Source organism: Chelonoidis abingdonii, chromosome 14 (genome assembly GCF_003597395.2).
Source record: "Chelonoidis abingdonii isolate Lonesome George chromosome 14, CheloAbing_2.0, whole genome shotgun sequence".
NCBI classification, from domain to species: domain Eukaryota; kingdom Metazoa; phylum Chordata; order Testudines; family Testudinidae; genus Chelonoidis; species Chelonoidis abingdonii.
Genome location: NC_133782.1, coordinates 13,274,420 through 13,404,877, shown reverse-complemented (window position 1 = coordinate 13,404,877; position 130,458 = coordinate 13,274,420). Strand labels below are relative to the sequence as shown.

At 42.4% G+C, this 130,458-nt stretch overlaps 2 protein-coding genes across 3 annotated transcripts; one reads left to right on the top strand and one right to left on the bottom strand.

Moving 5' to 3' along the window:
• Positions 1-8,943: 8,943 nt before the first annotated feature.
• LOC116826066 (disheveled-associated activator of morphogenesis 2-like) lies at positions 8,944-66,409 on the bottom strand. 2 transcript variants are annotated; one of them, XM_032782551.2, is made up of 17 exons: positions 66,251-66,409; positions 50,351-50,482; positions 47,445-47,531; positions 44,712-44,885; positions 42,615-42,763; positions 38,687-38,863; positions 37,690-38,086; positions 34,852-35,116; positions 29,220-29,331; positions 25,473-25,563; positions 24,903-24,989; positions 21,994-22,146; positions 19,387-19,516; positions 19,234-19,266; positions 17,520-17,623; positions 15,811-15,894; positions 8,944-9,715 (listed from the first exon to the last, which is right to left on the bottom strand). In XM_032782551.2, exons 1-17 carry the CDS (start codon positions 66,320-66,322, stop codon positions 9,614-9,616), a joined length of 2,349 nt encoding a protein of 782 aa, XP_032638442.1. In that variant the 5' UTR covers positions 66,323-66,409; the 3' UTR covers positions 8,944-9,613. The 2 variants fall into 2 exon arrangements, with proteins under 2 accessions (XP_032638442.1, XP_032638443.1); XM_032782552.2 differs by having other exon boundaries at positions 34,954-35,116.
• A 30,005-nt stretch (positions 66,410-96,414) lies between these two features.
• MC3R (melanocortin 3 receptor) lies at positions 96,415-97,681 on the top strand. The gene has a single exon (XM_032782545.2). It carries the CDS (start codon positions 96,525-96,527, stop codon positions 97,503-97,505), a length of 981 nt encoding a protein of 326 aa, XP_032638436.1. The 5' UTR covers positions 96,415-96,524; the 3' UTR covers positions 97,506-97,681.
• Positions 97,682-130,458: the final 32,777 nt, after the last annotated feature.

The window sequence follows — 130,458 nt, the reverse complement described above, 5'->3', positions numbered from 1 at the left end:
GGTTGCCATGTTGTCTGATCTAGTAAATCAGCAGGATCCTTGGCATTATAGATAACAGCGTTTTGATGGTTGACTTTGTGTGGTGATACCACTTCGTCGATGTGTTGTGGAATTTCGCGGCGTCTTTATGCACGAGTAGCGATATGAGGTTATTCAATCGGGAGGATGGGCCCTTTAGCATGAGGTGCTGAAAACCAGGGAGGGAATGGTTTTTATTGGCTGCTTCTCAGTCTTTGTTATATCTGACGCGATGGTGTCTATTGGATGATGGAGTCCTTTTCTTTGAGGTGGTGCCTGAGTTTTTTTGTGCGGGTGGCCTTCAGGTCTGTATGTGTGGCCAGGACGGTTGACCGTGTTCTTTCACAGGTTTTGCGTTATTATCGCCTTCCTCCATATCTGATTTCTTTATCTATTTATCCTGTTTCTGTAGACTGTCCCGTTTGCTGCTGTAATGCGCAGGGACTTGCTGCTGTCGATGGCGTCTCTTTTACAATTGGTGACGGCAGCCGTGTGACCGTGATGGTTGGTTATCTGGTTAGGTCCTGTGATCGGTGTGCTGGTGAGATATCTTGGCAGAGTTGGCATCGAGGTTTCGTGTTGCTTGGTTGGTTTCCGGCTAGAGAACTATGGTGCGTGTGCGCTTATGCTGTTGAGATATGTTTAGGTTGGCAGGCTTCTGTGGGCGAGGCTGGCTGACCCAGGCTGTGGAAAGTGTGGGATCATTGTCCAGGATGGGTTGTAGATCCCTGATGATGCGTTGGAGGGGTTTTAGCTGGGGACTGTATGTGATGGCCAGTGGAGTCCTCTTGGTTTGTCTTGCAGTAGGAGGCTTCTGGGTACATATCTGGCTCTGTTGATCTGTTTCCTTATTTCCTCGTGCGGGTCATTCAACTGCACATCCACCAATGTAATATACACCATCACATGCCAGCAATGCCCCTCTGCTATGTACATCAGCCAAACTGGACAGTCTTTACGGAAAAGGATAAATGTAACTGAGAGCAGTTTGTGACTTATTTCCTCTTGGCTTTAAGAACCAAGTAAAGAACAAATAACAAATGCAACAAATAAATGGAGTCATTTAAACTCACCCCTTGCTAATAATAATTTGTGAATTTCTTCAGCGAATCATTCATGGTCTGTAGATCATAAGAATAGCAAATATGACAATTGAATGTACAATTTTTGCTACAAACGATGCAATTATGCAATTTATAGAACTTGTGTGACTTACATTTATGAAATAGTTAATGTCAATTGTATACTCAATTACAGTATTTGCAATTCACAAATGGCCCTGTATTGTCTAGTTAAATAAGTCTTTCAACCAGGGAGAAGAAATAATACCATGTGAATTACGTAACACAATATGAATGGTGAATTTTACAACTGACTACAGTGTATAAGTCAAAATTCACATTTGAAGACTATTGGATAATTCAAGATGAAAAAAATACTACCCTAGATATTTGTACTACTGACTGAATCAATAAGGGATGCATTTTAATGGGCCATGGATGTGGCTGAAACTCATTAACTTCCAGATATCAAAGGAAGGATTTTTCATTGCTGACTTAGTTCCACCAACAACCAACATATCTGAGATATGACAACGCCCAACCCTCTATGGACCAAGGACTATTTTTGTTTTGTGTGTTTGTAGTGCACATAACACAATGATTATGATTCGACACTGCTGTAATTCTAGTAATAATAAACATCAACACAATAACTCTCATTTGGTCTCATTTTAATTTCTGGGTTTAGTGTGCAGGTGATGGTGGTGGTGTGATAGAGAGGAAGTGAAAGGGACCTTGAAAGGTCATTGAGTCTAGTCTAGTCCCCTGCCTTCACAGCAGGACCAAGTATAGTCCCTGACATTTTTGCCCTAGATACCTAAATGGCCCCCTCAAGGATTGAACTCTCAACCCTGGGTTTAGCAAGCCAATGCTCAAACCACTGAGCTATCCCTCTCCTCATAGGGCAGATGTCCGCAACTGCTTATGTCAATATAACTTATATCGCTCAGGGCCATGAGAAAGCCACCCGCCTGAGCGATGCAAGTTACACCAACCTAAGCGCTGATGTGGACAGTGCTATGTCGGCAGAAGACACTCTCCCACCAACACAGCTACTGCCTCTCGTGGAGGTGGAGTAAATATGCTAACAGGAGAGCTCTCTTCCATTATCTTAGAGAGTCTTCACCAGACGCGCTACAGCAGTGCAGCTGCGCTGATATAGTGCTTCTAGTGTAGACTAGCCCATAATCTGGTGGTCCCTTCTGGCCTTAAACTTTGTGATTCAATCTATTTTCTAGAGCATTGAGATTAGTAATGCATTATATGATAATGTGTCTTTTGTATTTATAGGCGCTCCAGCATGGACTAGGACTCTGTTGTGCTAGATGCTGTACAATACAGAGCAAGAAGATAGTCCCAGCCCCAAAGTGCTCACAACCTAAGTTGTGTGTGACAGTGATTTTTTCTAGCAAATATTAACTTGCTTTAGCAATTGGTAAGTTATGGAGCAGGTGTCTTTCATATTCACAACTGATCACTCTCCTTTTTTACATCTTATTATTTACAGTAATCATTCTCAGCCAATATGTTAGCAACATTTTTGGACTAAAATAATAAATAATAAGAAGTAGCTGAAACTTTGTAGCAAATAGAATGTGAGCATTTGGTCAAATATTGGAATGACTTTTTATGAAAGTAAAACAATGTGAGATTTTTTTTTCATGGTTTATTAGCCTCTGGTAGGCCTCAACGCTGGCAGCCCTGCATATCACTAGGACAGAATGCTAATAGAAAAGAAGACCTTTCATTTAGTGCCAAGGCAAATATTATGTATATTTGAGTTTTTCATCCATATGCTCCCCCTACAAACTTTCAAAACTCCTCTACTGATAAAAGGATTTTGGCAAGAAGAGCAATGCAGATCATTTACAATTTTTGCTTTTTTCACAGAAAGTAGCAGTTAAAAATTAGACTATAAAACAGCATTTTGATTTATCCCTGTTAAAGTATATGATGCGTCATGGATGAAAAAAAGGGTACACAGATTCTGAGGATTGACTTAAATATTAAGAAGATCATGCTAGGAACATCCATATTATTTAGCAGCTGCACACTATTTTACCACACTGAATAAGGCACAATGCCATGTGTGCTGCTTTTCCCTTGTACTGTGCATACATCATTTCCTTGGTAAAAGATTATAAAAGATATTTTACTTTGTCCCTAAATCATTTTAGCATTTAAATAGTGCATTGGCAGTAAATTAGATAAATCATATTCCTAACATGTCTTGCTATTCCAGTCTATAAACTCAATAAATAAATTTCAATCATTTTTCATTATTACTTTTTTCATTTTTATTTATAGACTACTGTAAGTATTTGTGGCACTTTACAAACAGACCAGTGGTAAATGTCCTAGGAAAAAAGAATTTACAATCAAATTCAGACTACCACAATACAAACAACCTTCAGCCACTCTAATGGAGACATATACTGTACTGGAGAGATCAATAGTGGAAGGCTTTGAAGAAGTGAGTTTGGAGGAGGAATTTCAAGGATGACAGATTCATCTCTGAGGTCCCCCAAAACAGCCCCTGCTGAGATGAAAAAAAGAATAGCAATTTCCCATAAACTTTGGATAATTTTACCGAATCTTCCATTCTGCAATTTTCATGCAAACCTTTCTAGTTCAAAGAAAAAGCTGTCAAGTACAACAAATATCAATTATTTAAACTGCGAAAAGAAATGCTTTAAAAAGGGGAAAGGAGGAAAACAATAAATTCATCTAGCAACTAAGTAGCATAATGTTTCCATTCATTCAAACACTGTCCATCAAAACCACTAATTTCTATCATTCAGAGAATAGACATCTTTGTCTACTGCTATTCCCTTGTCATTTTTCTTCTCTTAAAATGTCTGTCTTAAGATTTATTGAAATACAGATAATACAACAGTTACTGGTGTATTTTATGGGCATACCCAAATAGTAAAGACAAACAACTCAAGAAAGAAAGGAATCAAAGGACCAGATCCAAGTTGGGAGTGTTTTTGAGGATACCTGTATTGGATTTACAGGAAGAAATCCTGGCTCTGTTAAAGGCAATGGAAAACGTCCCATTGACTTCAGCTTGGCCACTATTTAACTCCTACGGACTTAGGGGGTTTGTATAGGACATGTCCAGCATGTCTGATCCTGCTAAGGAATTATCTGAACCCCAGGGGCCTAAATAAGATTTTAAAACTTCAGAGAACAGAGTTTCTTGCATGATTTCAACGTGTCTTGTAAATCATTCAGAAACAAACTTTCTGGTGATAATATTTCTATGCTTGGTCCTACTCTAAATCAGGAAGGGCGAAAACATGTACAAGCATCTAAAGGTAGACAGCACTAGATCTGCCCCCTTTTTGCTCTCTGCAGGCCTTCAGACAAGTCACAACTACCTTCTGTGTGAGTATGCTGAGGGAATTCTCTCTCGCCCTTCATGCAAATGCACTGAAGTGGCCACTGTACGGGGAGACTTTGGCAAACCAGTAAAGTGCCTGAAACCACTATGGCTTCTTGTTAAAGACAGCCTAGTCAGCAAGCTGTTAAAAGCAAGTCTCAGGTTGACCAAAGCAGGAGGGGAGGGAGGTTTAGGGTACCACTGAAAGGACAGCTTGACCGCGCATCCTTCCTGATAAGAATTGTGTTGAAGTTGCTGATACATGCATTTTAAAAGAGTAGGATATGCCCCAGGAATGTCTATTGAGGTCTCAAGGCTGCAAGTTCTGGAAAAAACCACACATGGTTATTCAATAATCAGAAGGAGCCTCTTACTTGATCATTGAAACTACTTACTTAACAAGTTTCTTTAAGGGACATGTCATTCTATTACTAATTTGGGGACTCACACTCAGCTTTGGTAATTATCAAGGGTTGGGGGTGTTTTACTAATCTTGTTGTGGATGTGTGTGAGCGCTTGAGACTAGTAAAGTTTAGCTTTAAGTGAAAGCACACTTGTGTTGTCCTGTTTGTGCCAGACATCTATCGGTCAGACAGCCGTGTCTCCCCTGATTTATTTCCTGACACCATCTCACACAGGGTAAAGTTACCAAGAGCTTTTGGGTTGAAAGAACCCCGGGTAACAGCTACAATTAGGCCCTCTACATTATACATTCAAAGATGGCAGAAAAGATGCAGTTAGCTCAGCACATTGAAGATTCTACATGGTTACGCCATCAAATGCAATAACAATTGTACTTTAATACAGAGTCTATTCTTGTCCTTTGGTAGGGCAAGATCATGACATCCATAATAAAAAAGAGGTTGTTTGTTTTTAATATTCTTAATCAGCTTAATTCCTGACAACAAAGTAAGACATAGGGTTGCTTTAAATGGCAAGGCTCCAAATAACAAAGTTCCATTTCGGCATTAATGACAGACTGTTACTAGATGACTGGAGTTAATGTTTTGAAGAACCATTGAAGAGTCAAACAAATTTCTATTTTAAATCACTTTTGTGTTTTCTGTGCTAAGTCTGAAGCCTTTTCTTAGGCAAAATTTAAATTAGCTACACACAAAGTTTTGCCTGAGTAAGCACTGCAATATTTAATCATAGAATCATAGAAGATTAGGGTTGGAAGAGACCTCATGAGGTTATCTAGTCCAACCCCCTGCTCAAAGCAGGACCAACCCAACTAAATCATCCTAGCCAGGACTTTGTCAAGCTAGATCTTATATTTTATCCTGTGCATTTTTTATTTTATTTTAAGTGAGTTTTTTAAGCAGTGTGTTAATGTACTGTGTGATATAAAGATGGAAAACAACTGAAATAACCAATAAACCCAATCAAATGTAGGGGATGATCATCAAGGAGTTAATGCTTGGGATAGGAAATCAGAATTTCTAGATTTTTTTCCCAGCTCCGCTACTTGCTAGCTGTATATCCTTAAGCCAGTCACTTAGTTCCAGATTTTCATATAACTATACACATGCAGAGAGCCCATATTGCATGCACAAATTTGGAAATCTGGACATTATTCTGTGTGTGTCTCATTTGCCCCAGTTGTAAAAATGCTTGTAAAGCCAGGTTTACTACCTTGTGGGAGTTTTTCATAACTTAATTATTGCTGACTGTTCTTTACTGAAATCAAATTCATAGGTGAAATTCACCCCTGGGCATGCAGCCAGCACAAGGCCTGCTTACACCCCTGCAGAGGGCAGGCATTTCACCCTGTAAGTGTAAGGTATAAATGAAAAACATCAGCAGAGGTATTTTCAATTACAGTATGGTTATTCAGAGTACAACTCCAGTCATTTCATTTCATTTTGCTTCAAAAAGAGGTGCAGTAATGTTCCTAGAGCATATTTATGTCGTGTCAGCTACATTAATGTAACTGTTTTCAAAGTACACTGCTCGGGCTCAGTGCTGCAAACTGTTTCACACACATGGGCCACACAACTGTGAGTAAGAGCTATGGTGCAGGAGTAGGAAGGGATTTCCAAGAAGGGTCTCCTTGTTTGTTAGAAGTTCCGTGAACGAAATAGACTATTCAGCTTCATTGTATCATGGCTAGTTCTAATTACAGTATACAACTGCCAGTAATAGTGAAAAAATGGAAGTGTGAATTTATTTGATCAACGGAACTTTTGGCAATAGAGCTTCTTATTACTGGTAAGCTTTCTGGCAGTTAGGAAATTAACTTATGATCAATCTTGGGCCCATTGAAGTCAGTGGTAAAACTTCCATTGACTTCAGTGGGGTAGGATTTCACCCAGAATTTCACCATTTGAATTTATGCCACTCAGCACTATGCAGAATCAGCACTTGGATTGGATTTTTTGCTGACATATTCCTTTTTTAAGTGAGCAGCTTGAAGTTGATTTGTGGTTCTGCTGAGGAATCAGCAGCAGTGACTTTTGGCATAAGGAAATAGGCATTTTCTAGGAATACTCACCAGCCTTTTTATGCACTACAGCAAGGGCACAGTATGCACTCTTTTAGAGGCCCCATGGTTTGATTCTCTGTGATATAATTTCCCTTCTGCCACACTTTGCATTTATATCTGAATTGTAGTAAGTCAAACTAAAAGGCTAGCATACATTTCTGAGTATTAAGGTGTTACGCTCAGAACAATCTAAGAACGTTCATAACCCACATCGTAATTTTATTTACACTATATAGTTGCAGGGCAACATTTCTAGTTTTGTTAGCAAGAAGCAGTCTGCATTTCCTGCTATTGGTGACATGTTTGTATAAAAGGGGTCACATGAAGGAGGACTACTTTCACAAATAAGGATGGGCAGGAATGGACTTTCAGAATCTTATGGAAGTCATCTTCTAGGAGCTCAAAGATTAGGAGTCCTTAAGACTAAGAAATGCTCAAAATAGCCAGGAATGCCTAACCATGATCAGTATGTCATCAGAAAAGCAAATGAGGGCACGGATGTGGCAGTTCTTTATCTTTATAGGTAAATATTAAATTATTGGAATACTTTTGACTTCAGCAGACATTAGAAAACTGTCAGAGAGATGCAAAGTCAATAAAGGCGGCAGTGGAGGAGGAGGGGATTTCTGAAGTTATATCAGGGAGAGCTCTGAAACTCCTGGCCACTGATGTAGTAGCCTGTTAGAGAAAATCGAAATATGTCTTCACATCAGATTCTACTCAGAAAAAAGCTTCATTCCCTCTATGAGGGCTAGAACACCTTGCTAATGAAGTACGTGGATATTACTGTTTTTAATTAATACTCTAGGACATTCACACAAAGATGTAGATATTGACTACAGCGTATGATTTTTTTTAATGGAACAGACCATGTCAACTGAGCCATAAGAAAGTGAAAGCTGTTATTATTTCTAACAAAAATAGCTATGGGTGAGGAAGGAAGCATCTCTCAAAAAGAAAACTATTTGCTAACAATGGAAGAAAAACATGAAAATTATCATGACCATCACGGACGCTGTTCAGGGACACAGGGATCTGGATACCATGGAAATAGCAATTGTATTCAGGGTTAATTTACCTGATTCACATATAAATGAAGACGATTCAGATTTGGGAATTTAATGATCCACAGCAAACCACGCGGCTGTAATAACTGCATATTTTTGATTATAGAATATGTGGACAATAATAATGTAGATGCATAAAAATGACAAGAGATTGCCTTATGTAGAAGAAACAGTGATCTAGCCCCAATTCAGCAATGCATTTAAGCAACATGCTTAAGTCCCAGTGACTCCAACCTCAACCTAACTGTGGTGCCCTAATGCTGATCTGAGTAAAATGTAGCACATATGTTTGTAGATTTTTTTCCCCTAGGGCCATGTTCCTTTTCCTTGCGGGGGACAGAGTGTTTTAAACCTGTTAAACCCTATCTCCTGAAAATCCTTTTGCCTGTTCTTAACTTTAAGCATGAGCAGTCCCAGGCAATAGGTCTTCAAAAGAACAAATGATATGCCAAAAAGCTAAGCAAGTGTGTGTTTGCAGGCTGTAAGTGCCTTCAGCACTTCACTAGAGGTAAGTAGCATCTTCCAGGACTGGACATTTAGATCTAAAATAAGTTGAGAAACATAGTCCTCTCAATCAATATTGGTTTCAGCACCAGTAGACAAAACAGCTAATCAATAAAGGGCTTGTACCACTTTTTTCCTTTCAAGGTTACTATATGCAAGACAAAGATTTTACTACAGTTACAGACTTTTTTTCCCTTCTGTAATTTGTTAGCTTCTGCTAATTATTCAAATTAAAAACCGTAGTTTTCCCAACTAATGCACCCAAAGTGCTTTTCATGTTGAAAATCATGGATGATCTTCCCCAGGATCGTTACTTAGATGACTCATGACAAGTTTTCATTCTGCTTTTCTGATGTTGTATCCTGCCTGCCAACACAACTAAAATCTCAGATCTTCAGTCACTCCAATAGCATGTCACCTGAATCTACAACATTAGTCATGAAAAAAAGAACAATTTTATTGTACTGCTTTGTAAAAAAAAAAAAAAAAAAAAAAAATTATGCAGCCTTACACTCTTCTCATTATTCATTTTTAGTTGCCAGGCTGTAATAGATGCAGATGAACATGAATTTTTGCTAAACGTTTTCCTCTGTGGGTAAAGAGTCCACATTTCATTACAAAGCAGATGATACATTATTTAGTAAAATTACAGTAAGAAGAGTAAAAAATTAGAACACCACACAGTTATTCTTTCCTCAGGAGGACTTCATAAAATTCACTCAAAAGACTGGGTTTCAAAGAAAAGTATTAAAAAGAGAATTTATAATATGCTGAGATTTTCTCCCCTCACAGTGTACAGACATTTCAGTGGATAAAATATTTTTGGCCCCCAAAATAGATGCATTGGTAAGAAAGTTAGAAACAAAACCAGGAAGATGCACATGGATAATCTGGGATTTTGAAGGTCAAATTTTAAAACCTTGTAAGTGTATAGTATCTACTTTAACTATACCACACAGGACAAAATTCAACCCTGCTCAGAGAGCAAGTACAATTTCTATATGCCATCTAAGTACCCCCAAAAGCTCTCAGTTCCATGGCACAAAATTTAAAAGAAAAATTATTTTCCTTTAACATTATATTGGTGACTTTATTACATAATGTCTGCAGAGACCTTCCTGAATTCCCTAATGAATGCAGAAATCCAGCCAAATAGCTCTTGAGAGTCTTGATCTGGTGATTCCCCAAATTTTACCTGTGAATTTGAAAGAGAAAAAATACTAAATATTTAACATTATCCAAGTAGCTTGAACAGCATCCTAGATTTTCATGATCAGTGCCCAAGATTAAATGCATTCATTATTATTGGTATTATGATTACAGGAACATCTAAAAGCCAAAGGAACATCTAAAAGCCATAGTTGAGACCGGGGCTCCCTTCCACCAGACATTATGTAAATATACAAGAACAGGTGGTCCCTGCCGCAAACAGCTTAAAATCTAACATGACAAGTTAGAGAATGGAAATATAATTACCCAAGTTTTACAGATGGGTAATACAGAACAAAGGGCTTCATCCTAAAACTTCCATTGACTTTAATGGTGTAGGATCAAGCCAGAAAGATTAAATGACTTGCCCAAGGTGATACAAGAATCTTTGGCCGAGCTGGTAACTGAATCCAGATCTCCAACGTCTTAATACATTGCAGTTAGCTCAAGATTACCCTTCCTCTTAATTTAGTATTATTCTGTGGTTTCAATTCATACATCACCAAAATTCCAGGTCCATCCACAAATCATCAGAACCGATCACTGGACCATAGTGACAACTGAGGGAAGAGAGATTAAATAACCACGGAAACTGAATTATCCATCCCGCTGATTTTTTCATGTCCCAACTGAGACTTACACAGGGGGTAGTGTGGCTAAAATTATACAGCTGTTGCCGACGATTTGGCTAAATGTAGAACTTTGTGTTCCAGGGATAGCAATTTAACAGATTATGCAATAACCACATTAAATGTTAAGACTATTTTTAATTCTATATTTTAATTAAATCAATTAGCTAATCCACAAAAAATAGAGCTGTTCATAAAAAGAGGGGGGAAATGGTGAAAAAAGAAAATCTTATCTTGTTTTTTATTTGAAAAAAATCATTTTTTAAAAATTGACTAGCTCTAGATTTGGTATAAACAGAAGAATAACTGAAAGTCTTATCTACAGTTTTCTTGATTATTTTTTCAAATTATGAAATTTCATCATAAATTTCAAAATTCAGATCACTTCAACCAGCTCAAATAAAAACAGCTAAGTTCTCAATGACTCTTGCTGAAACTGTTCTACTTTGTGTAAAATGCTTGAATAATCACTGTGAGGGACAATGAGACAGAGAATGACTCTATAGCAGCAGTGGGCAACCTGCAGCCCGCAGGCCACATGTGGCCCATGAGGGTAAGCTGACTGTGGGCCATGAAACATGTTGCTGTTATTGATCATCCACAGGCCTAGCCCACCGCAGCTCCCATTGGCCGGTAACAGCAAACTACGGCCACTGGGAGCTGCAGGGAGCCGGGCCTGTGGATGGTCAACTCAGCAAAATGTCTCACGGCACATAATCAGCTTACGCTCATGGGCCTGTGGGCTACAGGTTGCCCACCACTGCTCCATAGCCATGTGGTTAGGGCACTCACCTAAGTTGGTGGCAGAATTGGATTTCAGTCCCTGCTCTAAGTAATATTTCACTATTTGCAATAAACAGAACAGCTTCAGCAAGAGAGATTGATGGACACAAACCCTACAGCCTGGTGGTGAGGGTACTCTCCTGGGAGAAAGGGTTCAACTACCTGCTCCAGAGTGCGAATTCAAACCTGGGTCTCCCACATCAGTTCCCTAACTACTGGGGTACTGAGTAGAAGCAGGAGTGTCATTACCTCGTCCTTTGTTTTCTTTCTCTAGCCCTTAATTTCCTTTTGTTAAAACAAAAACACAACTAGTTTGACCCAGTTAGCTCAACTTGAAACTTTTTTATTGAGTCACCAGAAATCCTGAAAAAAATCAGTTTCAGTTAGACCAGAACCAAAATTTTTCTTCATTTTTTTTAGCTGCTAGCAAACTTAAAAATAAATAATAATAATCTTAATCTTCACATAGCTCTCCCCATGCTCCCATTTCTTCTATAACCCCAGCACCCTGGTCAGACTGCATCTCCTGCAATGTACCATTTTCTCTAGCAGCACATCCTGGGAGCTGCTGGACCTGGTTCATCACAGGAGGTGTAGTCCTGGTGCACAGAAGAAAATGGAGACATTTCTGCTTTGACCCAAATATTTCTGTTTTCAGGCATTTGATTTTCTAATGAAAAATAAAAAATAAAAAAATTCTGTGGAAAGCAGACACTCTGAGGCCTGGTCTAGACTAGGGGCTGGGGGGTCAATCTAAGTTATGCAACTTCAACTACATGAATAGCGTAGCTGAAGTCAACATACATAGACCTACTCACCGCGGTGTCTTCACTGCGATGAATCGACTGCCGCCACTCCCCCGTCAACTCTGCCTGCACGTCTCACGGCGGTGGAGTACAGAAGTCGATAGGAGAGCACTCAGGGATCAATTTATTGCATCTAGACTAGACACGATAAATCGACCCCCATTGGATCGATCGCTATCCATCGATCCGGCGGGCAGTGTAGACATACCCTTAGAAGAATTTCATTTAGTTAAAAACACAAATTCCACCCAAAAAAAGCGGGGGGGGGGGGATTTTTGACTGTCTCTAGAGATAATCCACACAATGTGCAATCTACTAGAAAACAACAAGTCAAAGCAGCTAGCCTATAAAAATCCAGAGCTAGGGATGGGATTCAAGGCTCAGATCAACTACAACCCTATATCAGTTCTCTGGCTTTAGGGCATATGATGGTTCTTAACTTTAAATCATTTACTGGGGTTTAATTAAGGAGGTTTGTCATCATTTTCAAGGGCAGTTCCTCAATGTCATCAATAAGTTAAGACCCTATAGTGCTACAAATGGCTTTTCTAACAGATCAGGAAAAATCATAGAACTTGCTCAAAAGGTTCATAATAAGAGAAGTTTAAAAAGGCATTTTGTGATTCTTCAAGGCTTTATCTTGTCTATAACTGAGAGCAACAGCCCTCCCAAGACTGAATAGCATTCCAGTAGTATTACAAGCTGCAACTGAAACAGAATGAATGATCTGAATAAGGAGATATTACTTGTTCAATTGATTAACAATTTCCTCTCTCTCTCTCTCTCTACTTTATCATTCCAATAATCAGATTCCTATTTGCGACCATGGATCTAGCATCTAGAGAAAAGGAGATGGACCACTCAAAACATTATCGGTTGGTATCGGCTCATTAGTTTTAACATTGTGCTCCTAACTGCACCTCTTGGGTGCTGGAAGCCTTTGGTCTTTGGCAGGCCTTTCTCAACACACCAGGGTGTACCGTTATTTAAGCAATAATGAGTGAGGCATTTCCTAGGGCTAAGAGCCATCTGGGAGCAGTTGACAGCCCACAGCTACACCATGGGCAATTATCCCCAGTTTATCATAATACCACAGAAATGCCACGTGCTAAGGTCATTACTGCTTTCATAAGTAGAAATTAAATAATAAAGATAGACCTATGGGGGTCTATTTTATTGGCACCTGCAAGATATTTCTAGAACATGTATCCCCTGTACTATTGCCTATGAGTGCTGTTCAGTTTGTAGGATAGGATAGGGTTCATGCAAACACACACAGTTGTCTGCTTGCTCTAGACAATGTCCTATAAACCCATGTTCCAGAATAGAACCCTCTAGAAAAGAGCACTCCTTTCCTTCTGTTTGAGGAAGTTAAGCCAAAAATCACAATATTGAAATATAATTATAAAATCAAATCCTGAGGCACCTTCTGTCCACAAGACAGCTTGAAACCTGTGGGTCTCCTGTGAAAGGGGGACAAAGGGTTTTATAGGAGATGATGGCTTATTGGTGCACGTGTATAGTGTAAATCCTGATGGTGGGGCTACAGAGCAGCAGTCCACATCCAGCAGCAGCTGGACCGGGTGACATGGTGCAGCTTCATGGGTAGACTGGCTGCAAGACAATTCTGTTTTGCGGCAACTTGCCAGGTTTCAAAATTTGTTTTCCTTTGGCACTGGAACAAAACCAAATTCTTTTGAATGCTTTTGCAAAAATGGAATGTGTCAAAATGTCTGTTTTCCAACCAAACCTTGGGTTTTTCAATTCAGGGAGGTGCATGTCATGCTGGGTAAGGCATGGACCTGGAAAACCTAGGTAGAAGACTCAGGTGCAAGTCCTTGCTCTTCCTGATTCTGAGCAGTTTTCCATCCCAGATCACTCTGAAGCAAGCAAAGACTTGAATCTAGCTCTTTCACTTTGCAGACCAGTGGCCCTAAGCACCAGGCTATAGCCTCAGAGTTGCTGTTGCTGCAATTTCACTGAAAATGTTCTGACCAGCTCTATCCATGAGTGACCCAAGCCCTAGTTCTGAGTTGAGAATAAGGATCCTTTCCTACTTCCCCCACTTCTCTATTGTTTTCTTTTTACACAGTCTTTGGTTGCAGGCTCAGGATAGGATCCTTAGTGTATATCCTGTAGTTCACATTTGGCTTGTTACACTAGGTTGAGGCTGTTCTGTTTTTCAAAAGCAACAAGAGACACCGAGGAACCTTTGTACTCTGTTATAATGTTACTGCTAGTAAAACATTACTAGTTACATTTTCCTGGTCAAACATCTCTTTAATCTTCTGCTGATGCTCAGACAGGGTCCCTCAAGGTCACCCAAATGTCATCATATTTTGTAGTATTTTCCCTACCACCACGTTGAACAACAAGAAGAAACATACTTTTAATGTTAACTATTTTTATACAACCAATTTTTTTAAAACAAAAAAGATTTAGAGGTGTTGGCCTGGTGCTCTGAGCACAGGACTGGGAACAAGATCTTATTGTTCCCGCTGTTAAGACTGACCTGTCTGTGGTCATGTGCAATTCATTGAGGCTGGCACTTTTTAAAAAAAATCTTGTAATGTTATCACTCAATCATGTCAGCAAATGGTGGAAGTGCTACTATAGGCTGGCTGCAGGTGTTTCTACCATTGTCCTCTAACCATGCTTGGAGCAAGTCCAGCAGTCATGGTGGTAAAAATGTTAGCATGTAGTCACCAGTGTTCCTACTGCTGCTCCATTGGCCTGAGTGGTTAGCCAATATTCAGGGACTCACTTGGCTGATAATTGATAAGAGCTGGATATTTCTTTGGGGCAAGCCTGTTTATTTACAAATGAATGCACACAAAGTGCTGGTTCCCTGACAGAGTAGGAACAATCAGGAGGCAGTTTCCTTGTTCAGAAGTCCAAGCTTAATTTCCAGCCAGTCCTGAGCCCAAGAAGCTCCATCTCTACTCCCTCTCAGAACACATCGTCTGCTTCTCTCATGTTCTCTTGGCTTCCTCTCTCTCTCTCTCTCTCTCTCTCTCTCACACACACACACACACACATGCCTGCAACTATCAGTCCCAGGGAACCCTCTGGGCCCACACAGTCCTGCCTCTGTCCTCGGCTTGCGTACAGTCTAGTGCCTTGAACTGTGGCTTCTATTGTTTCAGCTATCACTAAGAAAAGGACATTTAACTGCTTCCTCATTTCACCTGAATGAAAGGCACCTGACATGCTCAGCTTGTGAGATCTGTGATAGCTCACAGATCAAAGATGTTTTCAGGCAGCCATTGAAATAACCTCCAGCATAACACCACTATTGCTACAGCCAGCGGCGCTGAGCCAGTGATACTATGATGCCAGGAGATATTTTTTAATGTCATTGTGGACAAAATTTTAGAGTTTCTGCCTCAGTTTCCTCTCCTGGACAATTGGGATAACAGCCTGATGTACTTCATGTGAGTGTTATGACTTAAATTTTGGAAAGACCTTGAAGATGAAAAGTCAGTGCAAGTGCTAAATATGTATTCATTTTGTTTACCATGAGCCCTGTTTGTTATATAATAATGGTTTGAATTTTGAAGGTGAGCACTTGCATTTCCTGTTGTCATCAGTAGTAGCTGGAGGTGCATAGCGCCAGTGAAACTCAGGCTATAAACCCTCAAAAAAAATTAAATGGCAAATGCTTATTCAAATCATTCTGCCACTGATCTATACACAATGTGGGATATGGTATTTCTTACCAGAGTTACACCTAAATCTATATGTACTGAGGGAAGTGTATCTAAAACATGTGTGAGCTCCATTTATGGAAGTTTGTGCATTTTTAGAAAACATATTTTAAAAAATGTAGATTTCTTTCAACTATGTTTTAATATAATATGTACCAGTGTGTCAGTGTAGAGCTTCTTCATTTCATCACATCTTTTGGACAATTGGGAAAGATGTCCTTCATACTTCTGAATTAGATCCTGTAATAAATTTAAAAAACCCCACAGTGTTGAGTAGCTACAAGGATACAGTATGAAAGCAATACTTGACAGCAGTCAGATGGTTTACTGATAACAAAAAAGAGAATGCAGGTCAAATTTTCCATATGCCACCAAGACTGTGAGATGTGCAAAATATAAGCCTACTCACAATCTTCTGCATTTCCATACAAATATCAGATTAATGAAGCCAATAAGAGAGTTTCAGAATTTGAGAGCTCTCAGGAGTTTGTCCACTGAGATGACTTAAATCTATTAGAAACAATGAAAGTAAAAAATGCAAGTTAAAGCTCAAGGACCCACAATTTTTATTAGCCACTGTGCATGTGCACCTGCACTGCACTGTTGTTGCATTCTAACACTTGTCCATACAGGATTTAGTGCATCAAAAACACATGGCTTACGTTGCAAGTACCTATATCCAAGTTACCTGCTGGAAATAAGGCTACAGAAATCTAAATTTTGAAACTGAGGATGTTTCTTAACAGCTGTTCTCTTCAAATTAGTCTTATTAAAACCATGTATATTATTACAATAGCTTAGTACTCATCAATGACTAAAAGATAACACTCCAATCTGCCCAGTCTAAGGGATAGCATGTGGTTGCATTGCTTCTGGAGAAGCCAGTGGTGTGGGAAATCAGTCTCTCTGCCAGTCTCCCTGCTGTTTGGGGACAGAGTAAACTCTACCAGGTCTATTCCTGGGGTAGTGTACTCTCTACTGTGCCAGAACAGCTCTGACACCATCTGCATTGTGAAGGAGGAGGAGGGCTCTGCCACCACACCCTACCCAACTGTATGGGGAAGGGACGTAGCAGCTCTGTGAAGCCTTTTCATTAAAACTAAAATGTTTTGGGAAGGTTTCTCAGGCCCAGGATGGAATTTCTAGTCAGAAAAGAGAGCCCTCTGTGAGCATAATCAATAGTCAGGGGGTTACCACACTCACCAGTAATGTGGGAGACTCAGGTTCAAACTCCTACCCTGCTGGATTAGGAGTAGGGTCTTGAACCTGGGTTCCACACATCCCAGGTGAGTGTCCTGGGCACCAACCTATCAGCTATTCCCCTTCCTTCTCTCATGATAGGACAAGAAGCAATGGGCTTAAATTGCAGCAAAGGAGGTTTAGGTTGGACATTAGGAAAACTTCCTAACTGTCAAGGTGGTTAAGCACTCAAATAAATTGCCTAAGGAGGTTGTGGAATCTCCATCACTGGAGACTTTTAAGAGCAGGTTAGACAAACACCTGTCAGAGATGGTCTATCTAATACTTAGTCCTGCCATGAATGCAGGGGACTGGACTAGATGGCCTCTCGAGGTCCCTTCCAATCCTATGATTCTTTGCATTTTTGCAAAAAGTTTTCACAAGGTCTCATTTTTGTTCTGCATCAGAACAAAACCAGATTCTGAAGTATCAAGAATTTTTGTGGAACAGAAATGTTGGCTTCCAGCCAGCACTAGTAAGTAGCTATCACAGAGACATAACCATCAGTTTGTATCCTATTACACCCTGCCTCAGCTGGAAAGTCAGGTTATATTGAGCCCTAACCAAGTAGAATACATTACTCATCAGCGATCTCCAGTCTAAAATAAAGTTCTTGTAAAAGTTACCTTTAGTTCCTTGTAGAACTGAGACTCTTGGGTTGTTGCCTTGATAGTCTTGGACTTGATAAACTTCCTGTACTGAATAACATTTTCCAATTCTTTCTTTAACACTAATCACAAAACAGAGAGGAATTGACACATTTCAAGAACTTCGGTAACAAACACCCATTAAGTTGTGTAAAGGCCTGTTATGCCTCACAGAAAACCATACAAACTTGAACCTTCAGATCCATAGCACTGGCTGCTACCAGTTGAGCTATAGGGCTAACTGCAGTAGATGGCAGCAAGAGAAAGCTATTATCCCAGAGGTGGGGTGGACCACTAGATCTGGGTGCTGCGTTCCAGAGGGCTGATTAGGAGTGCAGTCCAGTCCTGTTTCTACTCTACTCCAGGAGTTGGGGGAGCTTCTGCCTTATGTGGTGCCCCCAAGAGATAGGATTGGCCCTTGGGGCTGCAGGCTGGGTATGGGATTGGTTGAGTGAGGAGTATGACCCATCTCTCTTTCTTCTCCCTCCACCATGGGAATTGGGGAGCTACATCTGGTGCCGCTAGAGGGAAGGGGAATGCATCATGTGATGGGTTCAGTTGATGGGTGAGCCCAGTCCAATTCTCTTTCTCCCATCCCCCAACACTACAGATAATCTGGCAGCTCCTAGTAGTTCCAAGTAGGCAGTGTCTGTTGTTGCAGATTTGGCCATGGCAGCATGAGCCTGGCCTTAGAATAGCCAGTGAATTGGGCAGGCTGCCAAAATGCTCCCAAGGAATGCAAGTGACAGAAGGGAAATAGTGATTTTTAATAGTTTATAGCTCAGCAAAATCTGAATGAAATTTCATGGGATGAGCTAAAAAGGCACTTCAGTAACCTAGGGGGTGTACCCCCAATCAAACACTCAATGCAAACAGAAGCATAGAGCTTCTTTGAGAAAAGCATAGAGTTTCTCCATCCTTCATAAAAATGGGAATCTAAATATAGGGATCACTACCAGCTCCCCCTGTAGTCAGTGCTTCTGTCATTTTGCGTAGCATAGAAGATGGACTTCTTGGTCAACAGTTCCAATTATCATACATAGCACACTTTTTAAACAGTAGATTGAACATTTGTAAGCATCCTGCTTCTGATAAAATTGAAATACATTTGTATTTGTTTTTTATGCCTTTGTTGCTTTACAGGGACAAATCCAAAGCTCATTCACTTCAATGGTCCTCACACCCTTTACACCTAGCCCCAAGTTCCTTCATATCCTCCCAATTGCTATCTTATATTTGACCTCCCAGTTTTGCTCTTTTCTACCAGCTTCACTAGCGGTGCATTTACACTTACTAAAGATACTGGTTTAGTTCAAATGGCTTCTTGAACTTCATTACTTAACTATATTGAGTTTTCCCTTACTTTTCTGCATGCCTTCTGTGACTCTCCTAGAAGTAATTTTGATAGAGCACTTGTATCTCTTAACATCTGAATTTAAGGCAAACTTAATGAATTTTGCTATTATCAGACAGTATATTTTGATAGATCATTTCTAAACGACATGGACACACAAATATTTCTTTTTAAAATTCCACATGATAACATGACGTTTATATATAGCCATGGCAACCTCTTACCTTAATATTTTGAACCTCTTTACAAACTACAAAATAAGTGCAATGAAAACCTGTTTCGAGTGACTGCACAATGTATGAAAGTCTTTCTATGAATTTAGAAAACGTATTTACATACCATCAATTTCAGCACTGAGACCTTTGATGGAAGCTGGAAAGAAACAGAGTGGGAGATTGGAGGAAGGAAAAAAATGTTAATAAAACTTATGCACATAATGTGAAGATGGGGACTTTTGCAAAAGGTTTTTTTTTATTATTATTATTCTATTACCACCAGGAACAGCTTCAAATTCTGTCAACTCCTGAGAAAATTTAGCCAAATCAGGCTCATGTAAGAAGATCTGTTCCACAAGGGCATGAAGCAAGGTGATCTTCCTCTCCTTACCCCGCAGCAGCGATAACTACAAATAGAATACAGCAATAAATTGATAGTCTAGGTTATTAGACATTTTTAAAAAATTGGAACAGCAGGGATGTTGATAGCTCCTAGGTAAATTTGACAGGAATAGAAAACACAATGGAATTAAATCTCTCTCTTTTCAATCTGCCATCCCACATACATTTCTGCTTAAAATTAACTTTGCATTTTCTCAGGTCCTTTATTATTTCTTTGTAATGTCTCATTTTTCTTTTTTAAAACTTAAGATATCTTAATTGACTGCAATTGATTCTGCATCTCCAAATATGCTCCTGCCCCGGGTCCCATTTAAAAGCATTATGTGGTGTTCATGTAGACAGTAAGGTTCCTTAATAGAATCTGGGGAGATGCTTTGCGTCAGAAAATGATTTTGAACATATTTTTCATTATAATAGATGTGGCATTACAGTACCTATCAAAAAAATTTACTGTCTCAGAACTGTCACTCGCATTATAAATTACAGACACACACACTAAAGTCTCCTGTGGGAAAAGAAATACGAATAATTAAAAAAAAAAACCTCTCTTCTATTTACAGATGAGGCATAATCTGATAATATTCTTAAAAGGTTCCAAGCATCCTACAGAATATGAATTCAATTCTCAGTTCTGGGATCAGATCAGATTCCATTATTGCTGAGTGGCGTGAGGAAGCAGGTGTATGGACGGGAACTGTGCTCAGTGGCAACATTTTCTGCTGGCAAATTTTGATGAGGCAGGGAAAGATGTAATAGAAAAGTTAGTTAAGAGATTGTTTGAGAACTAAGAGCCAAATTATGGTTGTCCCAAGGCAAGTGTGGCAAGTGCATAGGATTGATATGGCTGTATAGGGTTAATGTGCCTAGCGGAGCCTGTTGGGCACTAAATTGGCCAGCAGCTTTGAGCAGCCCAGAATGGATATATCAGAATGGAGAGCCTGGTGAGCTGTGCTGGGGAGACTGAATCCTTTGCCTTTGCAGGTACCACCCCCACCCCTCACACAGCTCTGCCGCACCTGGCAGCTTTCCCACAGCCCTTAGTTTAAAAAGTCCTCTAGAACCTTTGTAATGTTAGATGCCAGCAGTCTGGTGCATTTTGGTTAAGGTGAAGCCCATCCTTCCTGCATAGGTTCCTTCTTTCCCAAAAGGTTCAAGGTTCCCCAGTTCTTGATGAACCTAAAACCCTCCTCCCTGCACCATTTCTCATCCACACACTGAGATCCTGCAGTTCTCTCTCTCTTCCTGCCTCCGCATGTGGGCCATTTCAGAGAATGCAGCCATGGAGGCTGCGAAACAGGAGTGCTGCAGCTGCAGAGGTTCAGACTAAGGGGGCGGTAAGTCCGCATGGCCTATCCTGTGCACAGGGCTGGCTCCAGGGTTTTTGCCGCCCCAAGCAGCAAAAACAACAACAACAACAAAAAGCCGCAATCACAACCAGCGGCAGTTCCATTGCGCTGCTTTCTTCTTCAGCAGCAATTCAGCGGCAGGTCCTTCCCTCCGAGAGGGATCGAGGGACCCATCGCCAAATTGCTGCCCCTTCCCCTTGGCTGCCCCAAGCACCTGCTTGCTGAGCTGTTGCCTGGAGCCAGCCCTGCCTGTGCAGGAAGATTCAGACCCTTGGAGGTCTGGCACACTGAAGGGGTTCCTCCTAGAGACTATTACAAAGCTATGGGCATAGCACCGATCCTGTGGATCTTTGACAGGCTGTCTGACTGCGGGTGGTGACACTCTATTGTGCCCCTGAAAGTCTCCTCTACATACCTGTCTGTCTCCCTTAGTTCCTCCAGTGCAGCCACTCTGGCCTCAAAAGCCCGTACTGTCTCTCTGAGGGCCATGAGGTGCTTGTACCGTATACTCACCTATGCCACCAGCCTCTGAGGAAGGTAATTGTACATGTTGAACTGAGGGCAATAAACTAGATAGCCCCACTCTGCTGCTGAACTTCTGTCTGCATTATTTTTACTCTTGCAGGTTTTTTTGCTGGGGAGAGTTATTGGCCTAAGTTTACAGTATGTTTGTTAGATATACGGGGAGAGGAGAGTTCTCTCTCCCCTCCCCCTTTCTTCCTTCCTGTGATTCTTTTCTGGGAGGCTTCTCTGGCACTTGTCTAGTACTTAGGTTATATTCCCTTAGCCTCCTCCTCTGCGGCTGAGCACTCAGCAGCCAAACTTTCTTTATCTTGTTAGCTCACTCCGTCTTATGCATTCTTACTCGAGCTTTCTAAACTCCCGGGCTTGTTAAACTGCTGCACTCCCTGAGTTGGCCCTGCCCCCTTGTCAAGGGATCCTGAAGGGGTTATGGATCAAGGGACAGCAGGCTACAGCCTTGTTAATAAGCTCTCAGAGGTAAATGACAATTAGTTACCCCATTTTTAAACCCAACTGTGCTTGCCTACGCTAAAGGAAAACAATGTTTAACATTATGTTAGTTAATATGCACTGTAACACAGCGTTTTCAATGCTAGGAAAAAGTGTTAATTCACTTTGGTCAAAGAAGACAATTGAAATCCTTTAGCCATCTCTCTTCCAGCCTTTTCATTTAAGTAGTTCCCAATGGCTAAGATGTACTCCAACACAGCAACAAATTTCTGGCTGGCTTGCAGCTCTTTGCAAGCTCGGATCTTCTGGTTTATTAGCTGAAACACAAGAGCCTGAATTCAGTTCAACTGGAAGGTGCAAGTACAATAAGGTCTTCACCTCTTTTTCTTTGTTAGGTCTAACTGTTCCTAGCTCAAGTACACAAGCTATAGTTTAGCTGTTGTAGGCCTGTCTTTCAATTAATTTCTCTCGGTGACCAGGCCAGAGGTTCTCATGAACCCCTTGTTAAAATTCTGCCATCAAGATAAAAGGAGTGTTGGCACAATTTCCCTGCTTCTGATGAGGACATGCCCTTCCTGAATCCTGCCAAATTATCCATGCCAGAAAGGATTTATCCCTAGTCTCATAAAAATGCCATGAAGAGCAAATATTTTGCTATTGGAATATACCAGATTGCACCAACTATCAGGGGAAATGGATAGCCTAGAGCCCAGAAGAATCTCTCTATCCTTCACCCCCTCCTGCCCATTTCTAGGTATACCAGCTGAGCACTGTGCTATCTTATCAAAATACTCCAGACATTTTTTTTCCAGGAACAAACTTCATCATTTCCAGCAATCAAACTTAATATCACTGTTTGCCCAGTGAGGCTGCCTTCTTTCTATGGTTAGGGATAAGAGAGCCTTTTTAAAAATAGGAAAAACAAGTGAATAAATTCTCGAGTGCCTCACACTTCTTGTGTGCAAGATACAAAGCATACAAAGTTTGTAGGAAGCGGGGGAAACCCTTGTTAAAGTATTGGCTGTACATCAGAGTCAGCCACGATATATTGATAATACACTACTACTTTACGTAGAAATCCTACACATTACACACCTATGTTATTCAGCCCAAGTGATAAGACACCCAGGGAACTAATATACTGTGCAGTGAGTAATAAATCACCTTTGATTGTATTATAACTTCAAAGCAATCATTATACCACATTCCCCAAATATTCACGGTTATTTGGTTTCAGTGTGGCATGGCATGAGTGTAACACTGAGCTAGACAGGGTCAGATGTGTGTGTATACCAGTGTTCTCTCTCTATTCTTGTTCTGAATTGTGCTCAGTGTTACTATGGTTTTAATTAGAGCTATGGTTGCCAACCCTCCAGGATTGTCCTAGAGTCTCCAGGAATTAAATATGATGTCATGTTGATGGAACCTCCAGTAATACATGCAACCCTAATTAGAGTTGACGGGGGATGACAATTCCATTTTGTGGCAATTTTCATTTGTTTTCACTGCAATGCAGAATGAAAACAAAATCTTTTGAACATTTTTGCAAAAAACAAGTTTGCCAAAATGTCCATTTTCAGCTCAAAATGTATGTGCAGCTTGGTGGTTAGGGCTCAGGCCTGGGAAGATGCAGGTTCCAGCATCTGCTGTAGCATGGAGGTTTTTTTCCTCAGCTTACTCTGAATCAGAAAGAGCAAGGACTTGAACTTGCATATCCCACCTCTTTGGCCAATACTCTAACTAGGCCAGGGGTTCTCAAACTTCATCGCACCGCAACCCTCTTCTGACAAAAAAAGCTACTACATAACCCCAGGAGGGGGACTGAAGCCTGAGCCCACCCAGGCCCTGCTCCGCTTGTGAGGAGAAGCTTTGACTTGGGCTTTGGCCTTCAATGGTGAGACTCAGGCTTTGGCTTCAGCCTCGGGCAGTAGGGCTTGACTTTCAGCTTCAACCCAGGCCCTAGCAAGTCTAACACCAGCCCTGGTGACCCCTTTGAAACAGAGTCGCAACCCACGTTGGGTTCCCAACTCACAGTCTGAGAATCACTGAACTAGGCTGTAGAGTCAGCGAGTACCTAGCTCTGAGTGTGTGTGTGTGTGTGTGTTTCTCTCTCTCTTCGAAACGAATACATCTCTGTGAAACATTTTTATTTCACCAAATTGTCCCAACCAACTCTAGTTTTAATGTCATTCCTGCAACTATAGGGGCAAGAGGCCCTGGAACGCAGGAAGGGATTTAAATTAACAGGGGAGCACTTCTTCTGCTTGCTGGCCAATGGGAGATGGAGAACCTGAAGAGGCGTGTGAGCAGGGGCCCAACCCAACCATCACAGCATGTACTCTCCCCTTGCCACTCTACTCTGGGCTGTCCTTCCCACTGCCAGTCCAATTAACACCAGGGTGAGACAGAGGAGGTAGCATTTAAAAAAAAATACTAGAGTATTTTACCATAGCAGCTCCCCAAACACTGCAATGTCACTAATAGATGCTGTTCTAGTTTAGGCTTTTTTTGGAGGAAGAGACTATTATTGTAGACTACTTTGGCTTTTTTAAAAAAAAAAATAGATGATTCACCCATCTAGTGCCTTAAAAATTTACTCCAGGCAAAATGTCAGCTGTGCTGATTGGTTTGAACTGTGTCTCATGTCATTCCTGAGGTCCTGCATTCTTCAGGTGGCACTGTGTTAATAAATGATCTCAAAGTTTTGGCTTATCCTAGGGTATTTTAAACACACCAGCAGGCAGTACATATTGTATTTCAAATCTAGCCCATCTCTAATTTAGTTTCATGCTAGTTTCGACTCCCTTGGCTATAAAAGCCATGAGCCATATAGATCAAAACCTTTTTGCACATTGCTTTTGAATAATGCAGTGAAATGACATCTTATACATCAGGCTGCCTGCATTATTACAATATGAGCTGTCAACATTATGGCTGGTGAACTGTTTTCCCATTGAAAAGCTCACCTCACATACACTGATTTTTAAAATTTGCATCAAAGACATCTGGTGCTTTAATATGTAACTGGTGGATTTGAGTTAAATGCAAACCATAAGCAAATCATGCCACTTACAGGCTCCAGATCACCCATGCACACGGGAAGTTCTCGTATCGTAAGCAAAAGATCCAATCTTTGGCCTAAATGAGGAATTTTACACATCTGCATAGAACAAGATGGAATCTGAATCAATTGTGAAATGATCATCCAGCAAATACTGTGTTCATCAAACATGTACTTTTAATAATGAGTTTGCCAATTCAGACATAGGCGCAGATTTTTTCTAGTGCTATTCTCATATATTAATTTTACACTACCCCTTAAAAATTTAGTCACGCAATTGCACACATAAGGAGCATGTGCAAATTAAGCACAGAGATACACACACATTTGGGGCCAGATGTCCTTAAAAGCAATGACACTGACCTCTTGGGAATAAGAATGGAAGGATCATAAGATTTGCTTAACTTTTCTCCATATACTCTCCTCCTGAGTGCCCCTCCATATCTCTAGCTGGGATTAGAAATATAAATGCCAAAAATATCATAGGAAGGGCAAGTTCTTGAAGTGTTTTAACCCATGCTGTAAAAGAGAATCCCAGAAATCTCATGTGACATGTTTTTAATGACTGCTACATTTGCTTACCTCTAGCATAAACTGATCAACCACATGCAGCTCTGAAGGAGATCCCTTGAAGGACTGATACATTTCTAAATCTTTTGGAGTTGGCAGATATCTGAAAAATAATGAATGAAAATAAGACATTCTCTTTCCCAGAAAAATATTGTATTATGATACAGTTTGTCCATTCCGTATATTGCACCTCTGATACTGTGTATTATATTCTACTTGTTCTGTTTCAGATTATTTAGTAAGGATACTTCCCAGGAGTTCAGTCTAACTGCAGGGGAAGCTAACAATAAGTGGCCACAGTAATGAATACAGTAATCAGTATCTGGTTATCACAGTAATCAGTTAAACACATACATGTGGCCTGGGAAATAATAATAATATGCAGTACTCAAGCAGTGGCTTTTCGTTGGTAGATCTGAAAGCACTTTACAAAGGTGGATAGGTAGAATTATCCCTGTTTTACAAATGGGGAAACTGAGGCACAAAGACATTAATATCAAAAAAATTTTAAAAGTGACCACTAATTTTTGGCATCTCCACTTGGTGGCACCCAGTTTGAGATACCTAGGGTCTGATTTTCAGAGGTGCTGAGCATCTGCAGAAACTTATGAAGTCAAGTGAAGTTGTGGGTGCTCAGCAGTTATGAAAAAACATGCCTTAGGTGTCTCAAGCTGGACACTAAAAAATAGCATATACTTCTGAAAATTCTGGTCCATGTGACTTCTCAAAGGTCTCCCTCATAATACTGCTTAGAATAATCAAACTCACTATAGAGACAGGTGCAAATCCTTGTGTTTTGCTACTGATTTCAAAAAATGAATAGAGAATTCACTCATAGAAATAAGGAATGATTTCTGAATCAAAATAACACCTATGTTTGTCCAATAATATTCATCTAGTTCCCCAATACAATTGGTTGCAATCAATTTATTTCATATTTACACCAAACTAAAAGCAGAATTTTGTCCACTGGCCATGACCTTAACATTTTAATGTTGCATTTAGCTGTAAAATTTTGTGCATTTTCCTTTGGATAGTAGGATTTGGATTTCCCATTGATGTTTATATACTGTAATATTTCTGTAATACAGGAATGCTTCAGAAAAAGTTTCCTGACTCACTGTAAATGTGTACAGTATTTAGATTCCTGTTTTCCTAAATAATTTGGGCCAAGTTTTCAAAAGTTCCCATTTCAGCACCCAGATGTAGTGGGCAGATTCTCAGAAATGATCATTTTCTTGCAGTTTCTGTTGTTCTGAGTCCAGTGTTCTGAGTCCAGTGTTCTGAAGAGAAACTGCTAGGTACCGAAACACTTTTGAAAATCTGCCCCCTTCATTTAGGTGTTTAAACGGGAACTGAAGGACACTGAGCTCTTTTGAAAACCGGCCCTTGATTCTGAAATGTATATGTATTGTCTGTTCAGTAACATTTTGAAATCTGTTTCATATACAGAGAAAAAAGGTCTCAAACTCTTGCTGAAATTTGTAATTCTATTAGACTCTGACAATACATTAGCACAGAACAGAACACCTACCCTCCTATAGAATCTAACATTACATGCAATTGCATCTGTTAATGCTTCCCTCAACATTATCACTATACAAAAGAGCATTTTGAAATCTTGAAAAAAATCCTCTTCCATTTTATATCATTGCTTAATGGGCTAGAACCCCAGCTAGTGTAAATCAGTGTAGCACCCCTAACTTCAATGGAGCTGAATTGATTTAAATCAGCTGAAGACGCTGGTGTAAATATAGCGTGGTGTCTTGAGGTCTGAACACTGGGTATATATTCAGGGATTATATGTGTTTGCAAATACAGGGTAGGTCTACAGCAAGGGCATTGTTTAATATCCAGGGTCATGGGGATTGTTTAATATCTCAGTTATTCCTGATAAAAATGCTCCCTGAAAACCCTCCTTTAATTTCAATGAGAGTTCCCATAACTAGTGCTGCCTCTCCTAAGAGAGAGTTTACATTAGTTGCCACCTGCAAGTAGGGCTGAACTTGTTCTGTGCACTCTGGCAGATTATGTGACCAATAGCATTTGTTCATTCCTGTTAGCTCCACCCACCCGTTTGCTTGTATTAACAAAGTATTTCAGGAGAGTTAATTCTTGGTCAGCATGTACTTTGGTCAGGATAGTTAGGAACTAGAGAATAAGGTCACCTTTTGAAACCAAGGCTTCCGAGTCAAATCCTCTGCTGGTGTAAATCAGCATAGCTCCCTTAACTTCCATGGAGCTAGGCTACTTTTCACCAGCTGAGAATCTGGCCCACAGACTGCATAAACTAGTAACTGAGTTGCACCCAGGTACCAGGAAATCTTTCACCAGAATATCAATGCCTTTAAAAACATTAATATGACTTTGTTTGTGCCTATGATACAGAGGAGTTATTGACTTTTCTAAATCTTCTTCTATTGCAGGCAGGTTTTTGTACAAACATCTCATTCCAGATATGCAGTACTACTGATCTTCCAGTTCTGGTCATCTTCTAAGCATAGATATAATTCCATACATTTTATAAGTGATGTATGATGTGGACAAACGCCCGGTGCAGAGTAGGTCAGGGTTCCAAAATCACTTTTCAAAGGGCAGATTTAAACCTACGCTCTAAAGCAGAAGGAGCAGTATTTTAATAACTCTTTAAACACCTGCTTCCTTCACCTCTCCAACAATGTCTTGATCAAATAAGTTGAAGATGTTCTTGATTGGGGAAGAGAAGCAGCTGCCGTCAATTTTTACATGAGAATTTTACATTTATGGCAAAGGTACCAAACCTCTGGAATAGGCATATACACATCTGTATGTATTATGGGGAAGATTTTCAAAGGCAAAAAAAAGGCAGTTTAGGCATCCAGGCTCATAAACTATTTAAAGGGATACTACTCAGTTCCTATACGCTGTAAGTGTTTATGTCCTACATGTGCTTATTTATATCCATAGGGACAGATTTTCAAAGGCACAAATTTAAAAATGACAGAAACTTCATATTCGGCGTTGGATCAAAAAATCTCTACCCCTAATAAATAGTGTGTATGATGTCCATAACATCCTGTCTGTCCAAAAAAAGCTTTTATAAGACCTGCCTACCTTGCCCCTCTCCAAACCAGTATTCAAAAGGGAAACAGAATTCTCTTTACAGAGCAGCAGCCGTGTTAGTCTGTATCCGCAAAAAGAACAGAGTACTTGTGGCACCTTAGAGACTAACTAATTTATTTGAACATAAGCTTTCATTAGCTACAGCCCACTTCTTTGGATTTGCATATGCTCAAATATATTTGTTAGTCTCTAAGGTGCCACAAGTACTCCTGTTCTTTCTGAGAAATCTCTTTGTCTGTCTTTTTCTCAAACAAATAACTGATGGCATGCCAAGCTAACATTGTATCAAGGTGTAGTGGATTTTCCCCATAAAGATAATGCTGTCACGGACATGGGAAATCCCACTGATCCAATGCATTGCCATTTCACTAACTTTCCACTACACATAACCACTACACCCAAAATTATGCCTGACTTGCTGTCACTTCCCAAACTCCTGCTTTCCTGAAGCTTGCACTAGCAATAGCACGGTGGCTGCTGGTTTCTTTGGGGAACAATGGATAGCAGACAATGACATTTATACATGCTCCTCTAATTTTCAATGCAGCAGTCAGGGTACATCAGATGCCTGGGTAAACACTTTCCCTGAATTTCCCTTTATTTGCAGAAAACAAATCTGGTAATAGATATCATAAAGAACTGAATCCAAAAGGTTACCTTCTTAGGGCTGTAATCTGCTCATCTGTAAGTCCACCACTGTCTTCATGTAGCATGTATAATTTTTCTTTCAGCTGGTTTGGTTTTATATGAAAACTTTTCAGAAAAATGTCTAGAGGGAGAATGATTCTTTGATTACTTGGAGATAAATGTGCAAGGGAGGGAAACCATGGGAACATTGCACATTCACTTCCCCGATAAAATTATTTTTCACTTAACAGCCACTAAAAGTTCAGGTGAAAACCCTGGTCTTTATATTCTCTGCAAGTACAAATAGCGGTAAAGCATCAAAAAATCCATATTATTTTTTGTTAGAATGCAATCATTGCATTAGACAGAACTATCAAGATACTGTCAGCCGAAGGCACACAAGTGCTTACTATTAAATATTCCTGTTGAATTCAGTAGTCAGAGTACACTTTCATTTGTTTGGAATAAAAAACAGCATATAATTACACATTGATCTTTATTTTATTTCTCCTGGTGCTTTCAACATCAAAGATATTAAACCTTCCATTTATTGTTGTTTTTTTTAAAGCTCATGAAAGGTACCAGTTGACAGCCCTGCAGACTAGTCATCTGTTTATCCACAAAATAAAGATAGCAGCAATGCAATCTTCCCCTACACTGCACTTCAACCCTCCCCTGGAAGGGCTACCCCTAAAGGTATGTCTACACTGCAAAAAGTGTGCTCTTAAGTCAGGTTAGCCAAGTCATCTGCAAATAGCATTGAAGACATGGCAACTCAGCTTTGCAGCTAAAGTTCAACCCCAGCCTCTTCTAAAAGCTTTCACTCAAGCTGCTAACCTGAGTTGTCACATCTTCACTGCTATTTTAACTTGGGTTAGCTAACTTGAGTTAAGAACACACCTTTTTAGCAATGTAGACATACTCTAAGGGACACAGTTTCCTGGGGTTCCATGCGCAGAACATGGTAGTTTGGGGGGTTTTTTTATAATGTGCTAGAGTCTGCCTGGCTCATATCAGAAGCCACAAAAGGGAAATGGGAATAGTCAAACGGGCTTATTTGTCTGTTCCCAAAAATGGTGGGTTAAGATCCCGCATTCTAAGCTAACTACCTGAAAAAAAGGACTGCCAATCTCTCTGTGAATATCAAAGTTCAGCCCCTAAAGGCACAGCCCATAATACCATAACTTGTTTGGTATTGTGTTCTCAGCCTTCAGCGTCATCACCACAGAGCAAAGGGAAAAATATATCTAGAAACAGAAGGGAAAGTGAGAAGCTTAAACTTGCTTCTAAATGTTCCTATGGACTTTGGCTCAGATTCTCTGCTGGACTGGAGATCAACAGAAGTGGATTGTCAGGAAGCACACTTACGGGTCACTGATTCTCTGCCTGGTCCCAACCCAGGTTACAATAGCTTTGGAGGGGTTACACCCAGCTGGCAATGGACCCCAAGGGACTGTCTACCACTTGGGAAGAGATGGAAGATAGCATGTTCAATCCGTGCTTCCTTCCCCCCGACCCTTTTCCACCCACTGCATTGGTGTCATAGCAGCCTACGAAGGACAAATCAGGATTAGAATATATTCCTGTTCCAACTCTCTCTTAAGTAATACTGTTCGTGTGAGACCTGAAATACAAATGGATCAGAACTGTGACATTTTCATACACATGCTTGGCCCAAAGTGAATCTGTGGAGACAAGAAGAGATGAAATTTTATGCACTGAATGATTTATTCAACAAATTTAGCCTCTTCCTGATCACAAACTGTCCTCAAATGGTTCATGATTTTCTTGAATGTATTCAGACTTTGAAATTAGTCACTGACTAATTTTTGGTCTGCAGACAGGTGAAATTTTCAATGCAAACTTTTTTTTCTGGTAAAAAATGCAGATTCACCAACACCATAATATTTTGTGAATTTACTTCATCAAATTGTATTGGTCAAAAAGAAAAATTTTGAATTCTAAATAAGCTAAACATTTTTGTTTTGACATTTTCACAATAAAACATTTCAGTTCAAAATGACATTGTTTTGAAATTTCTTTTAACTTTAAAATTTTTCAAACAAAAAATTCTCAAAATTGAAACCATGATTTTTTTCAGTTGCCGACGAACCAAAAAAATCCATTATTTGCCTAACTCTGGTCAGGAGCAGTCCAATGTAAGTATTTAACAGCTAAAATTCAAGCTGCTGTATGTTGGTTAGCCACAGAGGTCACATGGGCTTGCTTCAGTTTCTAGAACTCTTAGAATCAGGTTGCTGGTGCAAATATTTGTGGTCTGAGTTCAGAATTGGCTTTCCACTAATATTCTCTAATAGTTGCTTAAAATTATTTGTCCATAAACATTGGTGCCATTGAACTTATTTTCTAGAATAATCAGTGAAATCTGACACAAAAAGGATGTACACAAAGGTGAACTGAATTGAGTTGTTTATTCAAGGGAATGTCCACAATTTTTTTTAGGTGTCTCCCTAACTTTCATAGTATTTGAGCCCAAATCTCCACTCTACTTCTCCTTCCCTAACTCTATGTCACCATCAGAAACTTTTACAGTTCCTTCAAAATTAAATTTATTACCAACAGCTCCTTGGAATAATATTTTGCTCTCCTTACAGAGCTTTCCATTTACAGATCTCAAAGTATTTTCAAAGGCAGTTAAAGGATCATGCCTCATTTGCACATGGGAAAATTGAGGCTCAGAAAGGTGAAGTGGTAAGCCCAAGGTCACACAGCACAGTCTGGTTTTCCAACTCCTACACCAGTAATTTATCCATTAGATTAGACCATACATTTTCCTATTAGCATAAACTTTTCATTGTGGCCCTAGATCAGTGGTTCTCAACCTTTCCAGACTACTGTACCCCTTTCAGCAGTCTGATTTGTCGTGCATAAGCCAAGTTTCACCTCACTTAAAAACTTGGGCTTTGGCTTCAGCCTCATGCAGCAGGACTCAGACTTCAGCTTTCTCCCTGGGGTTCCAGAAGGTCTAACACCGGCCCTGGTGACTCCATTAAAATGAACTTGCCCTCGGTTTGAGAACTGCTGATATAATACATCCAACAGTATAAGCAAATCATTGTCTATATGAAATTTTAGTTTGCGCTGAGTTCACTAGTGCTTTCTTGGTAGCCTGTTGTAAAACCAGGCAAATATCTAGATGAATTGATGTACCCTCTGAAAGATCTCTGCATACCCCCAGGGATACATGTACCCCTTGTGGATAACCACTGCCTTTGATGTCCACTTCCCTGGCTGACTGACAGTACTGCTCTTGTCTCTGTCACATTGACACACATAAGCAGGTTCTAGAGCAGTTTATTTCTTCTACAAGAAACAATGAAATAGCTAAAAATAAATTAATTAATGTAAACTATATTAGGCTATAATTCTAGCTATATTTTAAGCTATATTGTGTGCTTTATTATTTTTTTTCCTCTTCCAATTCCTTTCCAACTCTCTTTGCTTTGAAAAACACACAAATTTTTAAGAAATTATAACCTAACGACTTTTTGAGACTCATCTTGTTATTCATTAATTTATTTAAGAACTGTGGTTGCCAGCACTTACTGTGGGATTAATCTAGCTTCCTTTTTAGAATTAATTTAACTTGTGATCAAAGTTTGATCAGCTTGTAAGATAAATCAAAATAGTCTCTGAAAAACAATTATTCTTGATCCTTTTACAACTATCCCTCCTCATTAAAGTAATTGAAAGAGTTTCCCATCATCTTACTAGTCAGGTCAAGTTAACCCATTGATCTGTTTCATTAGCTGCGAGAGTTCATTCCAGTTTAGGTCTTCTGCAGAGCCAATGAGTAGTACCCCAGATACAAGGAGGAAGGCTCCAATTGATGATCTGCCATTCAGACTGGTATCTTACATTAGTAGTTTGAACTACCTGTGCCTGCATGGATAAAAAGCCAGTACTCTCCCTGCAGGGGTCTGTAAATAATCCAGAGCAGTGGTGGGCAACCTGCAGTCCATCAGGGTAATCCGCTGGTGGGCCACCAGACCATTTGTTTACATTTACGCGGCTGCCCGCAGTTCCCAGTGGCTGCAGTTCACTGTTCCCGGCCAATGGGAGCAGCTGGAAGAGATGGCCAGGCCCACGCCACTTCCCGCAGCTCCCACTGGCCAGGAACGATGAACCACGGCCTCTGGAAACTGTGGGCAGCCATGTAAATCTAAACACAGGGGTGGCTCCAGGCCCCAGCACGCCAAGCGCGTGCTTGGGGCAGCAAGCCGCGGGGGGCACTCTGCCAGTGCTGTGAGGGCGGCACGCAGGCTGCCTTCCACGGCTTGCCTGCGGAGGGTCCGCTGGTCCTGTGGCTTTGGCGGACCTCCCGCAGGTGTGACTGCAGGAGGTCGTCCGAAGCCGCAGGACCAGCAGATCCTCCACAGGCAAGCCGCGGAAGGCAGCCTGCCTGCCATGCTTGGGGCGGCAAAATTCCTAGAGCCCCCGTCTAAACAAAAATGGTCCGGCGGCCCGCCAGTGGATTACCCTGATGGGCCACATGCGGCCCGCAAGCTGCAGATTGCCCACTACTGATCCAAAGGGTGGATGAACTAGATTACTCCAGCTCTTTGTGTGTCAGTGTTTTAAATTCAACAAAAGAAACACATTGTACATTTAGTGCACTTGGCACATCTGAACATCATGTGTGTATTTTATTAGAAATTTAGAGGAAGTTATGAACAATTTCTGCTTCTCTGAGGCTAGTTATGGAGGCAGCTCCACAAATTGGCACCTGTGCAACCTTGACTATGAGTTGCATTCTCAGATTTCCAAAGCACTCAGAATATTAACTGTACCACTGTTTTCCTGATACACTGTATCTCACTCTATCCCCACCACCCCGTACCAGTGACAGGTGCCATTAGCCTCATGCAAAGCTCTTCAAAGTCAATGGGAGTCCCCTCCCTGACTCCACTGGGTTTGCATCAGGCCCATAGGCCCATCTTCTGTGATATCATGGGATGAGATGCAATATATCCACCATGCACAAAAGAGGAGTACAGCTGCACCATACAGATATATATTCACCTCTTAGAGAGAGCCAGGTTCTAAAAGAAAAAGGTCAGTAAACAGCAACTGAGCTTGCTTTGTGACTTTTAAAGCTAGTTTTTGCGGCCATGGAGGACCCTCCTGAAATAAGGCCAAAACCTCAGCAAGCAGGGAGACTCCTGGCATAGGAGCATAGAAAAGAGAACGGGAAAAGCCTTGTATCATCAAGTCCATCTCCCTGTCAAAGTAGGACCATGCTCCTCATGACCTGATCACATGTTTTGACTAGTCTAGATTTCAGTGTCCAAAGCATGAGGCTTAAAACTGCTTCCTTTGGGAAAATAATCTACAGCCTAATAGATCTCACTGTCAGGAAGCTTTTCCTGATATTCAGCCTACATTTCCCCTTTTTTCAGTTTCATCCCACTGCTGCTAATTATACCTCAGCACCCTAAATAAATCTCCTCTCATTTTGGTGCTTGTGCCCTTCAAATATTTGTAAACAGTACCCTTGTCCTCCTTCCCAAAGCATCTTTTGGGGAAGGGGGTAGGAGGAGGGCACACATACACATACACACACAATCTTTAGGAGTCAAACTTAGAGAATTGGGCCATACAGTCCTAAAATCTCTATTTAGATATTTACATGTGAACCTACCTGATTTACACATGACATTGTCATAACTGTAAATATAAGCTGCAGGCAGCTTTGCCTTAGGAATGCAGAATATGTGCATACAGTTCATATTATTACACTTACTGAAGGTATGTGCAATTTTTTGATTTAACATAATATGCCGATTCACTGAAGGTTCGTTGCCTGAAAATATCGCCATGTCTTGGATTTGAAACTGGTTGTAGATTCTAAATTCATCTATTTTTTTCTTATGTTGGCTACATGATGCCCAGATTGATTTCTGAATCTAAAAATACAGGAGCAACAAGATAAATTTAAGTCACAGTAACATTATCACAAAGTTTCCATGCAAACAGGTTCTTTAAATTACTGTTGTTCTTACAGTGGCAGACCCATCATTTGAAACGACAAAACCAGAAAACAACAGGGAGTACCAGCTACATGGAAATATGAAATCACTCTTTGCAGCTATACCCTGGCGTGCACACAATCCTCACGTGTGGTAAGTGGTCATAATGTACCCTCCTATGGGAAGGTATGCGTTGAACCTTGCAGAGTTTCTGACATATCCTCCCTTTCGCAGGAGACCTCCCTGAAGGTGTTGCAGGTATGCAGCTGAAGCTAGATGCTACATAGACAGCCACAAGGTTCCCAGAGCAGTGTTCTACAGCGAACAGCTGTTCCCAAGTTCCACCTTTCACCCAAGGTATGTTACCCCCAACTGCATGGTATGTACTGTGCTCTCTCACTCTCTCCCACTCACCCCCTTCCCCCACCCACACACAGATCTGTTTTAGCTCACCTCCTACTATGTTGCTGGAAAGCACAGCCCGAGACTCCAAGTTGGGAGACTGTAGGTCAAAAGTCATACATGTTTCCAGGGTTTGGGGGGGCCACTAAGACCAAAGGAGCTAGCTCAGAATGGATGAGTTGTCACAGGTAAGGGCAAGGCCCAGTGCTTCAGCTTGAAGTGGAAGTACAGTGCCAACAATACTTCAGGAGCATTCTCTGTGTAGCTGCTGGCTTCCTGGAAGCAGGAAATTCTGGGCATCTCACAGGAAAGCCTGTTCTCATCTAGTGAGCTTCAGGACATTGGCTACAAGCCAAACAGGCAGAGTCAGATAAAGAAAATGGACAGAGTAACCGGGCTTGATCTGCCCAATGCTCCGTGCATAGTTTTCCTCAAGAAGGAAATAGGACTAGCAAGTGGAAGGAAAACCATCATGTATTATCAGGTGCAGCCTTAGGCATAGACTATGTGGCAGCGTAGGGAAGTGTCTGACGAGTACTAATACTGCTGTTATCACTCAGCAGCAGACTGGTCCTAAACTGCTTTTCTCCAGATATGAAGTTTAATTCCCACCAATAACCCCCTCCTTTCATTTCTGGAATAGGTGGCTTGACAGGTCTCTTCCCCATCTGTTATTTCTAGGTGCAGCTGGTGCTCTGATGGGCCCCAGAACATTGAGTGCAGCACTGCTTTCTCTGAAGCACCTGTGTCACTCAGGCAAAGGATTCTGGAGAATCCTCCATACTGGAGAATTCAAGGCAAACACCAGCGGCTCTGGCTGGAGGAAGTGACAGACACAGCAGAGCAGGTGGGCTGAAAGATGCCATTAAGGATGTGCATGGGATGGGCAAATCCCATCTTTGACAGATATGGCAATCACCTGCCATATCCTTGGGAGACCTTATTGAATTCACTTTAAGTATATTTGGGGGCCATTGTATTAAATGAAGTTTATGTATTATTGTGGGACAGGACCATATGTAACCTCGAGAGAGGGGAGGCATGACAGATGTGAGACCTGGGGGTTCAAGGGACTATATTGACCAGTGTGCCAGACGAGAACGGACTTTTGGAACAGAAAGTGTTAAGAGATTTTGCAGGGGAATATCTGGAGGGAGGTGAAAGCAAATTCCCCCTCTACAGTTATGCGAAAACCCAGCCATTTGAAACTATGCCCTGAGGAGTGCATAGTCATTGTCTGCTCATCTCCTGTTATGTGAGGCCAAGATCAAAACCCCAAGCTGTATAACAGGAAAACATAGCTGTTCTGCTTCTGAACCTGAGATGGCTATGAACTTGAAACCACAGGGAAAACCCAGTTGTGGGTTTTAAAGGACTGACGTAACCACAGCCCAAGGCTGGAGTTGAGGTGACCTCTGGTATGCTTTTTAGCATGCATGTTGGTTATTTTGTTGTTTTTAATACTTTCTCTCTGTAATGCAGGCAATTACACTGTTCTTAACTCTGAAGAGAAACCAAATCACAGATACTGGCTGAGAATATCACAGTGTGGGCAGGGAACTGGACAGCTTTTATAAAAACCCAGTCCAGAGGGGAAGAGATGCAGGTCTTGGCCCAAGAAAAGTGATGGCTGAGAAGCTGGGATCCTAGAGTGGGTGCTCTCAAGGGACCGTGAAGAAGTAATACAGGTGCAGTTGCCCTGAACTGCAACAACATCTTCAGCTAATGTGCCTGTGGATTTTGCCTATTCTCAACATTTAAGAAAAAAACTGGCATGAGAACATTGTCAGGTTCATTCCTTGATAATTGTTAAATACATTAACATATAGATTTTCAACCAAGTGTACAACTGCCTGTGCAAAATGTGCATGTACAACTTCACAACCTATGTGAATGAATATTTGCTGCAATCCCACTTGCAAACTGGGTAACTGCACATGCAATTAGCTAACCAGGTTCTTTCATGGAACAATTACTCCACTTGCATGGATAATTACTGCAGTAGTACATGCAACATAGTTGCATGTCCTGTCATTTTTTTAAAAAATGTTTCCGCTTCCCACTCCAGCTACTTGATCATGATGAAGAGCAGTTACTTTTATCCTGACCTTGTCTTGAGGAACAACATCCCAGTGAAAAGCTTTTGTTCTTTTCCATGCTGGAGAGGGGCGGGAGGGCAGAGGGAAAGAAGGTGGTGGTGGCACCACTGCCTGAACTCTGGAAAGCAGAAACGATGATCCTGGAGTTGTTTGCTCTGTGAAGGGGGTTGATTGGGGGGGTGCTTCGGAACCCACAGCAAGACAGTGGGCTCCTTCTGCCCGCTTATTTGGAGAGATGATGAGTTTTTCGTATACAGCCTCTGAGGTGCCTTCTCCAAAGCCATGCTGAGGTTCTGAGCACTTCTTCCACAGCATGCAATACCTGTCTATAAGCGATACCCATTCATTCTGGAGCTTGCTAATGTCCTCTGCTCTGTTATTCTGGACAGTTAAGGGTATTTGAAACCTAAAATTTAAGAAAGCCATTATATAAACCCAAGAAAGTGTAAATAACATGCTGACTAACACAACCACAAGTATTTCTGATTTAAGCAGAATGGTGCTAGACAGCTTTACTTGTCAAAGGAGACCAGCGCTGCTGACTCTGACCTTTTCAGTCAGAGTTAATTGCTTAGGTTTCTAAAGTTAGAGAGCTGAAGCTTTGCCATATATTGACTCTATGGTACAGTTTCCCATAATTCCTCTTCTCCTCATGGGGGAAGATGAACAGTCTCCTCAGTATTGCCTTTGTGCTTAGTGTACAAACTAGTCAGAAACTATTTACAACTAAGATAGCCATTGAAGGATAAATCCCTCCATGACTCTAAAGTGACGACTAGACAGACAGTCTTTGTTACCCAGGTTTAAATGTAGGCATTTGACTTCATTCTGTGGTACTTTGAGACCCACTTATGCAGCTCAGTTACCCAATCATTTATCCACGTGATTTTGACAGCCTGATTTTTCCTGCTCCTATATTCTACTTTTGGGCATCTAGGGACATGGTTATTCAACCCTATTTTTAATTGCCCTGTTTATCAAATTATTAATTACTAGCTATACTTACAAGTAATTATGTTCCTTGGTCTGGACGGAGAAAGTATCATATCCATTCTCTTTAATGACCCTCACATTTCCATCTGACAAATTAATTGTCTTTGCTACAGGGTCTGCATTCTTGTTCTCTCCATTGTTGCCGATACAAGATAAACTCAGTTCTCCTTCACTTAGCTGCACCAAATATCTCAAGGACAAAGGAACAGAGATATCAGCACAGTTCTTGCTTAACCGCTATCACCATTAGCCTTGCCTTCTGCTTTAAACAGCAGAAGATACATTTCTTTATCAAGAAGTCTTCATACTCCCATTTCACCTTTCATCCAAGGATCACAAAACATCTCACCAACGTTAAATAATTAAGCCTAACACCACACCCATAAGGTAGTCTTTATTACCCCCCATCTAATACATGGGCAAACTGAGGCAAGGGAGGTGAATGCCTTGCATGATATTACAGTGAACCAATGACAGATCCAGGAGCAAAACCCAGGAAGCTTGACTAATGGGCTAAGAACTGTGCACATCCTACTATTTTTGTTATGCCATCTTCCCTCCACTCAGCCCCAACTGCTTATTTTTCTCATCTCCCTACTGTCTCTAATCTTTTAGATTGTAAACTCTTTGTGGCAAGGACTATCATTTACTATACATTAGTACAGCACCTAGCACAATGGGGTTTTGAGATTCTTGGCCTCTGGGTTCTACTGTAACATAAGTATTAAATAATAACATAAGGCTCAAATTCCTCTACTCTAAATACTAGCCACGTTTCTGACCCACCTCTCCTTTCCCTGACTTAAGAACTATCTCCTCTGCAATGTGGAGGAAGAGAAAATACATGAGTGAATGCAAGTTAAACGATATAGAAGAAGGACAACACTTCACTGAAATTAAAGACAGAGAAGGCAGTATAGTCTTGTGGTTAGGGCATTGAATTGGGAGTCAGGAGACCTGGGTTGTAAACCTAGCTCTACTACTGACCTGCTGTGACCTTGGGCACATTTCTTCACATCTGTGGCTGCTCCCCCTTCTCTTGTCTATTTAGATTGTAAGCTCCCAAAGACTGTCACACTATGTACAGCCTCTACCACAAAAAGACCACAACCTTGGTTGGGTCTTCCAGTCACGAACTTTATTAAAGGTCCTTCTCTTGGGGGTTATTTTGCTTCTTTATCACTCTGCAACTAGTTTCATCAGTGCTCCCAGAGGTGCAGGTAAGCTGGTATGCCCCGGTGCATGGTACTGGGGTGGATAGGCTTCCTCTGGTGGCAGTTTAAAGGGCCTGGGGCTTCCAGCAGTGGGTGGAACCCTGGGTCCTTTAAATTGTCACCAAAGCCCTGCTGCCGGAGCCCTGGGGAAGCAGTGGCGTGGCTCAGACAGCCATTTAAAGGGCCCGGGTCGCCTGCTGCAGCTACCGCCCTGGGCCCTTTAAATTGTCCCTGGAGCCCTGGGGTAGCGGCGGCGGGGCTCCGGCAGCTTTTTAAAGAGTCCAGAGCTGTGGCAGTCACTACTGCCACGGCCCTTAAAATAGCCACTGGAGCCCAGCCGCCGCCTCCCCAGGGCTCTGGCAGCAGGGCTCTGGGGACGATTTAAAGGGTCCAGGGCTCTGGTAGCTGCTACTGCCCTGGCTGGGCCCTTTAAATCACCACCCAAATCCCCGGCTGCCGCTGCTACCCTGGGGCTTTCGCAGCAGGGCTTGGGTGGCGATTTAAAGGGCCCAGGGCTCCCACTGTTGCTACCTCCAAGACCCTTTAAATCGCCACCTAAGCCCCACTGCTGGAGCCCTGGGGTAGCGGCAGCGGGGCTCTGGCGGTGATTTAAAGGGCCAGGGGCTCCCGGCTGCTGCTACTGCAGCAGAGCCCCAGGCCCTTTAAAACTCCGCCAGAGGCCGGGGCCCCAGGGTAGAGATGGCAGCCAGGAGCCCCCTCTGATGGTGATTTCAAGTGCCCAGGGCTCTGCTGCGGTAGCGGCAGCTGCAGCCCCAGGCCCTTTAAATCAGGGTGTGATTTAAAGGGCCCGGAGCTCCCAGCTGCTGCTACCACAGCCCCAGCCCCGGGCCCTTTAAATCCTGATTTAAAGTGCCTGGGGATTTAAAGGCCCCGCCTCTTCCAGTAGAGGCCACGCCTCTTCCGGTCGAGACATCACCCCCTCCTACGGACTCCGGAGTACTGGTAAATCCTTTAAATTACTTTCACCCCTGGGTGCTCCGCTCCCACTCCTCCCCAAGGTGTGGCAGGTTGATTAAGCAATTATAAGGAATAACATTCATAGACATTAAGGTCAGAAGGGACCATCATGATCATCTAGTCTGATCTCCTGCACAACGCAGGCCACAGAACCTCACCCACCGACTCCTGTAATATACCCACAACCTCTGGCTGAGTTACTGACGTCCTCATATCATGATTTAAAGACTTTAATTTGTAGAGAAAGTGACCCGGGCCCCATGCTGCAGAGTAAGGCGAAAAACCCCCAGGGTCTCTGCCAATCTGACCCAGGGGAAAATCCTTTCCAAACCCCAAATATGGTGATCAGTTAGACCTTGAGCATGTGGGCAAGACCCACCAGCCAGACATCTGGGAAAGAATTCTCTGTAGTAACTCAGAGTCTTTCCCATCTACTGTCCCATCACTGGCCGTAGAGTATAATTTAAAGAAGTTTAGTTACTATGGAAGAAGAAAACATAAAACATTAAATGTAAGTTATAGCTATGCCTACATGCTGAGTCAAAGTGATAAGAATTATTTAATGGGGCTGGCAATTATATTGATCGCTCCTTCCTTTAGAATGGGGACTTATGGCTTAACAGGATCTCCGGGTGTCTCCACCATTATTTACTTTTCCAAAAAAAGAAAGAGAATTAATATAATGTCGGAAGCAACCAAGGCTTTGCTTTGCAAGATAAATAAAACTCAATTTTTGTTTGTTAGTGAACCTGTTAAATGTAGCAGGGTAGCAAATCCTAAGATGCTCTTGATGATACTGTTTACAAGACATACAGTGGTAACCTTTTAAAAATAATTAAAATCATTTCCTTGGAACTCTGAATTCTTTTGAGGTAATTGCTATGTGCAGATAATTACCATGTTAAATGTTTTCTTTCTTCCTTTCTTGCATTATAAGGGGGCCCCATAGGCCTCTTCCGCGGCCCCATTCCCACCCCCAAAAAAAAAATCTTTTGACAGGATGATCTGGCATAACAGAATAAACTGAAGAGGCATTTTAAAGCCTTCACTGAGAGGGTCCTAGTTCAATAATAGCTCAAGGGGTAACAAAAAGTCATTGTTACCAGCAGATGGCTATTTAGTGGCCAGTGTAAGTTGGAGGTTCAGTCTAAATCCTAGCACATCATTATTCATAGCTTTAAAGTTACTTCCTTTTAGGGCAGTGGCTGGTCATCTCTACAGGAAGCCAAGAGGAGAACAGAGAATGACTTATTGGCTGCAGAACAGCCATTTGTCCAGTGAGAGAAAACTGTCCTCTAGCAGAGAACTTACGGTGTACACTTACCTTCTTTAGCTGCTTTGACAGAAGTTTTACTTCTTTTCATTAGTGGTTGAAAATGGGGTGGTTAGGAAGGTAAAAAGAAAAAAAGGTGAAGATGAAAGAGAAGGAAATTCTCCAGGCTCACCTATTAAAATCACTTTATTATTTATTTGTATTGCAGAGCATCTAGAAGCCTCAGTCATGCACCCGGACTCCACTGTGCTAGGTGCTATTGCAAGCCTACTAACAATACTTACCTTATATGTTCTTCATTTCAGATAGACTGATTCACTATATTTGAATTCAAAAAGTGAACCAAAACAACATTTCTTGATCCACAAGTTAAAATCCTAGTGTTAGATAATTATTCGAGCCTGTGAAAGATCCACCCCCTTACTGCAACTGGGAGATAGAAATTACTGCTACGAAAAGAAAAAGATATTTCATACTTCACCCATTTAATAGATGCAAAACTGTCTTGCTGCAGATCCAGTAGTCCTTCATGTATCACATCACCTTTGGCAGGTCTTCCAGAGCAGGACTCTGCGGCTCTCCTGTATGAATTACTCTGAGTAACTTTGTTCACCAGGTGTGATATCTGTATAAATGACAGTAGCTAGTGTATGTTTTACATATCGGCACTCTTAAAGCCTATGTTAATGGATTGGATTTTTTTTAAACGTATCCATGAATAAAATGGACATCTAAAGAGGGAGATTAATTTCATCTTACATAAACTAAGTGATGTAGCTCAATGTAAATTTGCTGGTATGCCTCTACTCCTAAACATGTAGATATGCGAGCATGGTATATCCTCCTCCTAAAAAGGCTTATTGTCGAACACAGATCTCTCTGTTACTGTTCTCATATTGTTTCCTTACTTAATATACGATTAGAGTTTCTGCAAATTTCCAAGCACTCAGTTAATACACAGGTAACATTTGTCTGGTTTGAGGTCTCATTCCAAACTCTAGACTCGGAGCGGCTTCATTGACAGCTTTGTGACCCATTTCAGTTGAACCCAGGTCTGGTCTCAAATGAACCTGGACAGAAAAATGAGCAAATCTAAACTACTATATGGTTTTGTTTGGAAAACCTGCAAATTCTCAAAAGCTTTGCAAGGTTCCAATTAGAGATGGGCCCAAGCAAAAACCCAAGAGCCAAAATTCCTCCACATTTTGGGAGAGTTTAGAATCAGACCTGAACTCTGTAGCTGGCTCCACGTCTACATCTGGCTGAATCAGAACACCCATGGGCATTGTGAAAGTTTGAATCCTAACCCAAACTTTGCAGGTGGCTTTAATGCCTCCCATAAAATGGGCTGAATCAAATCTCCAGACCTGAGCATCCCTGACCTTATGGAGACTTTGCTTCAGTCCATATCTCTCTAGACTCAGTGTGAAATTTAGGATTTATCTGAACCTGAAACTTTAAGGGAAACTCACCAGTTGCAAGCCTCCAAACCAAAGAAGGGTTCGCATAAGTCCTTGCAATGTTAAATTGCAGAGTTACTGCAAGCTCCAGTAACTGTATCCAAGTTGGTTTTCAATTATGTTCTGTCCCCACTACTTTTAGCTCCTGCCACTCACTGTATTTTACTGGGGAAAGACTGAAACCTCTGGCTCTTTCTGCAATCCAAGTATGGCCTCAGCTCATTTTTCTCATAAATATCTACGTATTTTTTTTTCTCATACAAAGATGAAACAGCAGCCTGGAGAAGTTTAGGCTTGAGTCTGAGTTCAAGTACAAGTAATGGGAGAGAAGTGAATTAGTTTGTTTAAATAGTCTCCCGACCCAACCACATTCCAGCTAAAATTAGAGAAATGAATCCTTCTTCTTTGTGCTGGACCTCCAATCACAAAGCTGGACATGTTTCTTTAACACTAGAGTGAGTTATAGAAGAACTCCTCAGGTCACATTCTGCTTTCATTTATGGTATGCTTTCCCTACACAAAGAGCAGCCATTTACTTAATGACTTTTGATTTGGATTAAGTAAAATAACAAAACAGGGAAATAAGAAATGTGATGTCTCCCTGAGAGAGCATAGTGTGTCTTCTTGCTAGCATGCTGCACAAACAAAATGGCAGCTGCTCCTACAGACAGACAGCTCCTTAATCATTTAAAGATGCAGCACACAAAAGCGAAATATGTAACAGCTACATGACTACATATGCCACATGCCTCTGACTTAAAGGAGGCTGACTAAGAACACAACTGTACAATTGAGGGAATGTCTCATCCATTGATTCGGTGGAAAATTGTACCTACTAGTTAGTTCTCACCATGAGGGAGAGTTAAAGGGTTCCCCATTCCAATGGGCCACCTTACAGGTCTGTCTGAAAATAGAAGCATTTGATGCTGAATTCTGCCCTAAACTTACATTCCTATGTCCCATGTAAACCCAGTGCAATCACTAAGGTGTAAATCAGGTGAAAGTCTGTTAAAAAATATATTAAGTATATATCAAACTCTCCATTTGCACAACACATAGCATATCTTAATATTAAATTGATGAAAATAAATAAATTACCGCAGATTAACCTACTTTTGTTTTATCTTCAAGAGACATTGCTTCCAGCTCATAATCCCCACGCCCATGAAATGTAATGCTGAAGCGCCTCCCTTCACTGTCTTCATAGGATTTAACTTGTGAAAATGGGAACTGTTTCTTGATGATCCCTTTCTCAATGTTAAAAATGGTCTCTGTGTTAAAATCAATCTGGAAGAGAAAGATCTTTCTCATTTGATTTCATTCCTTCCCTTCATTAACAGGGAAGGGCCCATCCCCAATATTAACATGAAATATTTTGGTTCCTGGCTAAAGGGCCAACTGAGAAAATGTATCTGCTCTGTTGACAATTAGAATTAAGAACAAACTTTTTCTTATCCAACCACTGTCTTGTATTTACTGTAGTTACCAAAGAAATATATATTTACTGCATCTGCGTTTTCCTTATCTCTTTGATAAATATACATCAATTCATCATTCTGAAGCACTGTTTTCTTTGAAATAAACCAGTGCAAGAGCTTGTTCTACAGCAGCAACACAGGCTAGTGGAATAATCTTCTCATTGGAGCATTAATTATTGGGCAAAGAACAGGCTGACGCCTCTAGCCAGGTGTCAAAGTTGATTGGCAATCACCAGTCAAGTGGCCATTCTTTAGCAAAGGAGGGGAGCAAAAACAGATTGATCTGCATTTTAACAAACAACATCATGGAACTTCTTTCACCATGAGGCTCCATGTCTCTGTCCTCAGAGTGGGAACAAACTTTATTTATGGGTAACACTCAGGAAAATACATTTCAAAGGGTGGCTGGTCTATAAAAGTGAGGGGCAAAAAACACCCCAGATATACTCACTCTCTCTCACACACACACTTTCTCTTTCACCTAAGAAGACAAAGGAACCTGCCCTTTGGCCTTTGAGGGCAGATCCTTACTTGAGAATTTGGTCAGCTATATTGCTGAGAATATGTGGCACTAATTTTACCTTGATCCAAGTCTTGTTTATTAAGTTTTAGTTACTAGGAAGCATTTTCATCTTATTTCTCTTGTAACCATTTCTTACTTTAATACCTTATACGTGTACTCATTTAAAACTCACCTCTTTGTAGTTAAATACATTTGTTTTATTCTTTAATCAGAACTAATCTACAAATACAGTAGCAAAGTGTTGTACATTGACCCCTTACAGGGACAACGGACTTCTAATATTGGAACCACCCAAGAGAAGGCTGCATGGTACAGAACTCACATTTTGGGGGAAACTCAGGACTGGATATATGTTGGGGTTGCCTGGCAAGCAGTAACCAAGGCTCCTGGAAGCCAGAGTGTTGCTGGTGTGTTGCTGACAGACTGCTGGATTCAGTGTCGCTGGACCAGAACTGCAGCTATACACAGACATTCAGGGGGTGACCAACATGCTGTCTGGCTGTTTGTGAACAGCCCAGTATGGGAGCTACAACAGCAAAGCATTGTAAGGCACCCAAGGTTGCAGGGCAGGTGGTGACAACCCCTCATTTGTTTGGATTGCACCCTGGAATGTGATATTATGTCTACACTTAAAAAACCAGCACTTCAGTGAAGACGCTACCTATGCTGATGGGAGGGCTTCAAGGTGGCAGCTAGGTCGATGTGAGAATTCTCTGGGGCTAGGCCAATTTAATTGTGTCGCTCAGCCGTGTGAATTTTTCATACCACTGAGCGATGTCATTACAACTGATCTAATTTCCTAGTATAGACCAGGCCTCACAATAGCAACGGATGTGTTTCGCCCTTCACTGTAGTTAATCCACCTCCCCCAGAGACAGTAGGTAGGTTGGCAGAAGAATTCTCTCACTGCTGTAGTGTTTTAATGTAGACGTAGCCTAGGTTATTATCTTTCCTGCACAGAAACAGAGTCTAGTTAAAGCAGAATATTTTGCATGCAGACAAGCCCTTACTCAACTGGGTTCACTTCATCCCAGCACAGATTGTGTGAATCCCTTCTGAGCACGCAGGGCATTGCTGGTTAAATGAGATGTGAATTAGAACTATGTCAATTTACACCAGATGAGGGCTTGGCCCAGTCAAGGGCAGGGGCAGGAGGGAAGAGCAGTATAGTTTGCTGTTTTACTGGGTTTGTGAAGCTGTTGTAAACTTTCTAAGATAATCAGGAAATCACGTTTGTGATTTGAAAAATATCTGAATGTTTTAGAAACTAAGTAGCTAAATCTTAACTTAATGGTTTGTAGATCAGAACTTTGGGCAGAGATTTTCAATAATGTACAAAGGATTTAGGAGCAACTAGTCCCACTGACTTTCAATAGGACTTGTGTACCTAAATCCCCCAGGCATATTTGAAAATCTCTTCCTCAGTTCTGAAGTGCACAGGTAGGATTTATAGATCATTACTAGAGAGATATGCTGTCAAAGGAAATTTTAAAAGAAAATAATCACTTTTATAAGTGTCAACAGTGTGCAAAGGGAAACCATCACAATCAAATATTTTTGTCATGGAGCACAATAGCTAGAGATGAAAGATGTCTTAGATCTTCAAGTCCATCCTACAACCTACAGGTTACAATTCCCCAACAGAGGAGGTATCAAATATTAATTGCACAGAACTTTTGGTCTAAAAGGCAGAGAATTAGTTTAATATTTCAAACATTTCCACTGGATTTTAATTCAGGAGATATATTGGACTACAGAGTATATTAAACCCACATTCACATTTATGCAAAAATATAGTATGTGCAATATTTCTGCAGAGGCAGGGGGTTGTATTCATGAAGTTACCTGCAAAATTCGTTTCTGCCACCTATATCGTTTGTATTTGTAGACACTGAAGTTGAACTGTGAACCAGTCAGCAAATCCTGCGAATCCTGGAAAACATTATTGATATAAACGAAAATCTTATGTTCTTTCAATATGTGTTAATATGAAATTCATTCAGACTCTCAAGTGAAGTCCCCCTCTGCGCAATATGTCAACGGTGCCAGAGGCTTTGTCAGGACCTCTGCACTGGGAAGAATTGTACCACCATAATGGCTTGATTTTCACACGTGCCAAGCATTCACAAATCCTAGTGAAGTAACTGAAGCTAAAGGAGATATCATGAGAGGGAGAAGGAATGAGCAAGAGAGAGAAAGAAGAAGAAATAGAATTGAGAACAGGTAGTAAGATGGAAAGGGAGACCTCAGAATTCTACTAAATGTATTTCATACAATGCAATAACCAATCTATTAATCAAACTAGCACGCTAAAAGTACATCAACCTTTGTAGAAAGTCACTTTCATCATCAGATTACTGAACAGGATGAAGTAGAACTAGAGATATAGGATTTGCCTATGCCTATAAATGCTGGGGTGCACAATTTATCACCTGGCTATTGCACTTACATGTACTGATTTTACAAGCTATAGGATAATGTGCTCTGTATTTGTGCACCAAAGGTGAGGATATAGCTGTGTTCAAGTTTGATTTAGCACTCAGTTTAATTATCACAGACTATGGTACTGTGGGCAGTAGCGAAAAAAAACACTTACAATGTGTTATTTCTAGAACACATCATCCATATAAATGTCCCGTTAGTGATAATATACTATAAGAGAGGGAATTTCCGCTGCAACAAAGACTTATTCTGTGTATTAACTCATATCAACACAACCTCTTTAGTGTTGTAAAATTAAAGAGAGACATTCATACAACCTGAAATTTTTGATACAATCGTCCTTACAGATCTCCTATCTCATATCACAGAGCTATAAAGTCTAAACCACCAAGAACCAAATTCTGAATTACTTACACAGAGAGCAACCATCTACCTGCAGTATGAACTGCTTTTACTTTAGATTTAGGGAATGCAGAAAGACTCACAAAATGGCAGCTGCCTCTGCTGACAACTGTCCAAAAATATTAAGCTGCAGTATGCAGAAAACAAAATGATAATATCACATAACTACAAGCACCACAAACCAGTTCTCAGTCACTCACTCAATTTTTTACTTGGGCAAAAGCAATTAATAAAAAAGTGAGTAAGAACCATCAAGATCTGGGTCCATAATTGCTAGTTCTAACTTCACTTTGTTTCATCACTTGAAGAAAATGATGTCCATGCAGCCCTCTATGTTCCTGGCTAATCCCCAGCTGATAGACTGTTCAGTTCTGTGTTGCAAGAGGACACCAAACTGCTGCTTACTTTTTTTCCTCCTTCTAGACGAATTATATGCAAGCAGAGCACTTATTAAGCAGCATAGGAACTTATTAAAAAGCAAACCCAAAAGGAATTTAAAAGAGGCCTGATGACTCCCATCTCTCAAAAATCACTAACAGCTTCTCTAACATAAAACATTTTCAAATTGTGCTATTATCATTGTGTGAAGATTTCTCATAGACATTCCCAAGAGGAGGCCAGTTTTCAAAATCCAGCCCTAACGGGCTTGCAGAGGTTGAAATATTAATGAAACCTGATTAATTCTGATGGTGACTGGAGGGAGATCATGGTATAAAGATTGGAGAGCAGAAGGAGGAGTTGGAGATACCTGGAAGAACTGAAGGAGAGTAGGAAGGGAAAGGACCAGATTGAGAAGTAGGAGCAAGGAAATGCCCATTGGAGGAAGAGGATGAGAACTGGGGGATGAGGAAGGAGTGTCTGGACTCAAACCCACACTTTACATGAAACCAGCATAGAGCTTGTGCTTTTGCTCCATTTCAACTCACTTCTACTCCTACCTGAGCTGCGTGGTGTCAGCTTATTCCATGTGTCATAAACAAAAGGGGAAGTTGTTATCAGTTATTTATTGCTTTTCAATGAACCTAGTGGAGGTTTTAGTGGTAAATAAATCCAGTCTTTGCGCCAAGTCAGATGGAGCGTGCCACATTATGTGCTCGGGTCTGGTCTACACTAAAAACTTATGTTGCCATAGCTATAGTGGTCAGGGGTGTGGAAAAGCCACACATCTGAGTGACAGAGCTAGCCAACCTAACCCCTCGCATGGACACAGCTGGGTCAATGAAAGAATGCTTCCCTCAATTTAGTACTGTTGTTCAGGGAAGGGAAGTTCCTATAGCAATTGAAAAACCCCTTCTACCGGTGTAGTCTGCATCTACACTACAGGGTTATAGCAGCATAGCTACAGTGCCCTCGCTATGCCTCCATAGCACCCATATAGTGTAGAAATGGCTCCAGACACCTCCCTAAGAACTCTACTAAAATCAATTGAAGTTAGGAACCCAAATACCTTGGACTGGGCCTAGATTCCCTTGGCTCAGCTGACCTGTGCTCAGTACAAGATCTAGATAGGGGAAAAGGCACCTTTAAGCCTCTGTTATGCTCCCCTTACCCTTGGTGGGCAAAGGACCAAGCCAATCCCAGGCATAAGTAAAAGTTGCTCTAACTTACATCAGACTACCCTCGGAGGCCAGGGACCTGTCCCTTTACTCCCAGCCATGTCTCCTCCTCTAGGTGCCATACAGACTGGTATCACAGGAGTGCCTATGGTTGCCATACCCTTCTTGAGGACTCTTGTACTGAAGGAATCCCAAGAAACTAGATCCATTCCATTTGCAGTTGCTGTGCACTGCCAGAATGACACAATGGAGCTGGAGGGGGATCCGGATCTGTCCCAGCATATACGAGTGTTAGACACACAAACAATTTGAAATGATTATAGAATAAATTTCAAAAGTGAGCAATCTTACCATCAGGAATGCCATATTCATTGCTTCCTTTTCTGCATACGTCTCTTTCTGTGCCAAATCCAAAGCTCCTTCGATGCTCAGTTCTTTATTTTTCACCATGTTCATAATTTTCAGGATTTTTTCCTGGCTTAGCTAGAGCACAAACCAATCAGAAGCGCTTTTAAGAAGTGCGGCACTAAGCTAGTGAGGCTACAGCAGAACCTGTGACCATTACAGCTACAATATCTGCCATAAAATTTCCATTTCATTCATATTTTCTCTTAAATCAATAACCTGGCTGGTGAATATAAGGTCCCATTGAAACAAAGTGTGAGCCAGTAAGATATCAAATATACAAGTGCTTGTACAATTTCAGAATACAGGGTTGGTCATATTTGGAGCTGAAATTGCTGGGAAGAATTTCTTTTTTTTAAAACTTAGAAAATTTAGCAAGAGGTGAGAATATCAGTTTTATGTGCATGCCTGTGTCTTAGCCATGGTGCGGAGTATTGCATTCTAACAGCATGAAAGCAAATCAGTATCATCAGAAATTTGAGAGGGGGATGGAAAAAAAGACTTTGAGCTGCGTATCACCAGGTCTAACTGTCATCGAAACTTGTCAAAATATGTTAAACAGCAAAGAACTGTGCTTATTTCAGTGGTACGTAAACAAAAGGTAACATTATTAATAAGTCTAAACATAAATAAAATTGTTTTTAAATGAAGCTAGTGGAGGCTTTACTATCAGATAAAACTCAAGCAAGGCAAAAAAGGAAATTGGAGTAAACAGACACCTTAAACTACAATAGCTTATGTTGTTAGCAGAGCACTTTCAAGGACTTGGTTTCTCTTTGTAGCAGCATGTACAATTGCCATGTCAGATCAGACCAGTGGTTGATCTAGTCCAGTATCCTCTCCCCGTGAGAAAGTATATGCAATGGCACATACACGGGGGGAAAACAGACAGTTACACCCGGATTTGTAAAGATATTTAGGCATTGCTCTTCTCAGCCTTACAAGGCCTAACTGACTAGCTGGAGTTTCATTTTAAAAAGCGATTAGGCTCCTAAAATTAGGCCTTGCAACACTGAGCAATGCCTAATTATCTTTAAAAATCTGGGCTTCGGTGATTAGTCTAATGGTCAAACTAACAAGTACAAGCAAGCCTCAGGAGAGATCCATTTAGATTTGAGTAGTTCACCCCCACCTCCCTCCCACACATGCACTTACCTAATATGAACAGAAAAAATTTCAAAGAAAACCTGTTTTTTGCCCTTCAATTAAAGCATTTTCCTGACATACTGGAAACTCAGACATAATGACATTGTGCTACAGCTAGTACCCCAGGAGTTAAAACTGACTGGATCATTATCCAAACTGAATGAAATGCAAAAGGTAAACAAACAACTTAAGTAAATTTGCTATTTAAAATTCTAGGGGATTATTAAGGTAAGGATTTTGTTTCGGAATGCAACTTTTATCTCGACAGCGTTCCTTTAAAGGGGAACAAATACTTGAAGTCTCTGTGATGGGTTGGATCACAGAAACCCCCTTGGGAACTACCAACTGATGTGCCAGAACTACTTCTGCCTCTGCTTTCCCTGCCAGCCTGGGAATCCAGCACCCTGTCTTGTTCAGCCAGACACGCCAGTCTGCTCCAACACAGGCCCAGGGTCTGAACCACGTGCCCCAAAGCTGCAGACTTAACAGAAAACAACTTACAGAAGTGTTCCTGTCTTTAACACTCAGATGCCCAACTCCCAACGGGGTCTAAACCCCAAATAAATCCATTTTACCCTGTATAAAGCTTATACAGGGCAAACTCATAAATTCTTTGCCCTCTATAACACTGAGAGAGAGAGTAAAAAGTGATTTTATTAAATACAGAAAGTAGGATTTAAGTGGTCCCAAGTAGTAACAGACAGAACAAAGTGAATTACCAAGTAAAATAAAATAAAACACACAAGTCTATGCCTAAGAGAACTGAATACAAATAAAACCTCACCAGTTCCAGTAAGCTTCCTTTTATAGACTAGTCTCCTGCTAGTCTGGGTCCAGCAATCACTCACACTCCCTGTAGTTACTGTCTGTTGTTCCAGTGTCTTTCAGGTATCCTTGCGGTTGGAGAGGCTGTCTCTTTAGCCAGCTGAAGACAAAATGAAGGGATCTCCCAGGGGATTAAGTAGACTTTCTCTTGAGGGTGGAGACCCCTCCTCTCTCCTATGTGAAGTCCAGCTCCAAGATGGAGTTTTGGAGTCACATGGGCAAGTCACATGTCCATACATGACTGAGTTTCTTACCAGCCAAGCCACATTCCTGGGAAAGCTCCGATATGGATTGGCATCTTCAAGTTTATTGTTGGTTTCAGTGGTTCTTGATTGGGCACTTAATCTGAACATTCCTTTCTCAAGAAGCTGACCAAATGCTTTACTAAGGCTATCAAGCAAGTATACAGCCAATATTCCTAACTTCAAGTACAAAAATGATACATGCATACAAATAGGAGGAATGTATTCAGAAAATCATAACCTTTACATAGATATGTTACCTGGCATATGTGGCATAAACATAGTCCAGTTATATTATATATATATTCATAAGCATATTCCCATGAAGCCTTATTGGGTACACCCTCACAGTCTCATTAGAGTTGCTAGAGAGAGAGAGAAAGAAACAGGGGAGTAAAGTTGATAATTCCAACTGCAGTTTGCTGTCTCCTTCATATGCCCACTGGAGCATACTGTACATCTCCAGGAGGTCTGAGTCTGCCACACGCAGCAGTGTGGAGGGTTTCACTCTCCAATTTCTCTCCAAATATCACTGCTTTCAGGAAGAGTTGGGAACACAGCAGTCACTTCTTCCTCTTCCCTGCTAGGATTCCTCCCAAAGATGCCTTTGTTCCAGTTTTTGGGATCCTGTGTGAGGCCTCCAGGTGTTGTACAGAAGGCACAGCCCAAGGCAGGGGCACTTCCAATTCAGGCTGCTCTTGGGGCCAAAGCAGCACTTTGCAGGGGCTGCTAAATTACAACTGTTTCCCCTTGCAGCATAAGCCAAAAGGCCATGATGCTACAAACTAAAGTACCATCCCTGAGTTTTGTGAGGGTCCAGTATATACAGTCCAACACATCTGCAGTGGGGAAGTTTTCCCCCAGGCCCTCATAGCTAAGCATAGGGGCAGAGCGGGCAGTAAGAATCCCACTCCACTCAATTCTCTTCTGACACTGTGTAAGGCAGTGGTGGGCAAGCTGTGGCCCACGGGCTGCATGCAGCCCATCAAAGGAATTCACTGTCGGGCTGCAAGACAGTTTGTTTACATTGACTATCCGCAGACACGGCCACCCGCAGCTGCCATTGGCCACGGTTCATCATTCCCAGCTAATGGGAGCTGCGGGAAGCGGCAGCCAGCACATCCCTGCGGCCCGCACTGTTTCTTCCAGCTCCCATTGGCTGGGAACAGTGAACTGCAGCCACTGGGAGATGCAGGTAGCTGTGCCTGCAGATGGTCAGTATAAACAAACTGTCTTGCAGCGCACCAGAGGATCACCCTGATGGACTGCATGCGGCCTGTGGGCCGCAGGTTGCCCACCATTGGTACTAGGTGTTGAGGTTTTATTTTGTTTTTATTTCCCAGCCCTAATCACCTGACATAGGCCTAGGTTATAATAGGTCAATACCCTGTCACATGACAGATGTCCCTCTCTGTTCCTGTTATGCATAGGCTGCCACACTCTGACTATTTCATAGTGATGGTGACATGCAGTGTATGTGTAGTTTCATGCTGCAGTGAAAAGCAGGCCTTGTCCACACTATGGTGTGTAACAACATGTGTCAGAGAAACCCCCTTCAAGAGCTTTCTCCCATTGATAAGAATCTCTCTCTGTTGTTGGAAAAGACTGCAGCTGCCTGAGGCTTTCCTGACCAGAGCCTTTTTTTTAACGGTGGAGAAAGGCTCCAGTAGTGGGGAGACAGCCGGACACAACACTGTTAAAAATAGCCATGTAGACAGGGAGGCACATCTTGGGTGAGTAGAGAATCATGTAAGATATGTATTCACATACATACCCGCTCTCTTCAGGCATGTCTTTACCTGCCTAAGCTGCACCTCACAAGCTACAATGCTGTTTATATCCATGTTGGGAAGCTACATGCACAGGTACACTACATGCCACTGAAAAAAGCGTGTAATGTAAACATACCTTATGTTAATCACCCTCAGCAGGTAAATCAGCTTTTGTATCAACCGATATTGTATAGAGAAAGTAAATAAAACTAATACATATTTTTTTCTTCTAAACCTTGGCATTGTTCATGCTGAATGCAAAGGTAATTTATGGCACAGCTCCAAATAGTAATGCGAACTGTGAGGAGTGAATAAAAGCATGATAATTCTTTCATATCTGCTTAGGCACATACAGTTCTTACAATAACCTCCCCATTCTGTATTTGAATTTTAAATGGTACATGTACTTACCACACACATATACAATTATCTCTTAACACTATGATCCCCCCACTGAACAGTTTCAATGTAAACAAACAGGAATCTGAATATATTTGAATTTTGAAGAATGGTTTCCTTAAGGCTAAATTCTGCCAACTTTTAACTACCATATCCCATTTGCAAAGCAAACCATCTCCCTATAAGGAGTTGCTTAGTGTGACCAAAATTGTTATGTGAAAAAGGTGCAAAACTTTTGAACAGGTATGAAACGTATAGTCCAAAGGTCATAGCTTGGCCTCATACTAGTCAATGGCACAACTCTCATTGACTTCAACAGGGCCAGGATTTCACCTCACTTGTTCAAATCCCAGTTTAAGTGGACAAAATAATGTATTTGCACTGGTTTGGATTTGTGCATATAACCATGTTATATGCCTGTACAATGCATGTGTTTAAATCCTAATCTGTGCACATGCATTCATGTATTATACAGGGTATACAGAAAAGAGTTACATCTGTGCATACAAAAATCCAGCTCTGCATTTTGTCTCACCAGCTACATTTCGCTGACAAAAATCTTCTTTAAATTAGGAAAACTGAGCCCCTAAGACATGAGAACATAGTACATCTTTTAATTTTTTAATAATGCATGAAGACTAATGGTTGCAATAGAGAAGCAAGTGGTTTATTGAGTTAGAAGTTTCAAATTATTAATTGCTAAGTTAGGCTGCTGCCATTTCACAAATTCCCCAAAAAGCACAAAATATAATACTTGTTATAGTTCTTTTTAATAGCATGATAGTTTCTAATGCCATTACTTTGCTCCCATTGTAACTGTGAATAGGGGGAAATGTTTTAGAGACAAAAGAGCAAACAAGGTAGCTTTTCAGTTGGTGAGGTCTCTCAGAATTATTTGTCAGAAATCTGTCTGGGTTGCTGAGGTTTTTGACAGCCACATGGTAGCATGCTATTTTACTGGCAAACAAGACATGAGTAGCAGATCCTGACCTTTATGGTTAAGTATTGAAAGAGACTTCTCTCTCATCATGTCACAACTTCTGTAATGCTTAGGCTTTTATTTGTTGGGGGGGGGAGTGTTTTCTTTAAAAGAAACCAGCTTTCCTCAAATTAACCATTAAATGTCACCAAGTCAGATTGTTTTATATTGTCTAAGAGAATGTGACTGGTGCAACCAGATGTAACATTCTAATCCAACATTGGGCAACAAAGCAGCTTGAAAAGAAAAATAAAACTGTATTTATGACAGAAAATACACATTATGGAAATAAATAATAATTCCATTAATAACATAGGCCTGCTACTGCCAGGTTAAAGTTGCTTGTTCACTACATCGTCTACCTGAAGGATGGTCCACTGGTTAGAGCCATAGCATAGGACTTGGGACACCTGCATTCAATTCCCTTGCCCTGCAACAGACTTCCTGCATCACTTTGGACAAGTCATTTAACCACCCTGTTCCTCATCTATAAAAATGGGGGTTATGATCATTCTTCTGTACCTCACATGGGATTTGTGAGAGTAACTACATTAAAAGTTTGTGAAGTGCTTTGAGATATACTACTGAAAAAGTGCTATTTAAGAGCTAGATATTTATTATTAATGTGTCTAAAGACTTTGGGTGATTTGAAAGTAAAATCCATTCTCAACTGAGGAAAGGGTGCAGGAACTCATCATGTATCCAGTACTTCTGCCTACAGGTTGGAATGGTGGATAATGTGCTTATATGCTACTTGGGTATGGTGATAACAGATCTCTGTAATGGTGGGTTTTGTGACCCTTTACTTTCTCTGGGCAGCTAGCATGGATAGCCCTAGATGACCTCTTGCAGGATTTTCTGTCATTCTCCCCTCACCCTAGTGCAGCCCCACATGGGGCCTTAAGTGTTATGGAAAGCTTTGAGCCAGCTCTCCGCATCAGGATAAGTTTTACTTGAATCTTTCCACCCCTTATATGGATACACTGAAGAGAAGCTTAGCCCTTTCACTTGAGTCATGTCAAATTAGATTGAACAAAGCAATAGAAAATATACACAGCTAAGAAACAATCTGGGAATAAAATGGACTAAATGACCTATAATTTTTTTCATCTCTAATCTGTAACATTCATTTAGTTATAAACAATGGGCATTTGCTATGTACCCACAGGCAAAATGCAAAGGGTAACCAACTCTAGTTCCCCTTAGGGATATTCCATGCAAGATCTGGTGCTCAGGTTATTTCTATTCATGTGAAATCCCATCTCACCAGAACACAATTTAGATCATAACAAAAGTGGGGCAATCTGACACAGAAAATGTCCAGAATTGGAGATTATTTGCCATACCAACACCAATGCAAAACACAGTGGGTTGTGCAGCAATGAACCTCTCCAGCTAATTAATGGGTTTAGTCAAATATGTGTGGTCTCAATTAAATTTACTAGAATCAATGGGAATACCCACAGTAAAATACCCTTTCAAGTTTAATTAGCTGAAAATCACAGCCAGCAATGCACTGAGCCACATCATTGCCAATGTGAAACCAAATCCCATTCTCCATGTAAACAGACCTTTAATTCTAAACCAGGGAAAACGTGGATTGTTATCAATGAGAGATTTTGCTGCCTTGATTATAGGCTGAGAGCAACATTCCCCTCTTCATTTACACAAAGGAAGAGAACCAAAATAAATGACCCCTGGCTGCAGGGGCCTCCAGAAAAGGGCAGCACTGATGCTGAGAACTTGTTCCCTCTCTTTCTGGTGCTCAACAGAATCAATGCTTTAGGAATGATTCCCCTCCATATTGTCCCTTACACAAACAGGTACTGGAACTAGATCTGCTGGGGGTGCTGCCACACCCCCGGCTTGAAGTGATTTCCATCATATACAGGGTTTACAGTTGGGTTCAATGGCTCTCGGCACTCCCACTATACAAATTGTTCCAGCGCCCCTGTTCACATCCCATGAATTTCTGAGTGGAAGTTTGATTGAGTATCAGTGCTGCCTGAGACGAGGTGGTGAGGTAATATCTTTTATTGGACCAACTTCTATAAGAGGTACTAATACTTAAGAAGGACGTCCTGCAATTGCATCTGTACAGCAGCCGGGGATGCTGCCACCACTTGGTAAAAGGAGAGGGAATAGCAAGATGAGTCACATTTCTAATAAGAAATTAAAGCAGAGCCTTATATCTGCATTATTTCTTGGATTCTTAAAATTTGCCGTTACAAGAGAAAAGAAAATCCCAATCTTGGAAAAATAAATAAATACAGGAAAGAAAATTATTTGAGCACATCAGCCTGATTCTTTATATCCCGCATCTGGTTGCACTTTCATTTCGTTTTAAGGTCTGGTGCTTCAAAACTGAATCTTAAAGAAACAATAAAAGGGTCTGCTCTTATCTGGCAAAGCAGGATAAAGTGACTTTGAGGTAAAGCCTTTAGGGCATATCCTGTTGACTCAGTGCCTTCCAGCTACAGGGCCTTCTGCAAAACAAGTTTAGTGGGCAAACTTAAAAATAAATGCCAAGATGTAGTGCGTTTATTGACCTGTGATGAAATTTATCATAGCAGCTTCTATGTTCCAGCCTATGCCTTTAACAAAAAAGAATAGCTTGTTTCAGTATGTTTTTTAAGGGAGCTGGCTTAGTTTGTGGCAAAGAAGCCTAGGCATTTCCAGACCTCACCATAATATGTTGCACTCCATTCTGCTGGGGAATCAGAGATGGTATTTAAGTGAATTCATGGACATATGAATAAATTCAAAGCTGGTGCATAGGGATTCAATTCCATTGTTATCAGTTAAGTAGCATTCACTTACTCCAGGTCTCAACCTGGTGCAGAGCATCCAACCATTTGCCCCTACACATTCATTTCTGGCCTTTATGAGTAGGGGATATTTGAAACCCATCCATTTCTGAGCTAGCTTAATTTACAATGAATATCAGTACAGATGACTGATGTGACATTCCTCACTGGCACCACTGTCTTCAGTAAACATTTGAGGAGCTGGTCAAATGCTATTTTTTGAACAATGCTTCTATTCCTCAGATAAATTGCCTAATAATACTTTGGATTATTTGACCAGCTCTGCAACTGGCTGAATAATATCTGTCAACAGTTATTTATAGAAGATATTAACCACAATATAGTCCACTCCCACTGGAGTCCCTGGAAGCTTTGTCATTGGCCTCAATAGGAGCAAGAAGAGGCCCAAGGATATATTATTATTTTTTCCTTTCGTGGCATAAAGTTGCATGGTATTTAAAAGACAACAATAAACAGGGCCAGATTTTCAAAGGTATTTAGGCACCTTAAGATGAAAACAGGTGCCTAGTGTGATCAATGGGAGATAGCCACATAACCTGCTTAGCCGCTTTAGTAAATGCTGTAAATCCAGCCCACAGTCCAGCTTATAGCCTAAAGCCCCAGTCATGCAAACACTTACGCATGTGAACAGTTTTACTTTTGCAAGCAGCCCCAATCAAGTGAACTTCATGCATGTGACTAGTCACATTAAGTAACTGCATAAGCATTTACAGGGTCAGACCCTAAAGTAGCCCTTATACTAGGAAAAGGGCCCCTTTGCCCTAACATCATCTAGGATTGATTATAATTGGCTGCTTGGATAGACAGGACCAAACCATTTTCAACTCCCAAAACACACAGTGGACTCCTGCTGAAACAACAATTCAACAAGGGCCAGGAGGTGTCACCACTGGGTCACTTTCTTGGCATAAACAGACTCTTATAAATCTGCACTGGGAAAGCCCAGTGGAAGCCTTAGGATGATAGATCCCTTACTGATTTTGCTCTTGCCTGCATCTTTTGTTACCTTTGCTTGCTATATTATTTGCACATGTGCATGTTATACATATACACACACACACCACAATTTACTTGCTATAGCTTTTGCATATTTATTTTGCATATTAAGACCAACATCTGAATATGTGGGACAGTCCCATTACTTTTTCCAATGAGGAGCTTCTAGGAAAACTGCCTGGCAGATAATCAGACATACAAAGATAACACAGTCTTTGACTGCAGCAAGCTCTCAAGGCCCAGAAAGAAGAATGTTCTTTAAAAATCCCTCGTTGCAAGGGAGCATATCCTACTCCCTTACAACTGACAGTGCTCGGTTGATTATTACGCAACCCCAGCATTACTGTTATGATCAAGTGCAAGACCCAGAGAGAGAAGCCCTTTGCAGCAAAGGAGCTCAGCATAAGAAATATGCTGAAATTTCACAGACCCTAACTTCAGTACTCCACCTCCCGGAAAGACGGAAGCTATATTGACAGGAGAGCGTTTCCCATCCACACAGCATGGTGTAGACACCTCTGTAAGTCGATCTAAGCTATGTTGACTTAAGTTACATATTTTACATAACCTAACTAGCATAACTTAGATCAACTTACCTTGTTAGTGTAGACCAGACCTATGATTTAAAAACAGCACATACCTCCTTACAAACTTACTGTTAATTTTCTCTATAGAGTTGCATAGATCCCAGGTGCAACTTTCATTTTTTACTACTTAATGGACTGAAAAAAAATATTATAGAAAGTGGCTGATATTTCACTACATCAGTTCATTACTAAAGTAATAATGCCCTGTGTCTTTTAATTACAGTAATTAAAATAATCCACAGTGATAAGAACTATAAAGATTTTCATATTTGCTTATAAACATGATAGTCCACTTAGTTCTGTGATGAAACAATGATTACCAGGCTATTATGCACTGACATCTTTGTAAGTTTGTATGCGAACACATCTCATTCTATCATATCTTGTAAAAGCAAGGATATACATCAGAGAAGAATCTGGTTGCCAGTGCCAGATCTCTGAAATTCTGGTCAACCCATACCAGGGGTTTTTCTTAACTGGAATTTAAGGGTGTGTTATTGGAGCATATTAGTTAACACATTCTAACTAACATAATCCCATAGTCTAACATATAAAAGGCAATGGAGACTTTCATGTGTGTTAAGCTGGTCAACTGAAGTCTAGGCTTTAACTCAATCAGTTTAGCATATTCTAAAGTCAATACTCCCTTGTCTTCATGAGTTTTAGAACCTGTTAGAATATGCTACCCATTTGTTCTAATAACTTACCGTATATACTCGATCATAAGCCGGTTCATTTATAAGCCGACCCCCCGCTCAAGATGGATACGTAAAAATGGCAAATTTTTATGACCCATTCATATGCCGACCCTATAATTTAGGGGTTGGCAAACTTTGTCTCCCAGCCCATCTGGATAGGCCATTGGTGAGCTGAGACAGTTTGTTTACCTTGAGCATCCGCAGGCACGGAGGTAAACCTAAGTCAACAAAATGTCCCAGCCTGCCAGTGGCGTATCCTGACGGGATGAGACAGCAACTGGAAAATTTCAGGGGAGTGAAGAAGCTGGGGGTCACGGGAGTAACCCCTGTGACCACCATCCACACGACTCCACACCTAACACTGGACCTCCCCCACATGACCCCTCCTTGTATAACCCCTCCCTCCCCTACCCCTAGCCCAGGACCCCCACACTCTCCCTATCCCATCCCACCTTACCTGTGGCAGGCCAGGGAGGATGTCTCTGGCCCAGCTGGAGCTGCTCTGGCAGGCAAGGCGGCACGGCCACAGCCTGCTCTGGGGGGCGGGGCCAAGCAGCATGGCTGCAGCCTTCCAGCCCCAGAGCTGCAGCTGCTTCGGAGGCTGCGGGGAGAGCAGCGTGGCCAGAAGTGGAGAGACTCTGGCCCCACCTCTTCCCTTCTGGCTCTGCTGGCTGTGCTGCCTCTCCTTGCCCCCTCTGCTGGGGGGAGGGGCTGGGGATCTCCCTCTCTATACCCATTCATAAGCCGACCCCTTTCTCTGATGCTTCCCTTTTTTACTAAAAAAATTCAGCTTATGAATGAGCATATATGGTACCTTTAAATCCTAGTCAAGACAAGGCATAAGACTAGATTGCAACTCCACAACATGCCTGCACAGTGCTCTCTCTTTCCCTTTACTCTGAGTCAAGTGTTTTGACAAAGTTATGTCACTGATTATTCAAAGTCAATATAATTCCAGCCATGGGGTGGTCCCTCTTCTAATATCTTCTATTATTTTACCAATATTCCCTGTCCATGCACCAAACTATGGGTGAGAAGAAAGATGGGAAAGAATTTCTGGCCAACCCAATCATTCTGAATGACACATTGACGGGATTTGGTTTATTAATTGATAATTGTCTTAAATAAAATGTTTCTCATTTATTATTTCAGAAAAGGAGAAGGGATTTTTCTCTTTGCTATTCTGCTTTTGCATTTCAATCACATTATCACAAATTATGCATTAGTTATGCTTTTACTGCTTCCCTGCAAGTAAACTAGAAATAGCCATACAGTTGAGTAGTATGAGCTTTCTCAGCGTCATTTCACTAGGGTTATCTAGTTTCTTGCTATTTGATTTGGCCCTTCCCTAGTTTTAGACCACCTCTATTTCCCTTCTAAGACACCCATGCTATGCTCATTGGGATCCAAATTTCAGGATCTTGTACAGTGCTGTGGACAAAACACAATCCATTAACAACAAATCTCTCGAGAAGGCTTCAAAGGGCTCAGTGACAGGAGGCTTCAGGAATTCCAGCAAATATTAATCTGTACTTTCATCTCTAGCTTGCCCAGAGGCTTTCTTCACTATCTTATCCTTCATGTTGGATAGCAGATGCATGGAAATGCAACACTCACAATTATTTTTCTTTTAATCATGCTCAAGGAATCCAACATCACTATCTTTTAAGATGAAGAAAGGAGGTTGAGGGTGGGCCATATGACAAACCATTTGCAAGTAGATTTGTTATCATGTCTGCAGGTGGCTTGGTGTTTAAATGCAGATGGAAACCCAAAACATTTCACAGTGAAACGACAACTTTCATCCAACAATCTCAAAGTGCCATGCAAACATTAATGAATCTGAACAACACCAGTGGGAGCAGAAAAATTGTTCTACTCTGTGCTATGTTTGACATTCGGTAGCAGTTAACTGTAAGCAGTTGGCGGTGCTGCATTATCATCTCTGGTCATATAGTAGGTCATTAGAGGTCCCAACTGAGCAGGATGACAACAGAATGCTGAATGGGATTCTAATGAAAATAGCCCATCTTTCGAGCTACCAGAACTACTCCAGAGACCAGGTACATGTGCATGAATATGCATATTATAAAATTAGATGCATTCGGCCTTATTTAAACGAAATTGATCCCTTAAGCACCTTAAGCAATCTGGCAAAGGACCAGCAAAAAACTCACACACACCCAACAATCATGTAAGAGAAATGGCCTTTAACTAAAGATTTAACTAAAATTGTGTGAGGAAGCCTTGGGCATATGGTACTTTAAAGTGGTAAATTAAAGCAAAAGAGGGTGTGAAGGAAGTAGGGGAATATTTGACCTACAACCATACCACCTAGCAATGTGATCCTATCAGCTCCCACAAGACGGGTAGAGTTAACACTTACATAAGAGGCCTTAAGGGAGATTTAGGGCCAAATTTTCAAACAGATGTGCAAAAAAGGCTTGTGCATTTTTGCAGGCTTGTTTTATGCATTCACATACCTCAGTGCGTAAGTGGGATTTATGCACTTGCATAGCTATGTGTGCATGCAAACCCTGACTTGTATTAAGCATCAGGATATTTGCATATCAACTCTCTGCCCCCTGCTCCCGCTCCACTCTTCTCAAATTAGATGCTGCAAGAAATGTTGTTAATGATTTGCAAGATACTACTCTGGCTTTGGAGGGAATGCCTGCACAGCACCAGAGCAACCTCTCCGTCCAGATTCAGGCAGGATCAATTTTTATAGTGGGTCACTGAGGGTGCTGAGAGCCATTTAACAAAACTGTAAACCCTGTATATAATGAAAACCACTTCAAGCCAGGGAATGTTGCAGCACCCTCAGCATCCCTAATTCCAGCACCTATGTATTCAGGTTCACAGGGCTCAGGTAAGTGCTCTAAAAAACAGTTATACTGACAGCTATTGATCCGGGCTGGCAGGCTGGTGCCCACTTGCTCTATAATGCTGCATAGATATACAGTGCTGAGCAACACCACACAGACAGTAGACAGTGAGGAGAGAGAACGTTGATAAGATTCGATCTGCACCTTCTTGACATCATTGTCAAAGCTTTTCTAGATGAGGCCTGAAGCTTCAGTACATTGTTACACTAAGTGATGCAAGATGCGACATGCAACATAACCAAAGATGAGATGTTATTTCTTAGGGCTCATCTACACTTAAAACACTGCAGTGGCACAACTCTGTGGCAGTACCGCTTCTGTGTAGCCGCTACCTACATCGACGGGGGTGCTACGTTGATCAGTGTAAGTAGGCCACCTCCTGGGTAGGCAGTAGCTAGGTTGACGGAAGAATTCTTCCATGAACCTAGAGCTGTCCACACGGGGACATAGCTACACCACTCAAGAGTGTGGATTGTTCACACCCCTGACCGACATAGTTAAGCTGGCCTAACATAGTTAAGCTGTTCTATTGTAGGTCACGCCTCGCTGTGCAACAACTGCAAGAGCTGAATAGCTCAGCCTTTGGCTGACCAAATACATGTCCCTCTGCAAAAGCTTTGAGGACCAGACTCTGTCCTCAGTGACTCTGATGATATTGTGTGGGTGTCACTGAGGGCAGAATTTAGTCATCTGCCTCTCGTTCTCTCCCATGGGCCAAATGAGCAACAGAGGGAGTCTTCACTCCATTCTGCCTAATGCGGTTTGGTTTTTAGTAAGCCTATCCAAGGAACTTCTCAAGTTTCCTAGTGAAAGTTAAACTAGCCTCACAAATAGGACTCAATTGTCCCTAGCTTCGAAGCTCTGCTTGATGCAAGGGGGCTGGGGAGGGATTCAGGGCCATTAGGGAGCTGTTCACAGATTTCTGATTCTGTGCTGACCCCAACTCAGCATGCCCCTATGGCCCCCGGGTGTGGGGGCAGAGGGCTCCATGCATTGCCCTTGCCTCCAGGCACTGCCCCTGCAGCTCCCATTGGCCGGAAACAGGGATCCAAGGGCAATGGGAGCTTCAGGGGAAGTATGTGGAGGTGCAGCAAGGGCAGAGCACATGGAGCTCTCCGCCCCCACTCCCCCAGGGGCCGCAGCGCATCCTGGAGCGGCGCACGGCCGGGGACAGGGCAGGCATGCAGGGAGCCTGCCTTGGCCCTGGTGTGCGCCACTGCCACCCCGGTGCCACTTTAGGTAAGTGGCGTCAGGTCAGAGCCTGAACCCCTCCTGCACCCGTCCCCCCAATTCCCTGCCCTAAGCCCCTTTCCTGCACCTCGCACACCTCCTGTACCCCAACTCCCTGCCCTAAGCCCCCTAGTGTAGCCTGCACCCCACCTGCACCTGAACCCCCCACCTTGAACTCCCTGCTTCACCCTGCACCCCTGTGCACCCCAACCCCCTGCCCTGAGTCCCCAACCGCACCCCTCCTGCACCCCAACACCCTGCCCTGAGCCTCCTCCTACACCAAGCACCCCTCCTCTGCCCCCAATCCCTTGCTCTGAGCACCTTCCTGAATACCGCACCCCATCCCACACCCCAACCCCCTGCCCTGGCCCTGCATACAATTTCCCCATCCAGATGTGGCCCTCGGCCCAAAAAGTTTGCCCACCCCTGGCCTAGGGACTACTTCCTCTAACTTATGCCAGTAGAGGACTGGTTTAGCTCCACTCCACGCCAACTGCTACTGATACTCCACTCCCCCAGCACGCTCTTCAAACCAGGAAACCCCCATAAGGATACACCATCACTGTTCCTCTCCACAAGGGGAATTCTCCATTGGCCATTTATGGCCTGGATCTGAATTTGGGCCCAATCCAATTAAGCATGCAAGTTCTTGTAACTATAATATCACTTGCTGAACCCAGTGTTACGCTACAAAGATATATATCTGGCAGGCGCTATGGGATAATTCAAACCTGGTGTCAGTGGTGAAACCTCATTGCCTTTGGTGGAGTTGCAGTCGCTTACACCAGGTATGAATATTGAGGGAGCTTATCTGCTTTCAACAGAAACCAATTTAATTCATATGTTTCACTTTCTCTGTATATGGTCTTTAGTGAAAATACCATACAGGTTCTATATTAACAAGGAATCCTCCAAAGAAACGATCTGGTAGAGAATCTCTCTCTGTTTGCACAATGTTCACTACATTTAACAGCTATATTTAGAGCAATAGAAAGTTGCTTATTTAGCTCTTTTAAGATTAATGAAGCAGAGTTTCTGTGATGACATACTTACTACCCCTAGTGCACACAGTCTCTAATATTACATATTAACCAGTGAAGGTTGGTATCACATACTAATCACTGAAGCTAAATAGTCCTACTGCAAATTCCCTGCCAACACAATACAAAGTTGTTCTCAGTTTTGGCAAGGCTGTCTCTTCAGTTATGCACAACTAACACAACTTTTGCATAAGCAATAACAATTTCTGCCTTTACCTGTGGAATAGGGTCTTGAGTCCTTGTATTATCCATGGCTGCAAAACTTCTATTTGTTTCATCAGTGCCCATAGGGTTACACACTATATGAAGCACACCTGCTTTTCAGCAGCACAGCTCTCTCTTGATCTTGCAGCGAGTGTTGATTATTAACAGTTACTTCCTTATACATTGAGACCTCAGAAACTAGAATGGTGCAGTGCTTCCTTATGGCAAGCCTGTTCTGTGAGAAGAGAAAAAGAAGAAGTTGATTGTTTGCTTTGCCTTGAATTGATACTTATCTTTTAGTTACTTCCTGAAATCAATGAATTATTCTCTATTAGACACTGATTCCATGTGAACTCAAAGCACGTACGTTGCTAAAACAATGTTAAAAACTAAATATAATAAAATCTTCCAAAGAAATTGTAAATGTTCCTGCCCCAGGACTGGATTTTCAGTATGGTTCAGTGCACACCCAGCTACCCTAAGTGCATGTGTTTGAACTGCAACTTGAGCATGTGCATACTAAGCAAGGGCACAAATGCATCTACACTGAAGCTCTAATTTCCAGCTCAGGTAGATGCACATGCACTACCTTTGATCAAGTATAGAAGCCCTACAGTCCCTCACTTTGAGGCAGGTGGCTGTGGACCCTAGAAGCCCTGGCATCCCCAACCCCAGAGCTGTCATCCTGATCAGCTGCCCCAGAGCTGCAGACCCTGAAATCTAATTTCCCCAGCAGCCCACTGGGCAGGCATTCTTCCTAGATCCCAGATCTCCACATGCTTCCAAAACCTGTGTTGGATCGGATGGAAGTTCATCAAAATCATACTCTGTAAACATTTCAGTGTTGACAAATTGGTAATTTCTGACAAAAGAAGTGTTTCATCAATTTTTTTCTGAGCAGCTCTAATAATAAAAGCCTTCCTGTTTTATCATAGATTATCAGGGACCTCAGGAGCTTATCTAGTCCAACCTCCTGCTCAAAGCAGGACCAATCCCCAGACACATTTTTACCCCAGTTCCCTAAATGGCCCCCTCAGTGATTGAACTCACAATGCTGGTTTTAGCAGGCCAATGCTCAAACCACTAAGCTAGCCCTCTCCTCCGAAAAGAAATTAAATATATGGAGATATACCTATCTCATAGAGCTGGAGGGGACCCTGAAAGGTCATTGAGTCCAGCCCCCTACTTTCATTAGCAAAACCAAGTACTGATTTCACTCTAGATCCCTAAGTGGCCCCCTCAAGGATTGAGCTCACAATTCTGGGTTTAGCAGGCCAATACTCAAACTACTGAGCTATCCCTCCCCCTCATTACAGTGAGGCTTGATGGCTGTGTAACATTTGGAGATCCTTGGAGGAACGGCATAATAGAGATGCAAATAAATGTTGCTAAAAACAAGTTTCCTTATTTGAATAGACAAAGCACAGGGCCTTATTTTACTAAGAATGTTAACTTGGACACGGGCTGTTGACTCAGTAGCTCTGGCAAGCACTGCTCTGTTGAAAGTTTAATAAAAGATTTTCTTTCTTCACAAACACTTTTGACCCATGTTGCTCTGATAGCCAAAGTGATGGAGTGAAAGCTATTATTTTAAAAAGTGACAGTTTGGATAATATATTTACACATTTTTATGGAATTTGATGGATTATTTTGATACCATCATACAATTAAAAACATACATTATTCATAAAATTAAATATCTAGACATCTGATTTCCCTTTAGAATCTTTCCAGCTCCTGAAGAACTTCTATTTTCTTTGTGAATGAAGGAATCCCATGGAACTTTGTCAATAATCTGATTATGGCACTGCAGAACATTTTCGCATTGCACATTTATGGGTTTATTTTATAAAAATTCAGTGGAATCATTAGACACGCTCCCTCTACAGTCTACAGAACAGCACATTTTGCAACATTCATAATATGTGAGAAAGCAATTAATCAGAATGGAGCTCAATTGCTACTTTTAGAGCAAACATTTTCAATTAATCTGAAGTCGATAATTACACCTTCCTTTAATAACTGCTCGTGTGATTTTTTTTTGCCAAGGCCTTATGTTAATTGACTGAAACATATGCCAGGATTGTGTGTTGCAGCAAACACTTGGGAACACTCTCTATTTAAATAAACTCATCTTCCACTCTTGCTTATGAACAAGAACTTCTTGAAGGGGTGGGACTTAAACCTCCATGCAAAGACACCACCATGTTTGGAGTTCAGAGCATAGTGGCTGACTGAAGGAATGACAGGTCAATAGGGCAAACTGATTTTGTAGGAAGTCAACACTACAGTGCTACAGAGGCATAGCTGCATTGGTCCAGCTGCGCCGCTGTAGTGCATCTGGTGAAGACACGCTATGCCAATGGGAGGGCACTCTCCTGCTGGCATAATTAGTCCTCCTCAGCGAGCAGTAGAAACTACATTGGTGGGAGAACATCTCCCAGCAATATAGCACCAGTGTTAACAATGTAAAACTTGCATTGTTCGAGGGAAGCAACTTTTTCCACACCCCTGAGTGATGTAAGTTAGATCGGCTTAAGTGCTAGCATAGACCTGGCCTAACACTTCTTCACAGTGGGTGAAGTCCAGAGAGTCACCTCAAGGACAATGCAACACTAAACACAGCTTAGTTTGGACTTGACTGATGCTCAGGACTCGTGCTGACTCTGTGCAAGCAGAGGAAAGGGAAATTTTACCCAATATAGAATCATATACTGCATCACTTCCCTGTCTCTCAAAAGATTCTACAGTTTCATTGAGATTGTTCTTTAACAAAAGAACAGCCTTTTTACCGGGCTTATCCACAAGGCCCCAACTCTATCCACTTTAAGCCCCTTTTAAAACCCATTTCTGCCATTCTGCTTACAGTAAACTTAGCTGAGTTGTATATAAATGGTCTATTGCTGATCCCTAATTTCTGTCCAGGCTTAGCCTCTGAGCTCCTCAAACTAAGAAGCATTTTCCTATGTGTTTGGAAAACACCTCACCCATAGTGCTGCTACTATTAACAAAATATTGTTACCTCTTTTTGACTCTGCCAGTTAATATCTGTAAGAGGATAAATTGATGCTGAAGATAAGTATCTTTGATGAAAACTTGCTATTTACAAAGAATGTACAGAGTCCTATTTTCCTCAGCACAGGAGCACTAACAGTAGGAAGCCATAGCATAGAGTTATAAGATTTCAATCCTAGCCCCCTTCCCTAAAGTTAGTGGCAAAATAACTCCCCTTGATTTCAGTTATGCAGGTTGAGGTCCTGAGACAATACAAGTAGTAGTAACTGTACACATAGGGTATGAGGGAGGCTAATGGTACCTAGAGCCTTTGCTTCATGACAATAGGAGACCTGGGTTCAAATCTCCCCTCTCTGCCTGACACGTAAGAACTTGAACCCAGGTTATCTATTTTCCCTGTAAGTATCCTAACCACTGGACTAGCAGGAACAGACCTATAACAAGGAATTTTTGCACCCAAGGCAAGGGCCAGCTCTGGGCTCTTTGGCAGCAGGTCCCCGAATCCCTCTCGGAGACAAGGACCTGCTGCCGAACTGCCGCCAAAGAACAAATGAAGAGCCGGCGGCAATTTGGCAGCAGGTCCTTCCCTCCGAAAGGGACTCAGGGACCCGCCACCGAATTGCCGCCAAAGAAGCGGCAGCAGCACAGCTGTCACCAAAGCGCCACTGATCGTGGTAGAGCTGGGCCCCTCCGCTTTGTGCGCCCGCAGCAAGTGTCACACTCGCCTTGCCCTTGTTACAGCACTGAACAGGAATCCTGGGACAGTGCTCTCATCCTCTGCTGATGAAGCTCTTCCACTTTGTATAAAATAATTCAGTATTAAGGGTGCTAGAGCCTGAGCAACTGTATAGTCCAGTGGTAGAGACTCCTGTGGGATGTAGAGGCATTAGGTTCTAGTCCCTATGCCAATCAAAGTAGAACACATTAGACCTAACTTCCTTTGAGAGGTGGGACTTAAGTTACACCCAGCATTGCAATGTTTAAGTCCCTTTTGTGAATCTAGCCAAAGATGTACACTGTATTCAGTGAGTTCTCGCTTTGTGTTCTCATTTATTCTTTGTATTACAATAGCACCTATCACCCCTACCATGCATGGCATTACTACAAATTCCAGGAACAAGAGTCATACACTAATGGTAGCTTTCTTTCCTGCTTGTTTTAATTCCTACATCAACTTTTCTATAAGCGTATCCAACACCTTGGGTGTATTCCTCTTTAGAGCAGCCTCTGAAAAGAGAAGACCAAAATTCCTAATGATGCTATGCGCACTATTATTGTTTTTAACCAAGTACAATGGAAACTGTACCAGGACTATCAATGGGAAGAAAGATGTAGGGAGACAAAATCATAGTAAACTAAAGAAAAAAGAGCTGGGAAGAAATGGAGTGTAATAGAAAAGAAGGCAGGTCAATTTTGAGGGAAAGAGAGAAAAGAAAGGTTCACTGAGCTTCCACGAAAGGATCAGAAGAGGTGGCAGATGTATTCCAAAGGGAATATAGTGCAATTGAAAATGCCATTCTTCAGCCTTAGCTAAGGGGTGCACCAGGGAACTAACTAAGATGGATTGGAAAGGACAGTGTCACAGCAAAAGAGTGACATGCACAGTTCAGCTACCAAAGCAGAGATTTTGCATTGAACTGCAACATACAAAAAAGGAAAATGATACATTTAGCGCAGTTATGGATCTGCAGGGCAAGATAAGACAAGGTGAGAAACATTTATATAAAAGAAGACCAGTAAAAAAAAAAAAAATAATAAAGCCTACGACACTGGGACTGTATCGTATTTCAATTGGCTGCTTAAGTACTGTAGAACCCTGGCTTCCCACTCAAACCTCCACTCACTGTAATCTGTAACCTTTACCATTTTTTGGTTTTAGTTGCTATTTTAAAGCTGCCAGGTTGGCAGTGGGGGAAGATTGATGTCCTTTATATACAGACCTAGAGTACTATGGGCCCTGTAAGCTTCCACACACACTGCCCTGCCTGGGTGGCCTCAGTCTCCAACCTGGAGCTACCCTGGGTCAGATTCTGCATGGCTCCTTTGAGGTCAGTGGAACTTTGCTGAGTAACACCAGTCAAGGGTCAGGCCTGAAATTATCACTAGGGGTGACAGTCGTACAGCCTGGAGGTCCACACAGTCCCAGCCCCTTTGCTGAGAATGCTGACAACCTATATGTAACTCCTTTATTTTAATAGTTTGGATACAAATATTAAAGAGGGGTATGCATTTAATCATACCACACACACACACACACACACACACACACCAGTTGATGTTATAATTACCGGTCCAGATTCTGGATCAACCTAGTGGCCCAGTAGGTTGACCACCAGTAGGAAGGAGCCGGGTTCCGTCGGTCACGACATGATGCTCTGGGGAAGTCTTGGCAGGATGAACCCAAAGTTTTATGGCAAGGCACCCTGTTTAGTGATTTTTCTTCATTGGGATCAATGAGTTTTGCACAGTCATGCTATAATCAATTGTTATTGCACAATTTAACAAGCTTGTCATTCTCATTCTTTATCACAGATATCTTGTCCCCATTGATATGTGCCTGTCACATCTTTAGAGTCATCAATCTGCCCTCCTCTGACATTTCAATAGGGCCATCTGTCTCCAGCTCCTCTCTCGTACATCTGGCTCAGCGATGGCCTTCACACTTCTCTTTACATATACATTCCTCATTTACACACAACAGAATTTACACAGAACATTTTGAACAGCAACATCAAATTGCAATGCACAAGAAAACAATCAGGGCATTCTTTTACTTATTTTAAAATGCTAAATCTACAACAAAATAGTGACCTTAAAACATCTGTTACTACCTTGAAATCAGCCCAGAAAGATTCTGGCTGAGGCATCTTTACCAAATGGCCCATTAGGCCATTCCTTTCTGCTATTCAAAAAGGATGACTGGCACGATATGATAAAATCATACACCAATAGATTTAATACTTAATACAATTTCCTTCATTCTAAATCATAGAAAATACAAACATTAAAATCCTACTACTATATATCTCCCTTTTGACCCATCACTGCTTGGCTCACTGGTGGCAAGTAACATTCAAGGCCAGCGTTCACAGATGATCAGGAAACAAAGTAATTCAGCCACATCCTTCTTATTTGTCAGCCCTGGGATTTGGGGTTGGTTGTTTGTTTTCTTGGGAGGGTGTGGGGAGAAGGTAAGAACATAAGAACAGCCACATTGAGTCAGACCAAAGGTCCATCTAGCCCAGGGTTGGGCAAACTACAGCACGTGGGCTGAATCCGTCCCACCAGCCATTTTGATCTGGCTCTCGAGCTTGCCCTGCTCCCACGCTCCAGCTGGGGAGCAAGGTTGGGGGCTGCTCCACACAGCTCCTGGAAGCAGTGACCTGACCCTTCTCCAGCTCCTATGCCTAGGGGCAACCAAGGGGCTTCACTCTGCATGCTGCCCCACTCCAAGCACTGCCCCTGCAGCTTCCATTGGCTTGGAACCACAGCCAATGGGAGAAGCAGGGGTGGCACCTGCAGATACAGCAGTGTACAGAGCTCCCTGGCCACACCTCCACATAGGAGCTGGAGAACGTACATACCTCAAGTGATTCCCGAAAGCAGAGGTAAGCGACACCTGGAACCTGCACCCCTGAGCCTCCCGCCATTCCCTAACCCCCTCCCACCCTCTGAACCCCTTGATCCCAGTCCAGAGCACCCTCCTGCACCCCCAATTCCTCATCCCCAGCCCCACCCTGAAGCCCTCACACCCCCCACCCCACACACACACATACCCTGCACTCCACCATCCCAGTCAGAGCCCCCTCCCACACCCTGAACTCCTTTTTTCTGGCCCCATCCTGAAGCTCGCACCCCCAACCAGAGCCTTTACCCACTCCCACACCCCAACCCCTATTTTGTGAGCATTCATGGCCCACCATACAATTTCTATTCCCAGATGTGGCCCTCAGGCCAAAATGTTTGCTCACCGCAATCTAGCCCAATATCCTGTCTTCCGACAGTAGCCAATGCCAGTGCCAGAGAGAATGAACAGAACAGAACTCATCAAGTGATCCATCCCCTCTTGCCCATTCCCAGCTTCTGGCAAACAGAGGCTAGGGCCACCATCTCATCCCAGTTAATAACCATTGACAGACCTATCCTCCATGGACTTATCTAGTTCTTTTTTTTAAGCCCTGTTATAGTCAAGATCAGGTATTTGTTTTGGGTTTTTTGTTATCTTCAAGACCTTCTGCATCCACTCAGGAAATTTTAGTCACAAGAAAACAGCGGATCTCAGAGCAAGACAGAGGTCTCCTGACCTTTGGGGATAGAACAAGAAGTTTGGTGCAGCACAAAATCATGGACCATCAAAACACAAATACTGTCAATTTTAAAGGAAAATGCAATGAAATAAACAAAAAAAATCACATTGAGACAACTACTATAATCTTAAACTTATGCAAAACATTTTCACTAGGCAGCAAAGCTAAATGCATTGTGGAGAGGGGCATTGTTGCTTTGTTGCCTTAACATGTTACATTTCTGCCCTTATCTGCCTATATGTTATAATGGCTTCATTTTGTTTTGGAAGTTGAGAATCTATCCAGATTTATTAAATGAGGACCTCCCTCCCCCACCCCCTTTTAAAAAAAAAAATGAACTTCTCAGGCATAGGACTGAAAGACTAAAATGCTTCTATCTGACCTGAGTTTGATCCTGGTTTTAATTAAGAAAAATATTTATGAACAGATTAGATAATGGAGGGCCCCTTGTCCATCACATACAAAAAAGGGACATAGTCTGAGTTTATTTAAAATACAAACTTCTGACTGATCCATCAGGTTTGTACACACAAGTATAGCAGGGCAACAGGGACATCTAGTGGATATCACCAATCAGTACAAAATTCTCTCACAAACAGTATTAACATACGACATAAGAGGATGTAGGAGCGTGTATAGCTAACTAAAAGACAGGTATCATACATACATCATTGTCACACGCCCCATAGCACCTCTGGATGGCCAAGTGTGGCACTGGAGGAATTCTCTTTCTCCATTTCCCCTCACCAAGGGTTGCCACCCCTTTCAGGGAGTCATGTGGCTCAGACCTGTAGCTAGGTCAGTCTCGGAGTTCAGCCCCTTTCCAGGATAACAAAAAGTCCAAGTATATGAAAAATGTCTTCCATCCTCCTTGGACTCCTCTTCAGCCCACCCTCTGGGCCCCGTTCCCAGCCCCTTCTGGGCTACCTTTCAGTCTTCTCTGCTCTGGGTTAGAGCCCAGACTCCCAGGCTGCTTTCCTGGAGTCCCCTTGTAAAGGTGGGGGACTCACCGCTGCAGCACTTCCTGCTGGTCATTGGGAATTAGCTCTTGCCCAGCCTCCAGAGCACACTCTGCAGGCCAGTGTCCTGCTGGCTACCATGTCCCTCCAAGGACCCAGGGCCCCTTGTCTTTGGGGTGCTGCCCCCTAGCAATGCCCCCACAGTCACAGGGTCTCCCCACCCAGGGGAACCCCCAACCCTCTATCCCCCACCTTGCCTCAGTCATGGGCTACTACCAGTCACTATCTAGCCCCCCCAGTCACTGAGGCAGATTGCAGTGTAAAAGCCACTCATCAGAGGCAAGGGCAGGGTTGGACATGCTGCCTCTGCCTACCCTTTTGGGCTACCCCCTGCAACCCGAGTACCTAACTGGGCTTCCACTAGGCCACAACCTGGGGGGTTTCCAGGCCAGAGCTCCCCAGCTCCCTTGGCCCTCCCCCAACCTTGATCCATTCCAGGTACTGTCTCTCAGCTTCCTGCAGCCAAGTCCCTCCCCCTCAAAGGTAGCGAGAATCTATCTCTGGCTTGTGGCCCCAACCCTCTTATAAGAGCCAGCTGGGCCCTCATTGAGCCAGCTTGGGCCTGATTTGGGCATGACCCCCAGCTGAGGCTGCTTTCCCCAATCAGCCCCACTTTTCCTTCCCTACCACAGCCCTCTTCCCGGGCTGTTTTAAGCCTTTTAAGGCAGGAGCAGGCAACCACCCCACTATACTCCGCCTGCCCACTTCCCAGGAACCCAATAGATACACTCCTCCTCCTTCTTCTTCTTCTTCTTCTTCTTCCAGGCCCTACATCAGGGCCTTCCATAGCAGCCCAGTTGACTCCCTGTAGTTTCTCCTCCTCCAAACAGGACTTCTCTGCCCTTTTATGAGACCTGTGAGTTTATCAGCCTGTTACCTCACCCCAGTTAGTCCTGCCTCCTAATTATGCAGCCAATTATGGCACAGGCAGGGCCAGCTGAACAGAACTGTCTAGCCCCAGGCTCCTGGCCTTTAAAGACGAATGTCACCCCATTACAATCATCCTTGGTTATTTCTATGCTCAGCCTCTCTTTTTAAAATAGAAATTATAGATGGTGTCTTTAAATACAAAAATTCCTTTGTGTTATGTTCAGCCACCTAGTTATCATTAGATTAGGGCCTGATCCGAAGTTCATTGGAGTCAATGGGAGTTTTCAATCTTTCCTGTCACAGTGTATCTGCAGTCATGGAATAGCAAACTTTAATATTGTGAGAGCTGGATTTTTATTAAACGGCAGATGGGGTTTTGCAGGAAGTTCCAGAGCAAAACCTTAGTTGGCAGAAGGCAGCTGTGAAGGTCAAAAGTGCATGATAAATAATGAGGAGGACAGATCACTGATGCAGAGTGATCTGGATCCCATGGCAAGCTGGGTGCAAGCAAACAATATGTGTTTTAGTATGACTAAATGTAAATGAACAGAATGTATGCCCTCTGTACAATATGCAGGACTCTATCCTGGGAAGCAGTGGCTCTGGAAAAGACTTGGGGATTGTGGTGGATCATCAACTGAACATGAGCGCTGGGTCCAAAAGGACTAATATGATCCTTGGATGCATAAACAGGGGAACCTCAGACATGTCTAACTTCTCAGACAGTGAAATCCTGCACGATTTCAGCTCGGTGTGAACTGTCCTGGAGGCATTCATTATCTCAGTGAATACATCCTCGCGCATTCTCTTTCTCATCACCGAAAGTCTGCTTTCGGGTGTTGATAACATGCCGAAGGACACATTTCCAGCTGTCAGCCAGGGGAAAAAATAAAGGAGCCCTTGTACATGAATAAAATGTTTCCATAGCAAGGCCATTTTCATAAAAAAAAACCTTTCTATTATGTCTTGCACCTAGTTTAATCAGAATCCATAACCGTCCACTGTGCTGTTTTGCTGCTCCAGTCATGGTGAGTATGCCCCCTTCCCCTCGGATCATGGGTGATCGCACTTTTATTGAAGTTTATGGCAGGCTCATATCAGGAGCAGAGGTAGCTAGTCGAACAATGGCCCTTCCCTGTACATGTTTACGAAGGGGGTGGCGGGAACGTTTTCACTCCCAAATTGCGAAATCTCTCATGTGGGGCTCCAGTCCCCTATCAGCCACTTTAAACTACTTGCTGATCCATGCCAAGCACAGTAAGGCACATTAGCTGCCACATGGTTTGGTGATCTGGAATGCAGGGGGGCAGGGTGGGTTTACATGCCCTTTTTACCCCCTTTTAAGAGCACTTTTAATGAGAACTTTCCCCATTTCCCCTAGGCGATCCTATGTGATATCAGTCTCCCGCAGGTAACAGAGGTGGAAAGGAAAGAGATGTTGCAAACGTCTGGCTATAGACTCGGTCTTCATGCTGCTGTGCTGTGTACTGCAATGATGCCAGCAGAATTAATTCAGGAGTTGCGTGGGAAAGTGTCCTACCATGGTGGAAGAAATAAGACTGCCTTGCTCAAAAACCTTCTGCAAAGGATTGCAGAGTACCTCCATGGACGTTTCCTGGCAATATCCATGGGGGATTCCTCAGCTATCTCAGTCCACATAAACAGTCTTTTCTGGGGGCCACACTCTGTGTAACTGGAGCAGCTTCTTGTAAGCAAGCAGAGAACCACAGCACCTCGCTTTTCTCCATAGTAAACATGCAATAACGCCGAATGTGTGTGTGCCCACTAAAGTTTAACTGGACTTCCATTGATAATTCTAGAAATACTCAGTCTTGCCACAAGGTGGTGCCAGATCCTACCTTACCATCACTAAAAATGTTTTTAAAAATTCAACTTGCAAAGCGGAGTAAAACTAAAAGCCATACATGAGTGTTGTAACTAACTAACACCTTAGCGATGCAGATCAGCCTATGAGCAAAGCCCACTGCATAGCACTGCAAGTTAACCAGTAGAGTTTCAGAGCTTCCACGTCTTCCAGTTACCCCAGAAAGGTTCTCCACATTGGTCCCACATGCACCTGTTTTAGGGGTGCATTGAGGGCAGACTTCTCAAAGCACCATGCTAAACTGTGGTCCCGGTGTACGATGAAATCACTATTGAGGGATAAGGCCACTATTCCAGCTTCACTAGTCACATCGCACTTAATTAAAGGCTGCAAAATTACAGCTTTTGACTCCTCTTCTGTTAACAGTGCACCTACACTGCAACTGCAGGGTGTGACTGCACCTCACCTAGACATGCCTGGGCTAGCTCAGATATTGATGCAGTGAAGCTGCAGCAGCATGGGCTGTACTTGCCTGACCAGAACCTTGGGTAATTACTCAGGCAGCTAGTCCATGCCAAAGACTGTGCTGCTGCTGCAGGTTCACTGCTATTGGTTAGTAGGGTTGTGGCATGTCTCTGCCAGGCCAGAGACAATGGTGAGTGCTGCTGATCACTGACCAATCATCTACCCAAAGTAAAACACCTTGAGACGCTTGCTTTGCTCTACCTGGGAGAAGTCACTTCCTCCTCTTGTCTGAAGGGAAGAGTAGTAATGGAAAATTACCAAAAGGCAAAACAAAATGAAGCAGGCAGCCCTCGCAGGAGTCTATAAAGGGTGTCTTGGGAAGGGTGAGAGGACATACATTGAAGGAGAGCCATTTTGCACCATGTAAAGAGAAGGGAGGCTGGTCAGGGACAGAGTAGGCAGTGGGGTAGAGGACCTTGCCTGATTGACAGAACACAAGTGATCCTCCAAGGGAAGTGTGAGCTAGACATTGCATTCAGGAGGTTTTGTTGTTTTGTCTGATCTATGCTCTCCTGTACTTTGCATAATTAAAATAAAAGAGCATAAAGATGTTAGACTGGGCTGGGTTGAGGTTGGGGACCTTCAGAACTACTGTGTGCCCTTGAGAAAGAAACTGTAAATCAGACACTTCTCACCTTTGAGAGGAGTTCTGTGTAGACCACATTCAAGTACTGGTGAGTCTGAAGAGTCAGCACTGCACCTGTAGGGCGAACAGCAGGTTCCAACAAAGAGGGAGTACCAGATAGGTCTGCTCCCTGAGAGTGTGTCTAGGGACCCCGAGATTGGGGCAATGGGTAGACTTTGTTCAGGCTCCAGAAACTTGAAACGCCACAGGATCCAGAGCAGAGAGGATTGGATTCCCATTCATCAGTCCTTGTGGGTGCCCAGGAAGGGGCGCTCACTAGAATCTGAAACACCTGTAGAATAGAAACTTTTTAAACAATTTAAATGTGTCACAAAATCCTTTTCCTGTGTTTTGACCCATTCTAGATTCCAGTTCCTTCGTAAACCTTACAGAAGAAAATAGTGGAACTTGGCAAGAAATGGTTTTCCTATCCTGTGAGACTGAGATTTTTATCTTTTTTCTGTCCTGAAATGGGACAAGAGGTTGAAATTTTGAATGTGTTCAGACTGACCAAAAAAGTGAGATCAATAGAAAGGTTTCATTTTGAGAATATTGAAAATTTTCGTTTTGATTTTTTTAAACCAAGTAGAAGTTGACTAAAATTTCAGAACAAAAAGTTGTTTTGATTCAAAAACAAAAAGTTCTTTTTTTCAAATCAGGAGATGTGTCAAAACCGACCCTCTCTCATGAACAGTTTTAATTTCGACAAATTGACATTTTCTGAGGAAAGCGTTTGGTTAGAAAATTCCTGACCAGCTCTAGAAAATGTTACTCCTAGGGAAACAAATTAATGTTTAATGCAAGTGTGGCAGAAGTGAGACCTTAATGATGAGTGATAGCCTCTATGTCTATCCTCATTTCCAGAAGGTTCATTCACACATACACTTTGTTTAAAAACCAAGACCCAGTCTACACTTAATTGATCTAAGATACTCAACTGTAGTTGAAGTATCTTAGATCGATTTACCTCAGGTCCTCACGGCGCAGGATCGACGTCCGCAGCTCCTCCTGTCAACTCCGTTACTGCTGCTCGCTCCAGTGGAGTTCTGGAGTCGATGGGAGCTCATTCGGGGATGATATATCATGTCTAGATGAGACACAATATATCGATCCCCGAAAAATCGATCACTACTCGCCTATACAGCAAGTAGTCTGGATGTACCCATAGACACATAAAACACAGCTATGTTGATGGAAGGATGTTTGTCAACCTAGCTACCATCATTTTGGTAGCTAGGGTCCTACGTGATGGAAAAACCCCTTCCATCAATGTAGGCTGCATCTGCACTATGGCGTTATGGCAGCATAGCTACAGCAGTACAATCCCTGTATTGTAGACATAGCCCTAGTCACTGAGGGCTGGGTTTAAGAATTAAATTTCAGGTTTCCAGTGATAATTTAGGCACTTAGGACCCAGTTTTCAAAGTGTTATGCACACAATTGTGTATCTAACTTGAACATGTAATTACTGCCATTACATGCTCTGGTTAGATTGCTGTGCGAGCAAAAGACCACTTATCCACCTAATTGGCAAGCTGAATGTCCACACTACCTTTTCTCTAACTACACCTGTAGTAACTGCATGAATAAGTTAAGCATGCAGTTATGCAGACATCTGCAAGCTCAGCTGCATATCTTTTTTGAAAATCAGGATCTCTGTATCTAATGGGCCAGTTGTATCATTTTACCGAGCGTTCACATGCAACCTGACAAATCAGCATGCAAAGTACAACTTTGCACATCTTCAATGCACACTTTTTGAATCAGCTATGTCAATGTAAACTTTTGATGGATTAATGTGCTAACATTTAGGTGAAACAAGCCTTGTGGCAGTTATAGATCACTGAGATGGAAAACACACAGAACAGTTCTGCATCACTGAGGTGTAAGGACATTCTTCAGCAGCAACAGAGGAAAGATTAAATGAATTACACCAAAATCTCAACCTGCTGCAATATAGCTGATTTGCCTTCCAGGAAGTGTCTATCATTATCCTATTTTTTAGGATGTGGGGAGCACTCTGCTGCACTCTCTACGTGTATTTTTAGCCTTTTTCCCTTTACGAATTACAGCCACCAACTGTTTGTCCAATGGCCAATTTTAACTAAAAGCTTTTCACAATTCCAGCCTCAATTTCACCAGAATTACCCATCATTACTTTAAAAACCAGGAGGGAAAGGTGAACAGTCACAGTCTCATTTAGCCTCAGCTTCACATTGAGTCTGAGAACATTTAGAGATTATAAAGGAAAAAATCTCACCCGCTTTATGTGGACTCATAAAATGTTACTGAAAATGTGAAGCCCAGACTCAAAGATTGACCACATAGATTTCTATATTGGGGGGGGAGAGGGAGCATGGTAAGATCTTGTGGTTTACACATTTCACTGAGATTTGTTAGAAGTGGGTCTAATTCTCAGTCATGCCACTTGCCACAGTTTTTCTCTGTGCTCTTGGCCAAGACACAATCTTATTGTGTCTCTTCTGTAAAATGGCGATAAAACTTCATTTCTCCCACCCCATTGGCCTGTCTTGTTTATTTAGATGGTAAACTCTTTGGGGCAGGAACTCTCTCACTCCGTTCATGATTGTGGCAGCTATTACAGATTATAAGTACATACTATAGGTTGCAGCAGTGGGTGGCAAACAATTCTGCTAGTGCTCTGCACCATGGTCACTCCTGAACCTCCACAAGATCCAGTTAATCTGGGCTTGCATAGTCGATTGAATGCTGAATTTGTCCCAGATCTCACACATACAGAAAATGCTTAGCAAGACATGTAAGTAGCATCAAAACAAATGCATTGTAAGAGCAGATTTATCCGTCAATATGGTGACCGAGAACCACAGACGTCCGAGACAAGGAGAAAGCCCTGTTAGATCTTCCACCCTTTCTCCTTGCCAATGCTGATTTAACAGTAAGGCTCTTTAGGATAACAATGGAACCAATCCTGTGCCCAGTGAACCCAACAACAAAACTTCCATCAGCTTCAGAGTTGTCTATTGATTTAATGCAGCCATCTCACATAGCTTTGGGAAGAACAAAACAAAATAAAAAAAAAACCACATATCACTATAAAGCATAGACTGATTATTCAAATCAGAGTTGTATTCAAAGTACTATACTTGACTTCAATGGAGTTATACCAGCTTGTACCAGTTTAGGAACCCATCAAGAATATCAGGTTATAAAACATTAAGTTCTTAATTGGAATTAGTCAACAGAAGTGGTCTTGGTGAATTGAAATTAAATTTAATGTTCCTTGTCATCAGGAATTATGTAAGATGACAAATATAAGCTTTGCACGACAGCACTTTATCACAAGGTTTCTGCTCATGTTGAGTGCCAGATTACTTTCAGTATAACAGAAAAGTGTACCACACTGCAGCTGCTAGTTATAAACAATTGTAATATATGAAGAATGTTGTGCAAGTGACCACAGGCATTTTTTTTTATTTACAATGGTAAGGAGAAAAAATGACTGAGAAATGGCTTCACTGTACAGTTGCTAAGCACTTTTCATGTATGTTTATTATCCGCAGGTAATAAGTAAAAGATCACATGAACAAGACTAACAAGTGTATTGTGATTTCTGTTTGAAGAGGTTCCTGTGAATTGTTTCCTATCATACTTACTTCTGGATGCACATAAATATTAAGGCAAATACCAGAATTTCCAGATCACTAAGCCAAACATTGCTAGAAATATGATGCATGAATCTGGAATCCAGAAAAGTGAAAGGCTCCGACCACGAAGGAAGAATGTCTTACATCTTGATACTAGTGCTGGACAGAAGTCAGAGGCAATATTGCCTGTGGAAATAGCACAGCAGGATCTGATCACACTTATTCTCAGCACTGACCAGCTCTGTGACCCTGGGCAAATCACTTCACTTGTCTTTGCCTTTATTTCCCCTACCATCCTTCATGTGCCTGATCTGTTTAGATGTTACATTCCTCAGGATGGGGACCAATTGCTCACTATGGGTTTGTAGCGTACCTATCACAATGGAGCCCCTATCTCAGTTGGGACTGCCCACTGCTACTGTCTCACAAACAATAATCTGAATAAAGATTGAATAAGAACTTCTGGATTTGGCCTATATAATAAATAATATCAACTGACTTCTGGGAGAGTGAGTCACTCAGCACCATCTAGGATTAGACCCTTTGGCTTTTCAATTCAGAGCGTACCCAATGCTGGGATTCCTGCAGAGACCTTTTCCACTTGGCTTATCTAGAATACCTCATCCATTCCGGGAGAGCACTTCATCCAATTCTCTGGTATTTGACAAACACACCTCAGTTCAACTCCAGCTCATCAGTCAGGTCATTTTATTAGGCATGTAACAGCTCTGAGCTCATGCTGGCTAGGCCATGATGCAGGGGGTTTAGGACAGGGTGATCCCACAATTCTAAATCACATCACATCATTTATATACATTTTCCCTAGCTACTAACATCTATACTTACTTAACATAATTGATCTTTACAATGTCCAGACATGTAAGGACCAACCACTTGTGCACTCACCTTATCTATCTGTCAAGCTTTTCCCACTTCTCAACTAGCCTGAAAACACTGTCTCCAGCACATAGCCTATCTCATCTTCATATACAGTTTAAGCTTGCATTCAAATCAGCTATATTCAAGTTTACTCACAACCAATATGATCTGTCTACCTCTGTCATAAACAGATAGCTAAGGGTTAATGTTTCTTTTACCTGTAAAGGGTTAACAAAGGGAACCAAACACCTGAGCAGAGGACCAATCAGGAAACCGGATTTTTCAAAGTGAGGGAGGGAACTTCTGGGTGTGTTTTGTCTTTGTTCTGCCTGTTTTTCTCTCGGCTATGAGGAAGAGCTGTTTGTTTTTTTCTACTCCAAGCTTCTTTCTACCCTTCTGTCCCAAGTTGTGAGTACAAAAGGAAAAGCAATAGGTTTATATTTATTTTACATGTGTGGATTGCTGGAATGTTAATTGGATATCTTTTTGAATAAGGCTGATTATCATATTTTCTTTTAAGCAATAGCCCTGTGTTATGTCATCTTTGATGCAGTGATCATGGCATTGTTTTTCTTTCTTTTATATAAAGCCTTCTTTTTAAAACTGTTGGATTTCTTTTCCTAGTTAAGGCAAGGGGTAGGAATCTCTGTGCCAGGAGTACTGTCTCTCTCAGGAAAGACGGGAGGGGAGAAGAAGGAGGGAGGAAGGTAATGTCCTCTCTGTTTTGTGTTTCAAGGGATTGAAGCAGGGAAATCTCTAGTATCCCCAGGGCGGGAAAATCTGGGAGGAGTAAAGAGCAGGAAGGGAAGTGGGTTATTTCCCTGGTTGGAGGCTCAGGCATCTGAGTTGGGGGTCCCAGGAAATGTGGGGAGACCAGAGAGTTTATCAGGTACTCAGAATCCTGATTGGTGGCAGCGAAATAAGATCCAAGCTGGTAATTAAGCTTGGAGGTTCATGCTAAGCACCCAGATTTTGGGCGCTAAGGTCCAGATTTGGGACAGAGGCTTATTACAACCTCCTACTACCCAGAATCAGCATTGCAGGTCAACGGGAATGGTTAGAGACCACTGCTGCCCAGATTTTCCATTGACAGCTGAGGCGATAAGAACCACTGCAAGTGATATCTGTCACCAGTGAAAATGCCCAGAAGAATGCAGCTGTGTCAATCACATCTGCATGTCTTTCTCCACAAGTCAACAAGAGGACATAACTGATCCTCAGCATTTATTACTCTGACGCACTTAATGTCTATTGAATATGACACAATCTGCAGGTGCTGGCAAGTGTTTTTCAATCAAGTATGCTTTGGGCTAGAGTCACAAAGGGATTTAGGTGCTTAAAAGTGGCATGCCACTAAGTCCCTTAGGTTCTTTAAAATTATTACCACTTGTCTAAGGACATCTGTAGCGTGCCAGTAATCTTATATGTAGTAATCATGTCACTAGTCATCTTGTCATGCCATATTCAGTTCAGCACTCTATGAAGTACTAGGCACATGACTTAATATCCTTCTATACCATGGCAGGCCACGTACTGCTTAACTTTGAATGCTGGTGGCTTCCTCAGAATGTAACTCCCCCAAAGAGAAAATTAATCCCCCGTCCTTAAATCTCTCATCTTGGTAGTAAACTAACACATCTCTCATTACAGACTTTAATGATGGCTCCAGGAACACCCATGGCTGTTATCAAAGTTCTGAGGTACGAGGGCAAAATATGTAGACAAAACAGCCCATTCTCAACAGAGGATTTCTCTTGCAATATGATCTAATGTGTAGTGTAAGAAGGCATTCAGGAATATTCTTTGTCCTCATCACTAAAGGTAAAATCCTGGCCCCAGTAAAGTCAATGTCAAAACTCCCATTCACTTCAGTGGGGCCACAATTTCATTCTATATTCCCTCACCTCCCAACCCCCGTAATCAGCAATCTATTGTGGGCTAAATAACAATTCTGTTTAGCTGTCTGATGGACTTCAGCTACCAGTGAGGAGGAACTATATTTGATTACTATTGCATCTACATTATTGCCAATAAGGTACTGTACAATGAATTTCTTTTCCTCTGTAATATCTTCAACCTGTTTTTTAGAAGTGTTGTTTTACTATTTAAGAATTCTATTTTTATATCTTATGACAGGCATTCCACTTCCCCTCACTAGCTATTTTGTTCAGTCCTTGAGAGCAAGAGAAAACATTGCATTTACTGCTAAATACATGTTATAATATATTCTAACTATTTTCCTTGGTGAGGCTATTGAATGAAAAATCTTGCTAATTAACATTTACCATGAGTTTCAATCCTTTTGTTACCAGTCAATACATGTTTATGCTTTCTCTTTATTCTTGCTAATATTTCAGGAATGAGGTTATTTGTGGGAGACTGAATAGGAGAATTTAAAAGAACTTAAAGAATGATGAAGCAGCAAGTAGTTCATAGAATACCAGTGTTAGAAAGGATCTCAGGAGGTCATCTAGTCCAACCCCCTGCTCAAAGTAGGACCAATCCCCTGATAAATTTTTGCCCAAGATCCCTAAATTTCCCCCCACCTCAAGGATTGAACTCCTAACCCTAGATTTAGCAAGCCAAGGCTCAAACCATGGAGCTATCCCACTTAAGAAGGAGAGAGTTTTTCACCCCAGATGGCACATGAAACCACAATCTCTGGCTTAGGATGTCCTTAGACAAGGGGTAATAATTTTAAAGAACCTAATGGACTCAGGGGCATGCCACTTTTAAGCACCTAAATCCCTTTATGACTCTAGCCCAAAGTCCCTTTTGAAAATGACTCAGATGCCTAAGTCAATTAGGCACTTGAAAAAAACGCATCATAGAACTACAAAAATTGTTTCCCCTAATCAAAAAACATTTCAGTAGTATGCTGGCATTCATACAAAGAACAGTTCCAGCAGTAGAATTTTGGCATCTAGACTCTTTGGAAAGTTCTCTTTCCAAGTGGGACAGGATTTCTGGTTTCTAGCTATCCAAGGCTTTGAAGAGGCCTTCAAGGTAGGCACCACAAATAATTTCAGGAGGAGAAAGGGCCAACCAGCCTCCTGAAGCCCAGAAAGAGGCAAGCTCTAGGGAGAACTGCCACCCACACCTATTCATTCAGATTTCATCTGTAGGGCCCAAACCCTCCACATCGCACAAATGAAAAATACATAACATCTGTCTCATTCCCTGATCACACTACACAAAAATTCTGTGTGTCTGAAGACTTAAGTATATTATAGGAGAAAAGTATGTGAGAGAGTTGGCATTGTGCTTTACCAAACAGAAATCAGGGCATTTTCTGAATATCCAATCACAACTAGCAACGTGGCTGTCTCTTCTGATCATGTGAAATTGGCTTAGCCAATCAGGGACCCAGAAAGTCTTCTCTGCATGTTTTACACCATAGGAACTTGTGTAACAAACCTAAAACAAACGGGATAAATCAGTGAAATGTGATGCTTAGGATGAAAGGTACACAGAGCCAAGAAATGTTCATACTAAACAGCAGTACTTTAATGTTTCCATAGAAACCCAAAGTTAGGTAAGGTTCATGAAGTGTTCGGATTACTTTGCAAACATATCATTCCTCACAGGTTGCCCTAGTGGATCATATTGCAGAATTGAGGCACTAGTCATTATTATTGAAATCTATAGTCAGAACTGAACAGAAAAGGGGAAATAGCTGCATAGCAACTAAGAGTGCAGCTAGCAAAGTATTTCTCATTCAAAGCATCAGGTGGTTCAGCAATAGCTTTGACAAAGACTAGGTAGTGAATTTGCTGTCTGAACCCAGGTAGACACTACACAATGGAAAGGAGAACATTATTGCTCATTGGGGTCAGATAGACCTCTGTTTCTAAGAGCATTTGAGGAGAATACCAGGAAATTCATCATGGACTGCAAAACCTTGGAGGCAAGGTGAGAGAGCTTTTTCACTGATCGATTTTAAAAGTAAAAAGGTTATTTAAAATAATGGTTCTGTACTTTAACAGAGCTGCAGTGAGCTTGCAATTCAAACAGGCCCCACTAAGCTTGTAACTAGAGCTGGTCAGGAATTTTTCCAATGAAACTTTTTTTGTGAACCCTACCAGTTCAGCAAAACCAAAACTGTTTGCGAGACAGGGTCAGTTACAAACCCCCCAACTTGAAAAAAAATCGGGAAGCATTTCAGAGGTGCCAAAATATTTCATCATGATATTTCTAAATACAATTTCTGGTTCAAAATGACTTTTCTGTTGAGAAAAGTAAGCTAATCACAATTTAAATTTTAAAAAAAGGGAGGGCGGGTAGAAAGGGTTGAAGTCAAAATGAAACATTTCAAAGTTACAAAAAGCAAAACATTTCAATTGACTCAAATTGAAATTTTTCTCAATTTTTTAGTTCATAAACACATTCAAGTTTTTGACTATTTTTTTAACAGATTTTTCCCTAAAAAGTAAAAATCTTAATTTTCAATGGGAAAAGTGTTCAAACTCAAAAACAGTCATAGGACAATGTATCCAGGTGCTGTCCTGGAGTGCCCCATTGTGGACTAGGGTGCCCAGTTTACATCTGAGGTTCCCAGAAATTATCCACTCACAGCAAGTCTTGAAAAATCATACTTCCCTTCTCTTGAGATCTAATTTAGTCAATATAATCCACCTCTCTAAAGTGACCCCCCTTTCACCAAACCCCAGGTTCAGTGTTTCCATAAGCCTCCTTCTGATACTATATGGTTCAAGTCCTGGCCTCCCTGGCTTGCAAGTTGGCTCCTTCAGTTCAGGGTTTCCACAGCCGTGCTCCTGGGACTGTGTTCTATGAGTCCTGCTTCCCCAGCCCATGAACTCACCCTTTCAGATCAGCATTTCACAATCCTCCTTCTAGGAATGTGCTGAGTTCCTCCCCTCAGTAGTTCCTCATTCAGAAGGCTTGGAGCCTCCTTTTAAGATTCACCCACCCAGTCATCTGACCAGGCCCTTAATCCATCCCAGGTGTGTCCAATAACTTCAAACACATTTCTGGGCCAGCAGGGAAAGAAGGGAAGCTTGTCCTGTCCAGTCTGTGAGGCTCCTAGTTCCAGACCCTTAAAGGAGCAATAGCCTGAGTTTTCCCTATAGCTTTACATTCCCAGACACTAACTATTCCCAGGAACCATCATCCCCTCAACCAATGTCCATTTTAGTTATTCTGGACACTTGGAATGGGATAACTGCACTGGTCCCACATTACTGCCTCTAGTCCTAAAGGTCCAGTAACCTATTACAGACAGGAAAACTGTTTCCTACCCAAATCTACTCATAACCTCACAGAGACTCACCAAAACACAAGAGCGAGGGTCACAAATCAACCACCACGTCCTCTTAAATCTCCATCCATTTAAACTGGAGGTTCCGATGGAAAAGAGAGAAGTAACCCTCCAAACAAGCAACATCGTTCATGATCTCATCCAGGGGCCAGTCTGACAGCCGCCTTTGCAGCCACAGAGGACTTCATGGAACTGTTGTGTAGAGGGCAAGATTTGGGGATTCCACATAGGTGGTCTGTGCCAGCTCCATGGTGTTCGTGCTGTGACCCCTTCAGCAGTGTTTGGAGGAGGAATGGGCTGGAACAAGCAGTCTGTGCTCCCTTGTAGGTTGTTGTCTCATTTCAAGTGGCAAAGGTTACAGCAGCCACAGGAGGGATGAAATCAATGGGAGTTAGGCAACTAAGCCCATTTCCTCTCCATTTCATGCCTAGATAGTTTAGGCAGCTTCTCACTCAGATTGCTGGCTTCTGAGCACCCCTTTCTCAGGTGCCTAACTCATAACTTAAGTCAGAATTCTACTAGGCAGCAGGGCACTTAGCGGTTAGGTGTTGCAAGGCTGAGTGTAGCAATGCTCAAGTACCTTTGTGAATCTAGCCCTTAGAAGCCTAAGTCCCACTGAAAGTCACTGGAGCTTATGTTCCTAAGGGCCAGAATTTTAAAGCAATTTTAGCATCTAATGGAAATTTCAAAAACTTCTAGGCACATAACTCCTTTCAATAGGTGTTAGATGCCTAGGTGCTTTTGAAAATCCACTAGAAGACTAAACACCTTTAAAATGCTGGCCATCAGTGGCTAATCACTTTAGAAAATAGGATTTAGCTTTCTAAGTCACTTAGGCCTTGTAACTCTGAGCAGAGCAACATCTTTTAAAAACCTAGCCCTAAGGCTTGGGACACACTAGGAACTTAAGTCAGTATATCTATATCACTCAGGGGTGTGGAAAACCCAGTGTAGACAGCGCTATGTCACTGGGAAGGCTTCTCCTATCGACATAGTTACCACTTGTCGAGGAGATGGTGGAGTACCTGCACTGATGGAGGAAGCTTTCCCATTGACATAGGTAGAATGCTACTGCAGCACTGTGAGAGTAGAGACGCCAAAATGCCATTATCTCTTATGCAGACACAGCTTTTCTCCCATTTTATTTTTTCTACTGACCTTTACTAACCTGAGCCTGAGCTTGCAAGCATTAGAAACATCACAGGAGTTTGGTTTCCAAGCCCTCGCCACTTTTAGCATATAAATTGCTTGGTAGGTAGTACTGTTAATTCACTTAGGAGCATAACAAATTCAATTTGCACTTGCTGTCCTCAGTGCAAATGGCATATAGGCTGTATGACACATTGGGAAGTTAAGTTCACTTTGCTGCAAAGTTATTTAATGACTTTTGCTTCCAGAACTTAAATCAGAGCTTACAGCTGGACAAATCTGTGACATGGCTCTTTGAAATGTGTAGCAAAGAGGAATGCAGCACCAATGAAAGAAAGAGGAAGCCTGGAATCACTTTGTGCTCCAACTCAACAATTTGGATTGCTTCGATTTCACGATTCAGCATTTCTGATTTCAATAATTTACAACAATAAAGATGAAAATAAATGGCTTGTCTGGGCTGACACTCAAAAGAAGTGACATGCCTCGTAAGTCATCTTCACTGAGCTAAATGCTCCCAATGAATAAGGTACACGAATATCTGTTTTCCTATTGTGGCACCACATCTTCTCACAATGAGCAGTTTATAAAATATTACAAGCAGGATTTTCAGAACTGCCTAAGTGGCTAAGGAGAATAAGTCCCATTGGAAATCAGTGGGACCTGTGCCCCTAAGTTCTTCGTCTTTAACCCTTAGCCAGACAGTCCGCTGTAGCGATCGTTTGCTATTTGGTCCGTTCCTGCACAACCGCAAAGTCTTCACAGCCTGAGAGTCCAACATCGGAACAGACTCGATAAACTCATGTAAGAGGGGGTCTGACTCTGGGCCGCCTACACCCCTTGGTTGGTGGAATTTTATCCCGGACGTTACAAGCCACCCAAAAAACAGTGTTTGCTGGAAAGTCTTGTGGCACCCTTGCGACATGTCTGAAAAGCGTAAAGTGCCGCCTGCGAACAACGGCCCCAGTAATCTGTAGACCTGAATGACCATAAACATCTGCATTACAGATGAAGTCATTCCACTCTATGCCCAAAATACAACGGTGACATTTTGTGTGGAAAGCCTCCAGCTTTGTCCAGTCTGCGTGGCGTAGTGTCCATGTTTCACAGCCGTATGACAGTATGGGAAGGATACAGCTTGAATAAATCCTGAACTTGGTTGTCTTACAAAGATGATGTTGATTCCATATCTGTTGTATATGGCCCATGGCAGATGCTGTGATGCCAATCCAACAGAGAACCTCCGTGTGAGAACTGGAGGAACTGGTAAGTATAGAACCCAGATAGCAAAAGCTGGAAACTGATTTGACAGTTTCAGTGTTCAAAGAGATTGGAGTCGCGGGTGGACCTGGTCCTAGATTTTGCAGTTTTGTCTTTTACCATGAAATATGGAGACCAATCTTAGCTGACTCCTCCTCTATATGCTGGAGTGCCTCACAAAACCTGTCAGGGCTCTGTACTAAGAGAACAAAGTCAACAGAGTAGTCAAGGTCTCTGAGCGAGAGATCACCGACCTCAATGCCTATAGACCTGACAGAATGTGCATTATGAAATCCATTGCCCAACAAAAGAGTGCAGAGGACAGAACGCAGCCCTGCCTACCACCAGATACTGTTTAAAAGGCGCCGGCATCCCCAGACGATCATGGGCAGGGGTTCCATTATGAAGCTCTCTAATCAAGTCCAGAAGAGTAGTAGGAATACCTATGCCCATTAAGGCCTTCCAGAATGTGACACAGTCTACTGAATCACATGCAGTCTTAAGATCAACATATGCTATGTGCAGGGGCTTCCTGAACTCATGATGTATCTATGACAACACGTGAAGGGCCAAAATGGCATCTAAAGTGGACCTGTTCCTCATAAAGCCTGACTGTTGGGGACAATGATTCTGATGTAGCAAAGGCTCCAGGTGTACCAGCAAAATATGCCCAAAACACCTTCCCTCAAACTGAGAGCAAGGTGATCGGCCTGTAGCTCTTATATTCACTGTATGGTCCCTTGCCCTTATAGAGTGAGATTACAATACTGTCCTTCCTGGCGGTTGGCAGGGTTCCAGTTCTCCACACCAGATGAAATATGGCCAGAAGTGATTCTGCTACAGGATCAATAGAACATTTTAGTAGCCCTGAGGGGAGGCCATCAGCACTGACTGCATGACCATTTTTCAGTTTAGCGAGGGTTCACTTCAATTCATCCAGTGTTGGTGCATCAGTGCAAATGTCTGGATCCGGAACCGCAGTGACTGCCAGATCATCCAGCTCCGAAACAAGCAGCAGCTGGAGGATGGTTCAGGACACTGTGATAATGTTCCACCCAACGTGAGAGAATATCATCATCCAATTTACATGGATGGCCTTGGCTGTTGTTCAGGATGCCATTTGTAGTGACTACTTTTTGACCGCTGAGGTTGCAAATGGCGTGGAATGCTGGCTTCAAGTCACCCCTGGCTAAGCCAAATTCAACATCATCTGCCACTTGGTTATAATATGCCTCGCAATCGCAGAGTGCAAGGTGTTAAATTTTCACTTCAGCTGATTACAAGTGCGCGTATCATGGTGCTAGCGGGCTGCAACCTTCAATTTAATTATCTGGAAGACCTCCTCTGATAGCCATGCTCGGCGTGCTGGATGCCTATAGACAATTGTCTGCTCAGCAGATTGATTGAGGGTAGAAGTGAACAGGGACCATGCAACCTCTACGTCATCTGGCAAATTAGCTAGAGCCAAGAATCTGTTGCTGACGTCAATACAAAACCTGTTGGCTAAACCTGGCACATGGAGTGCCTTGATGTCAAACTTCTTCATTGTCGCAGAGGGCTTACCTACTTGTTGGAGCAACAACACTATACGGGCGACCACTAGATGTGATCTGTGTTCGCCGCGCATTCCGACCAACAATATACTCTACAGGAGGCAAAGAGACATCTATCATGTGTAATGATGCAGTCCAATTCCTTCTGAGTGATGCCAACATGAGAGATCCATACAACCTGATGATTATGCTTGTGAAGAGTTGCAACATTCCAAGCTGCAATTTTGGTGGACTGTTGGAGATCCCAGATACAACTGGATGCATTGTCACAATGTACTACAGACGTGCCTGCCAACATCAGAGGATGTGCGACCCCAGGAGGGCTCTGACACAAACCTGTCATGTTTGCATTGAAGGCACTTGCAGCTGAAAGTAAGGCAGGGGCTTTAACCCTGGTGCTGAGTACTAAGTTATTCATGGTCAAAAAACCCAAAAGCAAACGATTATCCCGGGAAATACCTCATTCCACTGGGATGCGCTGGAGGTGCAGTAACATGATCCTTTTCCTGGTCTACCAGTACTGGCTTCATGCTGTGTGACCCGAGCCATTGAGTCTTTCTCAGTGACTTCCTTCGCCTTGGATAGCTAGGTGCAGCTGCTGCCCTGCATCTTTGTTGCCTGCCTTAACCATCATTTTCAGGGTTCACGTTGGATCTGTCCACGTCGCATAATGCCCAAGGTGATATTTCGGACAAGCCTTCATCACTGATGGCGTAGCTCCAACGAGCAATTCCCTCCACCACAATGAGGTACAGGTCAGACTTGGTTACTTAGGTGCTTTTGAAAATCATCCTAACTGGGTCACTTGTTATTGTAGGGCATTTTCACACTACAGAACAGCAGGATTCAACACTTCAAAATGTATCATTAGGGTAGCATCTGAACTCTCTAAGTGGCTCAATACCAATATATTTGTCTACAAGTTAGAATGGAGAATCCAGGGCAAAAATTCACAAGCTGCCTTACTTACTATAAAATAGCAATTTTGAGTTCTGCAGAATTAAAACAGAGAAGGGGTCAGCTATTTTAAAAACTTCAGATATGTACCTGCCTGTACAAAATGCACACATAATTATATTTGCATATGCAAATGGATGAATGGAGAAAGATGCCCAATTAGCCATTTGTGCATGCTGATACCATGCATGCTACCATGGTATATATGAGCAAACTAGCACATACTTAACAAACCCATTGTGCACATTCAATTGCACAGCCAAGCGGTTTTTGAAAATCTGAGCCAAGGTTGGTTTGCAAGCCAGGACAGAGAGAGAATCAACATAGACAGAGCAAGCAGGGCTCAGTATCAGCATGAAAGGAGCACAGGAGCCTCTTGTATCAGTTTAGAATGTACATATGCATTGAGTTTATAGACTGTTTCTGAGGCTCCTCTGAAAATTTGGTTCAGAATGTCAGTACTGGCTGAAAATGGTTACATTTTTAATAACAATGCCTAACTTTTCATCAGCAGATTTCCAAAGGCATCACAACCAACATCAATATCACTATGCCTATTTTACAGATGAGGAAACTGAGGAAGAGAAGTTTCTTGCCCAAGATCACCCGACAGCCAGTAGCAGAGGCAGAAATTGAACACAGGTTTCCTGAATCCCAGTCACTCCAGCACTAGGCAATACTGCCTCAGCCTCTGACATTGTGTAAACTGCAGTATATGTGGTAAGGATATTTATTTTTCATTTTACGACACCTAAAGGCCAAGACTCAGACTGTGGTCCCAATATGATAGGCATTGTAAAAACATACAGACAAGAGACGGCTGCTTCCCCAAATAGTTTAATAACCTAAACAGAGACAAAGGATGGTAGAAAAGAAGTATTATTATCCCCATATTCCAGTAGGGAAAATGAAGCCTAGAAAGACAGAGCAGCTAGTTCAAGGTCACACAGGATGTCTATGGCAGAACAGGCAATTAGACCCAAATCTGTTGTGTCACAGTCTGGTGCTTTCATGACAAGGCCATCTGTCGTCTCTAAAATCAGTAACTATTGGGCCAAATTCCGCTCCTGGTTATTCTGCAGAAGTTACTGGCATTGCACTGGCGTGACTGAGAACAGAACAAACAAGAAACTAGCAAGATGGTGCAAACAAATACCAAGAGAGTCTGACAAAAAGAAGACAAAACAAGAAACATGATGGCTAGCTTCTGTGACAGTTAGACAGAAGTATTTCTGAAATGAAACTAGACGCGTGCGTGCAGTTACTGAGAGTCTTTCATCAATCAATTTATTTAGATACTTTCTGCTATTTTTCCATGGTAAAGCTAACAGGAAAAAAAACATGAGAGATACTTCTCAAGAGGGAAAAAAATCTTATACCAAAAAATTAGTGAAAGCAAGAGGCACATGTGCATGTATAAATTGAGTGTGGCCATTATATGAAATTAAAAACATGGAGGGATCATTAGAATGGGCCATTAGCATTTCAATGGTAAGTCAGAATTTCTAGGGCTTAAAAACCCTTTGGGCCAGCTGGACAGGAAAGCTAGATGAATACAAATGGTTTGTGTTGCGCTTCAGTGGCAAAGAATATGAAATATCACTACATAGTATCATAGCATAAAAGAAAATGAAAGAAATAGACTTCAGTTCTTTCTCATTAGTTTTATTTAAATATAACCTGAGTCATAAGTATCTGCCTCAGACTCCTCTTTTGGCTCAGGGTAAAACACTGAAATGATCTTAGGTGAACACATCTGAAAATTTTTATCCAGTCAATCTGAATACATCAGGCCAGTTTCACCCCCGTTTATGCTGTTTTCATCCAGTGTAAATCCAGGTTCCTAGATTCATAGATTCCAAGGCCAAAAGGGACCATTTGTAATCAGCTAGGGAAGTGAATTAACTATGGTGACTGGAGAATCCCTCCCGCCATTGTCGTGAATGGCTACACTGATTAGCACTACAGTGGTGCAGCTACACCAGTGCAGCTATGCCACTGTGGTGTTTTAAGAGTAGACCAGCCCTGAGATATTCAATGATACAAACATATCATAAGATCAACCAGAATTCCCAAGCTGCACATAGATTCCCCAAGCCATCACACTAATACTGGGTGTGGGGGCACTGTTAGGCCCCCATTGCCAGGCCAGGAACTGTTCAGCCACTAGCTGGTACGGTGTATAAAATACTCTCTGCTTTATCTGGCAGAGAATTAAAAGATCTTATGAGAAACACATCTGATGTGGCTAGGCAAGCTCAGTGACCAGTATACAGAAGATACAGTGGAACTAGACACCCAAAGCTCCCAGCACAGCCTGCAACTCCTCCTTCCCCCATTAGAAAACAGCTTGGTTAGAAGCCTGCTCCCTCATGGCTTGCAGGCACAGCAACATCCAGTCCCACTCCTCCAGAACAGGGCCCCGGCAAGGTCTGGGGGCCACACCTGAGGACACAAGGGGCTGGAGGGGCTTGGGAGCCTCACAATATTGGGTTGGATAGAGGCAGTTGGTATGGGATTGGTGTCTCTGGGATGGGTTCCTTAATACACCCTCAGCACCTCTGGGTGCCTTTTCCTCAGACTCCCTCTCCATGTGGGTCTCATTCATAGTAGGGACAAGTAGCCATATTTGGCTGTCCTACCACTATTGCAAGGTGCTTCCATATCCTGGAGCAACACCCCTGGGAGCAGCAAATGGCTCCCCCACCCCCAATCCTCTCACTCCCACTGAGCCTCTGTTTTGCTGCCGGTTCTATATTTTAAAAGGAAAACAGATTATATCTCTGATCTGCAGAGGGCACCAAATAGTTTCACATCTGACTAAAGAGGACTTTTCAGTGGGGATGCAGTACCTGGTGTTTGTAGCTGTCAATCAGGAAGGAGCTTGCTCTCTAATGGCCATTGTGCTCTACAGGAGACTAAGTAGGAGTTGTTTTTCCTTTCATGAATCTATAAATTCCTTGATTTTCTTTTTTTTCCCCCCTTCTTGCAGTTGAACAGCAAGAGGTATTTCACTGAGCTGCAACATGATTTCCAACCAGGATGCCCTGCAGTAGTCCCAGCTCATGGTAACAGATAAGAAAGCTATTCACTTTTAATCAACAGGAGAACTAGAAAGAGAGTAAAAGTGCTGCTGATTTTTTTTTTTCCTCCCCAGACGGATGACTGCGAAATTTGCTGTTCCTTTGATTTCAGGGAGAAAAATAGAGTCTTTGAACGTTTAACAAAAAACTCACTTTAAAACAAAAAGACTTTATACATTTATATTTTTAACAACAAAAACAAAGGCCTATCTGATCCCATTTGATAAACCCAGAGACAGTTTGGAAGGATTTTTTTTTTCAAACTGAACTGATGCCAGTTCCGTAATCGCGTGGAAATCAAGTCCCGTGTTGATAATGAATACTACACTCTGTGCACTTAGATTTCAGCCTGTGCTGGTTAATACCACTGAGGACTTCAATGACTCAATCCTCCTCAGCAGCAGGAGCAGCAATGGATTTTGTGAGCAAGTCTTCATTAAAGCCGAAGTCTTCTTGACGTTAGGGATCATCAGCCTGCTGGAAAACATCCTCGTAATCCTTGTGGTGCTGAAGAACGGAAACCTACATTCCCCCATGTACTTTTTCCTGTGCAGCTTGGCAGCGGCAGATATGCTAGTGAGCATGTCAAATGCCCTGGAGACTATCATGATTGTGATCCTGAGCAATGGCTACTTGATCACTGATGACCACTTTATCCAGCATATGGACAATGTCTTTGACTCAATGATCTGTATCTCTTTGGTAGCCTCAATTTGCAACCTCTTGGTTATAGCTATTGACAGGTACATTACTATTTTCTACGCTCTTCGTTATCACAGCATCATGACTGTAAAGAAAGCCTTAGCTCTAATTGGGGTTATTTGGATTGCTTGCATAATCTGCGGCATCATGTTCATTGTCTACTCAGAAAGCAAAACTGTCATTGTCTGTCTCATCACCATGTTCTTTACCATGCTTCTTCTCATGGCCTCCCTTTATGTTCACATGTTCTTGTTTGCACGCCTGCATGTTAAACGGATCGCAGCCCTCCCAGTGGATGGGGTTCCTCATCAGCGGACCTGTATGAAGGGGGCTGTGACAATCACCATATTACTTGGGGTCTTCATTGTTTGTTGGGCACCTTTCTTCCTTCATCTCATTCTCATCATTTCTTGCCCCACAAACCCACACTGTGTTTGCTACACCTCACACTTCAACACATATCTGGTCCTGATTATGTGCAATTCAGTCATCGACCCCCTAATTTATGCTTTCCGGAGTCTGGAAATGAGAAAGACGTTCAAAGAGTTAGTATGTTGCTGTTATGGCATGAATGTGGGACGGTGCATTCTGTAAATGTCCAGTTTTGTACTTGGTATGGAAAGGGTTTACACACACTGGGTGTATGTATCTAAACTGAATCAGCAGCTCCACATTACAGTCTGTGAAGGAAGGAAGGGTACAGAAAAAATAAAAACAATAAAGAGAGAGATTCTACTTGATGTCTTTAGAAAGTTTTTCAATAGGAAAAAGGGAAGGAGATTTATCATTTACTGTTGTTTACACGGTGATAACAGAAGTGAACCCAGAGCATTTTGCAAAATAGCTCAAAGTTCAATCACTCTGAAAAAATGATTCTATTAAGTAAATGCTATATCAGACAGACAAATGTAATATTCTCTTTACCCTAATGTTTTATTTTTATGCCATTATCAACCAAGTCAGTATAATCCAAAGGGGCTATCTTGAGCGACAGCTACTGAAAGCTGTTCATTTCTAAGAGGAATCAGAACACTGACAAGTAACAACATGTTGTAGGTACCTTCACAAACATCTGAAAAATGCAAAGGAAGGACTATATTGACACTTGTGCTGCTGCCTGTAAAGCAACTTAAGAGAATCTTTAACTGATAAAAGCAAACATTTCATCTGAGATGCTGAAATATTTCTTTAAGAAAACCAACGCAATTACATATTGTTTAAGCAACAGTGTGAACTAATCAGCTCACTGCTAAGTTAAAGTGTGATTTAACTAGGCATTTATACTCTTATCTGTGGTACATGGACATCATATCACTGAAATAACTTTGTAATTATAATATGCTGAGAAATGTATTGTTAGATAGATCAATAAAGAAAATCACAGAAAGTCACCTTTTGATGAGAAGATACCAATTAGATCTATCACTAGATGGTTTCAAAGAAAGCTTGGAATGAAACCTAGAAAACAGCTAAAATACATTGCGCTTTGAACTAAGCTTTTGTCTTATGCTGAGAAGTAAATGGAAACAGACTTTTTACAGACAGCAATTTGACTGGGAAAAACATTTGTCAGAAATAAAATGTGTAGGTAAAATACAATATTACTGGGGTGAGGGATATGAACAGTGGGCCTGCTTTGCTTTGTACTTAGACTGGCTGTACATTGGTGTAAATGCATTGACTTCAGTGGAATGACTCCTGATTTACCCTGCTGATACGGAAGGAAAATCAAATCCACTGTTTGCATATCTTTTTCGAACACTCTATGTGCAAGCTGGCAGCCTTTAAAAATGTGTAGCATGCTTTGAACTATTTAAAAGTGGCCTGTGTTTTTCATAGAAGCAAAACATATAAGTGACCTTCAAATAGTGTATGTCATTGAACGTACATTGTAAGTGTATTCTATATACTATGATGGACACGCAATATGGACAGACAATTCTAGATGTGAAAACACTGAATCATGCTGAAATTTTATACTACCTTTGGTTTCTTTCAAATACTTTCTTACTGTAAAAATCAAGAACTACAGGCAAACAGAAACTGCATACAAGGCATATGCAAATAAACTCTGTTATATATTCTCTTCGGACATTTCAAAATCTATTGATTTGCCTCTTAGGAATCAATTTGTTTTAGTCTCAAGACACTTCATTAGTTTGTTTGCTGTTTCCTGGGACACTTTGCTGTCATTTATAGTGCTCTTGTCTAGGTTATTTATTTGATCGCCATAGGCACTCAGCATCCAATGACCTCCGAAATATTACGATCTTTGTAAGTGTTTTCTTAGTTTAACTTTGTCTTATCTTTGCAATGGCTGCTGTGTCATACTGAGACCAGCTGGCACAACTCAAACTAAACTTTCTCAGAAAATGGGAACATTGTTGTTAATATTCCTAACAATAGCCTATTCTGTGTAACTTTATGTTCTATAGCTTGATTCATTATGATATTCTGCCTCAGGTTAGTGTATGTTAAGCTCTTATTGTACCTGATATACCTTTTCCTTTTAAAATGATTGTTGGTGACACTCATTTAATTTGTACTTTGCTTTGCCTCTGATGGTCTGAATAAAGGCCTTTTTGAATTTGCTGACCAAAAAACTTTCCTGTTGAATAAAATAATCTGAAGAAAACCCAGCTGAGAATTCTGCACTTTATATGTTACTGGATAGTAAGCTCACTGTTTGGCAAGCAACTCTGGATCCTAGACTGCCTCCACTGAGCTGTGTAAAAATAAAGAAAAATATGTTAGGCTTTTGCATCCAAGTTGCATCCACAGGGGCTCATAAAGAGTGGAGAAGAGACAGATTTACCCCCATTGCTTCTGTAAACCACTGGTGACTGTGTGGTACAGGGCTTCATGCCCCTCATATGCCCCACCCACAGGTGATATGGGGCTGTGTCACAAGTAGGAACCTTTAGTTCAAACCACAGCAGCTTATGCTTTCAGTTCTGGAAGTCCAGAGTTCAATCCCTAATGTCAGCTGAAATGGTGGCCATCACACATCCACTTGCCTGCTTGGGGAAAAGGGGTGAAGCCCAGAAACAGATGGGAAAATCCTCTATGCTGCATTTTTCCCATTCATCACAGGCTAACAAGCAGGCTAAAATTCCATATAGCTACTCTGTGACCCCCACCACAGAGGTCCACAAATGCAGGCCAGGACCAGGAGTACATGCAGACTAGGAGCCAGCCATGCTCTGCACAGCTAACTGCAGTTAGCATTTCCAGCAGCTGCCCAGCCATGACAGCTTTTTCATCCCCTGCTCTTCTGGCTCCTCCAAATCCTGCCAGTTACATAGACTAGGAGTAGGGTAAGGGATAGAATGTGAGCTAACAGCCATAGCTCAAAAATCTATTGAGGGAAGTTGACTATTTTACCCATAGAACCACAGGCCCGACTTTCCAAAGTTCAACCCCTGGCTCTGCCCCAGGCCCCGCCCCCATTCCATCCCTTCCCCAAGACCCCACCCCCACCCAGCCTCTTCCCACCCTGCTCCACCTCCACCACACCTCTTTCCACCCACTTCCGCTCCCCCGAGTGTGCCCTATCCTTGCCCCCCAGTCCTCCCACACACACCGTGAAACACCTGATCAGGGCAGAGAGGTGGCGCTGGGAGGGAGGGGGAAGGCACTGATCCAGAGGGCCCACTGGCGGACGGGAGGCACTGGGGAAGCTGCAGGGGTGGGGGCTGATAGTAGGGCTGCCAATGGGTACGCAGTACCCACCATTTTTTCCCCATGGATGCTCCAGCCCCAGAGCACCAACGGAGTCAGTGCCTATGCATAGAACCCTCTGTGACAGGCACTAAAAATCAAAAGCTTTGGGACAGATCCACAGACCAGCCCTTCGCGACTTTGTGCATCTCAGAAGAAAGAAGTCATGAAAGTGGCTTTCAGCCCTTATACACCTCTCCAGTCCTTAGGCCAGTGCCAAGCTGTACCCTAGGACGCCTCTGACAGCAGCCAAGGAATCAGGAATGAAAAGCTCTCCAGCAATGTGCCCTATATTGGGGTCAAGCAGGGCAAACTGCATAAAAGTCACTGGCCCAAGCGCAATCCCCAGTTAAGCCAGCTTTGTGGCTGCTCCGGGCTAGCAGATGTGAAAAGTGGCTGAAGCAAGGGCCCAGATGATCTAGTTCTTTCGATGGAATGTGGGACAAATGAAACTTTGGGTGAATCCTGCTCATTTCCTTCCCCATTGTCTTCACCAGTAACACAACTAGGCCCACTGCCCTCAACAGAACTGCTCCCATAAGTGAATGGAGCAGGGCGTGGCCCTTTAGCTTATTTTAAAAAATAGAAGTTCATGCAGCACAGAAGTCACAGCCCAGGAGAGAAGGCAAGGGCAAAAATAGCGTTATGCCACCTCTGTCCTTAGTTCTGGCCTTGTCTAAATGGGTGCAATTCTGTTTAAATGAACTGAGTTGGGCCTGCTTATCCCAGAGTTGAATATGGTCCTTTGTATATTTTTAAAAGTGCCATTCTTCTAGGCCCTTATGCAACATACTGAGTGTTGCATTTTAAGTGATGAGGTAATGTTTCACACCATTTTATTCTAAAGCAGGGGGTCTCAACCTTTTTCTTTCTGAGCCCCTCCACCCCCAACATGCTATAAAATCTCCACTGCCCACCCGCGCCACAACAACTGTTTTTCTGCATATAAAAGCCAGAAACAGCATTAGGGGGTAGCCAGCAGGGCAACTGCCCAAGGCCCCATGCCACAGGGGGCCTCATGAAGCTAAATTGCTCAGGCTTTGGCTACAGCACTGGATGGCAGGGCTCAGGCCCTGGGCTTCAACCCCATGTGGTGGGTTTTTGGCTTTCTGCCCTGTGCCCCAGTAAATCTAATGCCAGCCCTGCTTGGCGGACCCTCTGAAAGTTGCTTGTGGCCTCCCAGGGGGCCCCAGATCCCTGATTGAGAACCACTGTTCTAAAGTACCGAATAATGTTACTTGTCCACCCAATCCCACAAGAATATGTTTCATCATTTCAGCAATGGTAGTCTCACGGCCTCTGCTGTCTTTCCTCCATCAGTGTTGGTTAGGGGTCTGCTGGAGTCTCAACTCAACTGGCTTCTGTGTCCTGCAGCTCTGGCAGTTTCCCAGCAGGTGCCTGCAACCCACACCTGTTCTCAGCAGTGGCCAGCCCAGATTGAGATGAGCTATTCTCTTTTATACTCTTGTCTCAGTTGGAACCTGCCCAGCAGTGGTGGGTGTGTGATTTCCTCAGCCTGCAGTGTGTGGTTAACCCCTGCTGATGTGGTGCAGACTAGGTACACCCCGTCACCGGGTGATAACCATGGGGGGATATCTGGAGGTGTCCCAGGGCATGAAGAGTGTGCTCATACCACTCGATGCTATGGGAAACCTAGTTTGCTCTGGATTACAATACAGCCCACAGGTAACTTTGGTAAGGCTGACATGAAATAGAGCAGCCCCAAAAGCTGCGCTAATTTATTCAGTCCCCAGCCAGGCATAAAGGTGGCTTTGCCTATTTCCACTGGGCTACCCTTTACGTGTGATACTTCTTATGAGGTGCAGCACAGAATCTTTCTGTCCTAGAGTTTTTCTAATCTGAAGTATTAGGCACAGGGTAAGAACATAGATAATTTCTTCTCTCTGGAGACCAGATCTCTATGGTCCTAGATCTTCTGAATAAATACTTGCAGAGGAGTTAGTTAATGTATTTAACTTTTCCTTGGAAGAAACCTATTAAACTTATATAATGAAAAGCAATTTTAAAAAAGCATATGGGTCACATAATTCATACCTGGAAGGGAACAAAAACACGTTTAATACAGCTTGTTATGATAACATTATGAAAGTTCCTTTGTGTTCTTAGCTGAAGAACATTATTAGGTCAGTCATACGCTGGAATTTACTGATGCTCAATCTCTCTGTTGTAAACCCTTTATCATCACTCCTGTTTTCTCTTTTCTTTCTGGCTTGGAGTGATTGGTGGATCAAGGCACTTCAAGGTAACCTGAATGGCAACAGTATTATAGAATAAAGAGTCTTCAACACAATTTGTGTGGGCAGCTTTGTCTGTCACAAGCAGCTGGAGAGGTCTGGTTTTAAAGCAAGATCTGGTAAAACAGGATATTCTTCTTTTGGTGTTTGAGTGAGCTATGTGATATATCTGACGGCTGAGACCTTGAGCAGAAATATGTAAGCTTTCAGAAAGCAGAATTTTCAGGGAGGCAGAGACAATGCAGAAAAATACATCAGAATTGTCACAACATTTTGAATGGATTAGTGAAAAAGCATTTGATCATTTATTTTATCTCCACACATGAATTCATGCTGAGAACTGGAATTCAGTGGACATGAACTGATCACCACCTTCTGTCAGGAAGAAACATTTGCCCCCACCTCCCTCTATGTATCTGTGCTACACCTCGCACAACGAGAATCTGATCTCTGTTGGGGCAGAGACTACAATTCACTGTGTGTCTATGAATTGCCCAGCAAAACAGTGACAAATATACAGTATTTTAAAAAGCATGACCATGCATAGGCAGTTGGAGAGCTGAGACCAAAACCCATCATGCTGACCAGCATGGTCTCATTGTTTCCTTGTGCTCACCTGTCTGTATTCACCTGCTGTCTCTTGGCTCATGCATACATTGTAAGATGTTTGGGGCAGGGACCATTTTTCTGCTCTGTATTTGTACAGCACCTAGCACAGCAAGGCCATGTCTGGGCCCTCCTAAGTGCTACAGCAATACAAATAATAAATAATAAGTAGCATTGCATAAATAGATACATCATTTGGATTTTCCATCTTCATCTGAAATCCCAGCTGGAGCAAAATGAGTAGATTAGATGATTCATTGGCATGTTCTGGTATGGTAATGGATCATTTAAGCCAGTGGTTCCCGAACTTGTCCCACCATTTGTGCAGGGAAAGCCCTTGGCGGGCCGGGCTGGTTTATTTACCTTCCACGTCCATAGATTTGGCTGATCACGGCTCCCAGTGGCCGCGGTTCACTGCTCCAGGCCAATGGGAGCTGCTGGAAGCGGCGGCCAGTACGTCCCTTGGTTTATGTAGCTGATGAAAGAGAACAGCTTCTGACCAACTTACTGCTTGTGTTTTTTCAAAATGTACATCGGCGTTAAACAGCTGAAAATACTCATGAATCACATTAGGGACTCTCAAGTCTCCTGCCAGAATTTATGCATTGTTTCTTTTAAACAAGTTTATTTAAGAAATGCAGTGAGTCAAAATGAATAAGCCCAACCACCCACAAGTCCAGAAAATCCCAAAGCTCCCTGCTACCTTTAAAATATTCATCAAATGTATTAGGCATAGTGTAGCATGCTATGAAGAAACTTCAGATTCCCCCACAAATGTCAAGTATACTCTCAGTATCCATATATGAGCATAATTATTGCTGGTACCTCTTTATTATATAGCCAACCCTTAGTGCACTATTCTGGTTGAGAAATCAAACACTCAGAAGTCAAGAGTGGCACAGCCATTTCTCTGTGTTCACCACAGATATAATGGGAATCATCATGGCACTCTTTCAACACACTACAAATGTAACAATCTTAGCTGCAAGAATGTGCGCTGGGAGTAAATCATAATTGAACTACAAAGACAGAAGACAAATGTGACAGATTTGGAGCTATTTTGTAATGATTTATGGATAATGCATATTGACCTGACTTTCGACTACATTGGTTTAATTTTACAGGAGTCTGTCTGGAAGAAAAGACAGGAAGGAAAAGAATGGCTTAAGGTAAACCTCCTCTCAGCAAACACTTAAGAGTTGTTAAGGGACAATGGGAGAACTATTAGGTATGATGATTTGCCTCCTCTCCAGCTATCCCACAAAACTAGTTATGGATAGGACAGGAAAAAGACTCTTGAACACAGAAGGACAAAGGAACTATGGGAAGATAAAAAAGGGTTCCTCGCTCAAGAGAGAGGGTTGGTTGTTTGAGGGAACCAGACTGAGATACCACCACTTGGTGGTAGCTGAAGAAGTTAGGCCTGTGTTGCCATCAGAGGTGGTAAGACTTTAGGTAAGAATGATATGTGTGTGTTGTTTTAAAATCCTTTGTCTATAAATGCTTTCTATAAAATAAATAGTATGTTGGCTTTCAGAAGGCTGTCTGATCACTGAATGCCACTGCTCACGGACTCCCAAAGGGAAGAACCACAGGGACCCATGGATAAGTATGGTTGATACACAGGGCATTGTAGCCCAGGGCCTAAGGACTGGTTTACATTATACAGTTAGATCAACATAAGGCAGCTTATTTCAACCAATTTATGTCGGTGTCTATACTACAGCCTTCCTCCTGCCTAAGCGCCCTACTACACCGACATAATAAATCCACCACCACGAGTGGCATAAAGCTTACGTCGGTAGAGTTAGGGCAAGGTCGTGTGTGAGTAGACACTGTATTACTTACATCTGCTGTTGGCTGTCTTGTCAATTTCGTGGCAGGAGCCCAGCTGCCTCCCTGCTCCCTTGCAGAGCTGGCGACTGGACCCCTCTCCCAGTTGGGAGACGGAGCAACAAGACCAGGCAGCGCCCCCCACCCCCAACAAGGCTGCCCAGCTCCTGGAGGGGAGTAGAGGGAAAGAAACCCTGGGCAACTTCCCTCCTTACCCCCACACCTCACTCCTGGCAGGGAACGGGGAGATGAGAAGCCCTGGGTGGCTTCCTCCCCACTCCAGTCAGGGAACGGGGACCGGAAGGGGAGGAGCAGCCCGCCGGAAGCCCAGGAGCCTGTGGGGCAGTCGGGCTCCCAGCAGGGAGCTGCCAGTGGAGCTTAGAGACTGGGCTCTCAGCTCCCCGCACCGACCTTCTCAGGCCAGTGGAAGCACTCCTGGTGAGGACACGCACCACTGACCCAAGGAGGGTAGTGTGGACATGCACCATCTCAGTAATTATTGCATGTCAATATATGGTGACTTAACTTTCTAGTGTAGACATACTCTAAGAGTGGGAGAATTGTGGAATTCCACTTCAGAATAGGGAAAGATACAAAGCTGACACGTGCGGGGGAGCACCAGAGAGACCAAGAAGGGACAGAAGTGCAGCTAGCCCTGAAACTATGACAACAAGATTTGAACCTTATCTATTTGTCTACCCAGATACTTAAAAGGCCTCCCAGTGGTATCTGAGCATTGAATACTGCTGACAAGCCGCCTGTGTACCAATGGAAGCAGGTTAGAAATCACAGACAGGGAGGATTATGGAATAGAGGAACGCAGGAACTGCTATATTGAATCAGATTTGGAGTTTTGCAGATCCATACCAAGATGTGGCATAGGTGCCACAGTCTAAACTCATATGTTTTAGGTGGGGTCTGGGGGCTTTGTCCATCAGTCTGGCTTTAACGTGTGGCAACAGACTTGTTTTGACACGATACTTCGGCATGTGCCTAACTGTAAGAATGTGGCTAGTCCCATTGATTTCAAGATTGTTCTGGATCTGCACTAGTCGTCACTGTTCAAAGTGGCCTGCCTTTAATGACAGGAATAGCAGCACCAATGAGTCCAATAGGACAACTGTTCACACATTCACTTCAGCATGTGCTTAAATATCTTGCTGATTCATGATTTGTAAGCACAATAGTGCCTCTGCTGCTTTGCTGACCAGCTAATCTTTTTGTGTAAGATCCACAGCCTTTTAAGGATCTATCAGGCTGTGTTACAAGCTTGTGCTTTTCATTCCAATAACTCGCAGGGGACCAGAGAAATCCTTTGTGTCTGTAATCCTCTGCCTAAAAAAACGACCCTTACTATGCTACTCTAGTTTGAGTCCTCCTCAAGGAGGAATTTTTTTTAGGCTGCTCAGTAACACAGAAGTAAAGAAACCCCTACCTGGAGCTATGCAGAATGACAGCTGTTCTGTTGCTCACATGCCCCTGCTATCACATGATTTCTTATGTGAGTTTGCTTACTGAACACAACGCTCTTACGAGCAGACAGCCTGGGTATTTAAGTGCGTGTCCATCTTTAGAAGCTGCCATATTGGAGCAACATAACCCAAAGAAGCCATCACAAAAAATGAGCTGATAACTGAGACAGTGAAAAGGTGCCTAGGAAGAAGTCAGTCCAGCTGACTCTGCATGAGTTATTGTGGTTATGAGAAGGAAAAATGGCTAATTAGCATGCATCTCATCCAAACTTCGTATTATGCCTGGTTAGGATTCTGCATGAATGTCAGTGTGTATAGAATAAAGCTGCATACCAAGAAAAGCATCCAATCAGGATTCAGAATTAGCTGATTAGAAAATAAAGTGCTTCCTCAGTCATTAACAAACAGCTGTGGATGACCTTGTAGGGCTGTTCTAACTGTAAACACACTTAACACTTTCAACACTTTCTCAATACAGATTCAACCACAGCATTGTTTTCTCCATAATAATATGAGAAAAACAGATGAAACAAGTACCTTGCATTTGGCTTTTGAAAGGATAGTAGGTATTTGGAATAACATTTTGCCCTTCCATAGCAACTTTCATTCAAGGATCTCAATATGCTTTTACAACATAATCAATGAAACTATTTAAATTAATTATCTCAGATTTATAGATAAATAAACTGAGGCACAGTAAGGTCACCTGACTTGCTGAAGACCAACCACTGACTGAGTGTCAAAACCAGGATTGGAACCCCACAGTCCTGGCTCCATGCCCCTTGCTCTCACCGCTATACCCTACTTCCTAAACATCTTTATTAATTTGTTGTCTGTCTACTTCTGTTCCAGCTTCCTATGTTTTACAGTGCCTAGCACAGTGGGTCCCCACCTCCTGGTCAAAGCCCTGAATACAAATAAATAATATTCTTTATGGCATATCATTTCATGAGCCATTTCCAGCACCTTCAGTCGGCAATCTGCAACTACACTTTTCCCTAGGCAAACTCTCTAAGAAATGACAGAATTAGATGGGAAAATGTCATGTTCCCTAGCATATTTCCATAGAACAATGTTGCCGTATGTGATCACCATACACACATTTTATAACTAATAAAAAGTGACAAAGGAGATCCCTCATCCTTGGGCCAGAATTTTCACTGTCATCTGCTACAATAGCACAAAAAAGTATTTGTAGGGGGGGACTGTAATTTATAACTTGAATAGTTTAATATTACAGGCAGGGCTGGTCTGTCATTAAGGTCGCCTGACATTTCATGTTATGAGACCTTGTTTCCAGTTCTGTATTGCTTTGCCAAGCTAGAACTATGTGGACTGAAATTTTCCACATTGGGTGTCTCCCTCAGGCTGAATTTTATTTTCTTCTTCTTTTTTTAAGTCAAAACGATTCTGCCATTACCAAGACAGGGTAAAATACATTGTTTAGCCATGTTAAAAGAAAATTCTTGAGACTTTTTCTTTGAATTGCTCTAGTGCTTCCATGCTTTGAACAGAGACTTGAAATTTGGCTAGGGAAGGGGGCAGACTTTGCGCAGGGATTTGCCTTTAGCAGTTTAGCTGTCCCCATGAAAATCTGTCCAAATCTGATCAAGTTATAAGCCCTTGACATACTGCAGTTTGCACATGCTCGGCAGAGCCTTGCTAGATCTTAACAGCTAAAATCTCCCAAGCATCCTCACTAAGCATGTTCAGGCCTCTCATAGCTCCTAGTGCTCACTAGACTGCACATGAACCATCCCCACAACTGAGCACACTCCATCCCTTCACAGCTCCTAGCAGGTACCCAGACCGCAGATGTGCAATCCTCACAGAACAACTGAGTGTGCTCCAGCCCAGGGCTGCAGTGATGGGCTCTGAAGGACGTTCTCTGTCATTGCTGCTCCAGGTTGGGGTAGGGCCAGATGCGCGAGTCAAACTGAGAGCAAGGAGCCTGTTTCACCTGTGATCTCACTGGCACTCAGAGAGCATGGAGAAAAAAGCAGTCTGATTCAAATACAGTGGGCACAAAAGCAGGACTGGGGGAGGGAGGGAGAAACGGATTGGGACCAGGAGTCCAGTGAAACTGAGCCTGGAGTGTAGAACCTATGCTGAGAGGGCCAGGAGACTGGGAGCCAGAGGGAATCCTGAATTAGATGCTTTTCTTTGTATGCAGTATGCAGCTTTTCTCCAGGCATGCTGATGCTCATGCAGAATCCTAACCAGCTTAGATGAGATGATTGCTAATGGGCTGGGACTGGGCTGGCAAGAAAACGAGGATTGGGAGCCTGAGACTAGCTGGGCAGGGATTCTGGGACTGGTGGTGTACAGACACTGAGAGCCAAGTGGGGGAAAGACTGGGATTAGGTGCGAGGGAAGCAGGATGAATTGGGAGCCATTTGGCTAGTAGTAGGGAACACCGAAATTGGACAAGGAGCTGGGTGGAGACTCGTACTGGCTGAACAAGGAGAGTGGAACTATGAATGAGTGGGAGGGACAGGCAGAAGGAGAGACAGATCTGACAATGCTGGGGTACTAGGGGGAGAAGTAGGATTGGCTTGGGGAAGAGCCTGGGACAAGGAGCTAGGGGCGAGGTGGGGGAGAATGAGATTGGACTGAAGAGCCTGGAAAGAGAGACTAGGACTGAGAGCCAGTTAAGGGAAGAGGAGAGACAGATCAGATAAGGATTGGGAGGGGTGACTATAACTGGCTGGTCAGAGAGACTGGGACTCAGACAACAATCCTTGAGGGGGACATTAGGACTGGCTGAGCAAGGAGACTGGGACGAGAAGCCTGAGGAGTAGAATCTGGACTGGCGGGTTGAGGAGAATGGGCCTGGGACAAGAAACCAGAGGTGAGGATGAGCTAGGACTGGGACACGGACTGGTTAGAGGGCACGGGGCAGAAAGAATCAAGCTTGGGAGGAACAAGCACAAGAGTCTGTGGCAAGTCGGCAAGCTCCCCTCCAGAACCTGGAAAGGAACCCAAGATGCCTGTGTCGCCTCACCATTCCTTTGCTGTCAGCAAATACACCTCTACCCCGAAATAACGCGACCTGATATAACACGAATTCGGATATAACATGGTAAAGCAGTGCTCCGGGGGGGTGGGGCTGCACACTCCGTGGGATCATAGCAAGTTCAGTAGAATGCAGTTTCACCTATAACGCGGTAAGATTTTTTGGCTCCTGAGGACAGCGTTATATCAGGGTAGAGGTGTATCTGTAAAACCCAATGGCAAAGTGTATGTCCCATCCCCACTTCCACAGAGAGGATGAAAAACAACTACTGCTGTCAGTTACTCCATCAGCTCTAATGGTAGATGCTGTCTATGCAGTGGATCTAAAGGCTCCAATCCCGATTAACCATGTGGGTGTCAATATAATGCCATGTGATGGAATTCTGTTTTTTCAGTTTGCTTTTTAAAAAAAAAAATTGTACACAAAAAAATACATGAAAAATATTTCTGTTTGAAATTTTAGCACAAAAAACTTGGAAATGCCAGAAAGAAAGTGGACTATAAAATATGTCATGATGAGAAGAACTGAATTTTCTGGCTTTTTACTGAAGGCTATGGGAAAGTTACTAAAAAAAAAAATCTGATCCTGTTCTAACTCAGAAAGTGTCTCTATGATGAATACTAGAGTTGTACAATCTTTGTAAATGTCACATTACATCCAAAACACTACATTAAAAAGAACATTAAGGTTGAAAATTTCAGCACTCCAAAGTTAGGAAAGGCCAGAATTAAGGTTGCCCGGCAACCTTAATTTGGTCCTGTTATACATATGCATTGAGAATGTTTAATTACATGATCACATACTGCTTTTTCCAGAGGACTCTCTGCCTCATTCAGTGCAGAGAATGTACCTGCTTTGGGATAAGTTAGGATTATCTAGTCTAGGCAGCAGTTGTAAAGGAAGCACGGTTTGACACATTAAAATGATATCACAGCCAAAGGAAAAGGAACCTACAATGCATCCTCCCCTTCCTTTCATGTGAGACAGCAAGACAATGTTTTGCTGTGCTCAAGAGCTTGAACGTTTTGCTGTGAAAAGAAAGCATCCACAGAGTTGCCTGCTGAAGCTGGAAGGTGTATAGTGAAAGACAGGTGATCGCAGGAAGAGAAAGGAGGTTTCCATGGTTAAGGCAGTTGAATGCTCCCTTGGAGAATTGGATTCTATCCCTGCCTCTTCCACAGGGTTCTGCTGTGATGCTTACTAAGTCACTTAAACCAAACCTTTCAAACGCGGTCACTACTTCTGTGGTTCTCCTTTTATGGGTGCCCAGCTTGCGATTTTGGTGCCTGATTTGCTGAGCACTCACACTGCAATTAAAATCAATGGGAGCTTGCGTGAATATATATAGAGTGCTAACTACTCTGAAAAAATCTGGTCTTTGGTGTCTCATATTCAGCACCCAAGATTACAAGATATTTTTTACTTCAATCTCTCTCTGCATCTCTGCTCCACGTCTGTAAAATGGAGATATTAGAGCTTGTAAAAAAAAAATGTTGAAACAGTTTGCTGTCAGAAAGTACTGTTTAGATTAAACACTTTTTTAAAATAATGATTTCAATTTCCTGAGAAAACATATATTTAAGAGAAAAAATTCATTTTGGGAAATTTCATTTCAGAAAAAATTCATTTCAAAATGAAATTTATGTTTTGAAATATATTTTATTGTGCTTTCCCCCCATTTTATATTGGTTTTATCATTTTTACATTATTTCTTTACATGTCAGTGTAGTAGCACATCATATGGCATGTTGTATCATGTCAAGTGAATGTCATTTGTAGCAGGGTGCTGGTGCAAAAGCACCTAATTAGCCCCTGCTCAGTCAGCTCCAATCGGGGAAACAGATTGGGGCTGATGGAAAAGTCCTGATGCTGGCCTGAGGATTGGCAACACCTGTTGGCCTGAGAAGCCAAAGGCTATAAAGGCTGGGAGGGAGCCAGAAGATGGGGGCAGCTAGGAAGAAGTCAGGCTGGCAGGCCTTCTAGCTGGAGGCTGACTCTGCCTGTAAAGGAAGAGACTAGTTCTGCAAGTCTTGTATATAGATAGACACTGGCAGTGGGAGAACCTTATATAAATAAAGACATGGGTGTTTCACAACCCTGAAGCCTCTCTGAGCCTTATTGGGGGCAGCGAGCGGGGCCCAGGAAGAGGGGTGGGGTGTGAACCCTGTTACACATTGTATGGCATGATATGTTATTGAGTGGAAGAGGAAGAGAGAGTTCAAACAACCTTTCATAAAAGCTACTCAAGAATGTTTAATTGGCCAGGAAGGTGGATGAGGTGCAGACAGCATGCTATGTGGTACCCAGCCACAATAAATGAAACTCTTGAATGCTGACAACAAAAAGTCAGAAACTAATTGACATGGGGTAAGTCTGAAGCCATTTAAAATAGGTGTATCCATCTTTCTTCACAATCCTTGTCAACTGCTTGTGTAATTTCTTACACATTTCTGAGAACAAGAGCAATGATGTGTAAATAGCTCTTCTTTCAGACAGAAACTGGTAATGATCATTGTACTGGCAGAGGACCAGAACAATCCCTGTAAACTGTTATTCAATCATTAGTTGCCAATTATTAGCTGGTAAAGCCTTGGTTTTCACACTGTGCAGCATGTGCCTAGCAAGACACTTCAAACAAAGAGTTTTATAATTTAAGGCTATTCATCAGTATACAGGCACTAAACACGGATATTTCTGATCAACTTTTCTACAATTCTTTAGCCATAATGTCTACTTAAAGGCAAACCTCAGGAGCTCAAACCCTATTATGTACCTATGTTAGAAGTAAGGAAAAGTAAGAAAGGCCGGCCCTTACAGCAAATTTACTTATATGCATGCACAAATCAGGGTTTTCACTCAAGTGTCAGAGTTTATTGAACTTGAACTTTTGAAAATCATTAAAAACACTTAAAAAATCCTTCTGTATTCTACAGTAATCAACCAAACAAAGGATTATCACTACTGTAAGGTGTATTGCATTAGACCATTACAATACATTTTTATAATGTGATGTGGCCAAATATTTAAACAGATAAAGTGTGTCATTCAGCATAGCAAGAGGATACAAACAATGCTCTTAAATCTAGGCAACGTATTTCCACATTTACTCCCTGTTCTTATATTTTCAGGTTGGCAATTTGACATAGCTAAATCACAAAATTCTATGAGCCAGAGCTGCTCAACTGTGATTGCACAACTACACACTTGTGTACACATGCTGTGGATGCAATTACAGTATAATGCATGAACTTTTGATAACCACATGTACAAGTAACCAGTCTGACATTTAACTGGTCATTTGAATGGCCAACTACTACCACTTTTAATACAATCACAACAAATGAACACAAAATTACAGTACACTGGGAAACTCTAGTCTTTAAACTTCTTGCAAAGTGTTTTTACAATTCAGTTTTTTCTTCTAGCTTTCTTATGGGACCACAACAGAAACTGAGACAACACATGGTTTAATTTATGTTAATTAGCCCTTTGAGTGGCAGGAAACTGCGAAAAAGAAAATGTGTGTGGGTTTGTCTGGAACAAACTTTTAGAAATGCTCAGATAGGCATTTTTCAACAATTGGAGAATAATCTCCATTATCTCTTTGATTTGTAGACAAAAATTGTGTCTGTGTAACACCAACAGACCCCAGTGATTGGTGGGTGGGATTGAACCTGGGACCTCTGGAGCTTAGTTTATGAGCCTCTACTGCATAAGCTAAAACCCACATGGCTCCTAGCTAAGGCTGTAGCAGACTCAGCAACCTCGAAGTGGTCTTGAAACAGGCACTGACTTTCCAAAGTGCTGGGGGGTACTCAACCCCCAGCACTGCTCCAGGCCCCGCCCCCACTCTATCCTTTCCCTTCCTTCCCCTGCTGCAACCCCACCCCACCTCTTCCCACCCAGTTCCGCCCCCTGCCCCGAGCACATCACATCCTTGCTTCTCCTCCCTCCACCCCACCCCACTCCTGCCCTGCCCCAAGCCTGCATGCTGTGAAACAGCTGATCGTGGTGGTCGGGAGGTGCGGGAAGGGAGAGGGAGGTGCTGATCTGCAGGGCCCTGCAGGAGAGAGTGGCGGGGGGGGGGTTCAGGGGGGGCTACCAGTGGTACTGAACACCAACCATTTTTTCCCTGGGGGTGCTCTAGCCCCAGAGCATCCACGGAGTCAGTGCCTATAGGTCTCAGTGCCACTAGAGGGAACAGAGCACCAAACCCAGGAGGTGTGTGGGTTACATCTGTTCTGCTGAGGGAAGAAAGACTGGTTTGAAGATCCAGTTTGGTTTCTTATAGGGGAGACTAGATGATTCAGAAGAGTTGTAACAGGGTAGGGATCCTTTCATCTAGCTTGCTAGTTTGGTAATGACTGAAAGCTGCTATCATGTGACAACTCTTCAGAGGGTCATGTAAAATAAGCTTAGTGGTTTCACTTAGTTCCAGCTGCCAAAGTTGCAATGTGAATGATAAAGGAGAGCAATCTGAGGTGCACAGAAGCATACAGATAAAGAAAACAAGAGTGATGCTCACAAGTAAAGCCCATAACTAACAAAAGGGTTTGTCACATGACAACAGATAATGGACAAAAGAAAAGGAACCTATGACACATCCTTCCCTCCCTCTCATATGGCATTGTTTTGCTGTGCTCAAGAACTCAAACATATGCATTTTGCCCTGTGTTGAAGGGTTAATGTCCTTAGAGTTACTGGAAGAAGCTGGATATCATTGTGGTACTAGGTGCAAAAGGAGGTAAGGCTGTAACCTACCAGAGGAAGAAGAGGAGACCTCAACGGGAGCAGAGCTTTCATAAGCAGATACCAAACTAGTCCCTCTGAGTATGTCTTCACTGCAGAGTTAACTTGAGTTTTTCCTCTCGAGTCAGCCTAGCTCAAGTTGCTTTGTCCACACTGGGGCTGTATTCCTCATGTGAGGCACTAAGACTTCTGGTGACAAGTACCATGATTCTTGGTGCTGCAGTAAGCTGAGCCGCTCTATGAATTCTTTTGCACTGTATTGTGGGAGAATTTGTCTGTCCTTCCTGGGCACACAGGGAGAAATGTGGGAAGGTGTAGGAGGACTAGAAGCACCTGTGACAGATTTATGTTACCAATTTGCCTGGGGCTTCAGGTGATTAGGCTGAGGCCGCAGGATTTTTAGGTGAGGAGATGAAGGAGCACACCAACTGACTAAGTTTAAAGCTTTATTAACCAAATAACAGCAGTGAGTGCTGGGTGCACCCCACGTTACTTAAAGGAAGGAGGAAAGCGTTAGTGCCCGAGCCCTAACCCCCTTTTATAATTACACAAGCACAACCCAAGACTGGCCAAGCTTGGGTGTAATGTTAGAAGACGAAGGGGAAGGGTAGATGAGATTTTTGCCTTGTGCACAGGTTGTTTAGGGTTTGCTATAAATTTTTGACTTGCTTTAGCTTTTGAGAGGGTTTTAAGCCCTGGGTTTTTCTGGGAGCGTTTTTGTCCAGGGACCCTTGTCCCCTGTGCTCTCAGTACCAGTTCGAACCAGCCTTTCGGTTCCCTTCGTTTTCCCAAAACACACTGGTCTCGGGGTCGCAAGACTGTTGTTTTTTAACTTACTGACTGAAAGGTTAAAATCCATGTGCATTTTATATAACAACCACTCCATTGGTATATGGATTGTGCCAGCTCTTTCTCAGACTCAAAGTCCAGAGTCTGGTCAAGAGACCAGAGGCCTAGCAAATAGTGATTAGCTAAGAGAAAGCAGGGTAAACAGATAATCTTGTTTTGCTAAAATAGGCCTGATCAGCAGATTGCCAGGGGTTGGAGCTAAGAACTAAATAATTGTGTCTTATTCAGAGTTGCAAATTGAACAAAGGATCCCTGTTCCTATTGTGTTAGTCTCTTCTGTAGGGAACGTTCTTCCCACAGATCCAAACTTAAGTTTATGAAAAGTTGGCACATGTCAGTATAAGATCTGGCAGCCTCCCACCTCCCTTCCCAGGGACCAGTGCCTGCCTTGAAACATAAAGAAGACAATCTTTATTGTCATATACTTTCACTATTTCTTTGCTTTAACCCCTAGGAATGTACCTGTTGGACAATCAAAGGAGTTGCTCTATTCCTATGGACCCCAAATCAGAATTCAACATATATATTCTATACTAATAACATTTTATCAAAGTATTAATTAAATGTTAACTTGCTAACTTGAGACCATGGGTGGAGACATTATGTAACCTTTTTACCCTTGGCTAATGTGCTATCTTGTCTTGCTGCACAACCTATCCCGGGGTGTGGAAATACCTACCCCATCACTTTCCCTTGCACATGGAAAATGTATATATTCTATTGTAATCAATTGATTGACAGTGTCTCTGAGCCTGATAAGCCAAGTGACACTCCGCCAGCGCTGTGTGTAATAAACTCCTATGCTTGACCTCTATGCGGTGTGGATTTATGTCCTTCACTGACCTTCGCAGTCTTACAAGTTTGCACCCCTTCCATTCTGTCTGGCTTAGTTTTTCTTTTTCACAGCTGGCTGGGATTGAGACACAGATTTCTGGCTGTTTGGCAGCAAAGAGCTTGTTTGTGTGCACTGGCCTTGGGCTGCAGTTTTGTCCCTTATCTTTGACTCTAGCTGGATTGTTGAGTTAACCCATTCCTTTCTCCTCTTCTCCCTTTTCGGCCTCTTGTAACCTGCAAAGGAATCTTTCACTTCACACTCACACCTTCAACCCTTCCCCAGATACTTTCCAATGCATATAAAGGCGTTAGCAATATACAACACTGGTAGTTACCCCAGGGACCCTAAGGGGGAAAAGGGTTTTTTTTTATTGTGACACACTCAGGTGACACCAGCCTGAGTCCACATGTGAGAGTGGTTATGTTAGCACCTGCCAAGTTGTTTTGAGTTTGCTTGCGTTTTAGCCTATGCCCCTTCTTGGGCCAGCCAACTTGAGTTAAAAACACCGCCACACTTGAGTTAAAGCATTTTATACTTTAGGATCAGATGCATCCTTTTAAATGCACAAGGTGTGGTCTTTCAGCTAAGAGCCATACTTCCTTGTGCCCAGGGAAACTTTCACACTGCTCATTAGGATGGTCAAACATAAATAGCTCATCCAATTTTCTGAATATCATTTGACAGCTCTTTCCCTTTCTGTGCTTTTGTAGGCCAAATGGGATGATTTCTCCCTGTTATTTCAAAGTTAAAAATTAAGATGCACATATTCAAAAATCCATGTGCAAAATTGTAAGTGCAATAGCTCAAACTGTTACCACGATTGCACCTGTGATTTCTGTAAATGACCACACAAAGGTCTAGCTAGACTTATCAATTAATGGCCATTCAGATGCTCATTTGGTATGACTGCATATGCAAATTAAGTATGCACTTTTGCACACCCGTGTAGTTTTGAAAAACTAAACCAAGCTTATTAGACTATTTTAGAAATGTACACAAGTGAATGATTTCCAATAATTTTTATCTAAATTGACTGTAAACAAAATAGATTATAGCCTATGAAAAAAAATCAGTAAAATGCTAAATTAAAGGACCATATCCTGCCATTAATTAAGTCGAAGCTAAAATACCCATGGACTTAATTTAAGTAGAACTTGTCTTATAGAGAGCAGAAACTTATAATAAGGGAAGAAGCGGTGTTGAACATTTTAAAATTGAAGGGGGGTTAGCGAGTGAGTGCACATAAGGGTATATGTGTGTGAGTGTTTTAAATTTCAACTATTAAAATGTTCTGCTCTTTTATTAATGAACAATTCATCTGTATGGTTGATAGTGCAGATATTATAAAACAGACGTTTCTTTTACCCTTTAAGAAATCCCATGCTATAAGTAACACCATATGCATATAATAAACCCGTGAGTATAATATTAATGTAAACAATCTTTGAAGGACCAAGTCATGTAATTTGGTCTTATTAGGAGTTACACTGCATGCATATGATAAAGCTACTGCACTGTTTGCTATTATTTCCTAAAGTGCATATAACCCTTTTGTTTTTCAAAAACAACTTTTAAGTTAAAACTATAAAATAGGTGAGTAGAAAGACAAAATAAAACATCAGACTGTAAAGTTCAAATCTCTTCAAAAAAAAAAAAAGGTAAATCCTGAGTCAAATGGTAAAAGAAATGGAAACTACACTGGACAGAGTAATATTTTACAGCTCACAATCAACATGATTTTTTTTACATAGACACTAGGCTGGGTTTGAATTTATGTGACTAGGTAGTAATTAATTATGATATCTGTTGAAAGAAAATCATGCAAATGTGGAATTAAAAAATGATAATTATAGCATAAAACATGATGCATACACTTAAACAATGATATGTCTTTGACCAAAGGAAAGGTCAGAGCTCTTCAAACTAAAATATAGACTCATCCATCTTTCAATCAGTACAATTTTGTCAATTCATACAATACTCACTAAAACTGTAATGACCTCAATTTTCTCTGCCTCCGCTTAAGTACTGTATGATGTCTCTATTAAGTGATGTGTCAGAGTGACTTCTTGGCTTCAAAAGGAAAAAGAAATGTTCTTTGCTACCGGTTGAAAATACATATGTCAGATGCACTTAACAGGATCTGAAGTTGTGTGTGTATGTCCAAGGGCATCCATATAAATGAGAGATTTAAGAGACCTGTCAAGTTATTTAGTCAACCCCTTCTCACACATACCTCCTCAGACAATTGATTGTAATATACTGTCCAGGGATGGACATTTCAGAAATGTGTATTTGAGTTAGGGCCCTGTCATAAACATACAGCTAAGGGTAGCATAAAATCCCTCTTTACCCTGTATAGGGTTAATTCCTCTTTTACCTGTAAAGGGTTAAGAAGCTCAGGTAACCTGGTTGGCACCTGACCAAAAGAATCAATAAGGGGAGAAGATACTTTCAAATCTGTGGGGGAAGGTTTTTGTTTGTGTCTTTGTTTTGTTCTCTTTGAGAGAGCAAGGAACCAGGGCAGAAAAAATACATCTCCTTAAGCATACCTGGACTAAGCATTTAGTATTGCAGAAATAGTAAGTAATAGCACAGAAATGTGTTAGATTATCTTTTGTTTTAGCATGTAAATTTTCCCTGTGCTACGAGGGAGGTTTAGCCCTGTTTTTGTAACTTTAAAGTAGAGTATTCTCAAGCCTCCCCAGGAAAGGGGGTGAAGGGCTTGGGGGATATTTTGGGGAAATAGAAACTCCAAGTGGTCCTTTTCCTGAATCTCTGCCTAACTTACTTGGTGGTGGCAGCATACTGTTCAAGGACAAGGTGGAATTTGTGCCTTGGGAAAGTTTTTAACCTAGGCTGGTAAAAATAAGCTTAGGGGGTCTTTCAGGCAGGTCCCCACATCTGTACCCTAGAGTTTAGAGTGGGGAAGGAATCCTGACAGGTCCAAACTCCCATTGACTTTAAATAGGGTTTTGGTGCCCAGCTCCCTCAGGCATTTTTTAAAATCCCATCCTAGTGTTTTATTCTGTCAATTGAAGTATCCTCAAGCAGTGAGACCTTCACCATCACTTTGTGCAAGAAATAGGCTCAAATCTTGGTGGGGTTCACAGAACAACTAAGCTGAAAATGTCCCCAAACTTATGTCAGAAAACGGGAACTTTAAGTCATTTAAAGTAGCAACAAAAACTTAACTATTTAAATTCTAAATTGACAAAAGTCAAGTACACATAAACCTGTACCACTGAAAATTTGGCCTGAAATTACATGCAACATATTCTATTGGTCTGGATAGGACTACATTAAACATATTCTGTTGGTTGGGATAGCTGTATAAGAACCCCATAAATTACTCCTACCAGCATGCACTGGGTCCTGTGTTATACCTAGTGGGGTGGATAATTCTTTAGTGTCTCTCTGTCTGTTTGGCCAAGCAAAGCAAGGCCATATGCTCAACTCAATGGCATTCTCTGTTTGTTTGTCCATCTGTCTGTTGTGCAATAACTTTTGAATATCATAGCCCATCAATTTCAAGATTTCAGGCAACGTTCTAGGTCTCCATGAGCAGAACCCTACAGATTCTGGTGAATCTTGGAAAACCCAAAAGCCTGATTTCCACAGGTGTAAGTGAGAAGAAAATCAGGACCCTAGCATGCCTATTTGGTGTTGCAGATAATGAAATCTCTGCCACCCTCTGTTGATGCCTACACATATCAAAGGCAGCAGATTAATATACTCCTCTCTCTCATTGCATGTATAGCTTGGCCTGTATAAGCAATGAAGTGTGTGACCCTCTAGTTCAGGGGTTCTCAATCTATGGTACATGTATGTGAGACATCTCGGTGGGGGGATATGCAGGAGAAATTGTGTAAAGGTGAATTTTATTTATTAATTATTTTATTTATTGCATTTTCATAAAAGGCTACTCAAACTAAGCTTTAAAACTCTGTGGGAATTTATTATATAAAACATAGTAGTTCATTTACATCAAGATGTGCCAATGAGAACATAGATACACAGAGGCACTGACCTGCAAAGCCCTCACCTCCAATCAACATCGCAGGTTCAGTTGCCCAGCAACTGTCCAGTCTAACTGAGCTCAGAACCTAGTTGTAGGAGGAGGGTTTCGGTTGTATGTGTTTAGCTCTGATTACATCTATATGTAACAGTGAAATATGGACAGATGACTAAAGACACACAAAGTATCAGAGGTGAAGAACACACAAAGTATCAGTGATGAGACCAGTAGGGAGACACCGGCAATGGGAAAACTGGAAGGGAGTACATGGGCAGCTTGTAAATCTGCAAGATGCTATGCAGTAAGAAAAGTTTGGGAACCTCTGCTCTAGTTTATGTCCTCCAACATTCTGGTTAGAAATAAGGAGGGCCAGTTCTTTGCTGCACATCTACCAATGTGGTATATGCCATCATGTGCCAGCAATGCCCCTCTGTCATGTACATTGGCCAAACCAGACAATCGCTACGCAAAAGAATAAATGGACACAAATCAGACATCAAGAATTATAACATTCAAAAACCAGTTGGAGAACACTTCAACCTCCCTGTACACTCAATGACAGACCTAGAAGCTGCAATTCTTCTACAAAAAAACTTCAAAAACAGACTCCAACAAGAAACTGCAGAACTGGAATTAATTTGCAAACTGGAAACCTTTAAATTAGGCTTGAATAAAGACTGGGAGTGGATGGGCGATTACACAAACTGAAAACTATTTCCCAGTGCTAATTTTCCCCCTACTGTTACTCACACCTTCTTGTGAACTGTTTGAAATGGGCCATCCTGATTATCACTACAGAAGTTTTTTTCTTCTGCTGACAATAGTCCACCTTAATTGATTAGTCCTGTTAGAGTTGGTATGGCAACCCCCATTTTTCCCTGTTCTCTGTATATAGATCTCTTCCTACTGTATTTTCCACTGCATGCACCTGATGAAGTGGGTTTTAGCCCACAAAACTCATGCCCAAATAAATGTGTTAGTCTCAAAGGTGCCACAAGTACTCCTAGTTCTTTGCTGGTGTTACTCTACTAATGTAAACAGAGTTAAGGGGAAGAGAATTTGGCTCAGGGAACAGAACTTTCCAGATTATTACAGCCATGTGATAGCTCCTTTTTATCTATTTCCCTCTGTAGCTATCCTTATTTAAAAATAGTTCTGATTAACTGAAGTAATACTTTCCTTCCAATGTGACAATTATTCCTAATTCATTACATAATGGCTAATTTAATAAAAAATAGAAAATAGCTTTCCTAAGGATATGCACAAATATTATCATTTAGAAAATAAAATCTGGCTGATATAATACCAGCATACATGTTTTAATGGAAGATTTGAAAACAAAACATACAATACAATGTTTAGAAAAATCATCAAAAAAATACAAGTGCACTATAGACACTGAATGAATAGTCTTCATGATCAAAATAACTATTTCAAAAATCTTTAAATAATCATGTCTCCTGAAAAATTAATGTCTGAACAGAAAATATGACATAGTATATAAACTTCAGAGCCATTTTACTATTTCCACCCTTATTTAACACTGCAATGCTGCTATAACAGAATGAAGTTAGAAAATAATCCTTCTTTTCCTGCATTTGCTTATATTATGGATCTTACATTATGGCAGCTCTTTGCTGATAGTTTCAATACCTGTGTAATCAGATAGTGCTTAATCCAAAATCCACTGAAGATTCCCATTAACTACAATGGGCTTTGGATCAGGCTCTCAGTCAGTTTCTCCCTTGATAAAAGATTCTGCATACACCAGTTGAAGAGCTGAAAGACTAATCAAATATTTTCACAGAATCATTCTAAAAATTAAAGATGTACCAAAGGTGGCTGTATATGAACGCAGCTGGTTCCATTCAGTAATTGGATATTACTGCTAATCAGTCAATTTCAAAACATTCAAGTTGACAGTGTCCTAACTGTGTCTTTTCATTTGTTTTGATTAAATGAAGATCTTCCATCCCCAAGGCTAAAGTAAATATGAAGAAAGTGGTGCTACTTTCGGTGTGGTTTCTCTCCTTTAAATCTATGCATTCATAGTCACATGGATATTTTCTTTCAATATTAATAGTCTTTCCTTTATGGCAAAACAGTCATTCACCATTTATGGCTATACGCTGCTGTAAAATTAAAGACCACATTTTAAAAGGTACCTGCATCACTGGCATGCAACCACTGTGCCTGTAATTCCTGCATTTGCCATGAGTGTATCAGGTAATTCTGCATATTACTTCCAGTTTATAATTAAGATCAGTTTATTAATTAAAAACTTTGTTCTCATCATACGTTCTGTGGACAAACATCTGTATTCTAGGTGGCTTCAGGAGCTTATTTTAGTCCAGTCCCTGAGGACTCAGAGAAATGCTGGAAATTAATTGACTGTCTATCTATCCCATCCACTCATCTGTTTTGTCCTGTTCATTGTATGTAGGGAAGGTTGTTTTCCTGCAAGGAATTTAAATATACTTCATTCTGATACCATCAGGTACCACAAGTCTGACCTTTCTCAGTGAGCTGGGTTGTTATTCCTACAACAAAAGTCAACCTGAGAGGAAGTGCAAGCCAGCCTGCTGCATAGGATTAATCAGCAAAAGAGGCTTAGAGATTCATGAAATGCAGCACTAACCATTCTACAGAAGAGACTGAAGACTGACAGAGTTCATCAACAGTACAGACCCTATATAAAGCTGCCCACTCTGCCTGATCAGAAACATTCACAGGCAAAAGAAAACAAAACAAAACATGAAACAAAAAATCAATGTGCTGGCGGTGCTGTAAGACTTTTATTAACCAACTTTGGAGGGAAAGGTCCATTAGGAAGCAAAACAACATATAACTTCTGGCTATTTTGCAATACTGATCTGCAGCAATTTGTTTGTGCCTCAAATGAAAAATTACATTTATTCTGCCTTCATTTACCATCCTCTCTCTCTCAGGGGCTATTCTAATTCACATTCCTACTCCACAGATTGGGGATAAAATGGTTAGTGCACAGCAGTGTGCATATTGACATAATGCCTAATGAAGTCTGTGAGTGTTCAATTACTATTGCCCCTTTCAAATGCACACGTGGGAGTCACTTTCCCAGCATTTAAGTGGCCAGTATCCAACTTCCACAATTATCATAAACTGAAAGTTGGCCAAGGCTCCAAAATTAATTCTTTCAAGACCCCTAATTCAAATCCGCTCTCCTCATTAGACAGAGGGAGGAACTGAACTTGGGTCTCCAACATCCATGTAAGTACCCTAACCACCGACCTAAAAGTTACAAGGAAGGTCACTGCTGTGGCTGATGCCTCTTCCTTCACCCTTCTCCCATCCACCAGCCACTCTGTGTGAAGGTAAACATGTTCTGACCACACACACTGGATTGGGCCCTGCAGACAAGCTAGCAAGGGAACACCTATCTTCACCTGGCTTGTGTATCAAGCTGGGGTTTAGATGTGAGGTTTTTCGCCTTCCTCTGCAGCGTGGGACACAGGTCACTTGCAGGAGGATGCTCTGCACCTTGAGGTCTTTGAACCACAATTTGAGGACTTCAGTGACTCCGACATAGGTTAGAGGTTTGTTGCAAGAGTGGGTGGGTGAGATTGTGTGGCCTGTGTTGTGCAGCAGGTCAGACTAGATGATCATGGTGGTCCCTTCTGACCTTAAAGACTATGAATCTATGTGAGACAACACCCAAAAGCCTGCCTGAGCCTGCAGAGCACATGCCCAGAGGTGGAAACTTAGATGCCATGGGGATATTTGCAATGAAAATTTTGACACCAAGTGAGTTTAGATCCCTACAGGGATAGGCAGAAGGTTTTTGAGAATGCAGTAGCACCTAAACCTGGGGTTTGGGCACTTAAGTCTACTGATGGATCTGGGCCTTTGCTACTAAATACTCTTCTAGACCTTCTCTGAGCAGAGCTAGATGACATGGCAGTAACAAGACCTGCACCTGCCTATCACCGGTGGAGCTACACTAGTGTTAATCCAATGAGTTAGACATCCATGGAGCAAACTAACTGCAACAGAAAAGGATCTGTTTGTTTAAAAACAAAAAATCTTTGGATGACACTGAGTAGTCAATGATTTCTTCTAAAAGAGCAAATACATAGCAGTGATTTCAGCAACAGAAATCATGAAAGTAAAGAATGTCTTTACTCCTAACTCCCCACTACCAGACTGAGACATTCATAGATTTATTTTTCTGTGAAGTATAAAAACTGCCTCAGGCCATGACTCATAACAGCGTTCTGCGTCAGAACTATACAAAAGCCCAACACTTCAACAACGCATCAGGAATGGACTGCAGCCTTTCCTCTCTCCCATAATTCTCATAAACAAACTAGGGAAATGCAACCTAGATGGAGCTACTATAAAGTGGGTGCAAAACTAGTTAGAAAACCATTCCCTGAGAGTAGTTATCAGTGGTTCACAGTGATGCTGGAAGGGCATAATGAGTGGGGTTCTGCAGGGATCAGCTCTGGATCCGGTTCTGTTCAATAGCTTCATCAATGATTTAGATAATGGCATAAAGAGTAGACTTATAAAGTTTTCGGACAATAACAAGCTGGGAGGGATTGCAAGTGCTTTGGAGAATAGGATAAAAATTCAAAATAATCTGCACAAACTGGAGAAATGCTCTGAAGTAAACAGGATGAAATTCAATAAGGACAAATGCAAAGTACTCCATTTGGGAAGGAACAATCAGTTGCACACATACAAAATGGGAAATGACTGCCTAGGAAGGAGTACTGCGGAAAGGAATCTGGGGGTCATAGTGGACCACAAGCTAAATATGAGTCAACAGTGTGATACTGTTGCAAAAAAACAGCAAACATCATTCTGGGATGTCATTCAGCAGGAGGTCGTTGTAAGCGAAGAACGAGAGGTCATCTCTTGCTCTCTAGCGGCGCACTGATTAGGCTTCAACTGGAGTATTTGTCAGTTTCTGAGTAGCCACATTTCAGAGGAAACGTGGCAAATGGAGAGAAGTTCCCAGAGAAGAGCAAACAAAAAGATGTAAGGTGGAGAAAAATAGACCATATGAGGAAAGATTGAAAAAATTTGGTTTGTTAGTCTGGAAAGAGAAGCGAAGGGATGATAACACTTTTCCAAGTACATAAAAGGTGTTACGACAACGGAGGGAGAAGAATGTTCTCTTATCTCTGAGGATAGGACAAGAGCAATGGCTTGACTGCAGGCAAGGAGTTTAGGTTGGACATTAGAAAACTTCTAATTGTTCAGGCGTTGGTAAGTCCCTGGAATTAAATTGCGCTAGGGAGGATGTGGAACTCTCCATTATTGGAGATTTATACGAGCAGGTTGGGACAAACGACCGTCCAGGATGGTCTAGATCGAGTTGGTAGGCAAACTATCGGCCCGCGGGACCCTCTTGCCCATGCCCCCCAAGCTCCTGCCCAGGAAGGTCAGCCCCCAGCCCCGTCTCCTTGCTTGTGCCCCCTCTCCAAAGCCCTCAGCTCACTGCGCCACGGCACAATGCTCTGGAGCGGTGGGGACTGCGAGCTCTTGCTGGGGTCAGTGGACAGCATGCAGAGCCCGGCCTGCCAGTGCTCTGTGCTGTGTGGTGGCATGGCTGGTTCCATGTGGGTGGCATGGCTGCCTGTCCTGGTGCTCTGGGCAGTGTGCGGCTGTAGCGCCATCAACCATTGGTGCTCTAGCAGTGCACTAAGGGGACAGGGAGTCAGAGGGGTTGGACTGAGGGCAGGGGAGTTCGGGGTGGTGGTTGGGGGTGGAGATGTGGATAGGAGTCAGGACAGTCAGAGGGTGGGGAACAGGGCGGTTGAATGGGGGCAGGGTCCTGGAGGGGCAGTCAGGAGGGAGAGGGGGGTTGGATTGGGACGGCGGGGAGTTGGGGATGGGCAGCGGTTCTGGGGGTGGTCAGGGGACAGGGAGAAGAGGTGGTTGGATGGGGCAGGGGTCCCAGGGAGGCAGTCAGGAGACAGGGAGAAGGGGTGGTTGGATGGGCCATGGGTCCCAGGGGGAGGGGCAGTCAGGAATGAGAGGAGGGGTTGGATTGGGTAGTGGGGGGCAGGAGTCCCAGGAGGGCCATCAGGGGACAGATTGGGGGCGTTGGATGGGGCAGGAGTCCCGGGGGGGAGGCTGTCAGGGGGCAAGAAGCAGAGGGGGCGTCAGATAGAGGGCAGGGGCCGGGCCACAAGGAAGCACAGCCTTCCCTAACCGGCCCTCCATACAATTTCAGAAACCCGATGTGGCCTTCAGGCCAAAAAGTTTGCCCATCCCTGCTCTAGATCAGTGGTTCCCAAACTTGTTCCACCGCTTGTTCAGGGAAAGCCCTCGAAGGCCTGGGCCAGTTTGTTTACCTGCCACATCCGCAAATTCGGCCGATCACAGCTCCCAGTGGCCGCAGTTCACTGCTCCAGGCCAATGGGAGCTGCTGGAAGTGGCGGCCAATATATCCCTCAGCCCGAGCCACTTCCAGCAGCAACCATTGGCCTGGAGCAGCAAACCATGGCCACTGGGAGCATGATCGGCTGAACCTGCAGACGCAGGAGGTAAAGAAACTGGCCTGGCCCACCAGGGTCACAAGCAGCGGAACAAGTCTGGGAACCACTGCTCTAGATAATACATAGTCCTGCCATGAGTGCAGAGGACTGGAGTAGATTACCTCTTAAGGTCCCTTCCGGTTCTATGATTAGGAAGGGCTGTGGATAGAGAAAAAAGTATTTGTGATCTAGGCCCTCTTCCTGAAAAAGGGGCAGACCTTTAAGCCTGTACTGAGTCTCATTGGTCTTGAGGGTCTACTTGCCTGATTTGTTCAATGAGAATTGTATTTTTATTTGTTAATACTGAGGGGCTAAAGGCAGTGAGATCAGAAATAAGTTGCTTGTGTCCAAAGAAAGGCAGGACTATAGTGCATATAAATAGAGCTGTAGTTTAAAATTACCAAGCACATTAATGCTTATTTACTACCAGTCTTCCATTCCTGAAGGCCTCCTTTGTGCCAGATAAGAAAAACAGCTGTTTCTAACCTTGAGCCTGTCAAATAAAGGGTTTACTTAACAACCTGTAGAAACACATGAAACTGAACCAAGGACCTGAGCTGCTACCATTGCAGTCATTGGGAGGCTTATCACTGACTTCAGTGGGCCAGATTTTCAGTAGAGCTCAGCAACTCCCTCTTAGTTACCCAAGTACAGGCCGGATTTTCAAAAGAGTACAGCACCCAGAAGCATCCACTCTGACACTAATGGCAAGATTTTCAAAAGAGCTCTAAGCCCAACATGCTGGACTCTTCTGAAAATCTGGCCCAAATGTGGGTGTCAAACCCATCTGAAAATTCTGCCCAGTATAAGTAGGATCAGGTCCCAAAAGAATCTGCAACAGGCACCTCATTTCCCATAGGACTCCCCAACCCTTTCAGGATCAAGAAGGCAGCAATACAGGCATATGGTTGGCTGATTTTAGCACTTGTTGAAGTGTATGAGGAATTGATGATGTCAAGGACATCACAGCACATGATATATCTCATTAGGGCAATGTTTCTTATGGCAAGTGGCAATTTTTTTCTCTACATCAGGTTTTTTTCTTCTCCTCTGAGTTGATGCCTCAAACCTCTACCCTCTGCATGTTTGTCAGCAGATTGCCTGCTTCCGGAAGCCAGAGGGTACTGAATGCACAGGACAAAAGATAGGGCAGTGTATGTGCAAATTTTAACTAGTTGCTTCCCAGCAGCTGGTTTTCCGCAAAAAGGAATGGGAAAGATGTTGGGCCAGATCAGCATCACAGCACGAAAGAAATCAATGGATTGAAATCAGTGGAGTTAAGCCAGATGACACCAGATGAGCATCTGGCTCATTTCCACAAACCGAAGAAAGCAAAACACTTTTATCAAGTGTAACCTTCTTTAAAATGCATTGTAATGTTCATAAGTCACATCAAATATTGCCTGGTTAGGCCTCCCAGCAGAGCTTGCTCTGACTATATATTGTCTCTGCTTTGCTATCATTTCCAACACATCCCAGGGATTCCAGAATTTGTTCTTAATTGTACTGAACAATTAGAAAGAAAATCATCCATTGTCATAAGATCATTCTCCTTCTCTCTAGGATGCCTCTGCAAAAGCAGATTCAGTGAAACATGTTGTTTTATTTCTGAACGTTAGGAGCCTTCATCTATGTTTACTCCAATGTACTTAAACTGTGCCAAGCTGCACCACCGCTCATCTCAGTCTTGTTTCTTTTTTCCCCCCGGAAGATAAAAAGGCAAAACACTGCTGGCATGATGGGAGCTGAGAGCCCAGTTTCTAGAGACAAAGATAGACTCCTACAACTGGTTCCCAAATTACTACTTGGGAGAAGGGTAATGAAATTTTCTTAAATTTCACTAAAGGATTTCAGAAATTCCTAGCAGTACGAAGAATACTGAATGGGGGGGGCGGAGTTTGAGGGAATCAGGTGACTGGCAACAGGATGTGCAGATTCTGGCCTCTATGGTCATCAGTATCCATCCAGCTCAAATCAGAGACCAATAGTTGTTCAGCTGCCTATGTGCAATTAGTGTGGTGATTTCATTCCAGGGCAGCAGTAGAGAGGCCAAAGATTCAATGACCCACGAAGACTGAAGACATGAAGTGGCCCAACATGAAGATGTGAGTGAAAGCCTTGGGATGTCCCTTTCACTCTGGCTAACTTACCAGGTAGTCATTACCTAGAAAAGGAGAGGGACTCTTGCCGTGAGGGTTTGATAAGACAAGCAAAAAGCCATTCTGGAATGGCTCTAGGGCGAGGTGAATGTTTAGAATGTATTTACAATAGGCAAGAAACTCCAGCCTGGATTTTTTGCCTGGTGACAGTGTAAACTCTGATTAATTGTCAGGATTTGCCAGGAATCCCTTAGTCCCTGGGAATAATTCACCAGCAACCATTTTTCAGTTGCAGCAGTCCCAGAAACCCCTTAGTGTCTAGCCAGTGTTAAATTAAATGACTTGTCGTTAATTCCCTAATTCCACAAGAGCTCTGCTCTGCATAAATAGAAGCAAAGAAAATTGCCCATGCAAGTAGCTTTCCCCCTCTCCTGACAACACACTTCCTCAGTGTGGCTCCATCTCACTAAACATGAAGAATTAAAAGGTACATTAAAGTCTTAGCAATTTTGTTTTGTTACAAAACACAGGGAAATTAACCTCCATAATAAATAAGCCAGATGGATGTGCATAACCACGAACTCAAGCAAACTTGCTTAGTCTATCCAGCCTTACCAGCATTGACTGACTGTTCAAGCTGACTTGGAGCCGGATTTTGGTGTCTACCTGGTGTGTGCTGGGACTCATTTTGTAGACTGCATCTTGTGAATGAGTGCATCACTCTTTACCAGGGGTTAAACTAAAAGCAGAGAAAGCCCTCCCCTTTCCCATCTGTTTCCTGGCTAGGAAGAACCTTGCTAATGAAGGTTTCCAGCTCCTCCTGGCTGGCAAAAGTGAAGATTCATCAGGTAGGTGAATCTGAAGTGTATGGACAGAAGTAGCTGGTGCCTGGCTGGGTATCTAATAGGAATCCAAACCTTCCCACCAGTAGGCGGAGCAGCAGAAACAACACCTGATGAGAGAAGACCTGTCTGAGCCAGGAATACCCTATCTAGTTGTTCCCTAACAGTGGCCCATGGAGATTCAACTGACCACATGGGGCTGGTTCTCCTTGTGCCCAGCCACTACGCTGACAACCATGACATACCTCATAAACATGCGTTATATTAGGTTAAGCAATTCCTCTGGCTGACAAGAGATTGTGAATGGGAGGGAAAGTGAAGTTTGCAGAAGGGGAGATGTAGGTGTCCACAAGACAATCTTCTTATTAAGATGTGATCCACACTATGAAAAGATTTCAGAGCCTTTGCGTATCTGGATCCACTCCTCGACCACAAAACTTATCAGTCCCCCTCAGGGGAGGTGGAGAGAAGGAGCACTGACTCTTGCTCTCTCTCCCCTCCACTCTCAACCAGACACCCAGGGCAACAAATGTCCTTGTCAGTTCGCTGTCCCCTCCTGACATTCCACAACTGTCTGTGTGATGGAGGTGGTGGGAAAAGGGGTAGGGAGAACATGGAATGTTGCCCTACTCAGCTCCACACACTGTGCATACAATTTTGCTTGACAGGCTACAGCTGTTTTTGGAAACATAGATTCCTTTAACACCAATTTATTTTCTTTTCCCC

Bases quoted from the DNA above. Each gene is read 5' to 3' on its own strand.
- LOC116826066 (XM_032782551.2), bottom strand. From the start codon at position 66,322: ATGGGCACTGATGAAACAAATAGAAGTTTTGCAGCCATGGATAATACA. The intron at 47,532-50,350 runs GTAAGATTGCTC...AATGTTTTCCAG, and splicing joins TGAATATGGCATTCCTGATG to GATTCGCAGGATTTGCTGAC. The intron at 44,886-47,444 runs GTAACTTCATGA...TTTCTCTTCCAG, and splicing joins GGCAGAAACGAATTTTGCAG to ATTGATTTTAACACAGAGAC.
- MC3R (XM_032782545.2), top strand. From the start codon at position 96,525: ATGAATACTACACTCTGTGCACTTAGATTTCAGCCTGTGCTGGTTAAT.